Source organism: Aristolochia californica, unplaced genomic scaffold, assembly GCF_029961685.1.
Source record: "Aristolochia californica isolate CCGP_79_NKW_82.1479 unplaced genomic scaffold, dmAriCali1.0.hap1 SCAF_7, whole genome shotgun sequence".
NCBI classification, from domain to species: Eukaryota; Viridiplantae; Streptophyta; class Magnoliopsida; order Piperales; family Aristolochiaceae; genus Aristolochia; species Aristolochia californica.
In genome coordinates this window covers 24,137,195-24,281,373 of record NW_027182268.1, presented here as the reverse complement: position 1 = coordinate 24,281,373, position 144,179 = coordinate 24,137,195, and positions in this window count along the sequence as shown.

Genomic DNA, 144,179 nt, shown 5'->3' with positions numbered 1-144,179 from the left:
GAATAAATTTTCTTCATTTACTTTTTTTATTGCATTAAACTTTTTCCGTACATCAACTATGAAATTTTCATTTTGCTATGATCTATTTGCCTTTTTTGTTTACGGGATGAAGGGAGCGCGAAAAACTCGAAGTTTTGATTTAAGAAAAATGTGTACATCTAAAATGGAAACGCACAATGGACATACGTAGAGAGAGATAATTCCAAAGAGTGCCTGTAATTTTTAGGGATTGTAAGCACCTTTTCATTTTTATATCTCAGGTTTTGCAATCGTCGGGAAAAATGGGTTGCGGAGGATTTTTAACTGATTGTTAAATTGCAATCCATAAGTCATTTCATACAAAAATATAGCCCGTTACGCATGATAAATCATATTACAATCATCTATGATTAATTATGTCAGCGTTTTGCAAATGTTCCAAATAATGGCATGTTCGACTCGGGTAAATATCCCACCGCAAGTTCCCTTGAGAATTTAATGAGCGTTTGTTATTCTCTTTAAAAGCTCTGCATCCATAGCTCATTTGCATCTTTAACATGTTTCAAACATGCATATCCGTTTTTAAAACATGTGTGGATGAAATCTCTTTCTTGCAAAATTCCAAACTATTAGGGTTAAGCTAGTGGAATTTCCAAAAATTGGATAACAAAACTTTTGTGTTCATTTGTGTTGAGTGAATAAATTTTCTTTATTTATATTTGATATTGTTTTAAATTTTTTCCATACATCAACTATAAAATTTTCATTTTGTTGCAAGCTTTTTTGCCTTGTTTGTTTTCGAGATGAAGGGAGAGCGAAAACTCAAAGTTTTGACTGAAGAAAAAAGTGTACATCTAAAATGGAAAAGCACAATGCACAATTGTAGGGAGAGATAATTCCAAAGAGTGTCTGTAATTTTTAGGGATTGTAAGCTCTTTTTAGTTTTTATATCTCAGGTTTTGCAATCGTCGGGAAAAATTGGTGGCAGAGAATTTCCAACTGAGTGTTGAATTGCAATCCATAAGTCATTTCATACAAAAATATAGCCCGTTATACATGATAAATCACTTTACAATCATCTATGATTGATAGATCAATTTTTTGAAAATTGGCAAAATAATGACTTGTTAGACTCGGGTAAATATCCCACCGCACGTTCACTTGAGAATTGAATGAGCGTTTGTTATTCTCTTTAAAAGCTTTGGATCCTTAGGTCATTTGAATCTTTAACATGTTTCAAGCATACATTTCCATTTTTAAAACATGTGTAGAAAAATTATCCTTCATGTAAAATTCCAAGCTTAATAGGGTTGGACTAATGGAATTTCCCAAACTTGGATAACAAAACTTTTGTGTTCATTTGTGGTGTGTGAATAGATATTTTTTATTTACATTAGTTATTAATTTAAATATTTTCCACACATCAACTATAAAATTTTTATTTTGTTGTGATCTTTTCTGCCTCTTTTTTTTACGGGATGAAGGGGGAGCGAATACTCAAAGTTCTGATTTAAGAAAAAAGTGTACATCTAAAATGGAAATGCACAATGCAGAAAGGCAGAGAGAGATATTTCCAAAGAGTGTCTGTATGTTTTAGCGATCGTATGCACTTTTTCGTTTTTATATCTAAGGTTTTGCAATCGTTGGGAAACGGGGGAGGCAGGCGATTTTTAACTGAGTGTTGAGTTCAAATCCATAAGTCATTTCTTACAAAAATATGGCCTGTTACGCATGACAAATCACTTTGCAATCATCTATGATTGTTAGCTCAACTTTTTGAATATGGGCAAAATAATTGCTTGTTTGATTCGGGCAAATACCCCACCGCACGTTCACTTCCGAATTTAATGAGCGTTTCTTATTCTCTTTAAAAGATTTGGATCCATATGTCATTTGAATCTTTAACACATGTTTCTGGCATGCATATCCATTTTTAAAACATGTGTAGAAAAAAACTCCTTCATGTAAAATTCCAAGATATTAGTTTTGGACTAGTGGAATTTCCCAAACTTGGATAACAAAACTTTTGAGTTCATTTGTTGTGTGTGAGTAAATTTTCTTCATTTACTTTTTTTATAGTTTTAAACTTTTTCCGTACAACAACTATGAAATTTTCATTTTGCTGTGATCTATTTGCATTTTTTGTTTACGGGATAAAGGGAGAGCGAAAAACTCAAAGTTTTGATTTAAGAAAAATGTGTACATCTAAAACGGAAATGCACAATGGACATATGTAGAAAGAGATAATTCCAAAGAGAGCCTTTAATTTTTAGGGATTTTAAGGACCTTTTTGTTTTTATATCTCAGGTTTTGCAATCATCGGGAAAAATGGGTTGCGGAGGATTTTTAACTGAGTGTTGAATTGCAATCCATAAGTCATTTCATACAAAAATATAGCCCGTTACGCATGATAAATCACATTACAATCATCTATGATTAATTATGTCAGCGTTTTGCAAATGGACAAAATAATGGCATGTTTGACTCAGGTAAATATCCCACCGCAAGTTAACTTGAGAATTTAATGAGCGTTTGTTATTCTCTTTAAAAGCTTTGCATCCATAGCTCATTTGCATCTTTAACATGTTTCAAACATGCATATCCATTTTTAAAACATGTGTGGATGAAATCTCTTTCTTGCAAAATTCCAAGCTATTGGGGTTAAACTAGTGGAATTTCCAAAAATTGGATAACAAAACTTTTATGTTCATTTTTGTTGGATGAATAAATTTTCTTTACTTATATTTGTTATTGTTTTAAATTTTTTCCATACATCAACTATAAAATTTTCATTTTGTTGAAAGCTTTTTTGCCTTGTTTGTTTTCGGGATGAAGGGTGAGTGAAAAGTCAAAGTTTTGATTTAAGAAAAAAGTGTACATATAAAATGGAAAAGCACAATGCAAAATTGTAGGGAGAGATAATTCCAAAGAGTGTCTGTAATTTTTAGGGATTGTAAGCTCTTTTTAGTTTTTATATCTCAGGTTTTGCAATCATCGGGAAAATTTGGTGGCAGAGGATTTTTAACAGAGTGTTGAATTACAATTCATAAATCATTTCATACAAAACTATAGCCCGTTACGCATGATAAATCACTTTACAATCATCTATGATTGTTAGATCAAATTTTTGAAAATGGGCAAAATAATGACTTGTTAGACTTGGGTAATTATCCCACCGCACGTTCCTTGAGAATTTAATGAGCGTTTGTTATTATCTTTAGAAGCATTGGATCCATAGGTCATTTGAATCTTTAACATGTTTCTGGCATGCATATCCATTTTTAAAACATGTGTAGAAAAAATCTCCTTCATGTAAAATTCCTAGATATTAGTTTTGGACTAGTGGAATTTCCCAAACTTGGATAACAAAACTATTGTGTTCAATTGTGGTGTGTGAATAAATTTTCTTCATTTACTTTTTTTTATTGTTTTAAACATTTTCCGTACATCAACTATGAAATTTTCATTTTGCTGTGATCTATTTGTCTTTTTTGTTTTCGGGATGAAGAGAGCGCGAATAACTCGATGTTTTGATTTAAGAAAAATGTGTACATCTAAAAGGGAAATGCAATTTGCACATTTGTAGAGAGAGAGAGAATTCCAAAGAGTGCCTTTAATTTTTTGGGATTTTAAGCACCTTTTCGTTTTTATTTTTCAGGTTTTGCAATCATCGGGAAAAATGGGTTGCGGAGGATTTTTAACTGAGGGTTGAATTGCAATCCATAAGTCATTTCATACAAAAATATAGCCCGTTACGCATGATAAATCACATTACAATAATCTATGATTAATTATGTCAGCGTTTTGCAAATGGACAAAATAATGGCATGTTTGACTCGGGTAAATATCCCACCGCAAGTTAACTTGAGAATTTAATGAGCGTTTGTTATTCTCTTTAAAATCTTTGCATCCATAGCTCATTTGCATCTTTAACATGTTTCAAACATGCGTATCCATTTTTGAAACATGTGTGGATGAAATCTCTTTCTTGCAAAATTCCAAGCTATTAGGGTTAAACTAGTGGAATTTCCAAAAATTGGATAACAAAACTTTTGTGTTCATTTTTGTTGGGTGAATAAATTTTCTTTATTTATATTTGTTATTGTTTTAAATTTTTTCCATACATCAACTATAAAATTTTCATTTTGTTGAAAGCTTTTTTGCCTTGTTTGTTTTCGGAATGAAGGGAGAGCGAAAAGTCAAAGTTTTGATTTAAGAAAAAAGTGTACATCTAAAATGGAAAAGCACAATGCAAAATTGTAGGGAGAGATAATTCCAAAGAGTGTCTGTAATTTTTTGGGATTGTAAGCTCTTTTTAGTTTTTATATCTCAAGTTTTGCAATTGTCGGGAAAAATTGGTGGCAGAGGATTTTTAACAGAGTGTTGAATTACAATTCATAAATCATTTAATACAAAACTATAGCCCATTACGTATGATAAATCACTTTACAATCATCTATTGTTGTTAGATCAAATTTTTGAAAATGGACAAAATAATGACTTGTTAGACTTGGGTAATTATCCCACCGCACGTTCCTTGAGAATTTAATGAGCGTTTGTTATTCTCTTTAGAAGCATTGGATCCATAGGTCATTTGAATCTTTAACATGTTTCAAGCATGCATTTTCATTTTTAAAACATGTGTAGAAAAAATATCCTTCATGTAAAAGTCCAAGATTAATAGGGTTGGACTAATGGAATTTCCCAAACTTCGATAACAAAACTTTTGTGTTCATTTGTGGTGTGTGAATAGATATTTTTTATTTACATTAGTTATTAATTTAAATATTTTCTACACATCAACTATAAAATTTTTATTTTGTTGTGATCTTTTCTACCTTTTCTGTTTACGGGATGAAGGGGGAGAGAAAACTCAAAGTTTTGATTTAAGAAAAAAGTGTACATCTGTAATGGAAATGCACAATGCACAAATGTAGAGAGAGATATTTCCAAGGAGTGTCTGTATGTTTTAGAGATCGTATGCACTTTTTCGTTTTTATATCTAAGGGTTTGCAATCGTTGGGAAACGGGGGAGGGGGGCGAATTTTAACTGAGTGTTGAGTTCAAAACCATAAGTCATTTCGTACAAAAATATGGCCCGTTACGCATGACAAATCACTTTACAATCATCTATGATTGTTAGCTCAACTTTTTGAATATGGGCAAAATAATGGCTTGTTTGACTCGGGCAAATATCCCACCGCACGTTCATTTGAGAATTTAATGAGCGTTTCTTATTCTCTTTAAAAGCTTTGGATCCATAGGTTATTTGAATCTTTAACATGTTTTTGGCATGCATATCCATTTTTAAAACATGTGAAGAAAAAATCTCCTTCTTGTAAAATTCCTAGACATTAGTTTTGGACTAGTGGAATTTCCCAAACTTGGATAACAAAACTATTGTGTTCAATTGTGGTGTGTGAATAAATTTTCTTCATTTACTTTTTTTTATTGTTTTAAACATTTTCCGTACATCAACTATGAAATTTTCATTTTGCTGTGATCTATTTGTCTTTTTTGTTTTCGGGATGAAGAGAGCGCGAATAACTCGAAGTTTTGATTTATGAAAAATGTGTACATCTAAAACGGAAATGCAATTTGCACATTTGTAGAGAGAGAGAATTCCAAAGAGTGCCTTTAATTTTTTGGGATTTTAAGCACCTTTTCGTTTTTATATCTCAGGTTTTGCAATCATCGGGAAAAATGGGTTGCGGAAGATTTTTAACTGAGTGTTGAATTGCAATCCATCAGTCATTTCATACAAAAATATAGCCCGTTACGCATGATAAATCACATTACAATAATCTATGATTAATTATGTCAGCGTTTTGCAAATGGACAAAATAATGGCTTGTTTGACTCGGGTAAATATCCCACCGCAAGATAACTTGAGAATTTAATGAGCGTTTGTTATTCTCTTTAAAAGCATTGCATCCATAGCTCATTTGCATCTTTAACATGTTTCAAACATGCATATCCATTTTTAAAACATGTGTGGATGAAATCTCTTTCTTGCAAAATTCCAAGCTATTAGGGTTAAACTAGTGGAATTTCCAAAAATTGGATAACAAAACTTTTGTGTTCATTTTTGTTGGGTGAATAAATTTTATTTATTTATATTTGTTATTGTTTTAAATTTTTTCCATACATCAACTATAAAATTTTCATTTTGTTGAAAGCTTTTTTGCCTTGTTTGTTTTCGGGATGAAGGGAGAGCGAAAAGTCAAAGTTTTGATTTAAGAAAAAAGTGTACATCTAAAATGGAAAAGCACAATGCAAAATTGTAGGGAGAGATAATTCCAAAGAGTGTCTGTAATTTTAAGGTATTGTAAGCTCTTTTTAGTTTTTATATCTCAGGTTTTGCAATTGTAGGGAAAAATTGGGGGCAGAGGATTTTTAACAGAGTGTTGAATTACAATTCATAAATCATTTCATACAAAACTATAGCCCGTTACGCATGATAAATCACTTTACAATCATCTATGATTGTTAGATCAAATTTTTGAAAATGGGCAAAATAATGACTTGTTAGACTTGGGTAATTATCCCAACGCACGTTCCTTGAGAATTTAATGAGCGTTTGTTATTCTCTTTAGAAGCATTGGATCCATAGGTCATTTGAATCTTTAACATGTTTCAAGCATGCATTTTCATTTTTAAAACATGTGTAGAAAAAATATCCTTCTTGTAAAAGTCCAAGATTAATAGGGTTGGACTAATGGAATTTCCCAAACTTCGATAACAAAACTTTTGTGTTCATTTGTGGTGTGTGAATAGATATTTTTTATTTACATTAGTTATTAATTTAAATATTTTCCACACATCAACTATAAAATTTTTATTTTGTTGTGATCTTTTCTACCTTTTTTCTTTACGGGATGAAGGGGGAGCGAAAACTCAAAGTTTTGATTTAACAAAAAAGTGTACATCTGTAATGGAAATGCACAATGCACAAATGTAGAGAGAGATATTTCCAAGGAGTGTTTGTATGTTTTAGGGATCGTATGCACTTTTTCGTTTTTATATCTAAGGTTTTGCAATCGTTGGGAAACGGGGGAGGGAGGCGATTTTTAACTGAGTGTTGAGTTCAAATCCATAAGTCATTTCTTACAAAAATATGGCCCGTTACGCATGACAAATCACTTTACAATCATCTATGATTTTTAGCTCAACTTTTTGAATATGGGCAAAATAATGGCTTGTTTGACTCGGGCAAATATCCCACCGCACGTTCATTTGAGAATTTAATGAGCGTTTCTTATTCTCTTTAAAAGCTTTGGATCCATAGGTCATTTGAATCTTTAACATGTTTCTGGCATGCATATCCATTTTTTAAACATGTGTAGAAAAAATCTCCTTCATGTAAAATTCCAACATATTAGTTTTGGACTAGTGGAATTTCCCAAACTTGGATAACAAAACTATTGTGTTCATTTGTGGTGTGTGAATAAATTTTATTCATTTAATTTTTTGATTGTTTTAAACTTTTTCCGTACATACTCTATGAAATTTTCATTTTGCTGTGATCTATTTGCCTTTTTTGTTTACGGGATGAAGAGAGCGCGAATAACTCGAAGTTTTGATTTAATAAAAATGCATACATCTAAACCGGAAATGCAATTTGCACGTATGTAGAGAGAGAGAATTCGAAAGAATGCCTGTAATTGTTAGGGATTGTAAGCACCTTTTCATTTTTATATCTCAGGTTTTCCAAATACGGGAAAAATGGGTTGCGGAGAATTTTTAACTGAGTGTTGAATTGCAATCCATAAATCATTTCATACAAAAATATAGCCCGTTACGCATGATAAATCACATTACAATCATATTTGATTAATTATGTCAGTGTTTTGCAAATGGGCAAAATAATGGCATGTTTGACTCGGGTAAATATCCCACCGCAAGTTCACTCGAGAATTTAATGAGCATTTGTTATTCTCATTAAAAGCTTTGCTTCCATAGCTCATTTGCATCTTTAACATGTTTCAAACATGCATATCCATTTTTAAAACATGTGTGGATTAAATCTCTTTCTTGCAAAATTCCAAGCTATTAGGGTTGAACTAGTGGAATTTCCAAAAATTGGATAACAAAACTTTTGTGTTCATTTGTGTTGGGTGAATAAATTTTATTTATTTATATTTGTTATTGTTTTAAATTTTTTCCGTACATCAACTTTAAAATTTTCATTTTGTTGTAAGATTTTTTGCCTTGTTTGTTTTCGGGATGAAGGGAGAGCGAAAAGTCAAAGTTTTGATTTAAAAAAAAGTCGTCGGGAAAAATTGGTGGCAGAGGATTTTTAACTGAGTGTTGAATTGCAATCCATAAGTCATTTCATACAAAAATATAGCCCGTTACGCATGATAAATCACTTTACAATCATCTATGATTGTAAGATCAAATTTTTGAAAATGGGCAAAATAATGACTTGTTAGACTCGGGTAAATATCCCACCGCACGTTCACTTGGGAATTTAATAAGCATTTGTTATTCTCTTTACAAGCTTTGGATCCATTGGTGATTTGAATCTTTAACATGTTTCAAGCATGCATATCCATTTTTAAAACATGTGTAGAAAAAATCTCCTTCATGTAAAATTCCAAGCTTAATAGAGTTGGACTAATGGAATTTCCCAAACTTGGATAACAAAACTTTTGTGTTCATTTGTGGTGTGTGAATAGATATTTTTTATTTACATTAGTTATTATTTTAAATATTTTACACACATCAACTACAAAAATTTTATTTTCTTGTGATTTGTTTTGCGTTTTTTGTTTACGGGATGAAGGGGGAGCGAAAACTCAAAGTTCTGATTTAAGAAAAAGGTGTAGATCTAAAATAGAAATGCACAATGCACAAATGTAGAGAGAGATATTTCCAAAGAGTGTCTGCATGTTTTAGGGATTGTTTGCACTTTTTCATTTTTATAACTAAGGTTTTGCAATCGTCGGGAAACGGGGGAGGCGGGCGATTTTTTACTGAGTGTTGACTTCAAATCCATAAGTCATTTGTTAGAAAAATATAGCCCGTTACGCATGACAAATCACTTTACTATCATCTATGATTGTTAGCTCAAAGTTTTGAATATGGGCAAAATAATGGCTTGTTTGACTCCGGCAAATATCCCACCGCACGTTCACTTGAGAATTTAATGAGCGGTTTTTTATTCTCTTTAAAAGTTTTGGATCCATAGGTCATATGAATATTTAACATGTTTATGGAATGCATATCCATTTTTAAAACATGTGTAGAAAAAATCACCTTCAAGTAAAATTCGAAGATATTAGTTTTGGACTAGTGGAATTTCCCAAACTTGCATAACAAAACTTTTGTGTTCATTTGTGATGTGTGAATAAATTTTCTTAATTTACTTTTTTTATTGTTTTAAACTTTTTTCGTACATCAACTATGAAATTTTTATTTTGCTGTGATCTATTTGCCTTTTTTGTTTACGGGGATGAAGGGAGAGAGAAAAACTCGAAGTTATGATTTAAGAAAAATGTGTACATCTAAAATGGAAATGCACAATGCACATATGTAGAGAGAGGTAATTCCAAAGAGTGTCTATAATTTTTAGCGATTGTAAGCACCTTTTCGTTTTTCTATCTCAGGTTTTGCAATCGTAGGGAAAAATGGGTTGCGGAGGATTTTTAACTGAGTGTTGAATTGCAATCCATAAGTCATTTAACTCAAAAATATAGCCTTTTACGCATGATAAATCACATTACAATCATCTATGACTAATTATGCCAGCTTTTTGCAAATGGGCAAAATAATGGCATGTTTGACTCGGGTAAATATCCCGCGCCAAGTTTACTTGAGAATTTAATGAGCGTTTGTTATTCTCTTTAAAAGCTTTCCATCCATAGCTCATTTGCATCTTTAACATCTTTCAAACATGCATATCCATTTTTAAAACATGTGTGGACGAAATCTCTTTCTTGCAAAATTCAGAGCTATTAGGGTTAAACTAGTGGAATTTCCAAAATTGGATAACAAAACTTTTGTGTTCATTTGTGTTGGGTGAATAAATTTTCTTTATTTATATTTGTTATTGTTTTAAATATTTTCCATACATCAACTATAAAATTTTCATTTTGTTGTAAGCTTTTTGCCTTGTTTGTTTTCGGGATGAAGGGAGAGCGAAAAGTCAATGTTTTGATTTAAGAAAAAAGTGTACATCTAAAATGGAAAAGCACAATGCACAACTTTAGGGAGAGATAATGCCAAAGAGTGTCTATAATTTTTAGGGATTGTAAGCTCTTTTTAGTTTTTATATCTCAGAGTTTGCAATCGTCGGGAAAAATTGGTGGCAAAGGATTTTTAACTGAGTGTTGAATTGCAATCCATAAGTCATTTCATACAAAAATATAGCCCGTTACGCATAATAATTCACTTTACAATCATCTTTAATTTTTAGATCAAATTTTTTAAAATGGGCAAAATAATGACTTGTTAGACTCGGGTAAATATCCCACCGCACGTTCACTTGAGAATTTAATGAGCGTTTGTTATTCTCTTTAAACGCTTTGGATCCATAGGTCATTTGAATCTTTAACATGTCTCAAGCATACATATCCATTTTTAAAACATGTGTAGAAAAAATCTCCTTCTTGTAAAATTCCATGCTTAATAGGGTTGGACTAATGGAATTTCCCAAACTTGGATAACAAAACTTTTGTGTTCATTTGTGGTGTGTGAATAGATATTTTTTATTTACATTAGTTATTATTTTAAATATTTTCCACGCATCAACTATAAAATTTGTATTTTGTTGTGATCTTTTTTGCCTTTTTTGTTTACGGGATGAAGGGGGAGCGAAAACTCAAAGTTCTGATTTAAGAAAAAAGTGTACATCTAAAATGGAAATGCACAATGCACAAATGTAGAGAGAGATATTTCCAAAGTGTGTCTGTATGTTTTAGGGATCGTATGCACTTTTTTCGTTTTTATATCTATGGTTTTGCAATCGTCGGGAAATGGGGGAGGCGGGCATTTGTAACTGACTGTTGACTTCAAATCCTTAAGTCATTTCTTACAAAAATATAGCCCGTTACACATGACAAATCACTTTACAATCATCTATGATTGTTAGCTCCACTTTTTGAATATGGGAAAAATAATGGCTTGTTTGACTCGGGAAAGTATCCCACCGCACGTTCACTTTAGAATTTAATGAACGTTTTTTATTCTCTTTAAAAGCTTTGGATCCATAAGTCATTTGAATCTTTAACATGTTTCTGGCATGCATATCCATTTTTAAAACATGTCTAGAAAAAATCTCCTTCGTGTAAAATTCCATGATATTAGTTTTGGACTAGTGGAATTTCCCAAACATGGATAACAAAACTTTTGTGTTCAATGGTGTGTGAATAGATATTTTTTATTTACATTAGTTATTATTTTAAATATTTTCCACACATCAACTATAAAATTTTTATTTTGTTGTGATATTTTTTGCCTTTTTTGTTTACGGGATGAAGGGGGAGAAAAAACACAAAGTTCTGATTTAAGAAAAAAGTTTACATCTATAATGGAAATGTATAATGCATAAATGTAGAGAGAGATATTTCCAAACAGTGTCTGTATGTCTTAGGGATCATATGCACTCTTTCGTTTTTATATCTACGGTTTTGCAATCGTCGGGAAACGGTGGAGGCGGGCGATTTTTATCTGAGAGTTGACTTCGAATCCATAAGTCATTTCATACAAAAATATAGCCCGTTACGCATGACAAATCACTTTACAATCATCTATGATTGTTAGCTCAACTTTTTGAATATGGGCAAAATAATGGCTTGTTTGACTCGGGCAAATATCGCACCGCACATTGACTTGAGAATTTAATGAGCGTTTGTTATTCTCTTTAAAAGCTTTGGATCCATAGGTCATTTGAATCTTTAACACGTTTCTGGCATGCATATCCATTTTTAAAACTTGTGTAGAAAAAATCTCCTTTATGTAAAATTCCAAGATATTTGTTTTGGAATAGTGGAATTTCCAAAACTAGGATAAAAAAACTTTTGTGTTCATTTGTGGTGTGTGAATAAATTTTCTTCATATACTTTTTTTATTGTTTTAAACTTTCGCCGTACATCAGCTATGAAATTTTCATTTTGCTGTGATATATTTGCCTTTTTTGTTTACAGGATGAAGGGAGAGCGAAAAACTCAAAGTTTTGATTTAAGAAAAATGTGTACATCTAAAAAGCAAATGCACAATGCACTTATGTAGAGAGATAAAATTCCAAAGAGTGTCTATAATTGTTAGGGATTGTAAGAACCTTTTCGTTTCTATATCTCAGGTTTTGCAATCGTCCGGAAAAATGAGTTGCGGAGGATTTTTAACTGAGTGTTGAATTGCAATCCATAAGTCATTTCATACAAAAATATAGCCCTTTACGCACGACAAATCACATTACAATCATCTATGATTAATTATGTTAGCTTTTTGCAAATGGGCAAAATAATGGCATGTTTGACTCGGGTAAATATCCCACGCCAAGTTCACTTGAGAATTTAATGAGCGTTTGTTATTCTCTTTAAATGCTTTGCATCCATAGCTCATTTGCGTCTTTAACATCTTTCAAACATGCATATCCATTTTTAAAACATGTGTGGATGAAATCTCTTTCTTGCAAAATTCCAAGCTATTAGGGTTAAACTAGTGGAATTTCCCAAAATTGGATAACAAAACTTTTGTGTTCATTTGTGTTGGGTGAATAAATTTATTTATTTATATTTGTTATTGTTTTAAATTTTTTCCATACATCAACTATAAAATTTTCATTTTCTTGTAAGCTTTTTGCCTTGTTTGTTTTTGGGATGAAGGGAGAGCAAAAAGTCAAAGTTTTGATTTAAGAAAAAAGTGTACATCTAAAATGGAAAAGTACAATGCACAATTGCAGGGAGAGATAATTCCAAAGAGTGTCTGTAATTTTTAGGGATTGTAAGCTGTTATTAGTTTTTATATCTTAGGTTTTGCAATCGTCGAGAAAAATTGGTGGCAGAGGATTTTTAACTGAGTGTTGAATTACAATCCATAAGTCATTTCATACAAAAATATAGCCCGTTACGCATGATAAATCACTTTACAATCATCTATGATTGTTAGATCAAATTTTTGAAAATGGGCAAAATAATGACTTGTTAGACTCTTATAAATATCCCACCGCACGTTCACTTGAGAATTTAATGAGCGTTTGCAATTCTCTTTGAAAGACTTGGATCCATAGGTTATTTGAATCTTTAATATGGTTCAAGCATGCATATCCATTTTTAAAACATGTGTAGAAAGAATCTTCTTCTTGTAAAATTCGAAGCTTAATAGGGTTGGACTAATGAAATTTCCCAAACTTGGATAACAAAACTTTTGTGTTCATTTGTGGTGTGTGAAAAGATATTTTTTATTTACATTAGTTATTATTTTAAATATTTTCTACACATCAAGTGTAAAATTTTTATTTTGTTGTGATCTTTTTTGCCTTTTTTGTTTACGGGATGAAGGGGGAGCGAAAACTCAAAGTTCTGATTTAAGAAAAAAGCGTACATCTAAAATGGAAATGCACAATGCACAAATATAGAGAGAGATACTTCTAGAGAGTGTTTGTATGTTTTCGGGATCGTATGCACTCTTTCGTTTTTATTTCTAAGATTTTGCAATCGTCAGGAAACGGGGGAGGCGGGCGATTTTTAACTGAGTGTTGACTTCAAATCCATCAGTCATTTCTTACAAAAATATAGCCCGTTACGCATGATAAATCACTTTACAATCATCTATGATTGTTAGCTCAAATTTTTGAATATGGGAAAAATAATGGCTTGTTTGACTCGGGCAAATATCCCACCGCACGTTCACTAGAGAATTTAATGAGCGTTTGTTATTCTCTTTAAAAGTTTTGGATGCATAGGTCATTTGAATCTTTAACATGTTTCTCGCATGCATATCCATTTTTAAAACATGTGTAGAAAAAATCTCCTTCATGTAAAATTCCAGGATATTAGTTTTGGACTAGTGGAATTTCCCAAGCTTGGATAACAAAACTTTTGTGTTCATTTGTGGTGTGTGAATAAATTTTCTTCATTTACTTTTTTTATTGTTTCAAAGTTTTTCCGTACATCAACTATGAAATTTTCATTTTGCTGTGATCAATTTGCCTTTTTTGTTTACGGGATGAAGGGAGAGCGAAAAACTCAAAGTTTTGATTTAACAAAAATGTGTACATCTAAAACGGAAATGCACAATGCACATATGTAGAGAGAGATAATTCCAAAGAGTGTCTGTAATTTTTAGGGATTGTAAGCACCTTTTCATTTTTATATCTCAGGTTTTGCAATTGTCGGGAAAAATGGGTTGCGGAGGATTTTTAACTGAGTGTTGAATTGCAATCAATAAATCATTTCATACAAAAATATAGCCCGTTACGCATGATAAATCACATTACAATCACCTATGATTAATTATGTCAGCTTTTTGCAAATGGGCAAAATAATGGCATGTTCGACTCGGGTAAATATCCCACGCTAAGTTCACTTGAGAATTTAACGAGCGTTTGTTATTCTCTTTAAAATCTTTGCATCCATAGCTCATTTGCATCTTTCACATGTTTCAAACATGCATATCCATTTTTAAAACTTGTGTGGACGAAATCTCTTTCTTGCAAAATTCCAAGCTATTAGGGTTAAACTAGTGGAATTTCCCAAAATTGGATAAAAAACTTTTATGTTCGTTTGTGTTGGGTGAATAAATTTTCTTTATTTATATTTTTTAGTGTTTTAAATTTTTTTCCATACATTTACTATATAATTTTTATTTTGTTGTAAGCTTTTTGCCTTGTTTGTTTTCAGGATGAAGGGAGAGCGAAAAGTGAAAATTTTTATTTAAGAAAATAGTGTACATCTAAAATGGAAAAGCACAATGCACAATTGTAGGGAGAGATAATTCCAAAGAGTGTCTGTAATTTTTAGGGATTGCAAGCTCTTTTTAGTTTTTATATCTCAGGTTTCGCAATCGTTGGGAAAAATTGGTGGCAGAGGATTTTTAACTGAGGGTTGAATTGCAATCCATAAGTCATTCCATACAAAAATATAGCCCGTTACGCATGATAAATCACATTACAATCATCTATGATTAATTATGTCAGCTTTTTGCAAATGGGCAAAATAATGGCAGGTTTGACTCGGGTAAATGTCCCACCGCAAGTTCACTTGAGAATTTAATGAGCGTTTGTTATTCTCTTTAAAAGATTTGGATCCATAGGTCATTTGCATCTTTAACATGTTTCAAACATGCACATCCATTTTTAAAACATGTGTGGAAGAAATCTCTTTCTTGCAAAATTCCAAGCTATTAGGGTTAAACTAGTGGAATTTCCAAAAATTGGATCACAAAACTTTTGTGTTCATTTGTGTTGGGCGAATAAATTTTCTTTATTTTTATTTGTTATTGTGTAAGGTTTTTCCATACATCAACTATAAAATTTTCATGTTGTTGTAAGCTTCTTGACTTGTTTGTTTTCAGGTTGAAGGGAGAGCGAAAAGTCAAAGTTTTTATTTAAGAAAAGAGTGTACATCTAAAATGGAAAAGCACAATGCACAATTGTAGGGAGAGATAATTCCAAAGAGTGTCTGTAATTTTTAGGGATTGTAAGGTCTTTTTACTTTTTATATTTCAGGTTTTGCAATTGTCGGGAAAAATTGGTGGCAGAGGATTTTTAACTGAGTGTTGAATTGCAATCCATAAGTCATTTCATACAAAAATATAGCCCGTTACGCAAGATAAATCACTTTACAATCATCTATGATTAATTATGTCAGCTTTTTGTTAATGGGCAAAATAATGGCATGTTTGACTCGGGTAAATATCCCACCGCAAGTTCACTCGAGAATTTAATGAGCGTTTGATATTCTATTTAAAAGCTTTGCATCCATAGCTCATTTGCATCTTTAACATATTTCAAACATGCATATCCATTTTTAAAACATGTGTGGATGAAATCATTTTCTTGCAAAATTCAAAGCTATTAGGGTTAAACTAGTGGAATTTCCCAAAATTGGATAACAAAACTTTTGTGTTCATTTGTGTTGGGTGAATAAATTTTTATTATTTATATTTGTTATTGTTTTAAATTTTTTCCACACATCAACTATAAAAGTTTCATTTTGTTGTAAGCTTTTTGCCTTGTTTGTTTTCGGGATGAAGGGAGAGCAAAAAGTTAAAGTTTCATTTAAGAAAAGAGTGTACATCTAAAATGGAAAAGCACAATGCACAATTGTAGGGAGAGATAATTCCAAAGAGTGTCAGTAATTTTTAGGGATTGTAAGCTCTTTTTAGTTTTTATATCTCATGTTTTGCAATCGTCGCGAAAAATCTGTGGTGGAGGATTTTTAACTGAGTGTTGAATTGCAATCCATAAGACATTTCAAACAAAAATATAGCCCGTTACACATGATAAATCACTTTAAAATAATCAATGATTTTTAGACCAAATTTAATAAAATGGAAAAATAATGACTTGTTAGACTCGGGTAAATATCCCACCGCACGTTCACTTGAGAATTTAATGAGTGTTTGTTATTCTCTTTAAAAGCTTTCGATCCATAGGTCATTTGAATCTTTAACATGTTTCAAGCATGCATATCCATTTTTAAAACATGTGTAGAAAAAATTTCCTTCATGTAAAATTCCAAGCTTAATAGGGTTAGACTAATGGAATTTCCCAAACATGGATAACAAAACTTTTGTGTTCAATGGTGTGTGAATAGATATCTTTTATTTACATTAGTTATTATTTTAAATATTTTTCACACATCAACTATAAAATTTTTATTTTGTTGTGATCTGTTTTTTCCTTTTTTGTTTACGGGATGAAGCGGGAGCGAAAACTCAAAGTTCTGATTTAAGAAAAAAGTGTACATCTAAAATGGAAATGAACAATGCACAAATGTAGCGAGAGATATTTCCAAAGAGTGTCTGTATGTCTTAGGTTTTGCAATCGTTGAAAAAAATGGGTTGCGGAGGATTTTTAACTGAGTGTTGAATTGCAATCCATAAGTCATTTCATACAAAAATATAGCCCATTATGCATGAAAAATCACATTACAATCATCTATGATTAATTATGTCAGCTTTTTGCAAATGGGCAAAAACATGGCATGTTTGACTCGGGTAAATATCCCACCGCAAGTTCACTTGAGAATTTAATGAGCGTTTGTTATTCTCAAAAAAGCTTTGGATCCATAGCTTATTTGCATTTTTAACATGTTTCAAACAAGCATATCCATTTTTAAAACATGTGTGGATGAAATCTCTTTCTTGCAAAATTCCAAGCTATTAGGGTTAAACTAGTGGAATTTCCCAAAATTGGATAACAAAACTTTTGTGTTCATTTGTGTTGGGTGAATAAATTTTCTTTATTTATATTTGTTATTGTTTTAAATTTTTTCTATACATTAACTATAAAATTTTCATTTTTTTGTAAGCTTTTTGCCTTGTTTGTTTTTAGGAAGAAGGGAAAGAGAAAAGTCAAAGATTTGATGTAAGAAAAAAGTGTACATCTAAAATGGAAAAGCACAATGCACAATTGTAGGTGTGTGAATAGATATTTTTTATTTACATTAGTTATTATTTTAAATATTTTTCACACATCAACTATAAAATTTTTATTTTGTTGTGATCTTCTTTGCCTTTTTTGTTTACTGGATGAAGGGCGAGCGAAAACTCAAAGTTCTGATTTAAGAAAAAAGTGTATATCTAAAATGGAAATGCCCAATGCACAAATTTAGAGAGCGATATTTCCAAAGAGTGTCTGTATGTTTTAGGGATCGTATGCACATTTTCGTTTTTATATCTAAGGTTTTGCAATCGTCGGGAAACGGGGGAGGCGGGTTATTTTTAACTGAGTGTTGACTTCAAATCCATAAGTTTTTTCTTACAAAAATATAGCCCGTTACGCATGACAAATCACTTTACAATCATCTATGATTGTTAGCTCAACTTTTTGACTATGGGCAAAATAATGACTTGTTTGACTTGGGCAAATATCCCACCGCAAGTTCACTTGAGAATTTAATGAGCATTTGTTATTCTCTTTAAAAGCTTTGCATCCATAGCTCATTACCATTTTTAAAACATGTGTGGATGAAATATCTTTCTTGCAAAATTCCAAGCTATTAGGGTTAAACTAGCGGAATTTCCCAAAATTGGATAAAAAAACTTTTGTGTTCATTTGTGTTGGGTGAATAAATTTTCTTCATTTATATTTTTTATTGTTTTAAATTTTTTCCATACATCAACTATAAAATTTTCATTTTGTTGTAAGCTTTTTGCCTTGTTTGTTTTCGGGATGAAGGGAGAGCGAAAAGTCAAAGTTTTGATTTAAGAAAAGAGTGTACATCTCAAATGCAAAAAGAACAATGGAAAATTGTAGGGGGAGATAATTCCAAAGTGTGTCTGTAACTTTTAGGGATTGTAAGCTTTTTTTAGTTTTTATATCTCAGGTTTTGCAATTGTCGGGAAAAATTGGTGGCAGAGGATTTTTAATTGAGTGTTGAATTGCAATCCATGAGTCATTTCATTTAACAATATAGCCCATTACGTATGATAAATCACTTTACAATTATCTATGATTGTTAGATCAAATTTTTGAAAATGGGCAAAATAATGACTTGCTAGACTCGGGTAAATATCCCACTGCACATTCACTTGAGAATTTAATGTGCGTTTGTTATTCTCTTTAAAATCTTTAGATCCATAGGTCATTTGAATCTTTAACATGTTTCAAGCATGCATATCCCTTTTTAAAACATATGTAGAAAAATCCTCCCTCATGTAAAATTCCATGCTTAATAGGGTTGCACTAATGGAATTTCCCAAACTCAGATAACAAAACTTTTGTGTTCACTTGTGGTGTGTGAATAGATATCTTTTATTTACATTAGTTATTATTTTAAATATTTTTCACACATCAACTATAAAATTTTTATTTTGTTGTGATCTTTTTTGCCTTTTTTGTTTACGGGATAAAGGGGGAGCGAAAAAGTCAAAGTTCTGATTTAAGAAAAAAGTGTACATCTAAAATGGAAATGCACAATGCACAAATGTAGAGAGAGATATTTCCAAAGAGTGTCTATATGTTTTAGGGATCGTATGCACTTTTTCGTTTTTATTTCTAAGGTTTTGCAATCATCAGGAAACAGGGGAGGTAGGTAGTTTTTAACTGAGTGTTGACTTCAAATCCATAAGTCATTTCTTACAAAAATATAGCCCATTACGCATGACAAATCACTTTACAATCATCTATGATTGCTAGCTAGACTTTTTGAATATGGGAAAAATAATGGCTTGTTTGACTCGGGCAAATATCCCACCGCACATTCACTTGAAAATTTAATGAGCGTTTGTTATTCTCTTTAAAAGCTTTGGATCCATAGGTCATTTGAATCTTTAACAGGTTTCTGGCATGCATATCCATTTTTAAAACATGTGTAGAAAAAATCTCCTTCATGTAAAATTCCAAGATATTAGTTTTGGACTAGTGGAATTTCCAAAAATTGGATAAAAAAACTTTTGTGTTCATTGAAAATAAATTTTCTTTATTTATATTTGTTATTGTTTTAAATTTTTTCCATACATCAACGATAAAATTTTCATTTTGTTGTAAGCTTTTTGCCTTGTTTGTTTTTGGGGTGAAAGGAGAGCGAAAAGTCAAAGTTTTGATTTAAGAAAAAAGTGTACATCTAAAATGGAAAAGCACAATGCACAATTGTAGGGAGAGATAATTCCAAAGAGTGTCTATAATTTTTAGGGATTGTAAGCTCTTTTTAGTTTTTAAATCTCAGGTTTTGCAATCGTCGGGAAAAATTGGTGGCATAGGATTTTTAACTGAGTGTTGAATTGCAATCCATAAGTCATTTCATACAAAAATATAGCCCGTTATGCATGATAAATCACATTACCATCATCTATGATTAATTATGTCCAGCTTTTCGCAAATGGGCAAAATAATGGCACGTTTGACTCGGATAAATATCCCACCGCAAGTTCACTTGAGAATTTAATGAGCGTTTGTTATTCTCTTTAAAAGCTTTGCATCCATAGCTCATTTGCATCTTTAACAAGTTTCAAACATGCATATCCATTTTTAAAACATGTGTGGATGAAATCTCTTTCTTGCAAAATTTCAAACTATTAGGGTTAAACTAGTGGAATTTCCAAAAATTGGATAACAAAACTTTTGTGTTCATTTGTGTTGGGTGAATAAATTTTCTTTATTTATATTTATTTTTCTTTTAAATTTTTTCCATACATGAACTATAAAATTTTCATTTTGTTGTAAGCTTTTTGCCTTGTTTGTTTTTGGGATGGAGGGAGAGCGAAAAGTCAAAGTTTTGATTTAAGAAAAAAGAGTACATCTAAAATTGAAAAGCACAATGCACAATTGTAGGGAGAGATAATTCCAAAGAGTGTCTGTAATTTTTAGGGATTGTAAGCTTTTTTTAGTTTTTATATCTCAGGTTTTGCAATCGTTGGGAAAAATTGGTGGCATAGGATTTTTAACTGAGTGTTGAATTGCAATCCATAAGTCATTTCATACAAAAATAGCCCGTTACGCATGACAAATCACATTACAATCATCTATGATTAATTATGTCAGCTATTGCAAATAGGCAAAATAATGGCATGTTTGACACGGGTAAATATCCCACCGCAAGTTCACTTGAGAATTTAATGAGCGTTTGTTATTCTCTTTAAAAGCTTTGCATCCATTGCTCATTTGCATATTTAACATGTTTCAAACATGAATATCCATTTTTAAAACATGTGTGGATGAAATCTCTTTCTTGCAAAATTCCAAGCTATTAGGGTTAAACTAGTGGAATTTCCCAAAATTGGATAACAAAAGTTTTGTGTTCATTTGTGTTGGGTGAATCAAATTTTTTTATTTATATTTGTTATTATTTTAAATTTTTTCCATACATCAACTATAAAATTTTCATTTTGTTGTAAGCTTTTTGCCTTGTTTGTTTTCGGGATGAAGGGAGAGCGAAACGTTAAAAGTTTGATTTAAGAAAAAAGTGTACATGTAAAATGGAAAAGCACAATGCACAATTGCAGGGAGAGATAATTCCAAAGTGTAACCGTAATTTTTAGGGATTGTAAGCTCTGTTTAGTTTTTATATCTCAGCTTTTGCAATCGTCGGGAAAAATTGGTGGCAGAGGATTTTTAACTGTGTGTTGAATTGCAATCCATAACTCATTTCATGCAAAAAAATAGCCCGTTAGGCATGATAAACCACTTTACCATCATCTATGATTGTTAGATCAATTTTTTGAAAATGAGCAAAATAATGACTTGTTAGACTCGGGCAAATATCCCACCGCACGTTCACTTAAGAATTTAATGAGCGTTGCTTATTCTCTTTAAAAGCTTTGGATCCATAGGTCATTTGAATCTTTAACATGTTTCAAGCATGCATATCCATTTTTAAAACATGCGTAGAAAAAATCTCCTTCTTGTAAAATTCAAAGCTTAATAGGGTTGGACAAATGGAATTTCCCAAACTTGGATAACAAAACTTTTGTGTTCATTTGTGGTGTGTGAATAGATATTTTTTATTTACATTAGTTATTATTTGAAATATTTTCCACACATCAACTATAAAATTTTTATTTTGTTGTGATCTTTTTTGCCTTTTTTATTTACGGGATGAAGGCGGAGTGAAAACTCAAAGTTCTGATTTACGAAAAAAGTGTACATCTAAAATGGAAATGCACAATGCACAAATGTAGAGAGAGATATTTCCAAAGAGTGTCTGTATGTATTAGGGACCGTATGCACTTTTTCGTTTTTATATCTAAGGTTTTGCAATCATCGGGAAACTGGGGTGGCGGACGATTTTTAACTGAGTGTTGAGTTCAAATCCATAAGTCATTTCTTACAAAAATATAGGCCGTTATGCTTGACAAATCACTTTACAATCATCTATGATTGTTAGCTCAACTTTTTGAATATGGGAAAAATAATGGCTTGTTTGACTCGGGCAAATATCCCACCTCACGTTCACTTGAGAATTTAATGAGCGTTTGTTATTCTCTTTAAAAGCTTTGGATCCATAGGTTATTTAAATCTTTAACATGTTTCTGGCTTGCATATCCATTTTTAAAACATGTGTAGAAAAAATCTCCTTCATGTAAAATTCCAAGATATTAGTTTTGGACTAGTGGAATTTCCCAAACTTGGTTAACAAAACTTTTGTGTTCATTTGTGGTTTGTGAATAAATTTTCTTCATTTACTTTTTTTATTTTGTTAATCTTTTTTCTGTACATCAACTATGAAATTTTCATTTTGCTGTGATCTATTTGCCTTTTTTGTTTACGGGATGAAGGGAGAGCGAAAAACTCGAAGTTTTGATTTCAGAAAAATGTGTACAACTAAAACGGAAATGCACAATGCACATATGTAGAGAGAGATAATTCCAAAGAGTGTTTGTAATTTTTATGGATTGTAAGCACCTTTTCGTTTTTATATCTTAGGTTTTGCAATCGTCGGGAAAAATGGGTTGCGGATGATTTTTAACTGAGTGTTGAATTGCAATCCATAAGTCATTTCATACAAAAATATAGCCCATTATGCATGATAAATCACATTACAATCATCTATGATTAATTATGTCCAGCTTTTTAACTAATGGGCAAAATAATGGCATGTTTGACTCGGGTAAATATCCCACCGCAAGGTCACTTGAGAATTTAATGAGCATTTGTTATTCTCTTTAAAAGCTTTGGATACATAGCTCATTTGCATCTTTAACATGTTTCAAACATGCATATCCATTTTTAAAACATGTGTGGATGAAATCTATTTCTTGCAAAATTCCAATCTCTTAGGGTGAAAATAGTGGAATTTCCAGAAATTGGATAACAAAACTTTTGTGTTCATTTGTGTTGGGTGAATAAATTTTCTTTATTTATATTTGTTATTGTTTTAAATTTTTTCCATACATCAACTATAAAATTTTCATTTTGTTGTAAGCTTTTTGCTTTGTTTGTTTTTGGGATGAAGGGAGAGCGAAAAGTCAAAGTTTTGATTTAAGAAAAAAGTGTACATCTAAAATGGAAAAGCACAATGCACAATTTTATTGAGAGATAATTCCAAAGAGTGTCTGTAATTTTTAGGGATTGTAAGCTCTTTTTAGTTTTTATATCTCAGGTTTTGCAATCGTCGGGAAAAATTGGTGGCATAGGATTTTTAACTGAGTGTTGAATTGCAATCCATAAGTTATTTCATACAAAAATATATCCCGTTATGCATGATAAATCAACTTACAATCATCTATGATTAATTATGTCAGCTTTTTGCAAATGGGCAAAATAATGGCATGTTTGACTCGGGTAAATATCCCACCGCAAGATCACTTGAAAATTTAATGAGCGTTTGTTATTCTCTTAAAAAGCTTTGGATCCATAGGTCATTTGCAACTTTAACATGTTTCAAATATGCATATCCGTTTTTAAAACATGTGTGGATGAAATCTCTTTCTTGCAAAATACCAAGCTCTTACGGTGAAACTAGTGGAATTTCCCAAAATTGGATAACAACACTTTTGTGTTCATTTGTGTTGGGTGAATAAATTTTATTTATTTATATTTGTTATTATTTTAAATTTTTTCCATACATCAACTATAAAATTTTTATTTTGTTGTAAGCTTTTTGCCTTATTAGTTTTTGGGACGAAGGGAGAGCGAAAAGTCAAGGTTTTGATTTAAGAAAAAAAGTACATCTAAAAATGAAAAGCACAATGCACAATTGAAGGGAGAGATAATTCCAAAGAGTGTCTGTAATTTTTAGGGATTGTAAGATTTTTTCAGTTTTTATATCTCAGGTTTTGCAATCGTTGGGAAAAATTGGTGGCATAGGATTTTTAACTGACCGTTGGATTGCAATCCATAAGTCATTTCATACAAAAAATAGCCCGTTACGCATGATAAATCATATTACAAGCATCTATGATTAATTATGTCAGCTTTTTGCAAATGGGCAAAATAATGGCATGTTTGACTCGGGTAAATATCCCACCGCAAGTTCACTTGAAAATTTAATGAGCGTTTGTTATTCTCTTTAAAATCTTTGCATCCATAGCTCATTTGCATCTTTAACATGTTTCAAACAGGCATACCCATTTTTAAAACATGTGTGGATGAAATCTATTTCTTGCAAAATTCCAAGCTCTTAGGGTGAAACTAGTGGAATTTCCCAAAATTGGATAACAAAACTTTTGTGTTCATTTGTGTTGGGTGAATAAATTTTCTTTATTTATATTTGTTGTTGTTTTAAATTTTTTCTATACATCAACTATAAAATTTACATTTTGTTGTAAGCTTTTTGCCTTGTTTGTTTTTTCGGATGAAGGGAGAGCGAAAAGTCAAAGTTTTGATTTAAGAAAAAAGTGTACATCTAAAATGGAAAAGCACAATGCAAAATTGTAGGGAGAGATAATTCCAAAGAGTGTCTGTAATTTTTAGGAATTGTAAGCTGTTTTTAGTTTTTATATCTCAGGTTTTGCAATCGTCCGAAAAAATTGGTGGCATAGGATTTTTAACTGAGTGTTGAATTGCAATCCATAAGTTATTTCATACAAAAATATAGCCCGTTATGCATGATAAATCAACTTACAATCATCTATGATTAATTATGTCAGCTTTTTGCAAGTGGGCAAAATAATGGCATGTTTGACTCGGGTAAATATCCCACCGCAGGTTCACTTGAGAATTTAATGAGCGTTTGTTATTCTCTTAAAAAGCTTTGGATCCGTAGGTCATTTGCATCTTTAACATGTTTCAAATATGCATATCCATTTTTAAAACATGTGTGGATGAAATCTCTTTCTTGCAAAATACCAAGCTATTACGGTGAAACTAGTGGAATTTCCCAAAATTGGATAACAACACTTTTGTGTTCATTTGTGTTGGGTGAATAAATTTTATTTATTTATATTTGTTATTATTTTAAATTTTTTCCATACATGAACTATAAAATTTTTATTTTGTTGTAAGCTTTTTGCCTTGTTTGTTTTTGGGACGAAGGGAGAGCAAAAAAGTCAAGGTTTTGATTTAAGAAAAAAGAGTACATCTAAAAATGAAAAGCACACTGAAAAATTGTAGGGAGAGATAATTCCAAAGAGTGTCTGTAATTTTTAGGGATTGTAAGATTTTTTCAGTTTTTATATCTCAGGTTTTGCAATTGTTGGGTAAAATTGGTGGCATAGGATTTTTAACTGACCGTTGGATTGCAATCCATAAGTCATTTCATACAAAAAATAGCCCGTTACGCATGATAAATCACATTACAAGCATCTATGATTAATTATGTCAGCTTTTTGCAAATGGGAAAAATAATGGCATGTTTGACTCGGGTAAATATCCCACCGCAAGTTCACTTGACAATTTAATGAGCGTTTGTTATTCTCTTTAAAATCTTTGCATCCACAGCTCATTTGCATCTTTAACATGTTTCAAACATGCATATCCATTTTTAGAACATGTGTGGATGAAATATCTTTCTTGCAAAATTCCAAGATATTAGGGTTAAACTAGTGGAATTTCCCAAAATTGGATAACAAAAGTTTTGTGTTCATTTGTGTTGGGTGAATAATTTTTTTTATTTATATTTTTTATTATTTTAAATTTTTTCCATACATGAACTATAAAATTTTCGTTTTGTTGTAAGCTTTTTGCCTTGTTTGTTTTCGGGATGAAGGGAGAACGAAAAGTCAAAGTTTTGATTTAAGAAAAAAGTGTACATCTAAAATGGAAAAGCACAATGCAAAATTGTAGGGAGAGATAATTCCAAAGAGTGTCTGTAATTTTTAGGGATTGTAAGCTCTTTTTAGTTTTTATATCTCAGGTTTTGCAATCGTCCGGAAAAATTGGTGGCATAGGATTTTTAACTGAGTGTTGAATTGCAATCCATAAGTCATTTCATACAAAAATATAGCCGTTATGTATGATAAATCACATTACAATCATCTATGATTAATTATGTCCAGCTTTTTGCAAATGGGCAAAATAATGGCATGTTTGACTCGGGTAAATATCCCACCGCAAGTTCACTTGAGAATTTAATGAGCGTTTGTTATTCTCTTTAAAAGCTTTGCATCCATAGCTCATTTGCATCTTTAACATGTTTCAAACATGCATATCCATTTTTAAAACATGTGTGGATGAAATCTATTTCTTGCAAAATTCCAAGCTCTTAGGGTGAAACTAGTGGAATTTCCCAAAATTGGATAACAAAACTTTTGTGTTCATTTGTGTTGGGTGAATAAATTTTCTTTATTTATATTTGTTATTGTTTTAAATTTTTTCCATACATCAACTATAAAATTTTCATTTTGTTGTAAGCTTTTTGCCTTGTTTGTTTTTTGGATGAAGGGAGAGCGAAAACTCAAAGTTTTGATTTAAGAAAAAAGTGTACATCTAAAATGGAAAAGCACAATGCACAATTGTAGGGAGAGATAATTCCAAAGAGTGTCTGTAATTTTTAGGGATTGTAAGCTCTTTTTAGTTTTTATATCTCAGGTTTTGCAATCGTCGGGAAAAATTGGTGGCATAGGATTTTTAACTGAGTGTCGAATTGCAATCCATAAGTCATTTCATACAAAAATATAGCCCGTTATGCATGATAAATCAACTTACAATCATCTATGATTAATTATGTCAGCTTTTTGCAAATGGGCAAAATAATGGCATGTTTGACACGGGTAAATATCCCACCGCAGGTTCACTTGAGAATTTAATGAGCGTTTGTTATTCTCTTAAAAAGCTTTGGATCCGTAGGTCATTTGCATCTTTAACAAGTTTCAAATATGCATATCCATTTTTAAAACATGTGTCGATGAAATCTCTTTCTTGCAAAATACCAAGCTCTTACGGTGAAACTAGTGGAATTTCCCAAAATTGGTTAACAACACTTTTGTGTTCATTTGTGTTGGGTGAATAAATTTTATTTATTTATATTTGTTATTATTTTAAATTTTTTCCATACATCAACAATAAAATTTTTATTTTGTTGTAAGCTTTTTGCCTTGTTTGTTTTTGGGACGAAGGGAGAGCGAAAAGTCAAGGTTTTGATTTGAGAAAAAAGAGTACATCTAAAAATGAAAAGCACAATGCACAATTGTAGGGAGAGATAATTCCAAAGTGTGTCTGTAATTTTTAGGGATTGTAAGATTTTTTCAGTTTTTATATCTCAGGTTTTGCAATCGTTCGGAAAAATTGGTGGCATAGGATTTTTAACTGACCGTTGGATTGCAATCCATAAGTCATTTCATACAAAAAATAGCCCGTTACGCATGATAAATCACATTACAAGCATCTATGATTAATTATGTCAGCTTTTTGCAAATGGGCAAAATAATGGCATGTTTGACTCAGGTAAATATCCCACCGAAAGTTCACTTGAGAATTTAATGAGCGTTTGTTATTCTCTTTAAAATCTTTGCATCCATAGATCATTTGCATCTTTAACATGTTTCAAACATGCATATCCATTTTTAAAACATGTGTGGATGAAATCTCTTTCTTGCAAAATTCCAAGATATTAGGGTTAAACTAGTGGAATTTCCCAAAATTGGATAACAAAAGTTTTGTGTTCATTTGTGTTGGGTGAATAATTTTTTTTATTTATATTTGTTATTATTTTAAATTTTTTCCATACATCAACTATAAAATTTTCATTTAGTTGTAAGCTTTTTGCCTTGTTTGTTTTCGGGATGAAGGGAGAGCGAAAAGTCAAAGTTTTGATTTAAGAAAAAAGTGTTCATGTAAAATTGAAAAGCACAATGCACAATTGTAGGGAGAGATAATTCCAAAGTGTAACCGTAATATTTAGGGATTGTAAGCTCTTTTTAGCTTTTATATCTCAGGTTTTGCAATAGTCGGGAAAAATTGGTAGCAGAGGATTTTTAACTGAGTGTTGAATTGCAATCCAAAACGCATTTCATGCAAAAAAAAATAGCCCGTTAGGCATGATAAATCACTTGACAATCATCTATGATTGTTAGATCAAATTTTTGAAAATGGGCAAAATAATGACTGGTTAGACTCGGGCAAATATCCCACCGCACGTTCCCGCGCGTTCACTTGAGAATTTAATGTGCGTTGGTTATTCTCTTTAATAGCTTTGGATCCATAGGTCATTTGAATCTTTAACATGTTTCAAGCAGGCATATCCATTTTTAAAACATGTGTAGAAAAAATCTCCTTCTTTTAAAATTCAAAGCTTAATAGGGTTGGACTAATGGAATTTCCCAAACTTGGATAACAAAACTTTTGTGTTCATTTGTGGTGTGTGAATAGATATTTTTTATTTACATTAGTTATTATTTGAAATATTTTCCACACATCAACTATAAAATTTTTATTTTGTTGTGATCTTTTTTGCCTTTTTTATTTACGGGATGAAGGCGGAGCGGAAACTCAAAGTTCTGATTTAAGAAAAAAGTGTACATCTAAAACGGAAATGCACAATGCACAAATGTAGAGAGAGATATTTCCATAGAGTGTCTGTATGTATTAGGGACCGTATGCACTTTTTCGTTTTTATATCTAAGGTTTTACAATCATCGGGAAACGGGGGTGGCGGACGATTTTTAACTGAGTGTTGAGTTCAAATCCATAAGTCATTTCTTACAAAAATATAGCCCATTACGCTTGACAAATCACTTTACAATCATCTATGATTGTTAGCTCAACTTTTTGAATATGGGCAAAATAATGACTTGTTTGACTCGAGCAAATATCCCACCTCACGTTCACTTGAGAATTTAATGAGCGTTTGTTATTCTCTTTAAAAGCTTTGGATCCAAAGGTCATTTAAATCTTTAACATGTTTTTGGCTTGCATATCCATTTTTAAAACATGTGTAGAAAAAATCTCCTTCATGTAAAATTCCAAGATATTAGTTTTGGACTAGTGGAATTTCCCAAACTTGGTTAACAAAACTTTAGTGTTCATTTGTGGTGTGTGAATAAATTTTCTTCATTTACTTTTTTTATTGTTTTAAACTTTTTCTGTACATCAACTATGAAATTTAAATTTTGCTGTGATCTATTTGCCTTTTTTGTTTACGGGATGAAGGGAGAACGAAAAACTCGAAGTTTTGATTTAAGAAAAATGTGTACATCTAAAACTGAAATGCACCATGCACATATATAGAGAGAGATAATTCCAAAGTGTGTCTGTAATTTTTAGGGATTGTAAGCACCTTTTCGTTTTTATATCTCAGGTTTTGCAATCGTCGGGAAAAATGGGTTGCGGAGGATTTTTAACTGAGTGTTGAATTGCAATCCATAAGTCATTTCATACAAAAATATAGCCCGTTATGCCTGATAAATCACATTACAATCATCTATGAATAATTATGTCCAGCTTTTTGCAAATGGGAAAAATAATGGCATGTTTGACTCAGGTAAATATCCCACCGCAAGGTCACTTCAGAATTTAATGAGCGTTTGTTATTCTCTTTAAAAGCTTTGGATCCAAAGCTCATTTGCATCTTTAACATGTTTCAAACATGCATATCCATTTTTAAAACATGTGTGGATGAAATCTCTTTGTTGCGAAATTCCAAGCTCTTAGAGTGAAACTAGTGGAATTTCCCAAAATTGGATAACAAAACTTTTGTGTTCATTTGTGTTTGGTGAATAAATTTTCTTTATTTATATTTGTTATTGTTTTAAATTTTTTCCATACATCAACTATAAAATTTTCATTTTGTTGTAAGCTTTTTGCCTTGTTTGTTTTTGGGATGAAAGGAGAGCGAAAAGTCAAAGTTTTGATTTAAGAAAAAAGTGTACATCTAAAATGGAAAAGCACAATGAACAATTGTAGGGAGAGATAATTCCAAAGAGTGTCTGTAATTTTTAGGGATTGTAAGCTCTTTTTAGTTTTTATATCTCAGGTTTTGCAATCGTCGGGAAAAATTGGTGGCATAGGATTTTTAACTGAGTGTTGAATTGCAATCCATAAGTCATTTCATACAAAAATATAGCCCGTTATGCATGATAAATCAACTTACAATCATCTATGATTAATTATGTCAGCTTTTTGCAAATGGGCAAAATAATGGCATGTTTGACTCGGGTAAATATCCCACCGCAAGTTCACTTGAGAATTTAATGAGCGTTTTTTATTCTCTTAAAAAGCTTTGGATCCATAGGTCATTTGCATCTTTAACATGTTCCAAATATGCATATCCATTTTTAATAAATGTGTGGATGAAATCTCTTTCTTGCAAAATTCCAAGCTCTTACGGGGAAACTAGTGGAATTTCCCAAAATTGGATAACAAAACTTTTGTGTTCATTTGTGTTGGGTGAATAAATTTTATTTGTTATTATTTGTTATTATTTTAAATTTTTTCCATACATCAACAATAAAATTTTCATTTTGTTGTAAGTTTTTTGCCTTGTTTGTTTTTGGGATGAAGTGAGAGCGAAAAGTCAAAGTTTTGATTTAAGAAAAAAGTCCACATCTAAAATGGAAAAGAAAAATGCACAATTGTAGGGAGAGATAATTCCAAAGAGTGTCTGTAATTTTTTGGGATTGTAAGCGCTTTTTAGTTTTTATATGTCAGGTTTTGCAATCCTCGGCAAAAATTGGTTGCATGGGATTTTTAACTGACCGTTGGATTGCAATCCATAAGTCATTTCATACAAAAATATAGCCCGTTACGCATGATAAATCACATTACAAGCATCTATGATTAATTATGTCAGCTTTTTGCAAATGGGCAAAATAATGGCATGTTTGACTCGGGTAAATATCCCACTGCAAGTTCACTTGAGAATTTAATGAGCGTTTGTTATTCTCTTTAAAAGTTTTGCATCCATAGCTCATTTGTATCTTTAACATGTTTAAAACATGCATATCCATTTTTGAAACATGTGTCGATGAAATCTCTTTCTTGCAAAATTCCAAGCTATTAGGGTTACACTAGTGGAATTTCCCAAAATTGGATAACAAAACTTTTGTGTTCATTTGTGTTGGGTGAATAAATTTTCTTTATTTAAATTTGTCATTCTTTTAAATTTTTTCCATACATGAACTATAAAATTTTCATTTTGTTGTAAGCTTTTTGCCCTATTTGTTTTCGGGATGAAGGGAGAGCGAAAAGTTAAAGTTTTGATTTAAGAAAAAAGTGTACATCTAAAATTGAAAAGCACAATGCATAATTGTAGGGAGAGATAATTCCAAAGTATGTCTTTAATTTTTATGGATTTTAAGCTCTTTTTAGTTTTTATATCTCAGGTTTTGCAATCGTCGGGAAACGGGGGAGGCGGGCGATTTTCAACTGAGTGTTGACTTCAAATCCACAAGTCATTTCATACAAAAATATACCCCGTTACGCATGATAAATCACATTACAAGCATCTATGATTAATTATGTCAGCTTTTTGCAAATGGGCAAAATAATGGCATGTTTGACTCGGGTAAATATCCCACTGCAAGTTCACTTGAGAATTTAATGAGCGTTTGTTATTCTCTTTAAAAGTTTTGCATCCATAGCTCATTTGCATCTTTAACATGTTTAAAACATGCATATCCATTTTTGAAACATGTGTCGATGAAATCTCTTTCTTGCAAAATTCCAAGCTATTAGGGTTACACTAGTGGAATTTCCCAAAATTGGATAACAAAACTTTTGTGTTCATTTGTGTTGGGTGAATAAATTTTCTTTATTTAAATTTGTCATTCTTTTAAATTTTTTCCAAACATGAACTATAAAATTTTCATTTTGTTGTAAGCTTTTTGCCCTATTTGTTTTCGGGATGAAGGGAGAGCGAAAAGTTAAAGTTTTGATTTAAGAAAAAAGTGTACATGTAAAATTGAAAAGCACAATGCATAATTGTAGGGAGAGATAATTCCAAAGTGTCTTTAATTTTTAGGGATTGTAAGCTCTTTTTAGTTTTTATATCTCAGGTTTTGCAATCGTCGGGAAACGGGGGAGGCGGGCGATTTTCAACTGAGTGTTGACTTCAAATCCACAAGTAATTTCATACAAAAATATACCCCGTTACGCATGATAAATCACTTTACAATCATCTATGATTGTTAGATCAAATTTTTGAAAATGGGCAAAATAATGACTTGTTAGACTCGGGTAAATATACCACCGCATGTTCACTTGCGAATTTAATGAGTGTTTGTTATTCTCTTTAAAAGCTTTGGATCCATAGGTCATTTGAATCTTTAACATGTTTCAAGCATGCATATCCATTTTTAAAACATGTGTAGAAAAAATCTCCTTCATGTAAAATTCCAAGCTTAATAGGGTTGGACTAATGGAATTTCCCAAGCTTGGATGACAAAACTTTTGTGTGCATTTGTTGTGTGTGAATAGATATTTTTTATTTACATTAGTGATTATTTTAAATATTTTCCACACATCAACTATAAATTTTTTATTTTGTTTTGATCTTTTTGGCCTTTTTTGATTACGGGATGAAGGGGGAGCGAAAACTCAATGTTCTGATTTAAGAAAAAAGTGTACATCTAAAATGGAAATGCACAATGCACAAATGTAGAGAGAGATATTTCCAAAGAGTGTCTGTATGTTTTAGGGATCGTATGCACTTTTTTCGTTTTTATATCTAAGATTTTGCAATTGTCGAAAAACGGGAGAGGTGGACGATTTTTAACTGAGTGTTGACTTCAAATCCATAAGTCATTTCTTACAAAAATATAACCCGTGACAAATGACAAATCACTTTAAAATCATATATGATTGTTAGCTCAACTTTTTGAATATGGGCAAAATAATGGGTTGTTTGACTAGGGCAAATATCCCACCACACGTTCACTTGAGAATTTAATGAGCGTTTGTTATTCTCTTTAAAAGCTTTGGATCCATAGGTCATTTGAATCTTTAACATGTTTCTGGCATGCATATCCATTTTTTAAACATGTGTAGAAAAAATCTCCTACATGTAAAATTCCAAGATATTAGTTTTGGACTAGTGGAATTTCCCAAACTTGGATAACAAAACTTTTGTGTTCATTTGTGGTGTGTGAAAAAAATTTCTTCATTTACTTTTTTTATTGTTTTAAACTTTTTCCGTACATCAACTATGAAATTTTCCTTTTGCTGTGATCTATTTGCCTTTTTTGTTTACGGGATGAAGGGAGAGCGAAACACTCGAAGTTTTGATTTAAGAAAAATGTGTACATCTAAAATGGAAATGCACAATGCACATATGTAGAGAGAGATAATTCCAAAGAGTGTTTGTAATTTTTAGGTATTATAAGCACCTTTTCGTTTTTATATCTCAGGTTTTGCAATCGTCGGGAAAAATGGGTTGCGGAGGATTTTTAACAGTGTTGAATTGCAATCCATAAGTCATTTCATACAAAAATATAGCCCGTTACGCATGATAAATCACTTTACAATCATCTATGATTAATTATGTCAGCTTTTTGCAAATGGGCAAAATAATGGCATGTTTGACTCGGGTAAATATCCCACCACAAGTTCACTTGAGATTTTAATGAGCGTTTGTTATTCTCTTTAAAAGCTTTGCATCCATAGCTCAGTTGCATCCTTTACGTGTTTCAAACATGCATATCCATTTTTAAAACATGTGTGGATGAAATCTCTTTCTTGCAAAATTCCAAGCTATTAGGGTTAAACTAGTGGAATTTCCCAAAATTCGATAACAAAACTTTTGTGTTCATTTATGTTGGGTAAATAAATTTTCTTTATTTCTATTTTTTATTTTTTTAATTTTTTTTCATACATCAACGATAAAATTTTCATTTTGTTGTAAGCTTTTTGCCTTGTTTGTTTTCGGGATGAAGGGAGAGCGAAAAGACAAAGTTTTGATTTAAGAAAAAAGTGTACATCTAAAATGGAGAAGCACAATGCACAATTGTAGGGAGAGATAATTCCAAAGAGTGTCTGTAATTTTTAGGGATTGTAAGCTCTTTTTAGTTTTTATATCTCAGGTTTTGCAATCGTCGGGAAAAATTGGTGGCAGAGGATTTTTAACTGAGTGTTGAATTGCAATCCATAAGTCATTTCATACAAAAATATTGCCCGTTACGCATGATAAATCAGTTTACAATCATATATGATTATTATATCAAATTTTTAAAAATTGGCAAAATAATGACTTGTTAGACTCGGGTAAATATCCCACCGCACGTTCACTTGAGAATTTAATGAGCGTTTGTTATTCTCTTTAAAAGCTTTGGATCCATAGGTCATTTGAATCTTTAACATGTTTCAAGCATGCACATCCATTTTTAAAACCTGTGTAGAAAAAATCTCCTTCATGTAAAATTCCAAGCTTAGTAGGGTTGGACTAATGGAATTTGCCAAACTTGGATAACAAAACTTTTGTGTTTATTTGTGGTGTGTGAATAGATATTTTTTATTTACATTAGTTATTATTTTAAATATTTTCCACACATCAACTATAAAATTTTTATTTTTTTGTGATCTTTTTTGCCTTTTTTGTTTACGGGATGAAGGGGGGAGCGTAAACTCAAACTTTTGATTTAAGAAAAAAGTGTACATCTATAATGGAAATGCACAATGCACAAATGTAGAGAGAGATATTTCCAAAGAATATCTGTATGTTTTAGGGATCGTATTGTTATGCACGCATTAAAATTATTATTTTAGTTGTTTTATTTAATTTACTTTATTTTATTTCAGTTTTAGGCCATTGGGGTATTTTTGGAATTATTTATTAATAGGGATATTTTTGGAATATTTTATTCACAGGGATATTTCTGTAGTATTTTATTAAACCCTGACAGGGTGAACCCTATTTAAGGGGTAAGAGTAATAAGAAAAGGAAGCATTGAAGTATTAAGAATTAGGTTAAATTTAGCGTAAAGAGGCTTAGAGTTCTCCTCAACGAGCTTTAGGGTTTTCAAGCTTCCCTTAGGCTTGATCTTTCGTTTTTTTCTTCCCCATGTCTTCCTACTACCCCTACGGTAATGCTTGGAAGACCCGTAACCCGTGGCAGACCCCAGATCCTCCCAAAGAATCCACGTGTCAGATCTGGGACCGTAACAACTTGTATCAGAGCGGGAACACAATGGGTTATTCTATATCCCAAGAAAGATGGATTGCTATGGGTAAGGAATTTGAGGAAATACGAGCACGGTTAGATACTTCCATTGAACGTTATGGAAGGGAGAAACTTGTTGTTACAGTAAAACAGGTTATACGACGTCAAATCTCTATCTCAAATGGACAGAACGGACCATGGCCAGAAAATTCAAAAATTTTGTCTCGAGAGGCGGATGCAGAAAAACAATAGAAATCAGTCCTCCCCTGCTCACGGCAACCCAAGCATGCAGCCATAGTCCGTTACGCACGGGAGGGGAAAAATTTCCTTTTCGCACGTGAGGGGAAAAATTTCCCGGCCATTCCGATCGGGAAATATTTTCAAGAGTTTGTCTCAGAAAAATTTCAATCGGCGAAGCCTCCAAGGGCTGCTAGTCACCGCAGAAGCAGCACAAGACTTCGTCGGTGACAATTCCGCTCTGTTGGGCGACATTCCAACAGCATCTACCGTCGACATTCCAGCAGAAGATTGTCGGTGACATTTCCGCAGAAGAACGTCGGCGACAATTCCGCAGAAGACCCGTCGGCGACATTCCAGCAGAACCGTTGGCGATATTCCGAGAGCCCTCTGTCTCGGCAACTCTCCCATCGGCGAAGCGAAGCCCCAACGGGTTGCTCTTCATCACCGGAAAATCAGGCGATTCCATCGGTGCCGGGAGAGAGGAAGGAGATGTCCGTCGCCAAACTTCGTCGGTGCCGTGAGGAAAGGATCCGCCGGCCGTAGAGTTCGGGAGTACCGAAGGAAGAAGACGACTCCTGATTACATTTTCCTAACTTAGGAAAATTTAATTGGCCCGGTCCACTAAGTCGCACGCCGGACCGGGTTCCTAAACCGAGTCAACCCAGGTTAACACGGACCCGCCCAAAAAAAAAAAAAGAAAAAAAAAGTCGTCCAGAAGTGGGGTTGTGCGCCAGACCGGGTTCCGAAACTGAGTCAACCCAGGTTACCTCTGACCGGCCCAAAAAAAAATAAAAAAAATTATTGTCATGAAGGGGTGTCATAGCTATCGCGGATGCTACTTCGGCACCGGTGGAGACATCGGCATACCGACACTACTTCCGAGCTTGAGGACAAGCTCGTCTTCCAAGGGGGGTGTAATGTTATGCACGCAATAACATTATTATTTTAGTTGTTTTATTTAATATACTTTATTTTATTTCAAGTTTAGGCCATAGGGGTATTTTTGGAATTATTTATTAATAGGGATATTTTTGGAATATTTTATTCATAAGGATATTTCTGTAATATTTTATTAAACCCTAACAGGGTGAACCCTATTTAAGGGGTAAGAGTAATGAGAAAAGGAAGCATTGAAGTATTAAGAATTACGTTAAATTTAGCGTAAAGAGGCTTAGAGTTCTCCTCAACGAGCTCTAGGGTTTTCAAGCTTCCCTTAGGCTTGATCTTTCTTTTTCGTCTTCCCCATGTCTTCCTACTACCCCTACGGTAATGCTTGGAACACCCGTAACCGGTGACAGACCCCAGAACCTCCCAAAGAATCCATGTGTCAGATCCGGGACCGTAACACGTATGCACTCTTTCGTTTTTATATCAAAGGTTTTGCAATCGTCGAGAAACGGGGGAGGCAGGAGATTTTTAACTGAGTGTTGACTTCAAATTCATAAGTCATTTCTTACAAAAATATAGCCCGTTACGAATGACAAATCACTTTACAATCATCTATGATTCTTAGCTCAACTTTTTGAATATGGGCAAAATAATGGCTTGTTTGACTCGGGCAAATATCCCACCGCACGTTCACTTGAGATTTTAATGAGCGTTTGTTATTCGCTTCAAAAGCTTTGGATCCATAGGTCATTTGAATCTTTAACATGTTTCTGGTATGCATATCCATTTTCAAAACATGTGTAGAAAATATCTCCTACATGTAAAATTCCAAAATATTAGTTTTGGACTAGTGGAATTTCCCAAACTCGGATAACAAAACTTTTGTTTTCATTTGTGGTGTGTGAATAAATTTTCTTCATTTAATTTTTTTATTGTTTTAAACTTTTTCCGTACATCAACTATGAAATTTTCATTTTGCTGTGATCTATTTGCCTTTTTTGTTTACGGGATGAAGGGAGAGCGAAAAACTCGAAGTTTTGATTTAAGAAAAATGTGTACATCTAAAACGGAAATGCACAATGCACATATGTAGAGAGAGATAATTCAAAAGAGTGTCTGTAATTTTTAGGGATTGTAAGCACCTTTTCGTTTTTATATCTCAGGTTTTGCAATCGTCGGGAAAAATGGATTGCGGAGGACTTTTAACTGAGTGTTGAATTGCAATCCATAAGTCATTTCATAAAAAAATATAGCCCGTTACGCATGATAAATCACATTACAATCACTATGATTAATTATGTCAGCTTTTTGTAAATGGGCAAAATAATCGCAGGTTTGACTCGGGTAAATATCCCACTACAAGTTCACTTGAGATTTTAATGAGCGTTTTTTATTCTCTTTAAAAGCTTTGCATCCATAGCTCATTTGCATCTTTAACATGTTTCAAACATGCATATCCATTTTTAAAACATGTGTGGATGAAATCTCTTTCTTGCAAAATTCCAAGCTATTAGGGTTAAACAAGTGGAATTTCCCAAAATTGGATAACAAAACTTTTGTGTTCATTTGTGTTGGGTGAATAAATTTTCTTTATTTATATTTGTTATTATTTTAATTTTTTTCATACATCAACGATAAAATTTTCATTTTGTTGTAAGCTTTTTGCCTTGTCTGTTTTCGGGATGAAGGGAGAGCGAAAAGTCAAAGTTTTGATTTAAGAAAAATGTGTACATCTAAAATGGAAAAGCACAATGCAAAATTGTAGGGAGAGATTATTCCAAAGAGTGTCTGTAATTTTTAAGGATTGTAAGCTCTTTTTAGTTTTTATATCTCAGGTTTTGAAATCTTCGGGAAAAATTGGTGGCAGAGGATTTTTAACAGAGTGTTGAATTGCAATCCATAAGTCATTTCATACAAAAATATAGCCCGTTACGCATGATAAATCACATTACAATCATCTATGATTAATTATGTCAGCTTTTTGCAAATGGGCAAAATAATGGCATGTTTGACTCGGGTAAATATCCCACTGCATGTTCACTTGAGATTTTAATGAGCGTTTGTTATTCTCTATAAAAGCTTTGGATCCATAGGTCATTTGAATTTTTAACATGTTTCAAGCATGCATAACCATTTTTAAAACTTGTGTAGAAAAAATGTCCTTCATGTAAAATTCCAAGCTTAATAGGATTGGACTAATGGAATTTCCCAAACCTGGATGACAAAACTTTTGTGTTCATTTGTGGTGTGTGAATAGATATTTTTTATTTACATTAGTTATTATTTTAAATATTTTCCACACATCAACTTTAAAATTTTTATTTTGTTGTGATCATTTTTGCCTTTTTTGTTTACGGGATGAAGGGGGAACGAAAAATCAAAGTTCTGATTTAAGAAAAAAGTATACATCTAAAATGGAAATGAAAAATGCACAAATGTAGAGAGAGATATTTCCAAAGATTGTCTGTATGTTTTAGGGATCGTATGCACTTTTTTCGTTTTTATATCTAAGGTTTTGGAATCGTCGGGAAACGGGGGAGGCGGGCGATTTTTAACTGAGTGTTGACTTCAAATCCGTAAGTAATTTCTTACAAAAATATAACCCATTACACATGACAAATCACTTTACAATCATCTATGATTGTTAGCTCAACTTTTTGAATATGGGCAAAATAATGGCTTGTTTGACTCGGGCAAATATCCCACCGCACGTTCACTTGAGAATTTAATGAGCGTTTGTTATTCTCTTTAAAAGCTTTGGATCCATAGGTCATTTGAATCTTTAACATGTTTCTGGCATGCATATCCATTTTTAAAACATGTGTAGAAAAAATCTCCTTCATGTAAAATTCCAAGATATTAGTTTTGGACTAGTGGAATTTCCCAAACTCGGATAACAAAACTTTTGTATTCATTTGTGGTGTGTGAATAAATTTTTTTCTTTTAATTTTTTTATTGTTTTAAACTTTTTCCGTACATAAACTATGAAATTTTGATTTTGTTGTGATCTATTTGCCTTCTTTTATTACGGCATGAAGGGAGAGCTAAAAACTCGAAGTTTTGATTTAAGAAAAATGTGTACATCCAAAACGGAAATGCACAATGCACATATGTAGAGAGAGATAATTCCAAAGAGTGTCTGTAATTTTTAGGGATTGTAAGCACCTTTTCGTTTTTATACCTCAGGTTTTGCAATCGTCGGGAAAAATGGGTTGCGGAGGATTTTTAACTGAGTGTTGAATTGCAATCCATAAGTCATTTCATACAAAAATATAGCCCGTTACACATGATAAATCACATTACAATCATCTATGATTAATTATGTCAGCTTTTTGTAAATGGACAAAATAATGGCATGTTTGACTCGGGTAAATATCCCACTGTAAGTTCACTTGAGATTTTAATGAGCATTTGTTATTCTCTTTAAAAGCTTTGTATCCATAGCTCATTTGCATCTTTAACATGTTTCAAACATGCATATCCATTTTTAAAACATGTGAGGATGAAATCTCTTTCTTGCAAAATTCCAAACTATATGGTTTAAACTAGTGGAATTTCCCAAAATTAGATAACAAAACTTTTGTGTTCATTTGTGTTGGGTGAATAAATTTTCTTTATTTATATTTTTTATTATTTTAATTTTTTTCAGACATCAACGATAAAATTTTCATTTTGTTGTAAACTTTTTGCCTTGTTTGTTTTCGGGATGGAGGGAGAGCGAAAAGTCAAAGTTTTGATTTAAGAAAAAAGTGTACATCTAAAATGGAAAAGCACTATGCACAATTGTAGGGAGAGATAATTTCAAAGAGTGTCTGTAACTTTTAGGGATTGTAAGGTCTTTTTAGTTTTTATATCTCAGGTTTTACAATCGTCGGGAAAAATTGGTGGCAGAGGATTTTTAACTGAGTGTTGAACTGCAATCCATAAGTCATTTCATACAAAAATATAGCCCGTTACGCATGATAAATCACTTTACAATCATCTATGATTATTAGATAAAATTTTTGAAAATGGGCAAAATAATGACTTGTTAGACTCGGGTAAGTATCCCACTGCACATTCACTTGAGAATTTAATGAGCGTTTGTTATTCTCCTTAAAAGCTTTGGATCCATAGGTCATTTGAATCTTTGACATGTTTCAAGCATGCATATCCATTTTTAAAACATGTGTAGAAAAAATCTCCTGCATGTAAAATTCGAAGCTTAATAGGGTTGGACTAATGGAATTTCCCAAACTTGGATAACAAAACTTTTGTGCTCATTTCTGGTGTGTGAATAGATATTTTTTATTTACATTAGTTATTATTTTAAATATTTTCCACACATCAACTATAAAATTTTTATTTTGTTGTGATCTTTTTTGCCTTTTTTTTCACGGGATGAAGGGGGGAGCGAAAACTCAAAGTTCACATTTAAGAAAAAATTGTACATCTAAAATGGAAATGCAAAATGCACAAATGTAGAGAGAGATATTTCCAAAGAGTGTCTGTATGTTTTAGGGATCGTATGCACTCTTTCGTTTTTATATCTAAGGTTTTGCAATCGTAAGGAAATGGGGGAAGAGGGCGATTTTTAACTGAGTGTTGACTTCAAATCCATAAGTCATTTCTTACAAAAATATAGCCCGTTACGCATGACAAATCACTTTACAATCGTGTATGATTGTTAGCTCAACTTTTTTGAATATGGGCAAAATATTGGCTTGTTTGACTCGGGCAAATATCCCACCGCACGTTCACTTGAGAATTTAATGAGCGTTTGTTAGTCTCTTTAAAAGATTTGGATGCATAGGTCATTTGAATCTTTAACATGTTTCTGGCATGCATCTCCATTTTTGAAACATGTGTAGAAAAAATCTCCTTCATGAAAAATTCCAAGATATTAGTTTTGGACTAGTGGAAGTTCCCAAACTTGGATAACGAAACTTTTGTGTTCATTTGTGGTGTGTGAATAAATTTTCTTCATTTACGTTTTTTATTGTTTTAAACTTTATTCGTTCATCAACTATGAAATTTCATTTTGCTGTGATCTATTTGCCTTTTTTGTTTACGGGAAGATGGGAGAGCGAAAAACTCAAAATTTTCATTTAAGAAAAATGTGTACATCTAAAACGGAAATGCACAATGCACATATGTAGAGAGAGATAATTCCAAAAAGTGTCTGTAATTTTTAGGGATTGTAAGCACCTTTTCGTTTTTATATCTCAGGTTTATCAATCGTCGGGAAAAATGGGTTGCGGAGGATTTTTAACTGAGTGTTGAATTGCAATCCATAAGTCATTTCATACAAAAATATAGCCTGTTACGCATGATAAATCATATTACAATCATCTATGATTAATTATGTCAGCTTTTTGCAAATGGGCAAAATAATGGCATGTTTGACTCGGGTAAATATTCCACCGCAAGTTCACTTGAGAATTTAATGAGCGTTTGTTATTCTCTTTAAAAGCTTTGCATCCATAGCTCATTTGTATCTTGAACATGTTTCAAACATGCATATCCATTTTTAAAACATGTGTGAATGAAATCTTTGTTGCAAAATTCCAATCTAATAGGGTTAAACTAGTGGAATTTTCCAAAATTGGATTGCAAAACTTTTGTGTTCATTTGTGTTGGGTGAATAAATTTTCTTTATTTATATTTGTTATTGTTTAAAATTTTTTCCATGCATATAAAATTTTCAATTTGTTGTAAGCTTTTTCCCTTGTTTGTTTTCGGGAAGAAGGGAGAGGGAAAAGTCAAAGTTTTGATTTAAGAAAAAAGTGTACATCTAAAATGGAAAAGCACAATGCACAATTGTAGGGAGAGATAATTCCAAAGAGTGTCAGTAAGTTTTAGGGATTGTAAGCTCTTTTTAGTTTTTATATCTCAGGTTTTGTAACCGTAGGGAAAAATTGGTGGCAGGGGATTTTTAACTGAGTGTTGAATTTCAATCCATAAGTCATTTCATACAAAAATATAGCCCGTTACGCATGATAAATCACTTTACAATCATCTATGATTGTTAGATCAAATTTTTGAAAATGGGCAAAATAATGACTTGATAGACTCGGGTAAATATCCCACCACACGTTCACTTGAGAATTTTATGAGCGTTTGTTATTCTCTTTAAAAGCTTTGGATCCATAGGTCATTTGAATCTTTAACATGTTTCAAGCATGTATATCCATTTTTAAAACATGTGTAGAAAAAATCTCCTTCTTGTAAAATTTCAAGTTTAATAGGGTTGGACTAATGGAATTTCCCAAACTTGGATAACCAAACTTTTGTGTTCATTTGTGGTGTGTGAATAGATATTTTTTATTTACATTAGTTATTATTTTAAATATTTTCCACACATCAACTACAAAATTTTTATTTTGTTGTGATCTTTTTTGCCTTTTTTGTTTACGGTATGAAAGGGGGAGCGAAAACTCAAAGTTCTAATTTAGGAAAAAAGTGTACATCTAAAATGGAAATTCACAATGCACAAATGTAGAGAGAGATATTTCTAAAGAGTGTCTGTTTGTTTTAGGGATCGTATGCACTCTTTCGTTTTTAAATCTAAGGTTTTGCAATCGTCGGGAAACGGGGGAGGCGGGCGATTTTTAACTGAGTGTTGACTTCAAATACTTAAGTCATTTCTTACAATAATATAGCCATTACGCATGACAAATCACTTTGCAATCATCTATGATTGTTAGCTCAACTTTTTGAATATGGGCAAAATAATGGCTTGTTTAACTCGGGCAGATATCCCTCCGTACGTTCACTTGAGAATTTAATGAGCGTTTGTTATTCTCTTTAAAAGCTTTGGATCCATAGGTCATTTGAATCTTTAACATGTTTCTGACATGCATATCCATTTTTAAAACATGTGTAGAAAATATCTCCTTCATGTAAAATTCTAAGATATTAGTTTTGGACTAGTGGAATTTTCCAAACATGGATAAAAAAACTTTTGTGTTCATTTGTGGTGTGTGAATAAATTTTCATCATTTTATTTTTTTATTGTTTTAAACTTTTTCCGTACATCAACTATGAAATTTTCATTTTGCTGTGATCAATTAGCCTTTTTTGTTTATGGGATGAAGGGGGAGCTAAAAACTCGAAGTTTTGATTTAAGAAAAATGTGTACATCAAAAACGGAAATGCACAATGCACATATGTAGAGAGAGATAATTCCAAAGAGTGTCTATAATTTTTAGGGATTGTAACCACCTTTTCGTTTTTATATCTCTGGTTTTGCAATCGTCGGGAAAATTGGGTTACGGAGGATTTTTCACTGAGTGTTGAATTGCAATCCATAAGTCATTTCATACAAAAATATAGCCCGTTACGCATGATAAATCACATTACAATCATCTATGATTAATTATGTCAGCTTTTGACAAATGGGCAAAATAATGGCGTGTTTGACTCGGGTAAATATCCCACCGAAAGTTCACTTGAGAATTTAATGAGCGTTTGTTATTCTCTTTAAAAGCTTTGAATCCGTAGCTCATTTGCATCTTTAACATGTTTCAAACATGCATATCCATTTTTAAAACATGTGTGGATGAAATCTCTTTCTTGCAAAATTACAAGCTATTAGGGTTAAACCAGTGGAATTTCCCCAAACTGGATAACAAAAATTTTGTGTTCATTTGTGTTGGGTGAATAAATTTTCTTTATATATATTTGTTGTTGTTTTAAATTTTTTCCATACATCTACTATAAAATTTTCATTTTATTGTAAGCTTTTTGCCTTGTTTGTTTTCGGGATGAAGGGAGAGCGAAAAGTCAATGATTTGATTTAAGAAAAAAGTGTACATCTAAAATGGAAAAGCACAATGCACAATTGTTGGGAGAGATAATTCCAAAGAGTGTCTGTAATTTTTAGGGATTGTAATCTCTTTTTAGTTTTTATATCTCAGGTTTTGCAATCGTCGGGAAAAATTGGTGGCAGAGGATTTTTAACTGAGTGTTGAATTGCAATCCACATGTCATTTAATACAAAAATATAGCCCGTTATGCATGATAAATCACTTTTACAATCATCTATGATTGTTAGAACAAATTTTTGAAAATGGGCAAAATAATGACTTGTTAGAATCAGGCAAATATCCCATCGCACATTCACTTGAGAATTTAACGAGCGTTTGTTATTCTCTTTAAAAGCTTTGGATACATAGGTCATTTGAATCTTTAACATGTTTCAAGCATGCATATCCATTTTTAAAACTTGTGTAGAAAAAATCTCCTTCATGTAAAATTCCAAGCTTAATAGGGTTGTACTAATGGAATTTCCCAAACTTGGATAACAAAACTTTTGTGTTCATTTGTGGTGTGTGAATAGATATTTTTTATTTACATTAGTTATTATTTTAAATATTTTCCACACATCAACTATAAAATTTTTATATTGTTGTGATCTTTTTTGCCTTTTTTGATTACGGGATTAAGGGTGAGCGAAAACTCAAAGTTCTAATTTAAGAAAAAAGTGTACATCTAAAATGGAAATGCACATTGCACAAATGTAGAAAGAGATATTTCCAAAGAGTGTCTGTATGTTTTAGAGATCGTATGCACTTTTTCGTTTTTATAGCTAAGGTTTTGCAATAGTCGCAAAACGGGGGAGGCGAGTTATTTTAGCTGAGTGTTGACTTCAAATCCATAAGTCATTTCTTTCAAAAATATAGCCCGTTACGCTTGACAAATCACTTTTCAATCACCTATGATTGTTAGCTCAACTTTTTGAATATGGGAAAATTAATGGCTTGTTTGACTCGGGCAAATATCCCACCGCACGTTCACTTGAGAATTTAATGAGCGTTTGTTATTCTCTTTAAAAGCTTTGGATCCATAGGTCATTAGAATGTTTAACATGTTTCTGGCATGCATATCCATTTTTAAAACATGTGTAGAAAAAATCTCCTTCATGTAAAATTCCAAGATATTAGTTTTGGACTAGTGGAATTTCCCGAACTTGGATAACAAAACTTTTGTGTACATTTGTGGTGTGTCAATAAATTTTCTTCTTTTAATTTTTTTATTGTTTTAAACTTTTTCCGTACATCAACTATGAAATTTTCATTTTGCTGTGATCTATTTGCCTTTTTTGTTTACGGGATGAAGGGAGAGCGAAAAACTCGAAGTTTTGATTTAAGAAAAATGTGTACATCTAAAACAGAAATGCACATGCACATATGTAGAGAGAGATAATTCCAAAGAGTGTCTGTAATTTTTAGGGATTGTAAGCACCTTTTCGTTTTTATATCTCCGGTTTTGCAATCATCGGGAAAAATGGGTTGTGGAGGATTTTTAACTGAGTGTTGAATTGCAATCCATAAGTCATTTCATACAAAAATATAGCCCGTTACGCATGATAAATCACATTACAATCATCTATGATTAATTATGTCAGCTTTTTGCAAATGGGCAAAATAATGGCACGTTTGACTCGGGTAAATATCCCACTGCAAGTTCACTTGAGATTTTAATGAGCATTTTTTATTCTCTTTAAAAGCTTTGCATCCATAGCTCATTTGCATCTTTAACATGTTTCAAACATGCATATCCATTTTTAAAACATGTGTGGATGAAATCTATTTCTTCCAAAATTCTAAGCTATTAGGGTTAAACTAGTGGAATTTCCCAAAATTGGATAACAAAACTTTTGTGTTCATTTGTGTTGGGTGAATAAATTTTCTTTATTTATATTTGTTATTGTTTAAAATTTTTTCCATACATTAACTATAAAATTTTCATTTTGTTGTAAGCTTTTTGCATTGTTTGTTTTCTGGATGAAGGGAGAGCGAAAAGTCAAAGTTTTGATTTAAGAAAAAAGTGTACATCTAAAATGGAAAAGAACAATGCACAGTTATAGGGAGAGGTAATTCCAAAGAGTGTCTGTAATTTTTAGGCATTGTAAGCTCTTTTTAGTTTTTATATCTCAGGTTTTGCAATCGTCAGGAAAAATTGGTGGCAGAGGATTTTTAACTGAGTGTTGAATTGCAATCCATAAGTCATTTCATACAAAAATATAGGCCGTTACGCATGATAAATCACTTTACAATCATCTATGATTGTAAGTTCAATTTTTTGAAAATGGGCAAAATAATGACTTGTCAGACTCGGGTAAATATCCCACCGCACGTTCACTTCAGAATTTAATGAGCATTGTTATTCTCTTTCAAAGCTTTGGATCCATAGGTCATTTGAATCTTTAACATGTTTCAAGCATGCATATCCATTTTTAAAGCATGTGTAGAAAAAATCTCCTTCATGTAAAATTCCAAGATTAATGGGGTTGGACTAATGGAATTTCCCAAACTTGGATAACAATACTTTTGTGTTCATCTGTGGTGTGTGAATAGATATTTTATATTTACATTAGTCATTATTTTAAATATTTTTCACACATCAACTATAAAATTTTTATTTTGTTGTGATCTTTTTTGCCTTTTTTGATTACGGGATTAAGGGAGAACGAAAACTCAAAGTTCTGATTTAAGAAAAAAGTGTACATCTAAAATGGAAATGCACATTGCACAAATGTAGAAAGAGATATTTCCAAAGAGTGTCTGTATGTTTTAGAGATCGTATGCACCTTTTCGTTTTTATAGCTAAGATTTTGCAATCGTCACAAAACAGGGGAGGCGAGTTTTTTTTAGCTGAGTGTTGACTTCAAATCCATAAGTCATTTCTTTCAAAAATATAGCCCGTTACGCATGACAAATCACTTTACAATCACCTATGATTGTTAGCATAACTTTTTGAATATGGGAAAATTAATGGCTTGTTTGACTCGGGCAAATATCCCACCGCACGTTCACTTGAGAATTTAATGAGCGTTTGTTATTCTCTTTAAAAATGGATTGTTGAATTGCAATCCATAAGTCATTTCATACAAAAATATAGGCCGTTACGCATGATAAATCACTTTACAATCATCTATGATTGTAAGCTCAATTTTTTGAAAATGGGCAAAATAATGACTTGTCAGACTCGGGTAAATATCCCACCGCACGTTCACTTCAGAATTTAATGAGCATTGTTATTCTCTTTCAAAGCTTTGGATCCATAGGTCATTTGAATCTTTAACATGTTTCAAGCATGCATATCCATTTTTAAAGCATGTGTAGAAAAAATCTCCTTCATGTAAAATTCCAAGATTAATGGGGTTGGACTAATGGAATTTCCCAAACTTGGATAACAATACTTTTGTGTTCATCTGTGGTGTGTGAATAGATATTTTATATTTACATTAGTCATTATTTTAAATATTTTTCACACATCAACTATAAAATTTTTATTTTGTTGTGATCTTTTTGCCTTTTTTGATTACGGGATTAAGGGAGAGCGAAAACTCAAAGTTCTGATTTAAGAAAAAAGTGTACATCTAAAATGGAAATGCACATTGCACAAATGTAGAAAGAGATATTTCCAAAGAGTGTCTGTATGTTTTAGAGATCGTATGCACCTTTTCGTTTTTATAGCTAAGATTTTGCAATCGTCACAAAACAGGGGAGGCGAGTTTTTTTTAGCTGAGTGTTGACTTCAAATCCATAAGTCATTTCTTTCAAAAATATAGCCCGTTACGCATGACAAATCACTTTACAATCACCTATGATTGTTAGCATAACTTTTTGAATATGGGAAAATTAATGGCTTGTTTGACTCGGGCAAATATCCCACCGCACGTTCACTTGAGAATTTAATGAGCGTTTGTTATTCTCTTTAAAAGCTTTGGATCCATAGGTCATTTGAATCTTTAACATGTTTCTGGCATGCATATCCATTTTTAAAACATGTGTAGAAAAAATCTCCTTCATGTAAAATTCCAAGATATTAGTTTTGGACTAGTGGAATTTCCCGAACTTGGATAACAAAACTTTTGTGTACATTTGTGGTGTGTGAATAAATTTTCTTCTTTTAATTTTTTTATTGTTTTAAACTTTTTCCGTACATCAACTATGAAATTTTCATTTTGCTGTGATCTATTTGCCTTTTTTGTTTACGGGATGAAGGGAGAGCGAAAAACTAAAAGTTTTGATTTAAGAAAAATGTGTACATCTAAAGCAGAAATGCACATGCACATATGTAGAGAGAGATAATTCCAAAGAATGTCTGTAATTTTTAGGGATTGTAAGCACCTTTTCGTTTTTATATCTCAGGTTTTGCAATCGTCGGGAAAAATGGGTTGTGGAGGATTTTTAACTGAGTGTTGAATTTCAATCCATAAGTCATTTCATACAAAAATATAGCCCGTTACGCATGATAAATCACATTACAATCATCTATGATTAATTATGTCAGCTTTCTGCAAATGGGCAAAATAATGGCATGTTTGACTCGGGTAAATATCCCACTGCAAGTTCACTTGAGATTTTAATGAGCGTTTTTATTCTCTTTAAAAGCTTTGCATCCATAGCTCATTTGCATCTTTAATATGTTTCAAACATGCATATCCATTTTTAAAACATGTGTGGATGAAATCACTTTCTTGCAAAATTCCAACCTATTAGGGTTAAACCAGTGGAATTTCCCAAAATTGGAAAACAAAACTTTTGTGTTCATTTGTGTTGGGTGAATAAATTTTCTTTATTTATATTTGTTATTGTTTTAAATTTTTTCCATACATCAACTATAAAATTTTCATTTTGTTGTAAGCTTTTTGCATTGTTTGTTTTCTGGATGAAGGGAGTGCGAAATGTCAAAGTTTTGATTTAAGAAAAAAGTGTACATCTAAAATGGAAAAGAACAATGCACAGTTATAGGGAGAGATAATTCCAAAGAGTGTCTGTAATTTTTAGGCATTGTAAGCTCTTTTTAGTTATTATATCTCAGGTTTTGCAATCGTCGGGAAAAATTGGTGGCAGAGGATTTTTAACTGAGTGTTAAATTGCAATCCATAAGTCATTTCATACAAAAATATAGCCCGTTACGCATGACAAATCACTTTAAAATAACCTATGATTGTTAGATCAAATTTTTGAAAATGGGCAAAATAATGACTTGTTAGACTCGGGTAAATATCCCACCGCACGTTCACTTGAGAATTTAATGGGCGTTGTTATTCTCTTTCAAAGCTTTGGATCCATAGGTCATTTGAATCTTTAACATGTTTCAAGCATGCATATCCATTTTTAAAGCATGTGTTGAAAAAATCTCCTTCATGTAAAATTCCAAGATTAATAGGGTTCGACTAATGGAATTTCCCAAACTTGGATAACAATACTTTTGTGTTCATCTGTGGTGTGTGAATAGATATTTTTTATTTACATTAGTCATTATTTTAAATATTTTTCACACATCAACTATAAAATTTTTATTTTGTTGTGATCTTTTTTTCCTTTTTTGTTTACTGGAAGAAGGAGGAGCGAAAACTCAAAGTTCTGATTTAAGAAAAAAGTGTACATCTAAAATGGAAATGCACAATGCAAAAATGTAGAGACGGATATTTCAAAAGAGTGTCTGTATGTTTTAGGGATCGTATGCAATATTTCGTTTTTATATCTAAGGTTTTGCAACCGTCGGGAAACGGGGGAGGCGGGCGATTTTTAACTGAGTGTTGACTTCAAATCCATAAGTCATTTTTTACAAAAATATAGCCCGTTACGCATGACAAATCACTTTAAAATCACCTATGATTGTTAGCTCAACTTTTTGAATATGATCAAAATAATGGCTTGTTTGACTCGGGCAAATATCCCACCGCACGTTCACTTGAGAATTTAATGAGCGTTTGTTATTCTCTTTAAAAGCTTTGGATCCATAGGTCATTTGAATCTTTAACATGTTTCAAGCATGCATATCCATTTTTAAAACATGTGTAGAAAAAATCTCCTTCATGTAAAATTCCAAGCTTAATAGGGTTGGACTAATGGAATTTCCCAAACTTGGATAACAAAACTTTTGTGTTCATTTGTGGTGTGTGAATAGATATTTTTTATTTACATTAGTTATTATTTTAAATATTTTCCACACATCAACTATAAAATTTTTATATTGTTGTGATCTTTTTTGCCTTTTTTGATTACGGGATTAAGCGAGAGCGAAAACTCAAAGTTCTGATTTAAGAAAAAAGTGTACATCTAAAATGGAAATGCACATTGCACAAATGTCGAAAGAGATATTTCCAAAGAGTGTCTGTATGTTTCAGAGATCGTATGCACTTTTTCGTTTTTATAGCTAAGGTTTTGCAATCGTCGCAAAACGGGGGAGGCGAGTTATTTTTAGCTGAGTGTTGACTTCAAATCCATAAGTCATTTCTTTCAAAAATATAGCCCGTTACGCATGATGAATCACTTTACAAACACCTATGAATGTTAGCTCAACTTTTTGAATATGGGAAAATTAATGGTTTGTTTGACTCGGGCAAATATCCCACCGCACGTTCACTTGAGAATTTAATGAGCGTTTGTTATTCTCTTTAAAAGCTTTGGATCCCTAGGTCATTTGAATCTTTAACATGTTTCTGGCATGCATATCCATTTTTAAAACATGTGTAGAAAAAATCTCCTTCATGTAAAATTCCAAGATATTATTTTTGGACTAGTGGAATTTCCCGAACTTGGATAAGAAAACTTTTGTGTACATTTGTGGTGTGTCAATAAATTTTCTTCTTTTAATTTTTTTATTATTTTAAACTTTTTCCGTACATCAACTATGAAATTTTCATTTTGCTATGATCTATTTGCCTTTTTTGTTTACGGGATGAAGGGAGAGCGAAAAACTCAAAGTTTTGATTTAAGAAAAATGTGTACATCTAAAACAGAAATGCACATGCACATATGTAGAGAGAGATAATTCCAAAGTGTGTCTGTAATTTTTAGGGATTGTAAGCACCTTTTCGTTTTTATCTCCGATTTTGCAATCGTCGGGAAAAATGGGTTGTGGAGGATTTTTAACTGAGTGTTGAATTGCAATCCATAAGTCATTTCATACAAAAATATAGCCCGTTACGCATGATAAATCACATTACAATCATCTATGATTAATTATGTCAGCTTTTTGCAAATGGGCAAAATAATGGCATGTTTGACTCGGGTAAATATCCCACTGCAAGTTCACTTGAGATTTTAATGAGCGTTTTTTATTCTCTTTAAAAGCTTTGCATCAATAGCTCATTTGCATCTTTAACATGTTTCAAACATGCATATCCATTTTTAAAACATGTGTGGATGAAATCTCTTTCTTGCAAAATTCCAAGCTATTAGGGTTAAACTAGTGGAATTTCCCAAAATTGGATAACAAAACTTTTGTGTTCATTTGTGTTGGGTGAATAAATTTTCTTTATTTATATTTGTTATTGTTTTAAATTTTTTCCATTCAACAACTATAAAATTTTCATTTTGTTGCAAGCTTTTTGCATTGTTTGTTTTCTGGATGAAGGGAGAGCAAAAAGTAAAAGTTTTGATTTAAGAAAAAAGTGCACATCTAAAATGGAAAAGAACAATGCACAGTTACAGGGAGAGATAATTCCAAAGAGTGTCTGTAATTTTTAGGCATTGTAAGCTCTTTTTAGTTTTTATATCTCAGGTTTTGCAATCGTCGGGAAAAATTGGTGGCAGAGGATTTTTAACTGAGTGTTGAATTGCAATCCATAAGTCATTTCATACAAAAATATAGGCCGTTACGCATGATAAATCACTTTACAATCATCTGTGATTGTAAGATCAAATTTTTGAAAATGGGCAAAATAATGACTTGTTAGACTCGGGTAAATATCCCACCGCACGTTCACTTCAGAATTTAATGAGCGTTGTTATTCTCTTTAAAAGTTTTGGATCCATAGGTCATTTGAATCTTTAACATGTTTAAAGCATGTGTAGAAAAAATCTCCTTCATGTAAAATTCCAAGATTAATAGGGTTGGACTAATGGAATTTCCCAAACTTGGATAACAATACTTTTGTGTTCATCTGTGGTGTGTGAATAGATATTTTTTATTTACATTAGTCATTATTTTAAATATTTTTCACACATCAACTATAAAATTTTTATTTTGTTGTGATCTTTTTTTCCTTTTTTGTTTACTGGAAGAAGGAGGAGCGAAAACTCAAAGTTCTGATTTAAGAAAAAAGTTTACATCTAAAATGGAAATGCACAATGCAAAAATGTAGAGAGCGATATTTCAAAAGAGTGTCTGTATGTTTTAGGGATTGTATGCAATATTTCATTTTTATATCTAAGGTTTTGTAATCGTCGGGAAACGGGGGAGGCGGGCGATTTTTAACTGAGTGTTGACTTCAAATCCATAAGTCATTTTTTAAAAAAATATAGCCCGTTACGCATGACAAATCACTTTAAAATCACCAATGATTGTTAGCTCAACTTTTTAATATGGGCAAAATAATGGCTTGTTTGACTCGGGCAAATATCCCACCGCACGTTCACTTGAGAATTTAATGAGCATATGTTATTCTCTTTAAAAGCTTTGGATCAGTAGGTCATTTGAATCTTTAACAAGTTTCTGGCATGCATATCCATTTTTAAACATGTGTAGAAAAAATCTCCTTCATGTAAAATTCCAAGATATTAGTTTTGGACTAGTGGAATTTCCCAAACTTGGATAAAAAAACTTTTGTGTTCATTTGTGGTGTGTGAATAAATTTTCTTCATTTACTTTTTTTATTGTTTTAAACTTTTTCCGTACATCAACTATGAAATTTTCATTTTGCTGTGATCTATTTGCCTTTTCTGTTTGCGGGATCGAGGGAGAGCGAAAAACTCGAAGTTTTGATTTAAGAAAAATGCGTACATCTAAAACGGAAATGCACAATGCACATATGTGGAGAGAGATAATTCCAAAGAGTGTCTGTAATTTTTACGGATTGTAACCACCTTTTCATTTTTATATCTCAGGTTTTGCAATTGTCCGAAAAAATGAGTTGCGGAGGATTTTTAACTGAGTGTTGAATTGCAATCCATAAGTCATTTTATTCAAAAATATTGCCCATTACGCATGATAAATCACTTTACAATCATCTATGATTGTTAGATCAAATTTTTAAAAATGAGCAAAATAATGACTTGTTAGACTCGGGTAAATATCCCACCGCACGTTCACTTGAGAATTTAATGAGCGTTTGTTATTCTCTTTAAAAGCTTTGGATCCATAGGTCATTTGAATCTTTAATATTTTTCAAGCATGCATATCCATTTTTAAAACATGTGTAGAAAAATTCTCCTTCATGTAAAATTCCAAGCTTAATAGGGTTGGACTAATGGAATTTCCCAAACTTGGATAACAAATCTTTTGTGTTCATTTGTGCTGTGTGATTAAATATTTTTTATTTACATTAGTTATTATTTTAAATATTTTCCACACATCAACTATAAAAGTTTTATTTTGTTGTGATCTTTTTTGCCTTTTTATTTTACGGGATGAAGGGGGACCGAAAACTCAAAGTTCTGATTTAAGAAAAAAGTCTCCATCTAAGTAGAGAGATATTTCCTAAGAGTGTCTGTATGTTTTAGGGATCGTATGCACTTTTTAATTTTTATATCTAAGGTTTTGCGATCGTCTAAAGACGGGGGAGGCGGGCGATTTTTAACTGAGTGTTGACTTCAAATCCATAAGTCATTTCTTAAAAAAATATAGCCCGTTACGCATGACAAATCACTTTACAATCACCTATGATTGTTCGGTCAACTTTTTGAATATGGGCAAAATAATGGCTTTTTTGACTCAGGCAAATATCCCACCGCACGTTCACTTGAGAATTTAATGAGCGTTTGTTATTCTCTTTAAAAGCTTTGGATTCATAGGTCATTAGAATCTTTAACATGCTTCTGGCATGCATATCCATTTTTAAAAAATGTGTACATCTAAAACGGAAATGCACAATGCACATATGTAGAGAGAGATAATTCCAAAGAGTGTGTGTAATTTTTAGGGATTGTAAGCACCTTTTGGTTTTTATATGTCAGATTTTGCAATCGTCGGGAAAAATGGGTTGCGGACAATTTTTAACTGAGAGTAGAATTGCAATCCAAGAGTCATTTCATAAAAAAATATAGCTCGTTACGCATGATAAATCACATTACAATCATCTATGATTAATTATGTCAGCTTTTTGCAAATGGGCAAAATAATGGCATGTTTGACTCGGGTAAATATCCCACCGCAAGTTCACTTGAGAATTTAATGAGCGTTTGTTATTCTCTTTAAAAGCTTTGCATCCATAGCTCATTTGTATCTTTAACATATCTCAAACATGCATATCCATTTTTAAAACATGTGTGGAGGAAATCTCTTTCTTCCAAAATTCCAAGCTATTAGGGTTAAACTAGTGGAATTTCCAAAAATTGGATAACAAAACTTTTGTGCTCATTTGTATTGGGTGAATAAATTTTCTTTATTTATATTTGTTATTGTTTTAAATTTTTACCATACATCAACTATAAAATTTTCATTTTGTTGTAAGCTTTTTGGCTTGTTTGTTTTCGGGATGAAGGGAGAGCGAAAAGTCAAAGTTTTGATTTAAGAAAAGAGTGTACATTTAAAATGGAAAAGCACAATGCACAATTGTAGGGAGATATTATTTCAAAGAGTGTCTGTAATTTTTAAGGAATGTAAGCTCTTTTTAGTTTTTATATCTCAGGTTTTGCAATCGTCGAGAAAAATTGGCGACAGAGGATTTTTAACTGAGTGTTGAATTGCAATCCATAAGTCATTTCATACAAAAATATAGCCTATTACGCATGATAAATCACTTTACAATCATCTATGATTGTTAGATCAAATTTTTGAAAATGGGCAAAATAATGACTTGTTAGACTCGGGTAAATATCCCACCGCACGTTCACTTGAGAATTTAATGACCGCTTGTTATTCTCTTTAAAAGCTTTGGATCCATAGGTCATTTGAATATTTAGCATGTTTCTGGCTTTCTTATCCATTTTTAAAACATGTGTAGAAAAAATCCCCTTCATGTAAAATTCCAAGATATTAGTTTTGGACTAGTGGAATTTCCCAAACTTGGATAACAAAACTTTTGTGTTCATTTGTGGTGTGTGAATAAATTTTCTTCATTTACTTTTTTTATTGTTTTAAACTTTTTCCTTACATCAACTTTGAAATTTTCATTTTGCTGTGATGTATTTGCCTTTTTTGTTTATGGGATGAAGGGAGAGCGAAAAACTCGAAGTTTTGATTTAAGAAAAATGTGTACATCTAAAACGAAAATGACAATGCACATATGTAGAGAGAGATAATTCCAAAGAGTGTCTGTAGTTTTTTGGGATTGTAAGCACCTTTTCGTTTTTATATCTCAGGTTTTGCAATCGTCGGGAAAATTGGGTTGCGGAGGATTTTTAACTGAGTGTTGAATTGCAATCCATAAGTCATTTCATACAAAAATATCGCCCGTTACGCATGATAAATCACATTACAATCATTTATGATTAATTATGTCAGCTTTTTGCAAATGGGCAAAATAATAGCATGTTTGACTCGGGTAAATATCCCACCACAAGTTCACTTGAGAATTTAATGAGCGTTTGTTATTCTCTTTAAAAGCTTTGCATCCATAGCTCATTTGCATCTTTAACATGTTTCAAACAAGCATATCCATTTTAAAAACATGTGTGCAGGAAATCTCTTTCTTGCAAAATTCCAAGCTATTAGGGTTAAACTTGTGGAATTTCCCAAAATTGGATAACAAAACTTTTGTGTTCATTTGTGTTGGGTGAATAAATTTTATTTATTTATATTAGTTATTGTTTTAAATTTTTTACATACATCAACTATAAAATTTTCATTTTGTTGTAAGTTTTTTGCCTTGTTTGTTTTCGGGATGAAGGGAGCTCGAAATGTCAAAGTTTTGATTTAAGAACAAAGTGTACGTCTAAAATGGAAAAACACAATGCACAATTGTAGGTAGAGATAATTCCAAAGAGTGTCTGTAATTTTTAGGGATTGTAAGCTCTTTTTAGTTTTTATATCTCAGGTTTTGCAATCGTCGGGAAAAATTGGTGGCAGAGGATTTTTAAGTGAGTGTTGAATTGCAATCCATAAATCATTTCATACAAAAATATAGCCAGTTACACATGATAAATCACTTCACAATCATCTATGATTGTTAGATCAAATTTTTGAAAATGGGCAAAATAATGACTTGTTAGACTCGCCGCACGTTCACTTGAGAATTTAATGAGCGTTTGTTATTCTCTTTAAAAGCTTTGGATCCATATGTCATTTGAATCTTTAACATGTTTCAAGCATGCGTATCCATTTTTAAAACATGTGTAGAAAAGATCTCATTCGTGTAAAATTCCAAGCTTAATAGGGTTGGACTAATGGAATATCCCAAACTTGGATAACAAAACTTTTGTGTTCATTTGTGCTGTGTGAATAGATATTTTTTATTTACATTAGTTATTATTTTAAATATTTTCCACACATCAACTATAAAATTTTTATTTTGTAGTGATCTTTTTTGCCTTTTTTGTTTACGGGATGAAGGGGGAGCGAAAACTCAAAGTTCTGATTTAAGAAAAAAGTGTACATCTAAAATGGAAATGCACAATGCATAAATGTAGAGAGAGATATTTCTAAAGAGTGTCAGTATGTTTTAGAGATCGTCTGCACTTTTTTCATTTTTATATCTAAGGTTTTGCAATCGTCGAGAAATGGGGGAGGCGGGCGATTTTTAACTGAGTGTTGACTTCTGTCATTTCTTACAAAAATATAGCCCGTTATGCATGACAAATCACTTTACAATCACCTATGATTGTTAGCTTAACGTTTTGAATGTGGACAAAATAATGGCTTGTTTGACTCGGGCAAATATCCCACCGCACGTTCACTTGAGAATTTAATGAGTGTTTGTTATTCTCTTTAAAAGCATTGGATCCATAGGTTATTTGAATCTTTAACATGTTTCTGGCATGCATATCCATTTTTAAAACATGTGTAGAAAAAATCTCCTTCATGTAAAATTCATAGATATTAGTTTTGGACTAGTGGAATTTCCCAAACTTGGATAACAAAACTTTTGTGTTCATTTGTGGTGTGTGAATAAATTTTCTTCATTTACTTTTTTTATTATTTTAAACTTTTTGCGTACATCAACTATGAAAATTTTATTTTGTTGTGATCTATTTGCCTTTTTTGTTTATGGGATGAAGGGAGAGTGAAAAACTCGAAGTTTTGATTTAAGAAAAATGTGTACATCTAAAATGGAAATGCACAATGCACATATGTAGAGAGAGATAATTCCAAAGAGTGTGTGTAATTTTTAGGGATTCTAAGCAGCTTTTCGTTTTTATATCTCAGGTTTTGCAATCGTCGGGAAAAATGGGTTGCGGAGTATTTTTAACAGAGTGTTGAATTGCAATCCATAAGTCATTTCATACAAAAATATAGCCCGTTACGCATGATAAATCACATTACAAACATCTATGATTAATTATGTCAGCTTTTTGCCAATGGGCAAAATAATGGCATGTTTGACTCGGGTAAATATCCCACCGCAAGTTCACTTGAGAATTTAATGAGCGTTTGTTGTTCTCTTTAAAATTTTTGCATCCATAGCTCATTTGCATGTTTAACATGTTTCAAACATGCATATCCATTTTTAAAACATTTGTGGATCAAATCTCTTTCTTGCAAAATTCCAAGCTATTTGGGTTAAACTAGTGGAATTTCCCAAAATTGGATAAGAAAACTTTTGTGTTCATTTGTGTTGGGTGAATATATTTTTTCTATTTATATTTGTTATTTTTTAAAATTTTTTCCATACATCAACTTTAAAATTTTCATTTTGTTGTAAGCTTTTTGCCTTGTTCGTTTTCGGGATGAAGGGAGTGCAAAAAGTCAATGTTTTGATTTAAGAAAAGGGTGTACATCTAAAATGGAATTGCACATTGCACAATTGTGGGGAGATATAATTCCAAAGAGTGTCTGTAATTTTTTGGGATTGTAAGCTATGTTTTGTTTTTATATCTCAGGTTTTGCAATCGTCGGGAAAAATCGGTGGCAGAGGATTTTTAACTGAGTGTTGAATTGCAATCCATAAGTCATTTCATACAAAAATATAGCCCGTTACGCATGATAAATCACTTTACAATCATCTATGATTGTTAGATCAAATTTTTGAAAATGGGCAAAATAATGTCTTGTTAGACTCGGGTAAATATCTCACCGCACGTTCACTTGAGAATTTAATGAGCGTTTGTTATTCTCTTTAAAAGCTTTCGATCCATAGGTCATTTTAATCATTAACATGTTTCAAGCATGCAAATCCTTTTTTAAAACATGTGTAGAAAAAATCTCCTTCATGTTAAGTTCCAAGCTTAATATGGTTGGACTCTTGGAATTTCCAAAACTTGGATAACAAAACTTTCGTGTTCATTTGTGCTGTGTGAATAGATATTTTTTTATTTACATTAGTTATTATTTTAAATATTTTCCACACATCAACTATAAAATTTTTATTTTGTTCTGATCTTTTTTGCCTTTTTTGTTTACGGGAGGATGGGGGAGCGAAAACTCAAAGTTCTGATTTAAGAAAAAAGTGTACATCTAAAATGGAAATGCACAATGAATAAATGTAGAGAGAGATATTTCAAAAGAGTGTTTGTATGTTTTAGGGATCGTATGCACTTTTTTCGTTTTTATATCTAAGGTTTTGCAATCATCGGGAAACGGGGGAGGCGGACGATTTTTAACGGAGTGTTGACTTCAAATCGATAAGTCATTTCCTACAAAAAATATAGCCCGTTACGCATGACAAATCACTTTACAATCACCTATGATTGTTAGCTCAACTTTTTGAATAAGGGCAAAGTAATGGCTTGTTTGACTCGAGCAAATATCCCACCACATATTCACTTGAGAATTTAATGAGCGTTTGTTAATTCTCTTTCAAAGCTTTGGATCCATAGGTCATTTGAATCTTTAGCATGTTTCTGGCATGCATATCCATTTTTAAAACATGTGTAGAAAAAATTTCCTTCATGTAAAATTCAAAGATATTAGTTTTGGACTAGTGGAATTTCCCAAACTTGGATAACAAAAATTTTGTGTTCATTTGTGGTGTTTGAATAAATTTTCTTCATTTACTTTTTTTATTGTTTTAAACTTTTTGCGTACATCAACTATGAAATTTTCATTTTGGTGTGATCTATTTGCCTTTTTTGTTTACGGGATGAAGGGAGAGCGCAAAACTCGAAGTTTTGATTTAAGAAAAATGTGTACATCTAAAACGGAAATGCACAATGCACATATGTCGAGAGAGATAATTCCAAAAAGTGTCTATAATTTTTAGTGATTGTAAGCACGTTTTCATTTTTATATCTCAGGTTTTGCAAACATCGGGAAAAATGGGTTGCGGAGGATTTTTAACAGAGTGTTCAATTGCAATCCATAAGTCATTTCATTCAAAAATATAGCCCGTTACGCATGATAAATCACATCACAATCATCTATGATTAATTATGTCAGCTTTTTGCAAATGGGCAAAATAATCGCATGTTTGACTCGGGTAAATATCCCACCACAAGTTCACTTGAGAATTTAATGAGCGTTTGTTATTCTCTTTAAAAGCTTTGCATCCATAGCTCATTTGAATCTTTCACATGTTTAAAACATGCATATCCATTTTTAAAACATGCGTGGATGAAATCTCTTTCTTGCAAAATTCCAAGATATTAGGGTTAAACTAGTGGAATTTCCCAAAATTGGATAACAAAACTTTTGTGTTCATTTGTGTTGGGTGAATAAATTTTCTTTATTTATATTTGTTATTGTTTTAAATTTTTTCCATTCATCAACTATAAAATTTTAATTTTGTTGAAATTTTTTTGGCTTGTTTGTTTTCGGGATGAAGGGAGAGCGAAAAGTCAAAGTTTTGATTTAAGAAAAGAGTGTACATCTAAAATGGAAAAGCACAATTCACAATTGTAGGGAAAGATAAATCCAAAGAGTGTCTGTAATTTATAGGGATTGTAAGCTCTTTTTGGTTTTTATATCTCATGTTTTGCAATCGTCGGGAAAAATTGGTGGCAGAGGATTTTTAACTGAGTGTTGAATTGCAATCCATAATTCATTTCATAAAAAAATATAGCCTGTTACGCATGATAAATCACTTTACAATCATCTATGATTCTTAGAACAAATTTTTGAAAATGGGCAAAATAATGGCTTGTTACACTCGGGTAAATATCCCACCGCACGTTCACTTGAGAATTTAATGAGCGTTTGTTATTCTAGTTAAAACTTTTGGATCCATAGGTCATTTGAATCTTTAACAAGTTTCAAGCATGCATATCCATTTTTAAAACATGTGTAGAAAAAATCTCCTTCATGTAAAATTCCAAACTCAATAGGGTTGGACTAATGGAATTTCCCGAACTTGGATAACAAAACTTTTGTGTTCATTTGTGGTGTTTGAATAGATATTTTTTATTTACATTACTTATTATTTTAAATATTTTCCACACATCAACTATAAAATTTTTATTTTGTTGTGATCTTTTTTGTCTTTTTTTTTTACAGGATGAAGGGGGAACGAAAACTAAAAGTTCTGATTAAAGAAAAAAGTGTACATCTAAAATGCAAAATTCACAAGGCACAAATATAGAGAGAGATATTCCAAAAGAGTGTCTATATGTTTTAGGGATCGTATGCACTTTTTTCGTTTTTATATCAAAGGTTTTGCAATCGACGGGAAACGGGGGAGGCGGGCAATTTTTAACTGAGTGTTGACTTCAAATCCATAAGTCATTTCTTACAAAAATATAGCCCGTTAGGCATGAAAAATCACTTTACAATCATCTATGATTGTTAGCTCAACGTTTTGAATATGGGCAAAATAATGGCTTGTTGGCTCGGACAAATATCCCACCCACGTTCACTTGAGAATTTAATGACCGTTTGTTATTCTCCTTAAAAGCTTCGGATCCATAGGTAATTTGAATCTTTAACATGTTTCTGGCACGCATATCCATTTTTAAAACATGTGTAGAAAATATCTCCTTCATGTAAAATTCCAAGATATTAGTTTTGGACTAGTGGAATTTCCCAAACTTGGATAACAAAACTGTTGTGTTCATTTGTGGTGTGTGAATAAATTTTCTTCATTTACTTTTTTTATTGTTTTAAACTTTTTCCATACATCAACTATGAAATTTTCATTTTGCTGTGATCTATTTGCCTTTTTTGTTTATGGGATGAAGGGAGAACGAAAAACTCGAAGTTTTGATTTAAGAAAAATGTGTACATCTAAAACGGAAATGCACAATGCACATATGTAGAGACAGATAATTCCAAAGAGTGTCTTTAATTTTTAGGGATTGTAAGCAGCTTTTCGTTTTTATATATCAGGTTTTGCAATCGTCGGGAAAAATGGGTTCTGGAGGATTTTTAACTGAGTGTTGAATTGCAATCCATCAGTCATTTTATAAAAAAAATATAGCCCGTTACGCATGATAAATCACATTACAATCATCTATGATTAATTATGTCAGCGTTTTGCAAATGGGCAAAATAATGGCATGTTTGACTTGGGTAAATATCCCACCGCAAGTTCACTTGAGAATTTAATGAGCGTTTGTTATTCTCTTTAAAAGCTTTGCATCCATAGCTCATTTGCGTCTTTAACATGTTTCAAACATGCATATCCATTTTTAAAACATGTGTGGATGAAATCTCTTTCTTGCAAAATTTCAAGCTATTAGGGTTAAACTAGTGGAATTTCCCAAAATTGGATAACAAAACTTTTGTGTTCATTTGTGTTGGGTGTAAAATTTTGTTTATTTATATTTGTTATTGTTTTAAATTTTTTCCATACATCAACTGTAAAATTTTCTTTTTTTTGTAAGCTTTTTGCCTTGTTTGTTTTCGGGATGAAGGGAGAGCGAAAAGTCAAAGTTTTGATTTAACAAAAAAGTGTACATCTAAAATGGAAAAGCACAATCCACAATTGTAGGGAGAGGTAATTCCAAAGAGTGTCTATAATTTTTAGGGATTGTAAGCTCTTTTTAGTTTTTATATCTCAGGTTTTGCAATCATCGGGAAGAATTGGTGGCAGAGGATTTTTAACTGAGTGTTAAATTGCAGCCCATCAGTCATTTCATACAAAAATATTGCCCGTTACGAATGATAAATTACTTTAAAATCATCTATGATTTTTAGATCAAATTTTTGAAAATGGGCAAAATAATGACTTGTTAGACTCGGGTAAATATCCCACCCCACGTTCACTTGAGAATTTAATGAGCGTTTTTTATTCTCTTTAAAAGCTTTGGATCCATAGGTCATTTGAATCTTTAACATGTTTCAAGCATGCATATCCATTTTAAAAACATGTGTAGAAAAAATCTCCTTCATGTAAAATTCCAAGCTTATTCGGGTTGGACTAATGGAATTTCCCAAACTTGGATAACAAAACTTTTGTGTTCATTTGTGGTGTGAATAGATATTTTTTATTTACATTAGTTATTATTTTAAATATTTTCCACACATCAACTATAAATTTTTTATTTTTTTATGATCTTTTTTGCCTTTTTTGTTTACGGGATGAAGGGGGGATCGAAAACTCAAAGTTCCGATTTAAGAAAATAGTGTACATCTAAAATGGAAATGCAAAATGCACAAATGTAGAGAGAGATATTTCCAAAGAGTGTCTATATGTTTTAGGGATCGTATGCACTTTTTTCAGTTTTATTTCTATGGTTTTGCAATCGTCGGGAAACGGGGGAGGCGGGCGATTTTTAACTGAGTGTTGACTTCAAATCCATAAGTCATTTCTTACAAAAATATGGCCCGTTACGCATGACAAATCGCTTTACAATCATCTATGATTGTTAGCTCAACTTTTTGAATATGGGGAAAATAATGGCTTCTTGACTCAGACAAATATCCCACCGCACGTTCACTTGAGAATTTAATGAGCGTTTGTTATTCTCTTTAAAAGCTTTGGATCAATAGGTCATTTGAATCTTTAACATGTTTCAAACATGCATATCCATTTTTAAAACAAATAAAAAAAATCTATTCACACACCACAAATGAACAGAAATTTTTTTTTATCCAAGCTTGGGAAATTCTGTTAGTCCAACCCTATTAAGCTTGGAATTTTACATGAAGGAGATTTTTTCAACACATTTTTTAAAAATGGATATGCATGCTTGAAACATGTTAAAGATTCAAATGACCTATGGATCCAAATATTTTAAAGAGAATAACAACGCTCATTAAATTCTCAAGTGAACGTGCGGTGGGATATTTACTCGAGTCTAACAAGTCATTATTTTGCCCATTTTCAAAAATTTGATCTACCAATCATAGATGATTGTAAAGGGATTTATCATGCGTAACGGGCTATATTTTTGTATGAAATGACTTATGTTTTGCAATTCAGCACTCAGTTAAAAATCCTCTGCTACCAATTTTTCCCGACGATTGCAAAACCTAAGATATAAAAACCAAAAAGAGCTTACAATCCCTAAAAATTATAGACACTCTTTGGAATTATCTCTCCCTACAATTGTGCATTGTGCTTTTCCATTTTAGTTGTACACTCTTTTCTTAAATCAATACTTTGACTTTTCGCTCTCCCTTCATCCCGAAAACAAACAAGGCAAAAAGCACACAACAAAATGAAAATTTTATAGTTGATGTATGGAAAAAAATTAAAACAGTAAAAAATATAAAAAAAGAAAATTTATTCACCCAACACAAATGAACACAAAAGTTTTGTTATCCAATTTTGGGAAATTCCACTAGTTTAACCCTAATAGCTTGGAATTTTGCAAGATAGAGATTTCATCCACACATGTTGTAAAAATGGATCTGCATGTTTGAAACATGTTAAAGATGCAAATGAGCTATGGATGCAAAGCTTTTAAAGAGAATAAAAAACGCTCATTAAATTCTCAACTGAACTTACGGTGGAATATTTACACGAGTCAAACATGCCATTATTTTGCCCATTTGCAAAAAGCTGACATAATTAATCATAGACGATTGTAATGTGATTTATCATGCGTAACGTCCTATTTTTTTGTATGAAATGAGTTATGGATTGCAATTCAACACTCAGCTAAAAATCCTCCGCAACCCATTTTTCCCGACGATTGCAAAACCTGAGATATAAAAACGAAAAGGTGCTTACAATCACTAAAAATTACAGACACTCTTTTGAATTATCTCTCTCTACATTTGTCCATTGTGCATTTCCATTTTAGATGTACACATTTTTCTTAAATCAAAACTTTGAGTTTTTTGCTCTCCCTTCATCCCGTAAACAAAAAAGGCAAATAGATCACAGCAAAATGAAAATTTCATAGTTGATGTACGGAAAAAGTTTAAAACAATAAAAAAAGTAAATGAAGAAAATTTATTCACACACCACAAATGAACACAAAAGTTTTGTTATCCATGTTTGGGAAATTCCACTAGTCCAAAACTAATATCTTGGAAGTTTAGATGAAGGAGATTTTTTCTACACATGTTTTAAAAATGGATATGCATGCCAGAAACATGTTAAAGATTCAAATGACCTATGGATCCGAAGCTTTTAAAGAGAATAACAAACGCTCATTAAATTCTCAAGTGAACGTGCGGTGGGATATTTGCCCGAGTCAAACAAGCCATTATTTTGCCCATATTCAAAACGTTGAGCTAACAATCATAGATGATTGTAAAGTGATTTGTCATGCGTAACTGGCTATATTTTTGTATGAGATGGCTTATGGATTTGAAGTCAACACTCAATTAAAAATCGCCTGCCTCACCCGTTTCCCGACAATTGCAAAACCTTAGATATAAAAACGAAAAAAGTGCATACGATCCCTAAAACATACAGACACTCTTTGGAAATATCTCTCTCTACATTCATGCATTCTGCATTTCCATTTTAGATGTACAATTTTTTCTTAAATTAGAACATTGAATTTTCGCTCCCCCTTCATCCCATAAACAAAAAAGGCAAAAAAGATCACAACAAAATAAAAATTTTATAGTTGATGTGTGGAAAATATTTAAAATAATAAATAATGTAAATAAAAAATATCTATTCACACACCAAAAATGAACACAAAATTTTTGTTATGCAAGTTTGGGAAATTCCATTAGTCCAACCTTATTAAGCTTGGAATTTTACACGAAGGAGATTTTTTCTACACATTTTTTAAAAAAGGATATGCATGCTTGAAACATGTTAAAGATTCAAATGAACTATGGATCCAAAGCTTTTAAAGAGAATAACAAACACTCATTAAATTCTCAAGTGATGGGATATTTACCCGAGTCTAACAAGTCATTATTTTGCCCATTTTCAAAAATTTGATCTAACAATCATAGATATGTAAAGTGATTTATCATGCATAACGGGCTATATTTTTGTATGAAATGACTTACGGATTGCAATTCAACACTCAGTTAAAATTCCTCTGCCTCCAATTTTTCCCGATGATTACTAACCATGAGATATAAAAACTAAAAAGAGCTTACAATCCCTAAAAATTATAGACACTCTTTGGAATTATCTCTCCCTACAATTGTGCATTGTGATTTTCCATTTTAGATGTACACTTTTTTCTTAAATCAAAACTTTGACTTTTCGCACTCCCTTCATCCCGAAAACAAACAAGGCAAAAAACTTACAACAAAATGAAAATTTTATAGTTGATGTATGGAAAAAATTTAAAACAATAACAAATATAAATAAAGAAAACTGATTCACCCAACACAAATGAACACAAAAGTTTTGTTATCCAATTTTGGGAAATTCCACTAGTTTAACCATAATAGCGTGGAATTTTGCAAGAAAGAGATTTCATCCACACATGTTTAAAAAATGGATATGCATGTTTGAAACATGTTAAAGATGCAAATGAGCTAAGGATGCAAAGCTTTTAAAGAGAATAACAAACGCTCATTAAATTCTCAATTGAACTTGCGGTGGGATATTTACCCGAGTCAAACATGCCATTATTTTGCCCATTTGCATAACCTGAGATAATTAATCATAGATGATTGTAATGTGATTTATCATGCGTAACGGGCTATATTTTTGTATGAAATGACTTATGGATTGCAACTCAACACTTAGTTAAAAATCCTCCGCAACCCATTTTTCTCGACGATTGATAAACCTGAGATATAAAAACGAAAAGGTGCTTACAATCCCTAAAAATTACAGACACTCTTTGGAATTATCTCTCTCTACATATGTGCATTGTGCATTTACATTTTAGATGTACACATTTTTCTTAAATCAAAACTTCGAGTTTTTCGCTCTCCCTTCATCCCCTAAACAAAAAAGGCAAATAGATGTTGATGTACGGGAAAAGTTTAAATCAATAAAAAAAGTAAATGAAGAAAATTTATTCACACACCACAAATGAACACAAAAGTTTTGTTATCCATGTTTGGGAAATTCCACTAGCCCAAAATTAATATCTTGGAATTTTACATCAAGGAGATTTTTTCTACACATGTTTTAAAAATGGATATGCATGCCAGAAACATGTTAAAGATTCAAATGACCTATGGATCCAAAGCTTTTAAAGAGAATAACAAACACTCATTAAATTCTCAAGTGAACGTGCGGTGGGATATTTGCCCGTGTCAAACAATCCATTCTTTTACCCTTATTCAAAATGTTGAACTAACAAACATAGATGATTGTAAAGTGATTTGTCATGCATAACGGGCTATATTTTTGTAAGAAATGACTTATGAATTTGAAGTCAACACTCAGTTAAAAATCGCCTGCCTCCCCCATTTCCCGACGACTGCAAAACCTTAAATATAAAAACGAAAAAAGTGCATACGATCCCTAAAACATACTGACACTCTTTGGAAATATCTCTCTCTACATTTGTGCATTGTGCATTTCCATTTTAGATATACACTTTTTTCTTAAATCAGAACTTTGAGTTTTCGCTCCCCCTTCACCCCGTAAACAAAAAAGGCAAAAAAAGATCACAAAAAAAAAAAAATTTATAGTTGATGTGTGGAAAATATTTAAAATAATAACTAATGTAAATAAAAAATATCTATTCACACACCACAAATGAACACAAAAGTTTTGTTATCCAAGTTTGGGAAATTCCATTAGTCCAACCCTATTAAGCTTGAAATTTTACACGAAGGAGATTTTTTCTACACATGTTTTAAAAATGGATATGCATGCTTGAAACATGTTAAAGATTCAAATGACCTATGGATCCAAAGCTTTTAAAGAGAATAACAAACCCTCATTAAATTCTCAAGTGAACGTGCGGTGGGATTTTGCCCGAGTCAAACGAGCCATTATTTTACCCATATTCAAAAAGTTGAGCTAACAATCATAGATGTTTGTAAAGTGATTTGTCATGCGTAACGGGCTAAGTTTTTGTAAGAAATGACTTATGGATTTTTAGTCAACACTCAGTTAAAAATCGCCCGCCTCCCTCGTTTCACGACGATTGCAAAACCTTAGATTTAAAAACGAAAAAGTGCATACGATCCCTAAAACATACAGACACTCTTTGAAACTATCTCTCTCCACATTTGGGCATTGTGCATTTCCATTTTAGATGTACACTTTTTTCTTAAATCAGAACTTTGAGTTTTTGCTCCCTCTTCATCCAGTAAAAAAAAAAGGCAAAAAAGATCACAACAAAATAAAAATTTTATAGTAGATGTGTGGAAAATATTTAAAATGATAAGTAATGTAAATAAAAAATATCTATACACACACGACAAATGAACACAAAAGTTATGTTATCCTAGTTTGGAAAATTCCATTAGTCCAACCCATTAAGCTTGGAATTTTACACGAAGGAGATTTTTTTTACACGTTTTAAAAATGGATATGCATTCCTAAAACATGTTAAAGATTCAAATGACCTATGGATCCAAAACTTTTAAATAGAATAACAAACGCTCATTAAATTCTCAAGTGAACGTGCGGTGGGATATTTACCCAAGTCTAACAAGTCATTATTTTGCCCATTTTCAAAAATTTGATGTAACAATCATAGATGATTGTAAAGTGATTTATCAAGCGTAACGGGCTATATTTTTGTATGAAATGACTTATGGATTGCAATTCAACACTCAGTTAAAATTCCTCTGCCACCAATTTTTCCCAACGATTGCAAAACCTGAGATATAAAAACTCAAAAGAGCTTACGATCCCTAAAAATTACAGACACTCTTTAGAATTATCTCTCCCTACAATTGTGCATTGTGCTTTTCCATTTTAGATGTACACTTTTTTCTTAATCAAAACTTTGACTTTTCGCTCTCCCTTCATCCCGAAAATAAAAAAGACAAATAGATCACAGCAAAAGGAAAATTTCATAGTTGATGTACGGAAAAAGTTTAAATATATAAAAAAAGTAAATGAAGAAAATTTATTCACACACCACAAATGAACACAAAAGTTTTGTTATCAGGTTGGGAAACTCCACTAGTCCAAAACTAATATCTTGGAATTTTACATGAAGGAAATTTTTTCTACACATGTTTTAAAAATAGATATGCATGCCAGAAACATGTTAAAGATTCAAATGACCTATGGATCCAAAGCTTTTAAAGAGAATAACAAACGCTCATTAAATTCTCAAGTGAACGTGCGGTGGGATATTTGCCCGAGTCAAACAAGCCATTTTTTTGCCCATATTCAAACCGTTGAGCTAAGAATCATATATGATTGTAAAGTGATTTGTTATGCGTAACGGTCTATATTTTTGTCAGAAATGACTTATGGATTTGAAGTCAACACTTAGTTAAAAATCTTTCGCCTCCCCCTTTTCCCGACGATTGCAAAACCTTAGATATAAAAACAAAAAAAGTGCATACGATCCCTAAAACATACAAACACTCTTTGGAAATATCTCTCTCCACATTTGTGCATTGTGCATTTCCATTTTAGATGTACACTTTTTTCTTAAATCAGAACTTTGAGTTTTCACTACACCTTCATCCCGTAAACAAAAAAGGCAAAAAAAAAACACAACAAAATAAAATTATTATAGTTGATGTGTTGAAAATATTTAAAATAATAACTAACGTAAATAAAAAATATCTATTCACACACCACAAATGAACACAAAAGTTTTGTTATCCAAGTTTGGGAAATTCCATTAGTCCAACCCTATTAAGCTTGGAATTTTACACGAAGGAGATTTTTTCTACACATGTTTTAAAAATGGATATGCATGCTTTAAACATGTTAAAGATTCAAATGACCTATGGATCCAAAGCTTTTAAAGAGTCTAACAAGTCATTATTTTGCCCATTTTCAAAAATTTGATCTAACAATCATAGATGATTGTAAAATGATTTATCATGCGTAACGGGCTATATTTTTGTATGAAATGACTTATGGATTGCAATTCAACACTCAGGTAAAAATCCTCTGCCACCAATTTTTCCCGACGATTGAAAAACCTGAGATAAAAAAACTAAAGAGAGCTTACAATCCCTAAAAATTACAGACACTCTTTGGAATTATCTCTCCCTACAAATGTGCATTGTGCTTTTCCATTTTAGATGTACACTTTTTTCTTAAATCAAAACTTTGACTTTTCGCTCTCCCTTCATCTCGAAAACAAACAAGGCAAAAAGCTTACAACGAAATGAAAATTTTATAGTTGATGTATGGAAAAAATTTAAAACCATAACAAATATAAATAAATAAAATTTATTCACCCAACACAAATGAACACAAAAGTTTAGTTATCCAATTTTGTGAAATTCCAGTAGTTTAACCATAATAGCTTGGAATTTTGCAAGAAAGAGATTTCATCCACACATGTTTTAAAAATGGATATGCATGTTTGAAATATGTTAAAGATGCAAATGAGCTATGGATTCAAAGCTTTTAAAGAGAATAACAAACGCTCATTAAATTCTCAAGTGAACTTGGGGTGGGATATTTACCCAAGTCAAACATGCCATTATTTTGCCCATTTGCAAAAAGCTGACATAATTAATCGTAGATGATTGTAATGTGATTTATCATGCGTAACGGGCTATATTTTTGTATGAAATGACTTATGGATTGCAATTCAACACTCAGTTAAAAATCCTACGCAACCCATTTTTCCCGACGATTGTAAAACCTGAGATATAAAAACGAAAAGGTGCTTACAATCCCTAAAAATTATAGACACTCTTTGGAATTATCTCTCTTTACATATGTGCATTGTGCATTTCTGTTTTAGATGTACACATTTTTCTTAAATCAAAACTTTGTGTTTTTCACTCTCCCTTCATCCTGTAAACGAAAAAGGGAAATAGATCACAGCAAAAAGAAAATTTCATAGTTGATGTACGGAAAAAGTTTAAAACAATAAAAAAATTAAATGAAAAAAATTTATTCACACATGACAAATGAACACAAAAGTTTTGTTAACCAAGTTTGGGAAATTCCACTAGTCCAAAACTAATATCTTTGAATTTTACATGAAGGAGATTTTTTCTACACATGTTCTCAAAATGGATATGCATGCCTGAAAATTTAAAAATGGATATGCATGCCAGAAACATGTTAAAGATTCAAATGACCTATGGATCCAAAGCTTTTAAACGGAATAACAAACGCTCATTAAATTCTCAAGTGAACGTGCGGTGGGATATTTGCCCGAGTCAAACAAGCCATTATTTTGCCCATATTCAAAAAGTTGAGCTAACAATCATAGATGAATGTAAAGTGATTTGTCATGCATAACTGGCTATATTTTTGTAAGAAATGACTTATGCATTTGAAGTCAACACTCAGTTAAAAATCGCCCGCCTCCCCCGCTTCCCGACGATTGCAAAACCTTAGATTTAAAAACGAAAAAGTGCATACGATCCCTAAATCACACAGACACTCTTTGGAAATATCTATCTCTACATTTGCGCATTGTGCATTTCCATTTTAGATGTACACTTTTTTCATAAATCAGAACTTTGAGTTTTCGCTCCCCCTTCATCCCGTAAACAAATAAGGCAAAAAAGATCACCAGAAAATAAAAATTTTATAGTTGATGTGTGGAAAATATTTAAAATAATAACTAATGTAAATAAAAAATATCTATTCACACACCACAAAAGAACACAAAAGTTTTGTTATCCAAGTTTGGGAAATTCCATTAGTCCAACCCTATTAAGCTTGGAATTTTACACGAAGGAGATTTTTTCTACACATGTTTTAAAAATGAATATGTATGCTTGAAACTTGTCAAAGATTCATATGACCTATGGATCCAAAGCTTTTAAAGAGAATAACAAACGGTCATTAAATTCTCAAGTGAACGTGCGGTGGGATATTTACCCGAGTCTACCAAGTCATTATTTAGCCCATTTTCAAAAATTTGATCTAACAATCATAGATGATTGTAAAGTAATTTACATTGCAGAACGGGCTATATTTTTTTATGAAATGACTTATGGATTTCAATTCTACACTCAGTTAAAAATCCTATGCCACCAATTTTTCCCGACGATTGCAAAACCTGAGATATAAAAACTAAAAAGAGCCTAAAATCCCTAAAAATTACAGACACTCTTTGGAATTATCTCTCCCTACAATTGTGCATTGTGCTTTTCCATTTTAGATGTACACTTTTTTCTTAAATCAAAACTTTGACTTTTGGCTCTCCCTTCATCCCGAAAACAATCAAGGCAAAAACCTTAAAACAAAATGAAAATTTTATAGTTGATGTAAGGAAAAAATTTAAAACAATAACAAATATAAATAAAGAAAATTTATTCACCCAACACAAATGAACACAAAATTTTTGGTATCCAATTTTTGGAAATTCCACTAGTTTAACCCTAATAGCTTGGAGTTTTGCAATAAAGAGATTTCGTCCACACATGTTTTAAAAATGGATATGCATGTTTGAAACATGTTAAAGATGCAAATGAGCTATGGATGCAAAGCTTTTAAAGAGAATAACAAATGCTCTTTAAATTCTTAAATAAACTTGCGGTAGGATATTTACCCGAGTCAAACATGCCATTATTTTGCCCATTTGCAAAAAGCTGACATAATTAATCATAGATGATTGTAATGTGATTTATCATGCGTAAAGGGGTATATTTTTGTATGAAATTACTTATGGATTGGAATTCAACACTCAGTTAAAAATCCTCCGCAACCCATTTTTCCCGACGATTGCAAAACCTGAGATATAAAAACGAAAAGGTGCTTACAATCCGTAAAAATTAAAGACACTCTTCGAAATTATCCCTCTCTACATATGTGCATTGTGCATTTCCTTTTTAGATGTACACATTTTTCTTGAATCAAAACTTCGAGTTTTTCGCTCTCCTTTCATCCTGTAAACAAAAAAGGCAAATAGATCACAGCAAAATGAAAATTTCATAGTTCATGTATGGAAAAAGTTTAAAACAATAAAAAAAAGTAAATGAAGAAAATTTATTCACACACCACAAATGAACACAAAAGTTTTGTTATCCAAGTTTGGGAAATTCCACTAGTCCAAAACTAATATCTTGGAATTTTACATGAAGGAGATTTTTTCTACACATGATTTAAAAATGGATATGCATGCCAGAAACATGTTAAAGATTCAAATGACCTATGGATCCAAAGATTTTAAAGAGAATAACAAACGCTCATTAAATTCTCAAGTGAACGTGCGGTGGGATATTTGCCCGAGTCAAACAAGCCATTATTTTGCCCATATTCAAAAAGTTGAGCTAACAATCATAGATGAATGTAAAGTGATTTGTCATGCATAACGGGCTATATTTTTCTAAGAAATGACTTATGTATTTGAAGTCAACACTCAGTTAAAATCGCCCGCCTCTCCCGTTTCCCGACGATTGCAAAACCTTAGATTTAAAAACGAAAAAGTACATACGATCCCTAAAACATACAGACACTCTTTGGAAATATCTATCTCTACATTTCCGCATTGTGCATTTCCATTTTAGATGTACACTTTTTTCTTAAATCAGAACTTTGAGTTTTCGCTCCCCCTTCATCCCGTAAACAAATAAGGCAAAAAATTTTATAGTTGATGTGTGGAAAATATTTAAAATAATAACGAATGTAAATAAAAAATATCTATTCACACACCACAAAAGAACACAAAAGTTTTGTTATCCAAGTTTGGGAAATTCCATTAGTCCAACCCTATTAAGCTTGGATTTTACACGAAGGAGATTTTTTCTACACATGTTTTAAAAATGAATATGTATGCTTGAAACTTGTCAAAGATTCATATGACCTATGGATCCAAAGGTTTTAAAGAGAATAACAAACGCTCATTAAATTCTCCAGTGAACGTGCGGTGGGATATTTACCCGAGTCTAACAAGTCATTATTTAGCCCATTTTCAAAAATTTGATCTAACAATCATAGATGATTGTAAAGTGATTTATATTGCAGAACGGGCTATATTTTTTTTATGAAATGACTTATGGATTGCAATTCAACATTCAGTTGAAAATCCTTTGCCACCAATTTTTCCCGACGATTGCAAAACCTGAGATATAAAAACTAAAAAGAGCCTAAAATCCCTAAAAATTACAGATACTCTTTGGAATTATCTCTCCCTACAATTGTGCATTGTGCTTTTCCATTTTAGATGTACACTTTTTTCTTAAATCAAAATTTTGACTTTTCGCTCTTCCTTCATCCCGTAAACAAACAAGGCAAAAAGCTTACAACAAAATGAAAATTTTATAGTTTCTGTATGGAAAAAATTTAAAACAACAACAAATAGAAATAAAGAAAATTTATTCACCCAACACAAATGAACACAAAAGTTTTGTTATCCAATTTTGGGAAATTCCACTAGTTTAACCCTAATAGCTCAGAATTTTGCAAGAAAGAGATTTCGTCCACACATGATTTAAAATGGATATGCATGTTTGAAACATGTTAAAGACACAAATGAGCTATGGATGCAAAGCTTTTAAAGAGAATAACAAACGCTCATTAAATTCTCAAGTGCACTTGCGGTGGGATATTTACTCGAGTCAAACATGCCATTAGCTCATTAAATTCTCAAGTGCACTTGCGGTGGGATATTTACTCGAGTCAAACATGCCATTATTTTGCCCATTTGCAAAAAGCTGACATAATTAATCATAGATGATTGTAATGTGATTTATCATGCGTAACGGGCTATATTTTTTTATGAAATGACTTATGGATTGCAATTCAACACTCAGTTAAACATCCTCTGTCGCCAATTTTTCCCGAAGATTGCAAAACCTGAGATATAAAAACTAAAAAGAGCTTACAATCCGTAAAAATTACACACACTCTTTGGAATTATCTCTCCCTACAATTGTGCATTGTGCTTTTCCATTTTAGATGTACACTCTTTTCTTCAATCAAAACTTTGACTTTTCGCTCTCCCTTCATGCCAAAAACAAACAAGGCAAAAAGCTTAGAACAAAATAAAAATTTTATAGTTGATGTATGGAAAAAATTTAAAACAATAACAAATATAAATAAAGAAAATTTATTCACCCAAAACAAATGAACACAAAAGTTTTGTTATCCAATTTTGGGAAATTCCACTACTTTAAACCTAATAGCTCTGAATTTTGCAAGAAAGTGATTTCGTCCACACATTTTTTAAAAATGGATATGCATGTTTGAAACAAGTTAAAGATGCAAATGAGCTATGGATGCAAAGCTTTTAAAGAAAATAACAAAAGCTCATTAAATTCTCAAGTGAACTTGCGGTGGGATATTTACCCGAGTCAAACATGCCCTTATTTTGCCCATTTGCAAAAAGCTGACATAATTAATCATAGATGATTGTAAAGTGATTTATCATGCGTAAAGGGCTATATTTTTGTATGAAATGACTTATGGATTGCAATTCAACACTCAGTTAAAAATCCTCTGCCACCAATTTTTCCCGACGACTGCAAAACCTGAGATATAAAAACTAAAAAGAGCTTACAATTCCTAAAATTACAGACACTCTTTGGAATTATCTCCCCCTACAATTTTCCATTGTGCTTTTCCATTTTAGATGTACACTTTTTTCTTAAATCAAAACTTTGACTATTCGCTCTCCCTTCATCCCGAAAACAAACAAGCCAAAAAGCTTACAACAAAATGAAAATTTTATAGTTGATGTATGGAAAAAATTTAAAACAAAAACAAATATAAATAAAGAAAATGTATTCACCCAACACAAAAGAACACAAAAGTTTTGTTATCCAATTTTGGGAAATTCCACTAGTTTAACCCTAATAGCTTGGAATTTTACAACAAAGAGATTTCATCCACACATGTTTTAAAAATGGATATGCATGCTTGAAACATATTAAAGATGCAAATGAGCTATGGATCCAAAGCTTTTAAAGAGAATTACAAACACTCATTATATTCTCAAGTGCACTTGCAATGGGATATTTACCCGAGTCAAACATGCCATTATTTTGCCCATTTGCAAAAAGCTGACATAATTAATTATAGATGATTGCAAAGTTATTTATCATGTGTAAGGGGCTATATTTTTGTATGAAATGACTTATGGATTGCAATTTAACACTCAGTTAAAAATCCTCTGCCACCAATTTTCCCGATGATTGCAAAACCTAAGATATAAAAACTAAAAAGAGCTTATAATACCTAAAAATTACAGACACTCTTTGGAATTATCTCTCCCTTCAATTGTGCATTGTGCTTTTCCATTTTAGATGTACACTTTTTTCTTAAATCAAAACTTTGACTTTTCGCTCTCCCTTCATCCTGAAAACAAACAAGGGAAAAAGCTTACAACAAAATAAAAATTTTATAGTTGATGTATGGAAAAAATTTAAAACAATAAAAAATATAAATAAAGAAAATTTATTCACCCAACACAAATCAACACAAAAGGTTTGTTATCCAATTTTGGGAAATTCCACTAGTTTAACCCTAATAGCTTGGAATTTTGCAAGAAAGAGATTTCATCCACACATGTTTTAAAAATGGATATGCATGTTTGAAACATGTTAAAGATGCAAATGAGCTATGGATGCAAAGTTTTTAAATTCTCAAGTGAACGTGCGGTGCGATATTTACCCAAGTCTAACAAGTCATTATTTTACCCATTTTCAAAAATTTGATCTAACAATCATAGATGATTGTAAAGTGATTTATCATGCGTAACGGGCTATATTTTTGTCTGAAATGACTTATGGATTGCAATTCAACATTCAGTCAAAAATCCTCTGCCACCAATTTTTCCTGACGATTGCAAAACCTGAGATATAAAAACTAAAAAGAGCTGACAATCCCTAAAAATTACAGACACTCTTTGGAATTATCTCTCCCTACAATTGTGTATTGTGCTTTTCCATTTTAGATGTACGCACTTTTCTTCAATCAAAACTTTGACTTTTTGCTCTACCTTCATCCCGAAAACAAACAAGACAAAAAGCTTACAAAAAAATGACAATTTTATAGTTGATGTATGGAAAAAATTTAAAACAATAACAAATATAAATAAATAAAATTTATTCACACACCACAAATGAACACAAAAGTTTTGTTATCCAAGTTTGGGAAATACCACTAGTCCAAAACTACTATCTTGCAATTTTGCAAGCAGGAGACTTTTCCACACATGTTTTAAAAATGGATATGCATTTTTGAAACATGTTAAAGATTCAAATGACCTGTGGATCCAAAGCTTTTAAAGAGAGTAACAAACGCTCATTAAATTCTCATGTGAACGTGTGGTGGGATATTTGCCCGAGTCAAACAAGCCATTATTTTGCCCATATTCAAAAAGTTGAGCTAACAATCATAGATGATTGTAAAGTTATTTGTCATGGGTAACGGGCTATATTTTTTTAAGAAATGACTTATGGATTTCAAGTCAACACTCAGTTAAAAATCGCCCGCCTCCCCGTTTCCTGACGATTGCAAAACCTTTGATATAAAAACGAAAAAGTGCATACGATCCCTAAAACATAGAGAAACACTTTGAAAATATCTCTCTCCACATTTGTGCATTGTGCATTTCCATTTTAAATGTACACTTTTTTCTTACATCAGAACATTGAGTTTTCGCTCCCCCTTCATCCCGTAAACAAAAAAGGCAAAAAAGATCACAACAAAATAAAAATTTTATAGTTGATGTGTGGAAAATATTTAAAATAATAACTAATGTAAATAAAAAATATTGATTAACACACCACAAATTAACACAAAAGTTTTGTTATCCAAGATTGGGAAATTCCATTAGTCCAACCCTATTAAGCTTGGAATTTTACATGAAGGAGATTTTTTCTACACATGTTTTAAAAATGGATATGCATGCTTGAAACATGTTAAAGATTCAAATGACCTAAGGATCCAAAGCTTTTAAAGAAAATAACCAACGCTCATTAAATTCTCAAGTGAACTTGCGGTGGGATATTTACCCGAGTCTAACAAGTCATTATTTTTCCCATTTTCAAAAATTTCATCTAACAATCATAGATGATTCTAATGTGATTTATCATGCGTAACGGGCTATATTTTTGTATGAAATGACTTATGGATTGCAATTCAACACTCAGTTAAAAATCCTCTGCCACCAATTTTTCCCGACGATTGCAAAACCTGAGATATAAAAACTAAAAATATCTTACAATCCCTAAAAATTACAGACACTCTTTGGAATTATCTCTCCCTATAATTGTGCATTGTGCTTTTCCATTTTAGATGTACACTCTTTTCTTAAATCAAAACATTGACTTTTCGCTCTCCCTCCATCCCGAAAAAAAAAAGGCAAAAAGCTTACAACAAAATGAAAATTTTATAGTTGATGTATGGAAAAAATTTAAAACAATAAAAAATATAAATAAAGAAAATTTATTCACCAAACTCGAATGAACACAAAAGTTTTGGTATCATATTTTGGGAAATTCCACTAGTTTAACCCTAATAGCTTGGAATTTTGCAAGAAAGAGATTTCAGCCACACTTGTTTTAAAAATGGATATGCATGTTTGAAACATGTTAAAGATGCAAATGAGCTATGGATGCAAAGCTTTCAAGGAGAATAACAAACGCTCATTAAATTCTCAAGTGAACTTGCGATGGGATATTTACCCCAGTCAAACATGCCATTATTTTACCCATTTGCAAAAAACTGACATAATTAATCATAGATGATTGTAATGTGATTTATCATGCGTAATGGGCTATATTTTTTTATGAAATGACTTATGGATTGCAATTCAACACTTTTTTAAAAATCCTCTGCCACCAATTTTTCCCGACGATTGCAAAACCTGAGATATAAAAACGAAAAGGTTCTTACAATCCCTAAAAATTATGCACACACTTTGGAATTATCTTTCTCTACATATGTGCATTGTGTTTTTTCGTTTTAGATGTACACTTTTTTCTTAAATCAAAACTTTGACTTTTCGCTCTCCCTTCATCCCGAAAACAAGCAAGGCAAAAAGCTCACAGCAAAATGAAATTTTCATAGTTGATTGACGGAAAAAGTTTAATACAATAAAAAAAGTTAATGAAGCAAATTTATTCACACCACAAATGAACACAAAAGTTTTGTTATCCAAGTTTGGGAAATTCCACTAGTCCAAAACAAATATCTTGCAATTTTACAAGCAGGAGATTTTTTCCACACATGATTTAAAAATGGATATGCATGTTTGGAACATGTTAAAAATTCAAATGACCTGTGGATCGCAAACTTCTAAAGAGAATAACAAACGCTCATTAAATTCTCAAGTGAACGTGTGGTGGGATATTTGCCCGAGTCCAACAAGCCATTATTTTGCCCATATTCAAAAAGTTGAGCTAACAATCATAGATGATTGTAAAGTGATTTGCCATGCGTAACGGGCAATATTTTTTTAAGAAATGACTTATGGATTTGAAGTCAACACTCAGTTAAAAATCGCCCGCCGCCCCCGTTTCCCATCGATTGCAAAAACTTAGATGTAAAAACGAAAAAGTGCATCCGATCCCTAAAACATACAGACACTCTTTGGAAATATCTCTCTCTACATTTGTGCATTGTGCATTTCCATTTTAGATGTACACTTTTTTCTTAAATCAGAACTTTGAGTTTTCGCTCCCCCTTCATCCCGTAAAAAAAAAAGGCAAAGCTTTTAAAGAGAATAACAAACGCTCATTAAATTCTCAGGTGAACTTGCGGTGGGATATTTACCCGAGTCAAACATGCCATTATTTTGCCCATTTACAAAAAGCTGACATAATTAATCAAAGATGATTGTAAAGTGATTTACCATGAGTAACAGGCGATATTTGTGTATGAAATGACTTATGGATTGCAATTCAACACTCAGTTGAAAATCCTCTGCCACCAATTTTTCCCGACGATTGCAAAACCTGAGATATAAAAACTAAAAAGAGCTTACAATCCCTAAAAATTACAGACACTCTTTGGAATTATCTCTCCCTACAATTGTGCATTGTGCTTTTCCATTTTAGATGTACACTTTTTTCTTAAATCAAATCTTTGACATTTCGCTCTACATTCATCCTAATAACAAACAAGGCAAAAAGCTTACAACAAAATAAAAATTTTATAGTTGATGTATGGAAAAAATTTAAAACAATAAAAAATATAAATAAAGAAAATTTATTCACCCAACACAAATGAACACAAAAGTTTTGTTATCCAATTTTTGGAAATTCCACTAGTTTAACCCTAATAGCTTGGAATTTTGCAAGAAAGAGATTTCATCCACACATGTTTTAAAAATGGATATGCATGTTTGAAACATGTTAATGATGCAAATGAGCTATGGATGCAAAGCTTTTAAAGAGAATAACAAACGCTCAGTAAATTCTCAAGTGAACCTGCGGTGGGATTTTTCCCCGAGTAAAACATGCCATTATTTTGCCCATTTGCAAAATGTTGACATAATTAATCATAGATGATTGTAATGTGATTTATCATGCGTAACGGGCTATATTTTTGTATGAAATGACTTATGGATTGCAATTCAATACTCAGTTAAAAATCCTCTGCCACAAATTTTTCCTGACGATTGCAACACCTGAGATATAAAAACTAAAAAGAGCTTACAATCCCTGAAAATAACAGACTCTATTTGGAATTTTCTCTCCCAATAATTGTGCATTGTGCTTTTCCATTTTAGATGTACATATTTTTCTTAAATCAAAACTTTGACTTTTCGCTCTCCCTTCATCCCTAACACAAACAAGGCAAAAAGCTTACAACAAAATGAAAATTTTATAGTTGATGTACGGAAAAAATTTAAAACAATAAAACATATCAATAAAGAAAATTTATTCACCCAACACAAATAAACACAAAAGTTTTGTTATCCAATTTTGGGAAATTCCTCTAGTTTAACCCTAATAGCTTGGAATTTGGCAAGAAAGAGATTTCATCCACACATGTTTTAAAAATGGATATGCATGTTTGAAACATGTTAAAGATGCAAATGATGCAAAAGCTTTTAAAGAGAATAACAAACGCTCATTAAATTCTCAAGTGAACTTGCGGTGGGATATTTACCCGAGTCAAACATGCAATTATTTTGCCCATTTGCAAAAAGCCGACATAATTAATCATAGATGATTATAATGTGATTTATCATGCGTAACGGGCTATATTTTTGTATGAAATGACATATGGATTGCAATTCAACACTCAGCTAAAAATCCACCACAACTCATTTTTCCCGACGATTGCAAAACCTGAGATATAAAAACGAAAAGGTGCTTACAATCCCTAAAAATTACGGACACTCTTTGGAATTATCTCTCTCTACATATGTGCATTGTGCATTTCCATTTTAGATGTACACATTTTTTTAAATCAAAACTTCGAGTTTTTCGCTCTCCCTTCATCCCGTAAACAAAAAACGCAAATAGATCATAGCAAAATGAAAATTTTATAGTTGATGTACGGAAAAAGTTTAAAACAATAAAAAATGGAAATGAAGAAAATTTATTCACACACAACAAATGAACACAAAAGTTTTGTTATCCAAGTTTGGGAAATTCCACTAGTCCAAAACGAATATCTTGGAATTTTACATGAAGGAGATTTTTTCTACACATGTTTTAAAAATGGATATGCATGCCAGAAACATGTTAAAGATTCAAATGACCTATGGATCCAAAGCTTTTAAAGAGATTAACAAACGCTCATTAAATTCTCAAGTGAACGTGCGGTGGGATATTTGCCCGAATCAAACAAGCCATTATTTTGCCCATATTCAAAAAGTTGAGCTAACAATCATAGATGATTGTAAAGTGATTTGCCCAGCGTAATGGGCTATATTTTTGTAAGAAATGACTTATGGATTTGAAGTCAACACTCAGTTAAAAATCGATCGCCTCCCCCGTTTCCCGATGATTGCAAAACCTTAGATATAAAAACGAAAAAGTGCATACGATCCCTAAAACATACAGACACACTTTGGAAATACCTCTCTCTATGTTTGTGCATTGTGCGTTTCCATTTTTGATATACACTTTTTTCTTAAATCAGAACTTTGAGTTTTCGCTGCCCCTTCATCCCTTAAACAAAAAAGGCAAAAAAGATCACAACAAAATAAAAATTTTATAGTTGATGTGTGAAAAATATTTAAAATAATAACTAATTTAAATAAAAAATATCTATTCACACACCACAAATGAACACAAAAGTTTTGTTATCCAAGTTTGGGAAATTCCATTAGTCCAACCCTATTAAGATTGGAATTTTACATGAAGGAGATTTTTTCTACACATGTTTTAAAAATAGATATGCATGCTTGAAACATGTTAAAGATTCAAATGACCTATGGATCCAAATCTTTTAAAGAGAATAACAAACGCTCATTAAATTCTCAAGTGAACATGCGGTGGGATATTTACCCGAGTCTAACAATTCATTATTTTGCCCATTTTCAAAAATTTGATCTAACAATCATAGATGATTTTAAAGTGATTTATCATGCGTAACGGGCTATATTTTTGTATGAAATGACTTATGGATTGCAATTCAACACTCAGTTAAAAATCCTCTGCCACCAATTTTTCCCGACGATTGCAAAACCTGAGATATAAAAACTAAAAAGAGCTTACAATCCCTAAAAATTACAGACACACTTTGGAATTATCTCTCCCTACAATTGTGCATTGTGCTTTTCCATTTTAGATGTACACTCTTTTCTTAAATCAAAACTTTGACTTTTCGCTCTCCCTTCATCCGGAAAACAAACAAGGCAAAAAGCTTATAGCAAAATTAAAATTTTATAGTTGATCTATGGAAAAAATTTAAAACAATAAAAAATATAAATAAATAAAATATATTCACCCAACACAAATGAACACAAAAGTTTTGTTATCCAATTTTGGGAAATTCCACTAGTTTAACCCTAATAGCTTGGAATTTTGCAAGAAAGAGATTTCATCCACACATGTTTTAAAAATTGATATGCATGTTTGAAACATGTTAAAGATGTAAATGAGCTATGGATGCAAAGCATTTAAAGAGAATAACAAACACTCATTAAATTCTCAAGTGAACTTAGCGTGGGATATTTACCCGATTCAAACATGCCATTATTTTGCCCATTTAAAAAAAGCTGACATAATTAAGCAAAGATGATTGCAATGTGATTTATCATGCGTAACGGGCTATATTTTTGTATGAAATGATTTATGGATTGCAATTCAACACTCAGTTAAAAATCCTCCGCAACCCATTTTTCCCAACGATTGCAAAACCTGAGATATAAAAATGAAAAGGTGCTTGCAATCCCTAAAAATTATAGACACTCTTCGGAATTATCTCCCTCTTCATATGTGCATTGTGAATTTCCATTTTAGATGTACACATTTTTCTTAAATCAAAACTTTGAGTTTTTTGCTCTCCCTTCATCACGTAAACAAAAAAGGCAAATAGATCACAACAAAAAGAAAATTTCGTAGTTGATGTACGGAAAAAGTTTAAAATAATGAAAAAAGTAAATGAAGAAAATTTATTCACACACCACAAATGAACACAAAAGTTTTGTTATCCAAGTTTGGGAAATTCCACTAGTCCAAAACTAATATCTTGGAATTTTACATGAAGGAGATTTTTTCTACATATGTTTTAAAAATGGATATGCATGCCAGAAACATGTTAAAGATTCAAATGACCTATGGATCCAAAGCTTTTAAAGAGAATAACAAACGCCCATTAAATTCTCAAGTGAACGTGCGGTGGGATATTTGCCCGAGTCAAACAAGCCATTTTTTTGCCCATATTCAAAAAGTTTAGCTAACAATCATAGATAATTGTAAAGTGATTTGTCAATGCGTAACGGGCTATTTTTTGTTGTAAGAAATGACTTATGGATTTGAAGTCAACACTCAGTTAAAAATCACCCGCCTCCCCCGTTTCCTGACGATTGCAAAACCTAAGATATAAAAACGAAAAAGTGCATACGATCCCTAAAACATACAGACACTCTTTGGAAATATCTCTCTCTAAATTTGTGCATTGTGCATTTCCATTTTAGATGTACACTTTTATCTTAAATCAGAACTTTGAGTTTTCGCTCCCCCTTTCCTGAAAACAAAAAAGGCAAAAAGAGCACAACAAAATAAAATTTTTATAGTTGATGTGTGAAAAATATTTAAAATAATAACTAATGTAAATAAAAAATATGTATTCACAGACCACAAATGAACACAAAAGTTTTGTTATCCAAGTTTGGGAAATTCCATTAGTCCAACCCTATTAAGCTTGGAATTTTACATGAAGCAGATTTTTTCTACTCATGTTTTAAAAATGGATATGCATGCTTAAAACATGTTAAAGATTCAAATGACCTATTGATCCAAAGCTTTTAAAGAGAATAACAAAAGCTCATCAAATTCTTAAGTGAACTTGCGGTGGGATATTTACCCGAGTCTAACAAGTCATTATTTTGCCCATTTTCAAAAATTAGATCTAACAATCATAAATGATTGTAAAGTAATTTATCATGCGTAACGGGATATATTTTTGTATGAAATGACTTATGGATTGCAATTCAACACTCAGTTAAAAATCCTAGGCCACAAATTTTTCCTGACGATTGCAAAACCTGAGATATAATAACTAAAAAGAGCTTACAATCCCTAAAAATTACAGACACTCTTTGGAATTATCTCTCCCTACATTTCTGCATTGTGCTTTTCCATTTTAGATGTACACTTTTTTTGTTAAATCAAAACTTTGACTTTTCGCTCTCCCTTCCCCCCGAAAACAAACAAGGCAAAAACCTTACAACAAAATGAAAATTTTAAAGAGCATGTATGGAAAAAATTTAAAACAATAACAAATATAAATAAAGAAATTTTTTTCACCCAACACAAATGAACACAAAAGTTTTGTTATCCAATTTTGGGAAATTCTACTAGTTTAACCTAATAGCTTGGAATTTTGCAAGAAAGAGATTTCATCCACACATTTTTTAAAAATGGATATGCATGTTTAAAACATGTTAAAGATGAAAATGAGCTATGGGACCAAAGCTTTTAAAAAGAATAACAAACGCTCATTAAATTCTCAAGTGAACTTGCGATGGGATATTTACCCGAGTCAAACATGCCATTATTTTGCCCTTTTGCAAAAAGCTGACATAATTAATCATATATGATTGTAATGTGATTTATCATGCGTAACGGGCTATATTTTTGTATGAAATGACCTATGAATTGCAATTCAATACTTGGTTAAAAATCCTCCGCAACCCATTTTTCATGACGATTGCAAAACCTGAGATATAGAAACGAAAAGGTTCTTACAATCCCTAAAAATTACAGACAATCTTTGGAATTATCTCTCTCTACATATGTGCATTGTGCATTTCTGTTTTAGATGTACACATTTTTCTTAAATCAAAACTTTGAGTTTTTAGCTCTCCCTTCATCCCGTAAACAAAAAAGGCAAGTAGATCACAGCAAAATGAAAATTTCATAGTTGATGTACGGAAAAAGTTTTAAACAATAAAAAAATTACATGAAAAAAATTTATTCACACACCACAAATGAACACAAAAGTTTTTTTATCCAAGTTTGGGAAATTCCACTAGTCCAAAACTAATATCTTGGAATTGTACATGATGGAGATTTTTTCTACACATGTTTTAAAAATGGATATGCATGCCAGAAACATGTTAAAGATTCAAATGACCTATGGATCCAAAGCTTTTAAAGAGAATAACAAACGCTCATTAAATTCTCAAGTGAACGTGCGGTGGGATATTTGCCCGAGTCAAACAAGCCATTATTTTGCCCATATTCAAAAAGTTGAGCTAACAATCATAGATGATTGTAAAGTGATTTGTCATGCGTAACGGGCTATATTTTTGTAAGAAATGACTTATGGATTTGAAGTCAACACTCAGTTAAAAATCGGCCGCCTCCCTCATTTTTCGACGATTGCAAAACCTTTGATATAAAAATGAAAGAGTGCATACAATCCCTAAAACATACAGACACTCTTTGGAAATATCTCTCTCTACATTTGTGCATTGTGCATTTCCATTTTAGATATACACTTTTTTCTTAAATCAGAACTTTGAGTTTTCGCTCCCCCTTTCCTGAAAACAAAAAAGGCAAAAAGAGCACAACAAAATAAAAATTTTATAGTTGATGTGTGAAAAATATTTAAAATAATAACTAATGTAAATAAAAAATATGTATTCGCAGACCACAAATGAACACAAAAGTTTTGTTATCCAAGTTTGGGAAATTCCATTAGTCCAACCCTATTAAGCTTGGAATTTTACATGAAGCAGATTTTTTCTACTCATGTTTTAAAAATGGATATGCATGCTTGAAACATGTTAAAGATTCAAATGACCTATTGATCCAAAGATTTTAAAGAGAATAACAAAAGCTCATTAAATTCTTAAGTGAACTTGCGGTGGGATATTTACCCGAGTCTAACAAGTCAATATTTTGCCCATTTTCAAAAATTTGATCTAACAATCATAGATGATTGTAAAGTGATTTATCAAGCATAACGGGATATATTTTTGTATGAAATGACTTATGGATTGCAATTCAACACTCAGTTAAAAATGCTTTGCCACCAATTTTTCCCGACGATTGCAAAACCTGAGATATAAAAACTAAAAAGAGCTTACAATCCCTAAAAATTACAGACACTCTTTGGACTTATCTCTCCCTAAAATTGTGCATTATGCTTTTCCATTTTAGATGTACACTCTTTTCTTAAATCAAAATTTTGACTTTTCGTTCTCCCTGCATCCCGAAAACAAACATGGCAAAAAGATTACAACAAAATGAAAATTTTATAGTTGATGTATGGAAAAAATTTAAAAAAATAATAAATATAAATGAAGAAAATTTATTCACCCAACACAAATGAACACAAAAGTTTTGTTATCCAATTTTGGGAAATTCCACTAGTTTAACCCTAATAGCGTGGAATTTTGAAAGAAAGAGATTTCGTCCACACATGTTTTAAAAATGGATATACATGTTTGAAACATCTTAAAGATGCAAATGAGCTATGTATGCAAAGCTTTTAAGGAGAATAACAAACGCTCATTAAATTCTCAAGTGAACTTGCGGTGGGTATTTACCCGAGTCAAACATGCCATTATTTTGCCCATTTACAAAAAGCTGACATAATTAATCATAGATGATTGTAATGGGATTTATCAAGCGTAACGGGCTATATTTTTGTATGAAATGACTTATGGATTGCAATTCAACACTCAGTTAAAAATCCTCCGTAACCCATTTTTCCCGACGATTGCAAAACCCGAGATATAAAAACAAAAAGGTGCTTACAATCCCTAAAAATTATAGACACTCTTTGGAATTATCTCTCTCTACGTATGTGCATTGTGCATTTCCGTTTAAGATGTACACATTTTTCTTAAATCAAAACTAAGAGTTTTTCGTTCTCCCTTCATCTCGTAAACAAAAAAGGCAAATAGATCATAGCAAAATGAAAATTTCATAGTAGATGTACGGAAAAAGTTTAAAAAAATAAAAATAGTAAATGAAGAAAATTTATTCACACACCACAAATGAACACAAAAGTTTTGTTATCCATGTTTGGGAAATTCCACTAGTCCAAAACTAATATCTTGGAATTTTACATGAAGGAGATTTTTTTCTACACATGTTTTAAAAATGGATATGCATGCCAGAAACATGTTAAAGATTTAAATGACCCACGGATCCAAAGCTTTTAGAGAGAATAACAAACGCTCATTCAATTCTCAAGTGAACGTGCGGTGGGATATTGGCCCGAGTTAAACAAGCCGTTATTTTGCCCATATAAAAAAAGTAGAGCTAACAATCATAGATGATTGTAAAGTGATTTTTCAAGCATAACGGGCTATATTTTGGTAAGAAATGACTTGTGGATTTGAAGTCAACACTCAGTTAAAAATCGCCCGCCTCCCCCGTTTCCCGACGATTGCAAAACCTTAGATATAAAATTGAAAAAGTTCATACGATCCCTAAAACATACAGACACTCTTTGGAAATAATTCTCTCTACATTTTTGCATTGTGCATTTCCATGTTAGATGTACACTTTTTTCTTAAATCAGAACTTTGAGTTTTCGCTCCCCCTTCATCCCGTAAACAAAAAAGGTAAAAAAGATCACAACAAAATAAAAATTTTATAGTTGATGTGTGAAAAATATTTAAAATAATAACTAATGTATATAAAAAAATCTATTCACACACCACAAATGAACACAAATGTTTTGTTATCCAATTTTGGGAAATTCCAAATCTCCAACCCTATTAAGCTTGGAATTTTACATGAAGGAGATATTTTCTACACATGTTTTAAAAATGGATATGCATGCTTGAAACATGTTAAAGATTCAAATGACCTATGGATCCAAAGCTTCTAAAGAGAATAACAAACGCTCATTAAATTCTCAAGTGAACGTGCAGAGGGATATTTACCCGAGTCTAACAAGTCATTATTTTGCACATTTTCAAAAAAATTGATCTAACAATCATAGATGATTGTAAAGTGATTTATCATGCGTAACGGGTTATGTTTTTGTATGAAATGACTTATGGATTGCAATTCAACACTCAGTTAAAAATCCTCTGCCACCAATTTTTCCCGACGATTGCAAAACATGAGATATAAAAACTAAAAAGAGCTTACAATCCCTAAAAATTACAGACACTCTTTGGAATTATCTCTCCCTACATTTCTGCATTGTGCTTTTCCATTTTAGATGTACACTTTTTTTGTTAAATCAAAACTTTGACTTTTCGCTCTCCCTTCCCCCCGAAAACAAACAAGGCAAAAACCTTACAACAAAATGAAAATTTTAAAGAGCATGTATGGAGAAAATTTAAAACAATAACAAATATAAATAAAGAAATTTTTTTCACCCAACACAAATGAACACAAAAGTTTTGTTATCCAATTTTGGGAAATTCTACTAGTTTAACCTAATAGCTTGGAATTTTGCAGGAAAGAGATTTCATCCACACATTTTTTAAAAATGGATATGCATGTTTAAAACATGTTAAAGATGAAAATGAGCTATGGGACCAAAGCTTTTAAAAAGAATAACAAACGCTCATTAAATTCTCAAGTGAACTTGCGATGGGATATTTACCCGAGTCAAACATGCCATTATTTTTCCCTTTTGCAAAAAGCTGACATAATTAATCATATATGATTGTAATGTGATTTATCATGCGTAACGGGCTATATTTTTGTATGAAATGACCTATGAATTGCAATTCAATACTTGGTTAAAAATCCTCCGCAACCCATTTTTCATGACGATTGCAAAACCTGAGATATATAAACGAAAAGGTGCTTACAATCCCTAAAAATTACAGACAATCTTTGGAATTATCTCTCTCTACATATGTGCATTGTGCATTTCTGTTTTAGATGTACACATTTTTCTTAAATCAAAACTTCGAGTTTTTAGCTCTCCCTTCATCCCGTAAACAAAAAAGGCAAGTAGATCACAGCAAAATGAAATTTTCATAGTTGATGTACGGAAAAAGTTTTAAACAATAAAAAAATTACATGAAAAAAATTTATTCACACACCACAAATGAACACAAAAGTTTTTTTATCCAAGTTTGGGAAATTCCACTAGTCCAAAACTAATATCTTGGAATTGTACATGATGGAGATTTTTTCTACACATGTTTTAAAAATGGATATGCATGCCAGAAACATGTTAAAGATTCAAATGACCTATGGATCCAAAGCTTTTAAAGAGAATAACAAACGCTCATTAAATTCTCAAGTGAACGTGCGGTGGGATATTTGCCCGAGTCAAACAAGCCATTATTTTGCCCATATTCAAAAAGTTGAGCTAACAATCATAGATGATTGTAAAGTGATTTGTCATGCGTAACGGGCTATATTTTTGTAAGAAATGACTTATGGATTTGAAGTCAACACTCAGTTAAAAATCGGCCGCCTCCCTCGTTTTTCGACGATTGCAAAACCTTTGATATAAAAACGAAAGAGTGCATACAATCCCTAAAACATACAGACACTCTTTGGAAATATCTCTCTCTACATTTGTGCATTGTGCATTTCCATTTTAGATATACACTTTTTTCTTAAATCAGAACTTTGAGTTTTCGCTCCCCCTTTCCTGAAAACAAAAAAGGCAAAAAGAGCACAACAAAATAAAAATTTTATAGTTGATGTTTGAAAAATATTTAAAATAATAACTAATGTAAATAAAAAATATGTATTCGCAGACCACAAATGAACACAAAAGTTTTGTTATCCAAGTTTGGGAAATTCCATTAGTCCAACCCTATTAAGCTTGGAATTTTACATGAAGCAGATTTTTTCTACTCATGTTTTAAAAATGGATATGCATGCTTGAAACATGTTAAAGATTCAAATGACCTATTGATCCAAAGATTTTAAAGAGAATAACAAAAGCTCATTAAATTCTTAAGTGAACTTGCGGTGGGATATTTACCCGAGTCTAACAAGTCATTATTTTGCCCATTTTCAAAAATTTGATCTAACAATCATAGATGATTGTAAAGTGATTTACCAAGCATAACGGGATATATTTTTGTATGAAATGACTTATGGATTGCAATTCAACACTCAGTTAAAAATGCTCTGCCACCAATTTTTCCCGACGATTGCAAAACCTGAGATATAAAAACTAAAAAGAGCTTACAATCCCTAAAAATTACAGACACTCTTTGGACTTATCTCTCCCTAAAATTTTGCATTATGCTTTTCCATTTTAGATGTACACTCTTTTCTTAAATCAAAATTTTGACTTTTCGTTCTCCCTGCATCCCGAAAACAAACATGGCAAAAAGATTACAACAAAATGAAAATTTTATAGTTGATGTATGGAAAAAATTTGATACAATAAAAAAATACAAATAAGGAAAATTTATTCACCCAACACAAATGAACACAAAAGTTTTGTTATCCAATTTTGGAAAATTCCACTAGTTTAACCCTAATAGCTTGGAATTTTGCAAGAGAGAGATTTCATCCACACATGTTTTAAAAATGGATAAGAATGTTTGAAACATGTTAAAGATGCAAATGAGCTATGGATGCAAAGCTTTTAAAGAGAATAAAAAATGCTCATTAAATTCTCAAGTGAACTTGGCGTGGGATATTTACCCGAGTCAAATATGCCATTATTTTGCCCATTTACAAAAAGTTGACATAATTAATCATAGATGATTGTAATGTGATTTATCATGCGTATCGGGCTATATTTTTGTATGAAATGACTTATGGATTGCAATTCAACAGTCAGTTAAAATTCCTCCGCAACCCATTTTTCCCGACGATTGCAAAACCTGAGATATAAAAACGAAAAGGTGCTTACAATCCCTAAAAATTACAGACACACTTTTGAATTATCTCTCTCTACATATGTGCATTTTGCATTTCCGTTTTAGATGTACACATTTTTCTTAAGTCAAAACTTCGAGTTTTTCGCTCTCCCTTCATCCCGTAAACAAAAAAGGCAAAAAGATCATAGCAAAATGAAAATTTCATAATTGATGTACAGAAAAAGTTAAAAAAATAAAAAATGTAAATGAAGAAAATTTATTCACACACCACAAATGAACACAAAAGTTTTGTTATCCAAGTTTGGGAAATTCCACTTGTCCAAAACTAATATCTTGGAATTTTACATGAAGGAGATTTTTTCTACACATGTTTTAAAAATGGATATGCATGCCAGAAACATGTTAAAGATTCAAATGACCTATGGATCCAAAGATTTTAAAGAGAATAACAAACGCTCATTAAATTCTCAAGTGAACGTCCGGTGGGATATTTGCCCGACTCAAACAAGCCATCATTTTGCCCATATTCAAAAAGTTGAGCTAACATTCATAGATGATTGAAAAGTGATTTGTCATGCGTAACGGGCTATATTTTTGTAGGAAATGACTTATGGATTTGAAGTCAACACTCAGTTAAAAATCGCCCGCCTCCCCCATTTCCTGACGATTGCAAAACCTTAGATATAAAAACGAAAAAGTGCATACGATCCCTAAAACATACAGACACTCTTTGGAAATATCTCTCTCCACATTTGTGCATTGTGCATTTCCATTTTAGATGTACACTTTTTTATTAAATCAGAACTTTGAGTTTTCGATCCCCTTCATCTCGTAAAAAAAAAAGGCAAAAAAGATCACAACATAATAAAATTTTTATAGTTGATGTGTGGAAAATATTTAAAATAATAACTACTGTAAATAAAAAATATATATTCACACACCACAAATGAACACAAAAGTTTTGTTATCCAAATTTGGGAAATTCCATTAGTCCAACCCTATTAAGCTTGGAATTTTAGATAAAGGAGATTTTTTCTACACATGTTTTAAAAATGGATATGCATGCCAGAAACATGTTAAAGATTCAAATGACCTATGGATCCAAAGCTTTTAAAGAGAATAGCAAACGCTCATTAAATTCTGTGGTGAACGTGCGGTGGGATATTTGCCCGAGTCAAACAAACCATTATTTTGCCCATATTCAAAAAGTTGAGCTAACAATCATAGATGATTGTAAAGTGATTTGTCATGCGTAACGGGCTATATTTTTGTAAGAAATGACTTATGGATTTGAAGTCAACATTCAGTTAAAAATCGCCCGCCTCCCCCGTTTCCCAACGATTGCAAAACCTTAGATATAAAAAAGAAAATAGTGCATACGATCCCTAAACATACAGACACTCTTTGGAAATATCTCTCTCTACATTTGTGCATTGTGCATTTCCATTTTACATGTACACTTTTTTCTTAAATCAGAACTCTGAGTTTTCGCTCTCCTTTCATCCTTTAAAGAAAAAAAGCAAAAAAGATCACTACAAAATAAAAATTTTATAGTTGATGTGTGGAAAATATTTAAAATAATAACTAATGTAAATAAAAAATATCTATTCACACACCACAAATGAACACATAATTTTTGTTATCCATGTTTGGGAGATTCCATTAGTCCAACCCTATTAAGCTTGGAATTTTACATGAAGGAGATTTGTTCTACACATGTTTTAAAAATGGATATGCATGCTTGAAACATGTTAAAGATTCAAATGACCTATGGATCCAAAGCTTTAAAAGAGAATAACAAACGCTCATTAAATTCTCAAGTGAACGTGCGGTGGGATATTTACCCGAGTCTAACAAGTCATTATTTTGCCCATTTTCAAAAATTTGATCTAACAATCATAGATAATTGTACAGTGATTTATCATGCGTAACGGGCTATATTTTTGTTTGAAATGACTTATGGATTGCAATTCAACACTCAGTTAAAAATTCTCTGCCTCCAATTTTTCCCGACGATTGCAAAACCTGAGATATAAAAACTAAAAAGAGCTTACAATCCCTAAAAATTAAAGGCACTCTTTGGAATTATCTCTCCCTACAATTGTGCATTGTGCTTTTCCATTTTACATGTACACTTTTTTCTTTAATCAAAACTTTGACTTTTCGCTCTCCCTTCATCCCGAAAACAAACAAGGCAAAAAGCTTACCCCAAAATGAAAATTTTATAGTTGATGTATGGAAAAAATTTAAAACAATAACAAATATAAATAAAGAAAATTTATTCACCCAATAGAAATGAACACAAAAGTTTTGTTATCCAATTTTTGGAAATTCCACTAGTTTAACCCTAATAGCTTGCAATTTTGCAAGAAAGAGATTTCATCCACACATGTTTTAAAAATGGATATGCATGTTTGAAACATGTTAAAGATGCAAATGAGCCACGGATGCAAAACTTTTAAAGAGAATAACAAACGCTCATTAAATTCTCAAGTGAACTTGCGGTGGGATATTTACCCGAGTCAAACATGCCATTATTTTGCCCATTTGTAAAAGGCTGACATAATTAATCATAGATGATTGTAATGTGATTTATCATGCGTAACGGGCTATATTTTTGTATGAAATGACTTATGGATTGCAATTCAACACTCAGTTAAAAATCCTCCGCAACCCATTTTTCCCGACGATCGCAAAACTTGAGATATAAAATCGAAAAGGTGCTTACAATCCCTAAAAATTACAGACACTCTTTGGAATTATCTCTCTCTACATATGTGCATTGTGCCTTTCCGTTTTAGATGTACACATTTTTCTTAAATCAAAACTTCGAGTTTTTCGCTCGCCCTTCATCCCGTAAACAAAAAAGGCAAATAGATCACAGAAAAATGAAAATTTCATAGTTGATTTACGGAAAAAGTTTAAAAAAATAAAAGAAGTGTATGAAGAAAATTTATTCATACACAGAAAATGAACACAAAAGTTTTGTTATCCAAGTTTGGACTAGTCCAAAACTAATATCTTGGAATTTTACATGAAGTAGATTTTTTCTACACATGTTTTAAAAATGGATATGCATGCCAGAAACATGTTAAAGATTGAAATGACCTATGGATCCAAAGCTTTTAAAGAGAATAACAAGCGCTCATTAAATTCTCAAGTGAACGTGCGGTGGGATATTTGCCCGAGTCAAACCAGCCATTATTTTACCCATATTAAAAACGTTGAGCTAACAATCACAGATGATTGTAAACTGATTTGTCATGCATAATGGGCTATATTTTTGTAAGAAATGACTTATGGATTTGAAGTCAACACTCAGTTAAAAATCGCCCGCCTCCCCCGCTTCCCGACGATTGCAAAACCTTAGATATAAAAACGAAAAAAGTGCATCCGATCCCTAAAACATACAGACACTCTTTGGAAATATCTCTCTCTACATTTGTGCATTGGGCATTTCCATTTTAGATGAATACTTTTTTCTTAAATCAGAACTTTGGGTTTTCGCTCCCCCTTCATCCCGTAAACAAAAAAGGCAAAAAAAATCTCAAAAAAATAAAAATTTTATATTTGATGTGCGGAAAATATTTATAATAATAACTAATGTAAATAAAAACTATCTATTCACAAACCACAAATGAACACTAAAGTTTTGATATCCAAGTTTGGGAAATTCCATTAGTCCAACCCTATTAAGCTTGGAATTTTACACGAAGGAGATTTTTTCTACACATGTTTTAAAAATGGATATGCATGCTTGAAATATGTTAAAGATTCAAATGACCTATGGAACCAAAGCTTTTAAAGAGAATAAAAAACGTTCATTAAATTCTCAAGTGAACGTGCGGTGGGATATTTACCCGATTCTAAAAAGCCATTATTTTACCCATTTTCAAAAATTTGATCTTACAATCATAGATGATTGTAAAGTGATTTATCATGCGTAACAGGCTATATTTCTGTATGAAATGACTTATGGATTGCAATTCAACACTCAATTAAAAATCCTCTGCCACCAATTTTTCCCGACGATTGCAAAACCTGAGATATAAAAACTAAAAAGAGCTTACAATCCCTAAAAATTACAGACACTCTTTGGAATTATCTCTCCCTACAATTGGGCATTTTGCTTTTCCATTTTAGATGTACACTTTTTTCTTAAATCAAAACTTTGACTTTTCGCTCTCCCTTCATCCCGAAAACAAACAAGGCAAAAAGCTTACAACAAAATGAAAATTTTATAGTTGATGTATGGAAAAAATTTAAAAAAATAACAAATATAAATAAATAAAATTTATTCACCCAACACAAATGAACACAAAAGTTTTGTTATCCAATTTTGGGAAATTCTACAAGTTTAACCGTAATAGCATGGAATTTTGCAAGAAAGAGATTTCATCCACACATGTTTTAAAAATGGATATGCATGTTTGAAACATGTTAAAGATGCAAATGAGCTGTGGATGCATAGCTTTTAAAGAGAATAAGAAACGCTCATTAAATTCTCAAGTGAACTTGCGGTGGGTATTTACCCAAGTCAAACATGCCATTATTTTGCCCATTTGCAAAACGTTGAGCAAACAATCATAAATGATTGTAAAGTGATTTGTCATGCATAATAGGCTATATTTTTGTAAGAAATTACTTATGGATTTGAAGTCAACACTTTGTTAAAAATCGTCCGCCTCCCCCATTTCCCGACGATTGCAAAACCTTAGTTATAAAAACGAAAAAAGTACATACGATCCCTAAAACATACAGACACTCTTTGGAAATATCTCTCTCTACATTTTTGAATTTTGCGTTTCCATTTTAGATGTACACTTTTTTCTTAAATCAAAACTTTGAGTTTTCGCTCCCCCTTCATCCCGTAAAAAAAAAGGCAAAAAAGATCACAACAAAATAAAAAATTTATGGTTGAAGTGTGGAAAATATTTACAATAATAACTAATTCAAAAAAAAATATCTATTCACACACACAAATGAACACAGAAGTTTTGTTATCCAAGTTTGGAATTCCATTAGTCCAACCCTATTAAGGTTGGAATTTTACACGAACGAGATTTTTTCTACACATGTTTTAAAATGGATATGCATGCTTGAAACATGTTAAAGATTCAAATGACCTATGGATCCAAAGCTTCTAAAGAGAATAACAAATGCTCATTAAATTCTCGAGTGAACGTGTGGTGGGATATTTACCCGAGTCTAACAAGTCATTATTTTGCCCATTTTCAAAAATTTGATCTAAATTTCATAGAAGACAGTAAAGTAATTTATCATGCATAACGGGCTATATTTTTTTACGAAATGACTTATCGATTGCAATTCAACACTCAGTTAAAAAGCCTCTGCCACCAATTTTTCCAGACGATGGCAAAACCTGAGATATAAAAACTAAAAAGTGCTTAAAATCCCTAAAAATTACAGACACTCTTTGGAATTATCTCTCCCTACAATTGTGCATTGTGCTTTTCCATTTTAGATGTACACTTTTTTCTTAAAACAAAACTTTGACTTTTCGCTCTCCCTTCATCCCAAAAACAAACAAGACAAACAGCTTACAACAAAATGAAAATTTCATAGTTGATGTATGGAAAAAATTTAAAACAATAACAAATATAAATAAATAAAATTTATTCACCAAACACAAATGAACACAAAAGTTTTGTTATCCAATTTTGGGAAATTCCACTAGTTTTACCCTAATAACTAGGAATTTTGCAAGAAAGAGATTTCATCCACACATGTTTTAAAAATGGATATGCATGTTTGAAACATGTTAAAGATGCAAATGGGCTATGGATGCAAAGCTTTTAAAGAGAAAAACAAACGCTCATTAAATTCTCAAGTGAACTTGCGCTGGGATATTTACCCGAGTCAAACATGCCATTATTTTGCCCATTTGCAAAAAGCTGACATAATTAATCATAGATGATTGTAATGTGATTTATCAAGCGTAACGAGCTGTATTTTTGAATGAAATGATTTATGGATTGCAATTCAACACTCAGTTAAAAATCCTCTGCAACCCATTTTTCCCTACGATTGGAAAACCTGAGATATAAAAACGAAAAGGTGCTTACAATCCCTAAAAATTACAGACACTCTTTGGAATTATCTCTCTCTACATATTAGCATTGTGCATTTCCGTTTTAGATGTACACAGTTTTCTTAAATCAAAACTTCGAGTTTTTCGCTCTTCGTTCATCCCGTAAACAAAAAAGGCAAAAAGATCACAGCAAAATGAAAATTTCATAGTTGATGTACAGAAAAAGTTTAAAAAAATAAAAAAATTAAATGAAGAAAATATATTCACACACCACAAATGAACACAAATGTTTTGTTATCCAAGTTTGGGAAAATTCCACTAGTCCAAAACTAATATCTTGGAATTTTACATGAAGGAGATTTTTTCTACACATGTTTTAAAAATGGAAATGCATGCCAAAAACATGTTAAAGATTCAAATGACCTATGGATCCAAAGCTTTTAAAGAGAATAACAAATGCTCATTAAATTCTCAAGTAAACGTGCGGTTGGATATTTGCCCGAGTAAAACAAGCCATTATTTTGCCCATATTCAAAAAGTTGAGCTAACAATCATAGGTGATTGTAAAGTGATTTGTCATGCGTAACGGGCTATATTTTTGTAAGAAATGCTTATGGATTTGAAGTCAACACTCTGTTAAAAATCACCAGCCTCCCCCGTTTCCCGACGATTGCAAAACCTTAGATATAAAAATGATCCCTAAAACATACAGACACTCTTTGGAAATATCTCTCTCTACATTTGTGTATTGTGCATTTCCATTTTAGATGTACACTTTTTTCTTAAATCAGAACTTTGAGTTTTCGCTCCCCCTTTATCCAGTAAACAAAAAAGGCAAAAAGGATCACAACAAAATAAAAATTTTATAGTTGATGTGTGGAAAATATTTAAAATAATAACTAATGTAAACAAAAAGTATCTATTCACACACCACAAATAAACACAAAAGTTTTGTTATTCAAGTTTGGGAAATTCCATTAGTCCAACCCTATTAAGCTTCGAATTATACATGAAGGAGATTTTTTCTACACATGTTTTAAAAATGGATATGCATGCTTGAAACATGTTAAAGATTCAAATGACCTATGGATATTTACCCGAGTCTAACAAGTCATTATTTTGCCCATTTTAAAAAATTTGATCTAACAATCAGAGATGATTGTAAAGTGATTTATCATGCGTAACGGGCTATATTTCTGTATGAAATGACTTATGAATTGCAATTCAACACTTAGTTAAAAATCCTTTGCCACCAATTTTTCCCGACGATTGCAAAACCTGAGATATAAAAACTAAAAAGAGCTTACAATCCCTAAAAATTACAGATACCTTTGGAATTATCTCTCCCTACAATTGTGCATTGTGCTTTTCTATTTTAGATATACACTTTTTTCTTAAATCAAAACTTTGACTTTTCGCTCTCCCTTCATCCCGAAAACAAACAAGGCAAAAAGCTTACAACAAAATGAAAATTTTATAGTTGATGTATGGAAAGAATTTAAAACAATAACAAACGCTCATTAAATACTCAAGTGAATGTGCGGTGGGATATTTGCCCGAGTCAAACAAGCCATTATTTTGCCCATATTCAAAAAGTTGAGCTAACAATCATAGATGATTGTAAAGTGATTTTGTCATGCGTAACGGGCTATATTTTTGTAAGAAATGACTTGTGGATTTGAAGTCAACACTCAGTTAAAAATCGCCCGCCTCCCCCGTTTCCCGACGATTGCAAAACCGTAGATATAAAAACGAAAGAGTGCATACGATCCCTAAAATATACAGACACTCTTTGGAAATATCTCTCTCTACATTTGTGCAACGTGCATATCCATTTTAGATGTACACTTTTTTCTTAAATCAGAACTTTGAGTTTTCGCTCCCCCCTTCATCCTGTAAACAAAAAAGGCAAAAAAGATCACAACAAAATAACATTTTTTATAGATGACGTGAGGAAAATATTTAAAATAATAACTAATGTAAATAAAAAATATCTATTCACAGACCACAAATGAACACAAAAGTTTTGTTATCCAAGTTTGGAAAATTCCATTAGTCCAACCCTATTAAGCTTGGAATTTCACATGAAGGAGATTATTTCTACATATGTTTCAAAAATGGATATGCATGCTAGAAATATGTTAAAGATTCAAATGACCTATGGATCCAAAGCTTTTAAAGAGAATAACAAACGCTCGTTAAATTCTCAAGTGAACGTGCGGTGGGATATTTACCCGAGACTAACAAGTCATTATTTTGCTCATTTTCAAAAATTTGATCTAACAATCATAGATGATTGTAAAGTTATTTATCATGCGTAACGGGCTATATTTTTGTATGAAATGACTTATGGATTGCAATTGAACACTCAGTTAAAAAGCCTCTGCCACCAATTTTTCCAGACGATGGCAAAACCTGAGATAAAAAAACTAAAATGAGCTTACAATCCCCAAAAATTACTGACACTCTTTGGAATTATCTCTCCCTACAATTGTGTATTGTGCTTTTCCATTTTAGATGTACACTTTTTTCTTAAATCAAAACATTGACTTTTCGCTCTCCTTTCATCCCGAAAACAAACAAGGCAAAAAGCTTACAACAAAATGAAAATTTTATAGTTGATGTATGGAAAAAATTTAATACAATAACAAATATAAATAACGAAAATTTATTCACCCAACACAAATGAACACAAAAGTTTTGTTATCCAATTTTGGGAAATTCCACTAGTTTAACCCTAATTGCTTGGAATTTTGCAAGACAGACATTTCATCCACACATGTTTTAAAAATGGACATGCATGTTTGAAGCACGTTAAAGATGCAAATGAGCTATGGATGCAAAGCTTTTAAAGAGATTATAAACGCTCATTAAATTCTAAAGTGAACTTGCGGTGGGATATTTACCCGAGACAAACATGCCATTATTTTGCCCATTTGCAAAAAGCTGACATAATTAATCATAGATGATTGTAATGTGATTTATCATGCGTAACGGGCTATATTTTTGTATGAAATGACTTATGGATTGCAATTCAACACTCAGTTAAAAATCCTCTGCAACCCATTTTTCCCGACGATTGAAAAAAATGAGATATACAAACGGATAGGTGCTTACAATCCCTAAAAATTACAGACACTCTTTGGAATTATCTCTCTCTACAAATGTGCATTGTGCATTTCCGTTTTAGATGTACACACTTTTATTAAATCAAAACTTCGAGTATTTCGCTCTCCCTTCATCCCGTAAACAAAAAAGGCAAATAGATCACAGCAAAATGAAAACTTCATAGTTGATGTACAGAAAAAGTTTAAAACAATAAAAAACGTAAATAAAGAATTTTATTCACACACCACAAATGAACACAAAAGTTTTGTTATCCATGTTTGGGAAATTCCACTAGTCCAAAACTAATATCTTGGAATTTTACATGAAGGAGATTTTACCTATACATGTTTTAAAAATGGATATGCATGCCAAAAACATGTTAAAGATTCAAATGACCTATGGATCCAAAGCTTTTAAAGAGAATAACAAACGCTCATTAAATTCTCAAGTGAATGTGCGGTGGGATATTTGCCCGAGTCAGACAAGCCATTATTTTGCCCATATTCAAAAAGTTGAGCTAACAATCATAGATGATTGTAAAGTGACTTGTCATGCGTAACGGGCTATATTTTTGTATGAAATGACTTATGGATTTGAAGTCAACACTCAATTAAAAATCGCCTGCCTCCCCCGTTTCCCGACGATTGCAAAACCTTAGATATAAAAATGAAAAAGTGCATACGATCCCAAAAATATACAGACACTCTTTGGAAATAACTCTCTCTACAGTTGTGCATTGTGCATTTCCATTTTTGATGTACACTTTTTTTTTTAAATCAGAGCTTTGAGTTTTCGCTCCCCATTCATCCCGTAAACAAAAAAGGCAGAAAAGATCACAACAAAATAAAAATTTTATAGTTGATGTGTGGTAAATATTTAAAATAATAACTAATGTAAATAAAAAATATCTATTCACACACCACAAATGAACACAAAAGTTTTGTTATCCCAGTTTGGGAAATTCCATTAGTCCAACCCTATTAAGCTTGGAATTTTACATGAAGGAGATTTTTTCTACACATGTTTTAAAAATGGATATGCATGCCAGAAGCATGTTAAAGATCCTAATGACCTATGGATCCGAAGCTTTTAAAGAGAATAACAAACGCTCAATATATTCTAAAGTGAACGTGCGGTGGGATATTTGCCCGAGTCAGACAAGCCATTATTTTGCCCATATTCAAAAAGTTGAGCTAACAATCATAGATGATTGTAAAGTGACTTGTCATGCGTAACGGGCTATATTTTTGTAAGAAATGACTTATGGATTTGAAGTCAACACTCAGTTAAAAATCGCCTGCCTCCCCCGTTTCCCGACGATTGCAAAACCTTAGATATAAAAATGAAAAAGTGCATACGATCCCAAAAACATACAGACACTCTTTGGAAATAACTCTCTCTATAGTTGTGCATTGTGCATTTCCATTTTTGATGTACACTTTTTTTTTTTTAAATCAGAGCTTTGAGTTTTCGCTCCCCATTCATCCCGTAAACAAAAAAGGCAGAAAAGATCACAACAAAATAAAAATTTTATAGTTGATGTGTGGTAAATATTTAAAATAATAACTAATGTAAATAAAAAATATCGATTCACACACCACAAATGAACACAAAAGTTTTGTTATCCCAGTTTGGGAAATTCCATTAGTCCAACCCTATTAAGCTTGGAATTTTACATGAAGGAGATTTTTTCTACACATGTTTTAAAAATGGATATGCATGCCAGAAGCATGTTAAAGATTCTAATGACCTATGGATCCGAAGCTTTTAAAGAGAATAACAAACGCTCATTATATTCTAAAGTGAACGTGCGGTGGGATATTTGCCCGAGTCAAACAAGCCATTATTTTGCCCATATTCAAAAAGTTGAGCTAACAATCATAGATGATTGTAAAGTGATTTGTCATGCTTATAGGGCTATATTTTTGTAAGAAATGACTTATGGATTTGAAGTCAACATTTAGTTAAAAATCGCCCGCCTCCCCCGTTTCCCGACGATTGCAAAACCTTAGATATAAAAACGAAAAAGTGCATTCGATCCCAAAAACATACAGACACTCTTTGGAAATAACTCTCTCTACATTTGTGCGTTGTGCATTTCCATTTTAGATGTACACTTTTTTTTAAAATCAGAACATTGAGTTTTTGCTCCCCCTTCATCCCGTAAACAAAAAAGGCAAATAATATCTCAACAAAAAGAAAATTTTATAGTTGATGTGTGGAAAATATTTAAAATAATAACTAATTTAATTAGAAAAAATCTATTCACACACCACAAATGAACACAAAAGTTTTGTTATCCAAGTTTGGGAAATTCCACTAGTCCAAAACTAATATCTTGGAATTTTACATGAAGAAGATTTTTTCTACACATGTTTTAAAAATGGGTATGCATGCCAGAAACAAGTTAAAGATTCAAATGACCTATGCATATAATGCTTTTAAAGAGAATAACAAACGCTCATTAAATTCTCAACTGAACGTGCGGTGGGATATTTACCCGAGTCTAACAAGTCATTATTTTGCCCATTTTAAAAATTTTGATCTAAAAATCATAGATGATTGTAAAGTGATTTATCATGCGTAACAGGCCATATTTTTGTATGAAATGACTTATGGATTGCAATTCAACACTCAGTTAAAAATCCTCTGCCACCAATTTTTCCCGACGATTGCAAAACCTGAGATATAAAAGCTAAAAAGAGCTTAGAATCCCTAAAAATTACAGACACTCCTTGGAATTATCTCTCCCTTCAATTGTGCATTGTGCTTCTTCATTTTAGATGTACACTTTTTTCTTAAATCAAAACTTTGACTTTTCGCTCTCCCTTCATCCCGAAAACAAACAAGGCAAAAAGCTTACAACAAAATGAAAATTTTATAGTTGATGTATGGAAAAAATTTAAAAAAATAACAAATAAAAATAAAGAAAATTTACTCACCCAACACAAATGAACACAAATGTTTTGTTATCCAATTTTGGGAAATTCCACTAGTTTAACCCGAATAGCTTGGAATTTTGCAAGAAAGAGATATATCCACACATGTTTGTAAAATGTATATGCTTGTTTGAAACATGTTAAAGATGCAAATGAACTACGGATGCAAAGGTTTTTAAGAGAATAAAAAACGCTCATTAAACTCTCAAGTGAACTTGCGGTGGGATATTACCCTTGTCAAACATGCCATTATTTTGCCCATTTGCAAAAAGCTGACATAATTAATCATAGATGACTGCAATGTGATTTATCATGCGTAATGGGCTAAATTTTTTTATTAAAAGACTTATGGATTGCAATTCAACACTCAGTTAAAAATCCTCTGCAAACTATTTTTCCCGACGATTGCAAAACCTGAGATATAAAAAAGAAAAGGTTCTCTTACAATCCCTAAAAATTACAGGCACTCTTTGGAATTATCTCTCTCTACATATGTGCATTGTGCATTTCTGTTTTGGATGTACACATTTTTCTTAAATCAAAACTTTGAGTTTTGCGCTCTCCTTTCATCCCGTAAACAAAAAAGGCAAATAGATCAATGCAAAAAGAAAATTTCATAGTTGATGTACGGAAAAAGTTTAAAACAATAAAAAAAGTAAATGAAGAAAATGTATTCACACACCACAAATGAACACAAAATTTTTGTTATCCAAGTTTGGGAAATTCACCTAGTCCAAAACTAATATCTTGGAATTTTACCTGAAGGAGATTTTTTCTAGACATGTTTTAAAAATGGATATGCATGCCAGAAACATGTTAAAGATTGAAATGACCTATGGATCCAAAGCTTTTAAAGAGAATAAAAAACGCTCATTAAATTCTCAAGTGAACATGCGGTGGCATATTTGCCCGAGCCAAACATGCCATTATTTTGCCCATATTCAAAAAGTTGAGCTAACAATCATAGATGATTGTAAAGTGACTTGTCATGCGTAACGGGCTATATTTTTGTAAGAAATGACTTATGGATTTGAAGTCAACACTCAGTTAAAAATCGCCTGCCTCCCCCGTTTCCCGACGATTGCAAAACCTTAGATATAAAAATGAAAAAGTGCATACGATCCCAAAAACATACAGACACTCTTTGGAAATAACTCTCTCTATAGTTGTGCATTGTGCATTTCCTTTTTTGATGTACACTTTATTTTTTAAATCAGAGCTTTGAGTTTTCGCTCCCCATTCATCCCGTAAACAAAAAAGGCAAGAAAGATCACAACAAAATAAAAATTTTATAGTTGATGTGTGGTAAATATTTAAAATAATAACTAATGTAAATAAAAAATATCTATTCACATACCACAAATGAACACAAAAGTTTTGTTATCCCAGTTTGGGAAATTCCATTAGTCCAACCCTATTAAGCTTGGAATTTTACATGAAGGAGAATTTTTCTACACATGTTTCAAAAATGGATGTGCATGCCAGAAACTTGTTAAAGATTCAAATGACCTATGGATCCAAAGCTTTTAAAGAGAATAACAAACGCTCATTAAATTCTCAAGTGAACGTGCGATGGGATAATTGCCAGAGTCAAACAAGCCATTATTTTGCCCATATTCAAAAAGTTGAGCTAACAATCATAGATGATTGTAAAGTGATTTGTCGTGCGTAACGGGCTATATTTTTGTAAGAAATGACTTATGGATTTGAAGTCAACACTCAGTTAAAAATCGCCCGCCTCCCCCATTTCCCGACGATTGCAAAACCTTAGATATAAAAACGAAAAAGTGCCTACGATCGCTAAAACATACAGACACTCTTTGGAAATATCTCTCTCTACATTTGTACATTGTGCATTTCCATTTTAGATGTACACTTTTTTCTTAAATCAGAACTTTGACTTTTCGCTCCTCCTTCATCCCGTAAAAAAAAAAGGCAAAAAAGATCGCAACAAAATAAAAATTTTATAGTTGATGTGTGGAAAATATTTAAAATAATAACTAATGTAAATAAAAAATATCTATTCGCACACCACAAATGAACACAAAATTTTTGTTATCCAAGTTTGGGAAATTCCATTAGTCCAACCCTATTAAGCTTGGAATTTTAAATGAAGGAGATTTTTTCTACACATGTTTTAAAAATGGATATGCATGCTTGAAATATGTTAAAGATTCCAATGACCTATGGATCCAAAGCTTTTAAAGAGAATAACAAACGCTCATTAAATTCTCAAGTGAACGTGCGGTGGGATATTTACCCGAGTCTAACAAGTCATTATTTTGCCCATTTTCAAAAATTTGATCTAACAATCATAGATGATTGTAAAGTGATTTATCATGCGTAACGGGTTATATTTTTGTATGAAATGACTTATGGATTGCAATTCAACACTCAGTTAAGAATCCTCTGCCACAGATTTTTCCCGACGATTGCGAAACCTGAGATATAAAAACTAAAAAGAGGTTACAATCCCAAAAAATTATAGACACTCTTTGGAATTATCTCTCCCTAAAATTTTGCATTGTGCTTTTCCATTTTAGATGTACACTTTTTTCTTAAATCAAAACTTTGACTTTTCGCTCTCCCTTCATCCCGGAAACAAACAAGGCAAAAAGCTTACTATAAAATAAAAATTTCTTAGTTGATGTATGGAAAAAATTTAAAACAAAAAAATATAAATAAAGAAAATTTATTCACCCAACACAAGTGAACACAAAGTTTTGTGATCCAATTTTGGGAAATACCACTAGTTTAACCCTATTAGCTTGGAATTTTGCAAGAAAGAGATTTCATCCACACATGTTTTCAAAATGGTTATGCATGTTTGAAACATGTTAAATATTCAAATGAACTATGGATGAAAAGCTTTTAAAGAGAATAACAAACGCTCATTAAATTCTCAAGTGAACTTGCGGTGGGAAATTTACCCGACTCAAATATGTCATTATTTTGCCCATTTGCAAAAAGCTGACATAATTAATCATAGATGATTGTAATGTGATTGATCATGCGTAACGGGCAATATTTTTCTATGAAATGACTTATGGATTGCAATTCAACAGTCAGTTAAAAATCCACCGCAAACCATTTTTCCCGACGATTGCAAAACCTGAGATATAAAAACGAAAAGTGGCTTACAATCCCTAAAAATTACATACACTCTTTGGAATTATCTCCCTCTACATATGTGCATTATCCATTTCCATTTTAGATGTACACATTTTTCTTAAATCAAAACATTGAGTTTTTCGCTCTCCCTTCATACCGTAAACAAAAAAGGCAAACAGATCACAGCAAACTGAAAATTTCATAGTTGATGTACGAAAAAAGTTTAAAACAATAAAAAAAATTAAATGAAGAAAATTTATTTACACACCTCAAATGAACAAAAAAGTTTTGTTATCCAAGTTTGGGAAATTCCACTAGTCCAAAACTAATATCTTGGAATTTTACATGAAGGAGATTTTTTCTACACATGTTTTAAAAATGGATATGCATGCCAGAAACATGTTAAAGATTCAAATGACCTATGGATCCAAAGCTTTTAAAGATAATAACAAACGCTCATTAAATTCTCAAGTGAACGTGCAGTGGGATACTTGCCCGAGTCAAACAAGCCATTATTTTGCCCATATTCAAGAAGTTGAGCTAACAATCATATATGATTGTGAAGTGATTTATCATGCGTAACGGGCTATATTTTTGAATGAAAAGACTTATGGATTGCAATTCAACACTCAGTTAAAAATCCACTGCCACCAATTATTCCCGACGATTGCAAAACCTGAGATATAAAAACTAACAAGAGCGTACAATCCCTAAAAATTACAGACACTCTTTAGAATTATCTCTCCCTACAATTTTGCATTGTGCTTTTCCATTTTAGATGTACACTTTTTCTTAAATCAAAACTTTGACTTTTCGCTCTCCCTTCATCCCGAAAACAAACAAGGCAAAAAGCTTACAACAAAATGAAAATTTTATAGTTGAAGTATGGAAAAAATTGAAAACAATAACAAATATAAAAAAAGAAAATTTATTCACCCAACACAAATGAACACAAAAGTTTTGTTATCCAATTTTTGGAAATTCCACTAGTTTAACCCTAATAGCTTGGAATTTTGCAAAAAAGAGATTTCATCCACACATGTTTTAAAAATGGATATGCGTGTTTGAAACATGTTAAAGATGCAAATGAGCTATGGATGCAAAGCTTTTAAAGAGAATAACAAACGCTCATTAAATTCTCAAGTGAATTTGCGGTGGGATATTTGTCCGAGTCAAACATGCCATTATTTTGCCCATTTGCAAAAAGCTGACATAATTAATCATAGATGATTGTAATGTGATTTATCATGCGTAACGGGCTATATTTTTGTATGAAATGACTTATGGATTGCAATTCAACACTCAGTTAAAAATCCTCCGCAACCCATTTTTCCCGATGATTGCAAAATCTGAGATATACAAACAAAAATGTGCTTACAATCTCTAAAAATTGGAGACACTCTCTGGAATTATCTCTCTCTACATATGTGCATTGTGCATTTCCGTTTTAGATGTACACATTTTTCTTAAATCCAAACTTCGAGTTTTTGGCTCTCCCTTCATCCCGTAAACAAAAAAGGCAAATAGATCTCAACAAAATGAAAATTTCATAGTTGATGTATGGAAAAATTTTAAAACGAAAAAAAATTAAATGAAGAAATTTTATTCACACACCACAAATGAACACAAAAGTTTTGTTATCCAAGTTTGGGAAATTCCACTAGTCCAAAACTAATATCTTGGAATTTTACATGAAGGAGATTTTTTCTACACATGTTTTAAAAATGGATTTGCATGCTTGAAACATGTTAAAGATTCAAATGACCTATGGATCCAAAGCTTTTCAAGAGAATAACAAACACTCATTAAATTCTCAAGTGAACGTGCGGTGGGATATTTACCCGAGTCTAACGCGTCATTATTTTTCCCATTTTCAAAATTTTGATCTGACAATCATTGATGATTGTAAAGTGATTTATCATGCGTAACGGGCTATATTTTTGTATGAAATGACTTATGGATTGCAATTCAACACTCAGTTAAAAATCCTCTGCCACCAATTTTTCCCGACGATTGCAAAACCTGAGATATAAAAACAAAAAAGAGCTTAAATCCCTAAAAAATACAGACACTCTTTGGAATTATCTCTCCCTACAATTGTGCATTGTGCTTTTCCATTTTAGATGTACACCTTTTTCTTCAATCAAAACTTTGACTTTTCGCTCTCCCTTCATCCCGAAAACAAATAAGGCAAAAAGCTTACAACAAAATTAAAATTTTATAGTTGATGTATGGAAAGAATTTAAAACAATAACAAATATAAATAATTAAAATTTATTCACGCAACACAAATGAAAACAAAAGATTTGTTATCCAATTTTGGGAAATTCCACTAGTTTAATCCTAATAGCTTGGAATTTTGCAAGAAAGAGATTTCATCCACACATGTTTTAAAAATGGATATGCATGTTTGAAACATGTTAAAGATGCAAATGAGCTATGGATGCAAAGCTTTTAAAGAGAATAACAAACACTCATTAAATTCTCAAGTGAACTTGCAGTGGGATATTTACCTGAGTGAAACATGCCATTATTTTGCCCATTTGAAAAAAGCTGACATAATTAGTCATAGATGATTGTAATGTAATTTATCATGCGTAACGGGCTATATTTGTGTATGAAATGACTTATGGATTGCAATTCAACACTCAGTTAAAAATCCTCCGCTACCCATTTTTCATGACGATTGCAAAACCTGAGATATAAAAACGAAAAGGTGCTTACAATCCCTAAAAATTACCGACACTCTTTGGAATTATCTCTCTCTACATATGTGCATTGTGCATTTCCATTTTAGATGTACACATTTTTCTTAAATCAAAACTTCAAGTTTTTCGCTCTCCCTTCATCCCGTAAACAAAAAAGGCAAATAGATCACAGCAAATTGAAAATTTCATAGTTGATGTACGAAAAAAGTTTAAAACAATAAAAATAGTAAACTAAAAAAATTTATTCACACACCACAAATGCACACAAAAGTTTTGTTATCCAAGTTTGAGAAATTCCAATAGTCCCAAACTAATATCTTGGAATTTTACATGAAGGAGATTTTTCCTACACATGTTTAAAAAATGGATATGCATGCCAGAAATATGTAAAAGATTCAAATGACCTACGGATCCAAAGCTTTTAAAGAGAATAACAAACGCTCATTAAATTCTCAAGTGAACGTGTGGTGGGATATTTTCCCGAGTCAAACAAGCCATTATTTTGCCCATTTTCAAAAATTTGATCTAACAATCTTAGATGATTGTAAAGTGATTTATCATGCGTAACAGGCTATATTTTTGTATGAAATATGCATTGCAATTCAACACTCAGTTAAAAATCCTCTACCACCAATTTTTCTCAACGATTGCAAAACCTGATATATAAAAACTAAAAAGAGCTTACAATCCCTAAAAATTACAGACACACATTGGAATTATCTCTCACCACAATTGTGCATTGTGTTTTTCCATTTTAGAAGTACACTTTTTTCTTAAATCAAAACTTTGACTTTTCGCTCTTCCTTCATCGCGAAAACAAACAAGGCAAAAAGCTTACAACAAAATGAAAATTTTATAGTTGATGTACGGAAAAAATTTAAAACAATAACAAATATAAATAAAGAAAATTTATTCACCCTACACAAATGAACACAAAAGTTTTGTTATCCAATTTTGGGAAATTCCACTAGTTTAACCCTAATAGATTAGAATTTTGCAAGAAAGAGATTTCATCCACATATGTTTTAAAAATGGATTTGCTTGTTTGAAACATGTTAAAGATGCAAATGAGCTATGGATGCAAAGCTTTTAAGGAGAATAACAAACGCTAATTAAATTCTCAAGTGAACTTGCGGTGGGATATTTACCTGAGTCAAACATGCCATTATTTTACCCATTAGCAAAAAGCTGACATAATTAATCATAGATGATTGTAATGTGATGTATCATGCGTAACGGGCTATATTTTTGTAAGAAATGACTTATGGATTGCAATTCAACACTCAGTTAAAAATCCTCCGCAACCCATTTTTCCCGACGATTGCAAAACCTGAGATATAAAAACGAAAAGGTGCTTACAATCCCTAAAAATTACAGACACTCTTTGGAATTATCTCTCTCTACATTTGTGCATTGTGCATTTCCTTTTTAGATGTACACATTTTTCTCAAATCAAAACTTCGAGTTTTTCGCTCTCCCTTCATTCCGTAAACAAAAAAGGCAAATAGATCACAGCACAATGAAAATTTCATAGTTGATGTACGGAAAAAGATTAAAAAAATAAAAAAATTAAATGAAGAAATTTTTTCACACACCACAAATGAACACAAAAGTTTTGTTCTCCATGTTCGGGAAATTCCACTAGTCCAAAATTAATATCTTGGAATTTTACATGAAGGAGATTTTTTCTACACATGTTTTAAAAATGGATATGCATGCCAAAAACATGTTAAAGATTCAAATGACCTATGGATCCAAAGCTTTTAATTAGAATAACAAACGCTCATTAAATTCTCAAGTGAACGTGCGGTGGGATATTTGCCCGAGTCAAACAAGCCATTATTTTGCCCATATTCAAAAAGTTGAGCTAACAATCATAGATGATTGTAAAGTTATTTGTCATGCGAAACGGGCTATATTTTTTTAAGAAATGACTTATGGATTTGAAGTCAACACTCAGTTAAAAATTGCCCGCCTCCCCCGTTTCCCGACGATTGCAAAACCTTAGATATAAAAACGAAAAAGTGCATACGATCCCTAAAACATACAGACACTCTTTGGAAATATATCGCTCTACATTTTTGCATTGTGCATTTCCATTTTAGATGTACAATTTTTTCTTAAATCAGAACTTTGAGTTTTCGCTCCCCCTTCATCCCGTAAACAAAAAAGATAGAAAAGATCACAACAAAAGAAAAATTTTATAGTTGATGTGTGGAAAATATTTAAAATAATAACTAATGTAAATAAAAAATATCTATTCACACACCACAAATGAACACAAAAGTTTTGTTATCCAAGTTAGGGAAATTCCATTAGTCCAACCCTTTTAAGACTAGAATATTACATGAAGGAGATTTTTTCTACACATGTTTTAAAAATGGATAGGCATGCTTGAAACATGTTAAAGATTCAAATGACCTATGGATTCAAAGCTTTTAAAGATAATAACAAACGCTCATTAAATTCTCAAGTGAACGTGCGGTGGGATATTTACCCGAGTCTAACAAGTCATTATTTTGCCCATTTTCAAAAATTTGATCTAACAAGTCAGTATTTTGCCCATTTTCGTCAACACGTGTTTTAAAAATGGATATGCATGTTTGAAACATGTCAGAGATGCAAATGAGCTATGGATGCAAAGCTTTTAAAGAGAATAACAAACGCTCTTTAAATTCTCAAGTGAACTTGCGGTGGGATATTTACCCGAGTCAAACATGCCTTTATTTTGCCCATTTGCAAAAAGCTGACATAATTAATCATAGATGATTGTAATGTAATTTATTATGTGTAACGGGCTATATTTTTGTGTGAAATGACTTATGGATTGCAATTCAACACTTAGTTAAAAATCCACCACAACCCATTTTTCCCGACAATTGCAAAACCTGCGATATAAAAACAAAAAGGTGCTTAAAATCCCTAAAAATTACAGACACTCTTTGGAATTATCTCTCCTTACATATGTGCATTGTGCATTTCCGTTTTAGATGTACACATTTTTCTTAAATCAAAACTTTGAGTTTTTCTCTCTCCCTTCATCCCGTAAACAAAAAAGGCAAATAGATCACAACAAAATGAAAATTTCAGAGTTGATGTACGAAAAAACTTTAAAACAATAAAAAAATTAAATGAAGAAAATTTATTCGCACACCACAAATGAACACAAAAGTTTTGTTATGCATGTATGGGAAATTCCACTAGTCCAAAACTAATATCTTGGAATTTTACATGAAGGAGATTTTTTCAACATATGTTTTAAAAAAGGATATGCATGCCAGAAACATGTTAAAGATTCAAATGACCTATGGATCCAAAGCTTTTAAAGAGAATAACAAACACTCATTAAATTCTCAAGTGAACGTGCGGTGGGATATTTACCCGAGTCTAACAAGTCATTATTTTGCCCATTTTCAAAAAATTTGATCTAACAATCATAGATGATTGTAAAGTGATTTATCATGCGTAATGGGCTACATTTTTGTATGAAATGACTTATGGATTGCAATTCAACACTCAGTTAAAAATCCTCTGCCACCAATTTTTCCCGACGATTACAAAACTTGTGATATAATAACTAAAAAGAGCTTACAATCCCTAAAAATTATAGACACTCTTTGGAATTTTCTCCCCCTACAATTGTGCATTGTGCTTTTCAATTTTAGATTTACACTTTTTTGTTAAATCAAAACCTTAACTTTCGCTCTTCGTTCATCCCGAAAACAAACAAGGCAAAAAGCTTCAACAAAATGAAAATTTTATAGTTGATGTATGGAAAAAATTTAAAACAATAAAAAATATAAATAAAGAAAATTTATTTACCCGACAAAAATGAACCCAAAAGTTTTGTTATCCAATTTTGGGAAATTCCACTAGTTTAACCCTAATAGATTAGAATTTTGCAAGAAAGAGATTTTATCCACACATGTTTTAAAAATGGATTTGCATGTTTCAAACATGTTAAAGATGCAAATGAGCTATGGATGCAAAGCTTTTAAGGAGAATACTTAACGCTCATTAAATTCTGAAGTGAACTTGCGGTTGGATATTTACCCGAGTCAAACATGCCATTATTTTGCCCATTTGCAAAAAGCTGACATAATTAATCATAGATGATTGTAATGTGATTTATCACGCATAACGGGCTATATTTTTGTATGAAATGACTTATGGATTGCAATTCAACACTCAATTAAAAATCCTCCGCAACCCATTTTTCCCAACGATTGCAAAACCTGAGATATAAAAACGAAAAGGTGCTTACAATCCCTAAAAATTACAGACACTCTTTGGAATTATCTCTCTCTACATATGTGCATTGTGCATTTCCGTCTTAGATGTACACATTTTTCTTAAATCAAAACTTCGAGTTTTTCGCTCTCCCTTCATCCCGTAAACAAAAAAGGCAAATAGATCACAACAAAATGAAAATTTCATAGGTGATGTACGGAAAAAGTTTAAAACAATAAAAAAAAGTAAATGAAGAAAATTTATTCACACATCGTAAATGAACACAAAAGTTTTGTTATCCAAGTTTGGGAAATTCCACTAGTCCAAAACTAATATCTGGAATTGAAGATGAAGGAGATTTTTTCTACACATGTTTTAAAAATGGATATGCAAACCAGAAACATGTTAAAGATTCAAATAACCTATGAATCCAAAGCTTTTAATGAGAATAACAAACACTCATTAAATTCTCAAGTGAACGTGCGGTGGGATATTTGCCCGAGTCAAACAAGCCATTATTTTGCCCATATTCAAAAAGTTGAGCTAACAATCATAGATGATTGTAAACTGATTTGTCATGCGTAATGGGCTATATTTTTGTAAGAAATGACTTATGGATTTGAAGTGAACACTCAGTTAAAAATCACCTGCCTCCCCCGTTTCCTGATGATTGCAAAACCTTAGATATAAAAACGAAAAAGTGCATACAATCCCAAAAACATACAGACACTCTTTGGAAATATCTCTCTCTACATTTGTGCATTGTGCATTTCCATTTTAGATGTACACTTTTTTCTTAAATAAAAATTTTGAGTTTTCGCTCCCCCTTCATCCCGTAAACAAAAAAGGAGAAAAAGATCACAACAAAATAAAAATTTTATAGTTGATGTGTGGGAAATATTTAAGATAATAACTAGTGTAAATAAAAAATATCTATTCACACACCATAAATGAACACAAAAGTTTTGTTATCCAAGTTTGGGAAACAACCCTATTAAGCTTGGAATTTTACATGAAGGAGATTTTTTCTACACATGTTTTAAAAATGGATATGCATGCCAGAAGCATGTTAAAGATTCTAATGACCTATGGATCCGAAGCTTTTAAAGAGAATAAAAAACGCTCATTATATTCTAAAGTGAACGTGCGGTGGGAAAAAGTGCATACGATCCCAAAAACATACAGACACTCTTTGGAAATATCTCTCTCTACATTTGTGCATTGTGCATTTCCATTTTGGATGTATACTTTTTTCTTAAATCAGAACATTGAGTTTTCACTCCATCTTCATCCCGTAAACAAAAAAGGCAAATAAGATCACAACAAAATAAATATTTTATAGCTGATGTGTGGGAAATACTTAAAATAGTAACTAATGTAAATAAAAAATTTCTATTCACAAACCACAAATGAACACAAAAGTTTTGTTATCCAAGTTTAGGAAACAACCCTATTAAGCTTGGAATTTTGCAAGAAAGAGATTTCATCCACACATGTTTTAAAAATGGATATGCATGTTTGAAACATGTTAAAGATGCAAAAGAGCTATGGATGCAAAGCTTTTAAAGAGAATAACAAACGCTCATTAAATTCTCAAGTGAACTTGGTGTGGGATATTTACCCGAGTCAAACATGCCATTATTTTGCCCATTTTCAAAAAGCTAACATAATAATCATAGATGATTGTAAAGTGATTTATCATGTGTAACGGGCTATATTTTTGTATGAAATGACTTATGGATTGCAACTCAATACTCAGTTAAAAATCCTCTGCCACCAATTTTTCCCGACGATTGCAAAACCTGAGATATAAAAACTGAAAAGAGCTTACAATCCCAAAAAATTACAGACACTCTTTGGAATTATCTCTCCCTACAATTGTGCATTGTGCTTTTCAATTTTAGATGTACACTTTTTTCTTACATCAAAACTTTGACTTTATGCTTTGCCTTCATCCCGAAAACAAACAAGGGGAAAAGCTTACAACAAAATTAAAATTTTATAGTTGATGTATGGAAAAAATTTAAAACAATAACAAATATAAATAAATAAAATTTATTCACCCAACACAAATGATCACAAAAGTTTTGTTATCCAATTTTGGGAAATTCCACCACTTTAACCCAAATTGCTAGGAATTTTGCAAGAAAGAGATTTCATCCACACATGTTTTAAAAATGGATATGCATGTTTGAAACATGTTAAAGATGCAAATGAGCTATGGATGCAAAGCTTTTAAAGAGAATAACAAACGCTCATTAAATTCTCAAGCGAACTTCCGGTGGGATATTTACCCGAGTCAAACATGCCATTATTTTGCCCATTTGCAAAAAGTAGACATAATAATCATAAATGATTGTAATGTGATTTATCATGTGTAACGGGCTATATTTTTGTATGAAATGACTTATGGATTGCAATTCAACACTCAGTTAAGTATCCTCCGCAACCCATTTTTCCCGACGATTGCAAAACCTGAGATATAAAAACGAAAAAGTGCTTACAATCCCTAAAACTTACAGACACTCTTTGGAATTATCTCTCTCTACATATGTGCATTGTGCATTTCCGTTTTAGATGTACACATTTTTCTTATATCAAAACTTGGAGTTTTTCGCTCTTCCTTCATCCCGTAAACAAAAAAGGCAAATAGATCACAGGAAAATGAAAATTTTATAGTTGATGTACGGAAAAAGCTTAAAACAATAAAAAAAAGTAAATGAAGAAAATTTATTCACACACCACAAATGAACACAAAAGTTTTGTTATCCAAGTTTGGGAAATTCCATTAGTCCAAAACTAATATCCTGGAATTTTACGTGAAGGAGATTTTTTCTACACATGTTTTAAAAATGGATATGCATGCCAGAAACATGTTAAAGATTCAAATGACCTATGGATCCAAAACTTTTAAATAGAATGACAAATGCTCATTAAATTCTCAAGTGAACGTGCGTTGGATATTTGCCCGAGTCAAACAAACCATTATTTTGCCCATATTCAAAAAGTTGAGCTAACAATCATAGATGATTGTAAAGTGATTTGTCATGCGTAACGGGCTATATTTTGGTAAGAAATGACTTATGGATTTGAAGTCAACACCTAGTTAAAAATTGCCTGCCTCCCCCATTTCTCGACGATTGAAAAACCTTAGATATAAAAACGAAAAAAGTACATACGATCCATAAAACTTACAGACACTCTTTGGAAATATCTCTCTCTACATTTCTGTATTGTGCATTTCCATTTTAGATGTACACTTTTTTCTTAAATCAGAACTTTGAGTTTTCGCTCCCCCTTCATCCCGTAAACAAGAAAGGCAAAAAAGATCACAACAAAATAAATATTTTATAGTTTATTTTTGGAAAATATTTAAAATAATTACTAATGTAAATAAAAAATATCTATTCACACATTACAAATGAACACAAAAGTTTTGTTATCCAAGTTTGTGAAATTCCATTAGTCCAACCCTATTAAGCTTGGAATTTTACATGAAGGAGTTTTTTTATACACATGTTTTAAAAATGGATATGCATGATTGAAACATGTTAAAGATTCAAATGACCTATGGATCCAAAGCTTTCAAAGAGAATAAGAAACGCTCATTAAATTCTCAAGTGAACGTGTGGTGGCATTTTTACCCGAGTGTAGCCAGTCATTGTTTTGCCCATTTTCAAAAAATTTGATCTAACAATCATAGATGATTGTAAAGTGATTTATCATGTGTAACGGGCTATATTTTTGTATGAAATGACTTATGGATTGCAATTCAACACTTAGTTAAAAATCTGTTGCCACCAATATTTCCCGATGATTGCAAAACCTGAGATATAAAAACAAAAAAGAGCTTACAATCCTTAAAAATTACAGACACTCTTTGGAATTATCTCTCCCTACAATTTTGCATTGTGCTTTTCCATTTTAGATGTACACTATTTTCATAAATCAAAACTTTGACTTTTCGCTCTCCCTTCATCCCGAAAACAAACAAGGCAAAAAGCTTACAACAAAATGAAAATTTTATAGTTGATGTACGGAAAAAATTTAAAACAATAACAAATATAAATAAAGAAAATTTATTCACCCAACACAAATGAACACAAAAGTTTTGTTATCCAATTTTGGGAATTTCCTCTAGTTTAACCCTAATAGCTTGGAATTTTGCAAGAAAGAGATTTCATCCACACATGTTTTAAAAATGGATATGCATGTTTGAAACATGTTAAAGATGCAAATGAGCTATGGATTCAAAGCTTTTAATGAGAATAACATATGCTCATTAAATTCACAAGTGAACTTGCGGTGGGATATTTACCCGAGTCAAACATGCCATTATATTGCAAATTTGCATAAAGCTGCCATAATAATCATAGATGATTGTAATGTGACTTATCATGCATAACGGGCTATATTTTTCTATGAAATGACTTACGGAGATCAATTCAACACTCAGTTAAAAATCCTCCGAAACCCACTTTTCCAGACGATTGCAAAACCTGAGATATCAAAACGAAAAAGTGCTTACAATCCCTAAAAATTACAGACACTCTTTGGAATTATCTCTCTCTACATATGTGCATTGGGCATTTCCGTTTTAGATGTACACATTTTTCTTAAATCAAAACTTTGAGTTTTTCGCTCTCCCTTCATCCCATAAACAAATACGGCAAATAGATCACAGCAAAATGAAAATTTCATAGTTGATGTACAGAAAAAGTTTAAAACAATAAAAAAAAGTAAATGAAGAAAATTTATTCACACCCCACAAATGAACACAAAAGTTTTGTTATCCAAGTTTGGGAAATTCCACTTGTCCAAAACTAATATGTTTGAATTTTATGTGAAGGAGATTTTTTCTACACATGTTTTGAAAATGGATATGCATGCCAGAAACATGTTAAAGATTCAAATGACCTATGGATCCGAAGCTTTTAAAGAGAATGACAAACGCTCATTAAATTCCCAAGTGAACGTGCGGTAGGATATTTTCCCGAGTCAAACAAGCCATTATTTTGCCCATATTCAAAAAGTTGAGCTAACAATCATAGGTGATTGTAAAGTGATTTGTCATGTGTAATGGGCTATATTTTTGTAGGAAATGACTTATGGATTTGAAGTGAACGCTCAGTTAAAAATCGCCCGCCACCACCGTTTCCCGACGATTGCAAAACCTTAGATATAAAAACGAAAAAGTGCATACGATCCCAAAAACATACAGTCACTCTTTGGAAATATCTCTCTCTACATTTGTGCATTGTGCATTTCCATTTTAGATGTACACTTTTTCCTAAAACAAAACTTTGAGTTTTCGTTCCCCCTTCATCCCGTAAACAAAAAGGCAAAAAAGATCACATCAAAATAAAAATTTTATAGTTGATGTGTGGAAAATATTTAAAATAATTACTAATTTAAATAAAAAATATCTATTCACACACCACAAATGAACACAAAAGTTTTGTTCTCCAAGTTTGGGAAATTCCATTAGTCCAACCCTATTAAGCTTGGAATTTTACATGAAGGAGATTTTGTCTACACATGTTTTAAAAATGGATATGCATGCTTGAAACATGTTAAAGATTCAAATGACCTATGGATCCAAAGCTTTCAAAGAGAATAACAAACGCTCATTAAATTCTCAAGTGAATGTGAGGAGGGATATTTACCCGAGTCTAACAAGTCATTATTTTGCCCTTTTTCAAAAAAATTTGATCTAACAATCATAGATGATTGTAAAGTGATTTATCATGTGTAACGGGCTATATTTTTGTATGAAATGACTTATGGATTGCAATTCAACACTCAGTTAAAAATCCTCTGCCACCAATTTTTCCCGATGATTGCAAAACCTGAGATATAAAAACTAAAAAGAGCTTACAATCCCTAAAAATTACAGACACTCTTTGGAATTATCTCTCCCTACAATTGTGCATTGTGCTTTTCCATTTTAGATGTACACTTTTTTCTTAAATCAAACCTTTGACTTTTCGCTCTCCCCTCATCTCGAAAACAAACAAGGCAAAAAGCTTACAACAAAATGAAAATATTATAGTTGATGAATGGAAAAAATTTAAAAAAATAACAAATATAAATAAATAAAATTTATTCTCCCAACACAAATGAACACAAAAGTTTTGTTATACAATTTTGGGAAATTCAACAAGTTTAACCCTAATAGCTAGGAATTTTGCAAGAAAGAGATTTCATCCACACATGTTTTAAAAATGGATATGCATGTTTGAAACATGTTAAAGATGCAAATAAGCTATAGATGCAAAGCTTTAAAAGACAATAACTAACGCTCATTAAATTCTCAAGTGAACTTGCGGTGGGATATTTACCTGAGTCAAACATGCAATTATTTTGCCCATTTGCAAAAAGTTGACATAATAATTATAGATGATTGTAATGTGATTTATCATGCGTAACAGGCTATATTTTTGTATGAAATGAGTTATGGATTGCAATTCAACACTCAGTTAAAAATCCTCAGCAACCCACCTCTCCCGACGATTGCAAAACCTGATATATAAAAACGAAAAAAGTGCTTACAATCCCTAAAAATTATAGACACTCTTTGGAATTATCTCTCTCTACATATGTGCATTGTGCATTTTCGTTTTAGATGTACACATTTTTCTTAAATCAAAACTTCGGGTTTTTCGCCCTCCCTTCATCCCGTAAACAAAAAAGGCAAATAGATCACAGCAAAATGAAAATTTCATAGTTGATGTACGGAAAACGTTTAAAACAATAAAAAAATAAAATGAAGAAAATTTATTTACACTCCACAAATGAACACAAAAGTTTTTTTATCCAAGTTTGGGAAATTCCACTAGTCCAAATCTAATATCTTGGAATTTTACGTGAAGGAGAGTTTTTCTACACATGTTTTAAAAATGGATATGCATGCCAGAAACATGTTGAAGATTCAAATGACCTATGGATCGAAAGCTTTTAAAGAGAATGACAAACACTCACTAAATTCTCAAGTGAACGTGCGGTGGGATATTTGCCCTAGTCAAACTAGCCATTATTTTGCCCATATTCAAAAAGTTGAGCTAACAATCATAGATGATTGTAAAGTGATTTGTCATATGTAACGGGCTATAGTTTTTGTAAGAAATGACTTATGGATTTGAAGTCAACACTCAGTTAAAAATCGCCCGCCACCCCCGTTTCCCGACGATTGCAAAACCTTAGATATAAAAACGAGAAAGTGCATACGATCCCGAAAACAAACTGACACACTTTGGAAATATCTCTCTCTACATTTGTGCATGGTGCATTTCCATTTTAGACGTACACTTTTTTCTTAAATCAGAACTTTTAGTTTTTGCTCCCCCTTCATCCCGTAAACAAAAAAGGCAAAAAAGATCACAACAAAATAAAAAATTTATAGTTGATGTGTGGAAAATATTTAAAATAATTACTATTGTAAATAAAAAATATCTATTCACACACCGCAAATGAACACAAAAGTTTTGTTATCCAAGTTTTGGAAATTCCATTAGTCCAACCCTATTAAGCTTGGAATTTTACATGAAGGAGATTTTTTTCTACACATGTTTTAAAAATTGATATGCATGCTTGAAACATGTTAAAGATTCAAATCACCTATGGATCCAAAGCGTTCAAATACAATAACAAACGGTCATTAAATTCTCTAGTGAACGTGCGGTGGGATTTTACCCGAGTCTAACAAGTCATTATTTTGCCCATTTTCAAAAAAATTGATCAAACAATCATAGATGATTGTAAAGTGATTTATCATGAGTAACGGGCTATATTTTTGTATGAAATGACTTATGGATTGCAATTCAACACTCAGTTAACAATCCTCTGCCACCAATTTTTCCCGATGATTGTAAAACCTGAGATATGAAAACTAAAAAGAGCTTACAATCCCTAAAAATTATAGACACTCTTTGGAATTATCTCTCCATACAATTGTGCATTGTGCTTTTCCATTTTAGATGTATACTTTTTTCTTAAATCAAAACTTTGACTTTTCGCTCTCCCTTCATCCCGAAAACAAACAAGGCAAAAAGCTTACAACAAAATAAAAATTTTATAGTTGATGTACGGAAAAAATTTAAAAAAAAAAAATATAAATAAAGAGAATTTATTCACCCAACACAAATGAACACAAAAGTTTTGTTATCCAATTTTAGGAAATTCCACTAGTTTAACCCTAATAACTTGGAATTTTGCAAGAAAGAGATTTCATCCACACATGTTTTAAAAATTGATATGCATGTTTGAAACATGTTAAAGATGAAAATGAGCTACGGATGCAAAGCTTTTAAAGAGAATAACAAACGCTCATTAAATTCTCAAGTGAACTTGCGGTGGGATATTTACCCGAGTCAAACATGCCATTATTTTGCCCATTTACAAAAAGCTGACACAATAATCATAGATGATTGTAATGTGATTTATCATGCGTAACGGGCTATATTTTTGTATGAAATGAGTTATGGATTGCAATTCAACACTCAGTTAAAAATCCTCCACAACCCACTTTTCCCGACGATTGCAAAACCTGAGATATAAAAATGAAAAAGTGCTTACAATCCCTAAAAATTACAGTCACTCTTTGGAATTATCTCTCTCTACATATGTGCATTGTGCATTTCCATTTTAGATGTACACATTTTTCTTCAATCAAAACTTCGAGTTTTTCGCTCTCCCTTCATCCTATAAACAAAAAAGGCAAATAGATCACAGCAAAATGAAAATTTCACAGTTGATGTACGGAAAAAGTTTAAAAAAATAAAAAAAATTAAATGAAGAAAATTAATTCACACACCACAAATGAACACAAAAGTTTTGTTATCCAAGTTTGGGAAATTCCACTAGTCCAAAACTTATATCTTTGAATTTTTCGTGAAGGAGATTTTTTCTACACATGTTTTAAAAATGGATATGCATGCCAGAAACATGTTAAATATTCAAATGACCTAGGGATCCAAAGCTTTTAAAGGGAATGACAAACGCTCATTAAATGCTCAAGTGAACGTGAGGTGGGATATTTGCCCGAGTCAAACAAACCATTATTTTGCCCATATTCAAAAAGTTGAGCTAACAATAATAGATGATTGTAAAGTGATTTGTCATGCGTAACGGGCTATATTTTGGTAAGAAATGACTTATGGATTTGAAGTCAACACTCAGTTAAAAATCACCCGCTTCCCCTGCTTCCCGACGATTGCAAAACCTTAGATATAAAAACGAAAAAGTGCATACAATCCCAAAAATATACAGACACTCTTTGGAAATATCTCTCTCTACATTTGTGCATTGTGCATTTCCATTTTTGATGTACACTTTTTTCTTAAATCAGAACTTTAAGTTTTCGCTCCCCCTTCATTCCATAAACAAAAACGGCAAAAAAGATCACAACAAAATAAAAATTTTATAGTTGATGTGTGGAAAATATTTAAAATAACTACTAATGTAAATAAAAAATATCTAGTCACACACCACAAATGAATACAAAAGTGTTGTTATCCAAGTTTGGGAAATTCCATTAGTCCAATCCTATTAAGCTTGGAATTTTACATGTAGGAGATTTTTTCTACACATGTTTTAAAAATGGATATGCATGCTTGAAACATGTTAAAGATTCAAATGACCTATGGATCCAAAGCTTTCAAAGAGAATAACAAATGCTCAATAAATTCTCAAGTGAACGTCCGTAGGGATATTTAGCCGAGTCTAACAAGTCATTATTTTAGCCATTTTCAAAAAATTTGATCTAACAATCATAGATGATTGTAAAGTGATCTATCATGTGTAATGGGCTATATTTTTGTATGAAATGACTTATAGATTGCAATTCAACATTTAGATAAAAATCCGTTGCCACCAATTTTTCCTGACGATTGCAAAACCTGAGATATAAAAATTAAAAAGAGCTTACAATCCTTAAAAATTACAGACACTGTTTGGAATTATGTCTCCCTACAATTGTGCATTCTACTTTTCCATTTTAGATGTACACTTTTTTCTTAAATCAAAACTTTGACTTTTCGCTCTCCCTTCATCCCGAAAACAAACATAGCAAAAAGCTTACAACAAAATGAAAATTTTATAGGTGATGTATGGAAAAAATTTAAAACAATAACAAATATAAATAAAGAAAATTTATTCACCCAACACAAATGAACACAAAAGTGTTGTGATCCAATTTTGGGAATTTCCACTAGTTTAACCCTAATAGCTTGGAATTTTGCAAGAAAGAGATTTCATCCACACATGTTTTAAAAATGGATATGCATGTTTGAAACATGTTAAAGAAGCAAATGAGTTATGGATGAAAAGGTTTTAAAGAGAATAACAAATGCTCATTAAATTCTCAAGTCAACTTGCGGTGGGTTATTTACCCGAGTCAAACATGCCATTATTTTGCCCATTTGCAAAAAGTTGATACAATAATCATAGATGATTGTAATATGATTTATCCTGCGTAACGGGCTTTATTTTTGTATGAAAAGACTTATTGATTGCAATTCAACACTCAGTTAAAAATCCTCCGCAACCCACTTTTCCCGACATTTGCAAAACCTGAGATATAAAAACGAAAAAGTGCTTAAAATTCCTAAAAATTACAGACACACTTTGGAATTATCTCTCTCTACCTATGTGCATTGTGCATTTCCATTTTAGATGTACACATTTTTCTTAAATCAAAACTTCGAGTATTCGCTCTCCCTTCATCCGGTAAACAAAAAAGGCAAATAGATCACAGCAAAATGAAAATTTCATAGTTGATATACGGAAAAAGTTTAAAACAATAAAAAAAAGTAAATGAATAAAATTTATTCACACAGCTCAAATGAACACAAAAGTGTTGTTATCCAAGTTTGGGAAATTCCACTAGTCCAAAACTAATATCTTGGAATTTTAGGTGAAGGAGATTTTTTCTACACATTGTTTAAAAATGGATATGCATGCCAGAACCATGTTAAAGATTCAAATGACCTATGGATCCGAAGCTTTTAAAAAGAATGACAAACGCTCATTAAATTCTCAAGTGAACGTGATGTGGGATATTTGCCCAAGTCAAACAAGCGAATATTTTGCCCATATTCAAAAAGTTGAGCTAACAATCATAGATGATTGTAAAGTGATTTGTCATGCGTAACGGGTTATATTTATGTAAGAAATGACTTAAGGATTTGAAGTCAACACTCAGTTAAAAATCGCCCTCTTCCCTCGTTTCCCGATGATTGCAAAACCTTAGATATAAAAACGAATAAGCGCATTTGATCCCTAAAACAAACTGAAACTCTTTGGAAATATCTCTCTCTACATTTGTGCATTGTGCATTTCCATTTTAGATGTACACTTTTTTCTTAAAACTGAACTTTGAGTTTCCACTCACCCTTCATCCCGTAAGCAAAAAAGGCAAAAAAGATCACAACAAAATAAAAATTTTATAGTTTATGTGTGGAAAATGTTTAAAATATCTATTCACACACCACAAATGAACACAAAAGTTTTGTTATCCAAGTTTGGGAAATTTCATTAGTCCAACCCTATTAAGCTTGGAGTTTTAGATGCAGGAGATTTTTTCTACACATGTTTTAAAAATGGATATGCATGCTTGAAACATTTTAAAGATTCAAATGACCTATGGATCCAAAGCTTTTAAAGAGAATAAAAAATGCTCATTAAATTCTCAAGTGAACGTGCAGTGGGATATTTACCCGAGTCTAACAAGTCATTATTTTGCCCATTTTCAAAAAATTTGATCTAACAATCATAGATGATTGTGAAATGATTTATCATGTGTAACGAGCTATATTTTTGTATGAAATGACTTATGGATTGCAATTCAACCCTCAGTTAAAAATCCCGACGATTGCAAAACATGAGATATAAAAACTAAAAAGAGCTTACAATCCCTAAAAATTACAAACACTCTTTGGAATTATCTCTCCCTACAATTGTGCATTGTGCTTTTCCATTTTAGATGTACACTTTTTTCTTAAATCAAACCTTTAACTTTTCACTCTCCCTTCATCTCGAAAACAAACAAGGCAAAAAGCTTACAACAAAATGAAAATATAATAGTTGACGTATGGAAAAAATTTAAAACAATAACAAATATAAATAAAGAAAATTTATTCGCCCAACACAAATGAACACAAAAGTTTTGTTATACAATTTTGGGAAATTCAACTAGTTTAACCCTAATAGCTTGGAATTTTGTAAGAAAGAGATTTCATCCACACATGTTTTAAAAATGGATATGCATGTTTGAAACGTGTTAAAAATGCAAATGAGCTATGGATGCAAAGCTTTTAAAGAGAATAACAAACGCTCATTAAATTCTCAAGTGAACTTGCGGTGGGATATTTACCCGGGTCAAACATGCCATTATTTTGCGCATTTACAAAAAGTTGACATAATAATCAAAGATGATGGTAATGTCATTTATCATGCGTAACATGCTATATTTTTGTATGAAATGACTTATGGATTGCAATTCAACACTCAGTTAAAAATCCTCCGCAACCCAATTTTCCCGACGATTGCAAAAACTGAGATAAAGAAACGAAAAAAGTGCTTACAATCCCTAAAAATTACAGACACTCTTTGGAATTATCTCTCTCTACATATGTGCATTATGCATTTCCATTTTATATGTACACATTTTTCTTAAATCAAAACTTCGAGTTTTTCGCTCTCCCTTCATCCCGTAAACAAAAAAGGCAAATAGATCACAACAAAAAGAAAATTTCATAGATGATGTACGGAAAAAGTTTAAAACAATAAAAAAAAGTAAATGAAGAAAATTTATTCACACACCACAAATGAACACAAAAGTTTTGTTATCCAAGTTTGGGAAATTCCACTTGTCCAAACTTATATCTTTGACTTTTAAGTGAAGGAGATTTTTTCTACACATGTTTTAAAAATGGATATGCATGCCAGAAACATGTTAAATATTCAAATGACCTGGGGATCCAAAGGTTTTAAAGAGAATGACAAACGCTCATTAAATTCTCAAGTGAAAGTGTTGTGGAATATTTGCCCGAGTCAAACAGGCCATTATTTTGCCCATATTCAAAAAGTTGAGCTAACAATCATAGATGATTGTAAAGTGATTTGTCATGCGCAACGGGCTATATTTTTTTAAGAAATGACTTATGGATTTGAAGTCAACACTCAGTTAAAAATCGCCCGCCTCCCCCGTTTCCCAACGATTGCAAAACCTTAGATATAAAAACGAAAAAGTGCATACGATCCCAAAAACATATAGACACACTTTGGAAATATCTCTCTCTACATTTGTGGATTGTGCATTTCTATTTTAGATGTACACTTTTTTCTTAAAACAAAACTTTGAGTTTTCGCTCCCCCTTCATCCCGTAAACAAAAAAGGCAGAAAAGATCACAACAAAATAAAATTTTTATAGTTGATGTGTGGAAAATATTTAAAATAATTACTAATGTAAATAAAAAAATCCATTCACATACCACAAATGAACACAAAAGTTTTGTTATCCAAGTTTGGGAAATTCAATTAGTCCAACCCTATTAAGCTTGGAATTTTACATGAAGGAGATTTTTTCTACACATGTTTTAAAAATGGATATGCATGCTTGAAACATGTTAAAGATTCAAATGACCTATGGATCCAAAGCCTTCAAAGACAATAACAAACGCTCATTAAATTCTCAAGTGAACGTGCGGAGGGATATTTACCCGAGTCTAACAAGTCATTATTTTGCCCATTTTGTGTAACGGGCTATATTTTTGTATGAAATGACTTATGGATTGCAATTCAACCCTCAATTAAAAATCCTCTACCACCAATTTTTCCCGACGATTGCAAAACCTGAGATATAAAACTAAAAAGAGCTTACAATCCCTAAAAATTACAGATTCTCTTTGGAATTATCTCTCCCTACAATTGTGCATGCTTTTCCATTTTAGATGTAAACTTTTTTCTTAAATCAAACCTTTGACTTTTCGCTCTCCCTTCATCTCGAAAAAATTTAAAACAATAACAAATATAAATAAAGAAAATTTATTCGCCCAACACAAATGAACACAAAAGTTTTGTTATACAATTTTGGGAAATTCAACTAGTTTAACCCTAATAGCTTGGAATTTTGCAAGAAAAAGATTTCATCCACACATGTTTTATAAATTGATATGTATGTTTGAAACATGTTAGAGATGCTAATGAGCTATGGATTCAAAGCTTTTAAAGAGAATAACAAACGCTCATTATATTCTCAAGTGAACTTGCGGTGGGATATTTACCCGAGTCAAACATGCCATTATTTTGCCCATTTGACAAAAGTTGATATAATAATCATAGATGATTGTAATGTAATTTATCATACGTAACAGGCTATATTTTTGTATGAAATGACTGTTGGATTGCAGTTCAACACTCAGTTAAAAATCCTCCGCAACCCACTTTTCCCGACGATTGCAAAAACTGAGATATAGAAACGAAAAAAGTTCTTACAATCCCTAAAAATTATAGACACTCTTTGGAATTATCTCTCTCTACATATGTGCATTGTGCATTTCCGTTTTAGATGTACACATTTTTCTTAAATCAAAACTTCGAGTTTTTCGCTCTCCCTTCATCCCCTAAACAAAAAAGGCAAATAGTTCACAGCAAAATGAAAATTTCATAGTTGATGTACGGAAAAAGTTTAAAACAATAAAAAAAAGTAAATGAAGAAAATTTATTCACACACCACAAATGAACACAAAAGTTTTGTTATCCAAGTTTGGGAAATTCCACTAATCCAAAACTAATATCTTTGAATTTTACGTGAAGGAGATTTTTTCTATACATGTTTTAAAAATGGATATGCATGCCAGAAACATGTTAAATATTCAAATGACCTAGGGATCCAAAGGTTTTAAAGAGAATGACAAACGCTCATTAAATTGTCAAGTGAACGTGTGGTGGGATATTTGCCCGAGTCAAACAAGCCATTATTTTGCCCATATTCAAAAAGTTGAGCTAACAATCATAGATGATTGTAAAGTGATTCGTCATTCATAACGGGCTATATTTTTGTAAGAAATGACTGATGGATTTGAAGTCAACACTCAGTTAAAAATCGCCCGCCTCCCCAGTTTCCCGACGATTGCAAAACCTAAGATATAAAAACGAAAAAGTGCATAGGATCCCTAAAACAAAGTGACACTCTTTGGAAATATCTCTCTCTACATTTGTGCATTGTGCATTTCCATTTTAGATGTACACTTTTTTCTTAAATCAGAACTTTGAGTTTTCGGACCCCTTCATCCCGTAAACAAAAAAGGCGAAAATGATCACAACAAAATAAAAATTTTATAGTTGATGTGTGGAAAATATTTAAAATAATTACTAATGTAAATAAAAAATAGCTATTCACACACCACAAATGAACACAAAAGTTTTGTTAGCCAAGTATGGGAAATTCCATTAGTCCAACCATATTAAGCTTGGAATTTTACATGAAGGAGATTTTTTCTACACATGTTTTAAAAATGGATATGCATGCTTGAAACATGTTAAAGATTCAAATGACCTATGGATCCAAAGCTTTCAAAGAGAATAACAAACGCTCATTAAATTCTCAAGTGAACGTGCGGTGGGATATTTACCCGAGTCTAACAAGTCATTATTTTGCCCATTTTCAAAAAATTTGATCTAACAATCATTGAATATTGTAAAGTGATTTATCATGCGTAACGGGCTATATTTTTGTATGAAATGACTTATGGATTGCAATTCAACACTCAGTTAAAAATCCTCGGCCACTAATTTTTCCCGTCGATTGTGAAACCTGAGATATAAAAACTAAAAAGAGCTTACAATCCCTCAAAATTACAGACACTCTTTGGAATTATCTCTCTCTACAATTTTTCATTGTGCATTTCCATTTTAGTTGTACACTTTTTTCTTAAATCAAAACTTTGACTTTTCGCTCTCCCATCTTCCCGAAAACAAACAAGGCAAAAAGCTTACAACAAAATGAAAATTTTATAGTTAATGTATGGAAAAAATTTAAAACAATAACAAATATAAATGAAGAAATTTATTCACCCAACACAAATGAACACAAAAATTTTGTCATCCAATTTTGGGAAATTCCACTAGTTTAACCCTAATAGCTTGGAATTTTGCAAGAAAGAGATTTCATCCACACATGTTTTAAAAATGGATATGCATGTTTGAAACTTTTTAAAGATGCAATTGAGCTTTGGAAGCAAAGCTTTTAAAGAGAATAAAAATCGCTCATTAAATTCTCAAGTGAACTTGCGGTGGGATATTTACCCGTGTCAAACATGCCATTATTTTGCCCATTTACAAAAAGCTGTCATAATAATCATAGATGATTGTAATGTGATTTATCATGCGTAACGGGCTATAATTTTGTATGAAATGAGTTAAGGATTGCAATTCAACACTCAGTTAAAAATCCTCCGCAACCCATTTTTCCTGACGATTGCAAAACCTGAGATATAAAAACGAAAAAGTGCTTACAATCCCTAAAAATTATAGACATTCTTTGGAATTATCTCCCTCTACATATGTGCATTGTGCATTTCCGTTTTAGATGTACACATTTTTCTGAAATCAAAACTTTGAGTTTTTCGCTCTCCCTTCATCCCGTAAAAAAAAAAAAAGGTAAATAGATTACAGCAAAATGAAAATTTCATAGTTAATGTACGGAAAAGTTTAAAACAATAAAAAAAAGTAAATGAAGAAAATTTATTCACACACAACAAATGAGCACAAAAGTTTTGTTATTCAAGTTTGGGAAATTCCACTAGTCCAAAACTAATATCCTGGAATTTTACGTGAAGGAGATTTTTTCTACACATGTTTTAAAAATGGATATGCATGCCAGAAACATGTTAAAGATTCAAATGACCTATGGATCCAAAGCTTTTAAAGAGAATGATAAACGCTCATTAAATTCTCAAGTGAACGTGCAATGGGATATTTGCCCGAGTCAAACAAGCCATTATTTTGCCAATATTCAAAAAGTTGAGCTAACAATCATAGATGATTATAAAGCGATTTGTCATGCATAACGGGTTATATTTTTGTTAGAAAAGACTTATGGATTTGAAGTCAACACTCAGTTAAAAATCACCCGCCTCCCCCGTTTCCCGACAATATCAAAACCTTAGATATAAAAACGAAAAAGTGCATACGATCCTTAAAACAGACAGACACTCTTTGGAAGTATCTCTCTCTGCATTTGTGCAATGTGCATTTCCATTTTAGATGTACACTTTTTTCTTAAATCAGAACTTTGAGTTTTCGGTCCCCCTCCATCCCGTAAAGAAAAAAGGCAAAAACGATCACAACAAAATAAAAATTTTATAGTTGATGTGTGGAAAATATTTAAAATAATAACTAATGTAAAAAAAAATATCTATTCACACACCACAAATGAACACAAAAGTTTTGTTATCCATGTTTGGGAAATTCCATTAGTCCAACCCTATAAAGCTTAGAATTTTACTTGAAGGAGATTTTTTCTATACTTGTTTTAAAAATGGATATGCATGCTTGAAACATGATAAAGATTCAAATGACCTATGGACCCAAAGCTTTTAAAGAGAATAACAAAAACTCATTAAATTTTCAAGTGAACGTGAGGTGGGATATTTACCCGAGTCTAACAAGACATTATTTTGCCCATTTTCAAAAAAAATTGATCTTACAATCATAGATGATTGTAAAGTGATTTATCAAGCGTAACGGGCTATATTTTTGTATGAAATGACTTATGGATTACAATTCAACACTCAGTTAAAAATCCTCCGCAACCCATTTTTCCCGACGATTGCAAAACCTGAGATATAAAAACGAAAAAGTGCTTACAATCCATAAAAATTACAAATACTCTTTGGAATTATCTCTCTCTACATATGTGCATTGTGCATTTCGGTTTTAGATGTACACATTTTTCTTAAATCAAAACTTTGAGTTTTTCGCTCTCCCTTCATCCCGTAAACAAAAAAGGCAAATAGATCACAGCAAAATGAAAATTTCATAGTTCATGTACAGAAAAAGTTTAAAAAAATAACAAAAAGTAAATGAAGAAAATTTATTCACACACCACAAATGAACACAAAAGGTTTGTTATCCAAGTTTGGGAATTCCACTACTCTAAAACAAATATCTTGGAATTTTACGTGAAGGAGATTTTTTCTACACATGTTTTAAAAATGGATATGCTTGCTAGAAACATGTTAAAGATTCAAATGACCTATGGATCCAAAGCTTTTAAAGAGAATAAGTAACGCTTATTAAATTCTCAAGTAAACGTGCGGTGGGATATTTGCCCGAGTCAAACAAGCCATTATTTTGCCCATATTCAAAAAGTTGAGCTTACAATCATAGATGATTGTAAAGTGATTTGTCATGCGTAACGGGCTATATTTTTGTAAGAAATGACTTATGTATTTGAAGTCAACACTCAGTTAAAAATTGCCCGCCTCCCCCGTTTCCCTACGATATCAAAACCTTAGATATAAAACGAAAAAGCGCACACGATCCGTAAAACATACAGACACTATTTGGAAATATCTCTCTCAATATTTGTCCATTGCGCATTTTCATTTTAGATGTACACTTTTTTCTTAAATCAGAACTTTGAGTTTTCGCTCCGCCTTCATCCTGTAAACAAAAAAGGCAAAAACGATCACAACAAAATAAAAATTTTATAGTTGATGTGTGGAAAATATTTAAAATTATAACTAATGTCAATAAAAAATATCTATTCACACACCACAAATGAACACAAAAGTTTTGTTATCCATGTTTGGGAAATTCCATTAGTCCAACCCTATTAAGCTTGGAATTTTACGTGAAGAGGATTTTTTCTACACATGTTTTAAAAATGGATATGCATGCTTGAAACATGTTAAAGATTCAAATGACCTATGGATCCAAAGCTTTCAAAGAGAATAACAAACGCTCATTAAATTCTCAAGTGAATGTGAGGAGGGATATTTACCCGAGTCTAACAAGTCATTATTTTGCCCTTTTTCAAAAAAATTTGATCTAACAATCATAGATGATTGTAAAGTGATTTATCATGTGTAACGGGCTATATTTTTGTATGAAATGACTTATGGATTGCAATTCAACACTCAGTTAAAAATCCTCTGCCACCAATTTTTCCCGATGATTGCAAAACCTGAGATATAAAAACTAAAAAGAGCTTACAATCCCTAAAAATTACAGACACTCTTTGGAATTATCTCTCCCTACAATTGTGCATTGTGCTTTTCCATTTTAGATGTACACTTTTTTCTTAAATCAAACCTTTGACTTTTCGCTCTCCCCTCATCTCGAAAACAAACAAGGCAAAAAGCTTACAACAAAATGAAAATATTATAGTTGATGAATGGAAAAAATTTAAAAAAATAACAAATATAAATAAATAAAATTTATTCTCCCAACACAAATGAACACAAAAGTTTTGTTATACAATTTTGGGAAATTCAACAAGTTTAACCCTAATAGCTAGGAATTTTGCAAGAAAGAGATTTCATCCACACATGTTTTAAAAATGGATATGCATGTTTGAAACATGTTAAAGATGCAAATAAGCTATAGATGCAAAGCTTTAAAAGACAATAACTAACGCTCATTAAATTCTCAAGTGAACTTGCGGTGGGATATTTACCTGAGTCAAACATGCAATTATTTTGCCCATTTGCAAAAAGTTGACATAATAATTATAGATGATTGTAATGTGATTTATCATGCGTAACAGGCTATATTTTTGTATGAAATGAGTTATGGATTGCAATTCAACACTCAGTTAAAAATCCTCAGCAACCCACCTCTCCCGACGATTGCAAAACCTGATATATAAAAACGAAAAAAGTGCTTACAATCCCTAAAAATTATAGACACTCTTTGGAATTATCTCTCTCTACATATGTGCATTGTGCATTTTCGTTTTAGATGTACACATTTTTCTTAAATCAAAACTTCGGGTTTTTCGCCCTCCCTTCATCCCGTAAACAAAAAAGGCAAATAGATCACAGCAAAATGAAAATTTCATAGTTGATGTACGGAAAACGTTTAAAACAATAAAAAAATAAAATGAAGAAAATTTATTTACACTCCACAAATGAACACAAAAGTTTTTTTATCCAAGTTTGGGAAATTCCACTAGTCCAAATCTAATATCTTGGAATTTTACGTGAAGGAGAGTTTTTCTACACATGTTTTAAAAATGGATATGCATGCCAGAAACATGTTGAAGATTCAAATGACCTATGGATCGAAAGCTTTTAAAGAGAATGACAAACACTCACTAAATTCTCAAGTGAACGTGCGGTGGGATATTTGCCCTAGTCAAACTAGCCATTATTTTGCCCATATTCAAAAAGTTGAGCTAACAATCATAGATGATTGTAAAGTGATTTGTCATATGTAACGGGCTATAGTTTTTGTAAGAAATGACTTATGGATTTGAAGTCAACACTCAGTTAAAAATCGCCCGCCACCCCCGTTTCCCGACGATTGCAAAACCTTAGATATAAAAACGAGAAAGTGCATACGATCCCGAAAACAAACTGACACACTTTGGAAATATCTCTCTCTACATTTGTGCATGGTGCATTTCCATTTTAGACGTACACTTTTTTCTTAAATCAGAACTTTTAGTTTTTGCTCCCCCTTCATCCCGTAAACAAAAAAGGCAAAAAAGATCACAACAAAATAAAAAATTTATAGTTGATGTGTGGAAAATATTTAAAATAATTACTATTGTAAATAAAAAATATCTATTCACACACCGCAAATGAACACAAAAGTTTTGTTATCCAAGTTTTGGAAATTCCATTAGTCCAACCCTATTAAGCTTGGAATTTTACATGAAGGAGATTTTTTTCTACACATGTTTTAAAAATTGATATGCATGCTTGAAACATGTTAAAGATTCAAATCACCTATGGATCCAAAGCGTTCAAATACAATAACAAACGGTCATTAAATTCTCTAGTGAACGTGCGGTGGGATTTTACCCGAGTCTAACAAGTCATTATTTTGCCCATTTTCAAAAAAATTGATCAAACAATCATAGATGATTGTAAAGTGATTTATCATGAGTAACGGGCTATATTTTTGTATGAAATGACTTATGGATTGCAATTCAACACTCAGTTAACAATCCTCTGCCACCAATTTTTCCCGATGATTGTAAAACCTGAGATATGAAAACTAAAAAGAGCTTACAATCCCTAAAAATTATAGACACTCTTTGGAATTATCTCTCCATACAATTGTGCATTGTGCTTTTCCATTTTAGATGTATACTTTTTTCTTAAATCAAAACTTTGACTTTTCGCTCTCCCTTCATCCCGAAAACAAACAAGGCAAAAAGCTTACAACAAAATAAAAATTTTATAGTTGATGTACGGAAAAAATTTAAAAAAAAAAAATATAAATAAAGAGAATTTATTCACCCAACACAAATGAACACAAAAGTTTTGTTATCCAATTTTAGGAAATTCCACTAGTTTAACCCTAATAACTTGGAATTTTGCAAGAAAGAGATTTCATCCACACATGTTTTAAAAATTGATATGCATGTTTGAAACATGTTAAAGATGAAAATGAGCTACGGATGCAAAGCTTTTAAAGAGAATAACAAACGCTCATTAAATTCTCAAGTGAACTTGCGGTGGGATATTTACCCGAGTCAAACATGCCATTATTTTGCCCATTTACAAAAAGCTGACACAATAATCATAGATGATTGTAATGTGATTTATCATGCGTAACGGGCTATATTTTTGTATGAAATGAGTTATGGATTGCAATTCAACACTCAGTTAAAAATCCTCCACAACCCACTTTTCCCGACGATTGCAAAACCTGAGATATAAAAACGAAAAAGTGCTTACAATCCCTAAAAATTACAGTCACTCTTTGGAATTATCTCTCTCTACATATGTGCATTGTGCATTTCCATTTTAGATGTACACATTTTTCTTCAATCAAAACTTCGAGTTTTTCGCTCTCCCTTCATCCTATAAACAAAAAAGGCAAATAGATCACAGCAAAATGAAAATTTCACAGTTGATGTACGGAAAAAGTTTAAAAAAATAAAAAAAATTAAATGAAGAAAATTAATTCACACACCACAAATGAACACAAAAGTTTTGTTATCCAAGTTTGGGAAATTCCACTAGTCCAAAACTTATATCTTTGAATTTTTCGTGAAGGAGATTTTTTCTACACATGTTTTAAAAATGGATATGCATGCCAGAAACATGTTAAATATTCAAATGACCTAGGGATCCAAAGCTTTTAAAGGGAATGACAAACGCTCATTAAATGCTCAAGTGAACGTGAGGTGGGATATTTGCCCGAGTCAAACAAACCATTATTTTGCCCATATTCAAAAAGTTGAGCTAACAATAATAGATGATTGTAAAGTGATTTGTCATGCGTAACGGGCTATATTTTGGTAAGAAATGACTTATGGATTTGAAGTCAACACTCAGTTAAAAATCACCCGCTTCCCCTGCTTCCCGACGATTGCAAAACCTTAGATATAAAAACGAAAAAGTGCATACAATCCCAAAAATATACAGACACTCTTTGGAAATATCTCTCTCTACATTTGTGCATTGTGCATTTCCATTTTTGATGTACACTTTTTTCTTAAATCAGAACTTTAAGTTTTCGCTCCCCCTTCATTCCATAAACAAAAACGGCAAAAAAGATCACAACAAAATAAAAATTTTATAGTTGATGTGTGGAAAATATTTAAAATAACTACTAATGTAAATAAAAAATATCTAGTCACACACCACAAATGAATACAAAAGTGTTGTTATCCAAGTTTGGGAAATTCCATTAGTCCAATCCTATTAAGCTTGGAATTTTACATGTAGGAGATTTTTTCTACACATGTTTTAAAAATGGATATGCATGCTTGAAACATGTTAAAGATTCAAATGACCTATGGATCCAAAGCTTTCAAAGAGAATAACAAATGCTCAATAAATTCTCAAGTGAACGTCCGTAGGGATATTTAGCCGAGTCTAACAAGTCATTATTTTAGCCATTTTCAAAAAATTTGATCTAACAATCATAGATGATTGTAAAGTGATCTATCATGTGTAATGGGCTATATTTTTGTATGAAATGACTTATAGATTGCAATTCAACATTTAGATAAAAATCCGTTGCCACCAATTTTTCCTGACGATTGCAAAACCTGAGATATAAAAATTAAAAAGAGCTTACAATCCTTAAAAATTACAGACACTGTTTGGAATTATGTCTCCCTACAATTGTGCATTCTACTTTTCCATTTTAGATGTACACTTTTTTCTTAAATCAAAACTTTGACTTTTCGCTCTCCCTTCATCCCGAAAACAAACATAGCAAAAAGCTTACAACAAAATGAAAATTTTATAGGTGATGTATGGAAAAAATTTAAAACAATAACAAATATAAATAAAGAAAATTTATTCACCCAACACAAATGAACACAAAAGTGTTGTGATCCAATTTTGGGAATTTCCACTAGTTTAACCCTAATAGCTTGGAATTTTGCAAGAAAGAGATTTCATCCACACATGTTTTAAAAATGGATATGCATGTTTGAAACATGTTAAAGAAGCAAATGAGTTATGGATGAAAAGGTTTTAAAGAGAATAACAAATGCTCATTAAATTCTCAAGTCAACTTGCGGTGGGTTATTTACCCGAGTCAAACATGCCATTATTTTGCCCATTTGCAAAAAGTTGATACAATAATCATAGATGATTGTAATATGATTTATCCTGCGTAACGGGCTTTATTTTTGTATGAAAAGACTTATTGATTGCAATTCAACACTCAGTTAAAAATCCTCCGCAACCCACTTTTCCCGACATTTGCAAAACCTGAGATATAAAAACGAAAAAGTGCTTAAAATTCCTAAAAATTACAGACACACTTTGGAATTATCTCTCTCTACCTATGTGCATTGTGCATTTCCGTTTTAGATGTACACATTTTTCTTAAATCAAAACTTCGAGTATTCGCTCTCCCTTCATCCGGTAAACAAAAAAGGCAAATAGATCACAGCAAAATGAAAATTTCATAGTTGATATACGGAAAAAGTTTAAAACAATAAAAAAAAGTAAATGAATAAAATTTATTCACACAGCTCAAATGAACACAAAAGTGTTGTTATCCAAGTTTGGGAAATTCCACTAGTCCAAAACTAATATCTTGGAATTTTAGGTGAAGGAGATTTTTTCTACACATTGTTTAAAAATGGATATGCATGCCAGAACCATGTTAAAGATTCAAATGACCTATGGATCCGAAGCTTTTAAAAAGAATGACAAACGCTCATTAAATTCTCAAGTGAACGTGATGTGGGATATTTGCCCAAGTCAAACAAGCGAATATTTTGCCCATATTCAAAAAGTTGAGCTAACAATCATAGATGATTGTAAAGTGATTTGTCATGCGTAACGGGTTATATTTATGTAAGAAATGACTTAAGGATTTGAAGTCAACACTCAGTTAAAAATCGCCCTCTTCCCTCGTTTCCCGATGATTGCAAAACCTTAGATATAAAAACGAATAAGCGCATTTGATCCCTAAAACAAACTGAAACTCTTTGGAAATATCTCTCTCTACATTTGTGCATTGTGCATTTCCATTTTAGATGTACACTTTTTTCTTAAAACTGAACTTTGAGTTTCCACTCACCCTTCATCCCGTAAGCAAAAAAGGCAAAAAAGATCACAACAAAATAAAAATTTTATAGTTTATGTGTGGAAAATGTTTAAAATATCTATTCACACACCACAAATGAACACAAAAGTTTTGTTATCCAAGTTTGGGAAATTTCATTAGTCCAACCCTATTAAGCTTGGAGTTTTAGATGCAGGAGATTTTTTCTACACATGTTTTAAAAATGGATATGCATGCTTGAAACATTTTAAAGATTCAAATGACCTATGGATCCAAAGCTTTTAAAGAGAATAAAAAATGCTCATTAAATTCTCAAGTGAACGTGCAGTGGGATATTTACCCGAGTCTAACAAGTCATTATTTTGCCCATTTTCAAAAAATTTGATCTAACAATCATAGATGATTGTGAAATGATTTATCATGTGTAACGAGCTATATTTTTGTATGAAATGACTTATGGATTGCAATTCAACCCTCAGTTAAAAATCCCGACGATTGCAAAACATGAGATATAAAAACTAAAAAGAGCTTACAATCCCTAAAAATTACAAACACTCTTTGGAATTATCTCTCCCTACAATTGTGCATTGTGCTTTTCCATTTTAGATGTACACTTTTTTCTTAAATCAAACCTTTAACTTTTCACTCTCCCTTCATCTCGAAAACAAACAAGGCAAAAAGCTTACAACAAAATGAAAATATAATAGTTGACGTATGGAAAAAATTTAAAACAATAACAAATATAAATAAAGAAAATTTATTCGCCCAACACAAATGAACACAAAAGTTTTGTTATACAATTTTGGGAAATTCAACTAGTTTAACCCTAATAGCTTGGAATTTTGTAAGAAAGAGATTTCATCCACACATGTTTTAAAAATGGATATGCATGTTTGAAACGTGTTAAAAATGCAAATGAGCTATGGATGCAAAGCTTTTAAAGAGAATAACAAACGCTCATTAAATTCTCAAGTGAACTTGCGGTGGGATATTTACCCGGGTCAAACATGCCATTATTTTGCGCATTTACAAAAAGTTGACATAATAATCAAAGATGATGGTAATGTCATTTATCATGCGTAACATGCTATATTTTTGTATGAAATGACTTATGGATTGCAATTCAACACTCAGTTAAAAATCCTCCGCAACCCAATTTTCCCGACGATTGCAAAAACTGAGATAAAGAAACGAAAAAAGTGCTTACAATCCCTAAAAATTACAGACACTCTTTGGAATTATCTCTCTCTACATATGTGCATTATGCATTTCCATTTTATATGTACACATTTTTCTTAAATCAAAACTTCGAGTTTTTCGCTCTCCCTTCATCCCGTAAACAAAAAAGGCAAATAGATCACAACAAAAAGAAAATTTCATAGATGATGTACGGAAAAAGTTTAAAACAATAAAAAAAAGTAAATGAAGAAAATTTATTCACACACCACAAATGAACACAAAAGTTTTGTTATCCAAGTTTGGGAAATTCCACTTGTCCAAACTTATATCTTTGACTTTTACGTGAAGGAGATTTTTTCTACACATGTTTTAAAAATGGATATGCATGCCAGAAACATGTTAAATATTCAAATGACCTGGGGATCCAAAGGTTTTAAAGAGAATGACAAACGCTCATTAAATTCTCAAGTGAAAGTGTTGTGGAATATTTGCCCGAGTCAAACAGGCCATTATTTTGCCCATATTCAAAAAGTTGAGCTAACAATCATAGATGATTGTAAAGTGATTTGTCATGCGCAACGGGCTATATTTTTTTAAGAAATGACTTATGGATTTGAAGTCAACACTCAGTTAAAAATCGCCCGCCTCCCCCGTTTCCCAACGATTGCAAAACCTTAGATATAAAAACGAAAAAGTGCATACGATCCCAAAAACATATAGACACACTTTGGAAATATCTCTCTCTACATTTGTGGATTGTGCATTTCTATTTTAGATGTACACTTTTTTCTTAAAACAAAACTTTGAGTTTTCGCTCCCCCTTCATCCCGTAAACAAAAAAGGCAGAAAAGATCACAACAAAATAAAATTTTTATAGTTGATGTGTGGAAAATATTTAAAATAATTACTAATGTAAATAAAAAAATCCATTCACATACCACAAATGAACACAAAAGTTTTGTTATCCAAGTTTGGGAAATTCAATTAGTCCAACCCTATTAAGCTTGGAATTTTACATGAAGGAGATTTTTTCTACACATGTTTTAAAAATGGATATGCATGCTTGAAACATGTTAAAGATTCAAATGACCTATGGATCCAAAGCCTTCAAAGACAATAACAAACGCTCATTAAATTCTCAAGTGAACGTGCGGAGGGATATTTACCCGAGTCTAACAAGTCATTATTTTGCCCATTTTGTGTAACGGGCTATATTTTTGTATGAAATGACTTATGGATTGCAATTCAACCCTCAATTAAAAATCCTCTACCACCAATTTTTCCCGACGATTGCAAAACCTGAGATATAAAACTAAAAAGAGCTTACAATCCCTAAAAATTACAGATTCTCTTTGGAATTATCTCTCCCTACAATTGTGCATGCTTTTCCATTTTAGATGTAAACTTTTTTCTTAAATCAAACCTTTGACTTTTCGCTCTCCCTTCATCTCGAAAAAATTTAAAACAATAACAAATATAAATAAAGAAAATTTATTCGCCCAACACAAATGAACACAAAAGTTTTGTTATACAATTTTGGGAAATTCAACTAGTTTAACCCTAATAGCTTGGAATTTTGCAAGAAAAAGATTTCATCCACACATGTTTTATAAATTGATATGTATGTTTGAAACATGTTAGAGATGCTAATGAGCTATGGATTCAAAGCTTTTAAAGAGAATAACAAACGCTCATTATATTCTCAAGTGAACTTGCGGTGGGATATTTACCCGAGTCAAACATGCCATTATTTTGCCCATTTGACAAAAGTTGATATAATAATCATAGATGATTGTAATGTAATTTATCATACGTAACAGGCTATATTTTTGTATGAAATGACTGTTGGATTGCAGTTCAACACTCAGTTAAAAATCCTCCGCAACCCACTTTTCCCGACGATTGCAAAAACTGAGATATAGAAACGAAAAAAGTGCTTACAATCCCTAAAAATTATAGACACTCTTTGGAATTATCTCTCTCTACATATGTGCATTGTGCATTTCCGTTTTAGATGTACACATTTTTCTTAAATCAAAACTTCGAGTTTTTCGCTCTCCCTTCATCCCCTAAACAAAAAAGGCAAATAGTTCACAGCAAAATGAAAATTTCATAGTTGATGTACGGAAAAAGTTTAAAACAATAAAAAAAAGTAAATGAAGAAAATTTATTCACACACCACAAATGAACACAAAAGTTTTGTTATCCAAGTTTGGGAAATTCCACTAATCCAAAACTAATATCTTTGAATTTTACGTGAAGGAGATTTTTTCTATACATGTTTTAAAAATGGATATGCATGCCAGAAACATGTTAAATATTCAAATGACCTAGGGATCCAAAGGTTTTAAAGAGAATGACAAACGCTCATTAAATTCTCAAGTGAACGTGTGGTGGGATATTTGCCCGAGTCAAACAAGCCATTATTTTGCCCATATTCAAAAAGTTGAGCTAACAATCATAGATGATTGTAAAGTGATTCGTCATTCATAACGGGCTATATTTTTGTAAGAAATGACTGATGGATTTGAAGTCAACACTCAGTTAAAAATCGCCCGCCTCCCCAGTTTCCCGACGATTGCAAAACCTAAGATATAAAAACGAAAAAGTGCATAGGATCCCTAAAACAAAGTGACACTCTTTGGAAATATCTCTCTCTACATTTGTGCATTGTGCATTTCCATTTTAGATGTACACTTTTTTCTTAAATCAGAACTTTGAGTTTTCGGACCCCTTCATCCCGTAAACAAAAAAGGCGAAAATGATCACAACAAAATAAAAATTTTATAGTTGATGTGTGGAAAATATTTAAAATAATTACTAATGTAAATAAAAAATAGCTATTCACACACCACAAATGAACACAAAAGTTTTGTTAGCCAAGTATGGGAAATTCCATTAGTCCAACCATATTAAGCTTGGAATTTTACATGAAGGAGATTTTTTCTACACATGTTTTAAAAATGGATATGCATGCTTGAAACATGTTAAAGATTCAAATGACCTATGGATCCAAAGCTTTCAAAGAGAATAACAAACGCTCATTAAATTCTCAAGTGAACGTGCGGTGGGATATTTACCCGAGTCTAACAAGTCATTATTTTGCCCATTTTCAAAAAATTTGATCTAACAATCATTGAATATTGTAAAGTGATTTATCATGCGTAACGGGCTATATTTTTGTATGAAATGACTTATGGATTGCAATTCAACACTCAGTTAAAAATCCTCGGCCACTAATTTTTCCCGTCGATTGTGAAACCTGAGATATAAAAACTAAAAAGAGCTTACAATCCCTCAAAATTACAGACACTCTTTGGAATTATCTCTCTCTACAATTTTTCATTGTGCATTTCCATTTTAGTTGTACACTTTTTTCTTAAATCAAAACTTTGACTTTTCGCTCTCCCATCTTCCCGAAAACAAACAAGGCAAAAAGCTTACAACAAAATGAAAATTTTATAGTTAATGTATGGAAAAAATTTAAAACAATAACAAATATAAATGAAGAAATTTATTCACCCAACACAAATGAACACAAAAATTTTGTCATCCAATTTTGGGAAATTCCACTAGTTTAACCCTAATAGCTTGGAATTTTGCAAGAAAGAGATTTCATCCACACATGTTTTAAAAATGGATATGCATGTTTGAAACTTTTTAAAGATGCAATTGAGCTTTGGAAGCAAAGCTTTTAAAGAGAATAAAAATCGCTCATTAAATTCTCAAGTGAACTTGCGGTGGGATATTTACCCGTGTCAAACATGCCATTATTTTGCCCATTTACAAAAAGCTGACATAATAATCATAGATGATTGTAATGTGATTTATCATGCGTAACGGGCTATAATTTTGTATGAAATGAGTTAAGGATTGCAATTCAACACTCAGTTAAAAATCCTCCGCAACCCATTTTTCCTGACGATTGCAAAACCTGAGATATAAAAACGAAAAAGTGCTTACAATCCCTAAAAATTATAGACATTCTTTGGAATTATCTCCCTCTACATATGTGCATTGTGCATTTCCGTTTTAGATGTACACATTTTTCTGAAATCAAAACTTTGAGTTTTTCGCTCTCCCTTCATCCCGTAAAAAAAAAAAAAGGTAAATAGATTACAGCAAAATGAAAATTTCATAGTTAATGTACGGAAAAGTTTAAAACAATAAAAAAAAGTAAATGAAGAAAATTTATTCACACACAACAAATGAGCACAAAAGTTTTGTTATTCAAGTTTGGGAAATTCCACTAGTCCAAAACTAATATCCTGGAATTTTACGTGAAGGAGATTTTTTCTACACATGTTTTAAAAATGGATATGCATGCCAGAAACATGTTAAAGATTCAAATGACCTATGGATCCAAAGCTTTTAAAGAGAATGATAAACGCTCATTAAATTCTCAAGTGAACGTGCAATGGGATATTTGCCCGAGTCAAACAAGCCATTATTTTGCCAATATTCAAAAAGTTGAGCTAACAATCATAGATGATTATAAAGCGATTTGTCATGCATAACGGGTTATATTTTTGTTAGAAAAGACTTATGGATTTGAAGTCAACACTCAGTTAAAAATCACCCGCCTCCCCCGTTTCCCGACAATATCAAAACCTTAGATATAAAAACGAAAAAGTGCATACGATCCTTAAAACAGACAGACACTCTTTGGAAGTATCTCTCTCTGCATTTGTGCAATGTGCATTTCCATTTTAGATGTACACTTTTTTCTTAAATCAGAACTTTGAGTTTTCGGTCCCCCTCCATCCCGTAAAGAAAAAAGGCAAAAACGATCACAACAAAATAAAAATTTTATAGTTGATGTGTGGAAAATATTTAAAATAATAACTAATGTAAAAAAAAATATCTATTCACACACCACAAATGAACACAAAAGTTTTGTTATCCATGTTTGGGAAATTCCATTAGTCCAACCCTATAAAGCTTAGAATTTTACTTGAAGGAGATTTTTTCTATACTTGTTTTAAAAATGGATATGCATGCTTGAAACATGATAAAGATTCAAATGACCTATGGACCCAAAGCTTTTAAAGAGAATAACAAAAACTCATTAAATTTTCAAGTGAACGTGAGGTGGGATATTTACCCGAGTCTAACAAGACATTATTTTGCCCATTTTCAAAAAAAATTGATCTTACAATCATAGATGATTGTAAAGTGATTTATCAAGCGTAACGGGCTATATTTTTGTATGAAATGACTTATGGATTACAATTCAACACTCAGTTAA